This window comes from Sphaeramia orbicularis, chromosome 12, assembly GCF_902148855.1.
Source record: "Sphaeramia orbicularis chromosome 12, fSphaOr1.1, whole genome shotgun sequence".
NCBI lineage: Eukaryota > Metazoa > Chordata > Actinopteri > Kurtiformes > Apogonidae > Sphaeramia > Sphaeramia orbicularis.
The window spans coordinates 50,417,956-50,562,134 of NC_043968.1; the positions used below are offsets into that span (position 1 = coordinate 50,417,956).

Here is a 144,179-nt window from a genome sequence, read left to right on the forward strand (position 1 = left end):
GCACATTATGTCATCACACATGCACAACGAAGGTGGTATTGATAAGCAGAATCATTAAGTAGGCAGGCAAATGATTCCAAGGAATCAGGCAACAGGGAACCGGTTCTCGATTCCCATCCCTACCCCTCGCACGTATTGTAGCTTGTTTTGGCTCCGATCCAGCTGATGTCATCATGTCTATGCATGTGCTGATGTCAGCATATCAATTGCCTCTATACATGTGCCAAGTCTGAAGTAAATTGAAACAAAATTTATGTTTTAAATAGACATGTGAAATCTCAACCATTGTAAGTAAATGGGAGTAAAAAAAGATGTAAAAAATTCATTAAAAATTTTTACTTTGAACCTACTTTTCCCAAAATGTAGCCACATCTTCTTAGGGTCACTGGCGATCTATAAACCCAATTTGGTATGAATTCAACCAATAATTTTGCTGCTAGAGTATTAAACAAACAAACAAACAAACAAACCGAACCAGAAACAATACCCCTTGCCTCCCCTTCGGGGGATGGGCTAACCCACCCAGCACAGAGTCAAAACTGGATTACAGAATACTGTTGTTGCCTGATCTGAAACCACCATGACTCCATACTACTGACCTCTTTTCTCTAGTGATGGACCCAGACCTCAGGATGAAGCATGTCCTCCATCCTAACGTCCTGGTGGACTATACACTGCCCCCCACTCCACCCCCCTCAGCAGCAGAGAGTGGAGTTCATGACTCAGAACTGGAGGGGAGAGCACTAGGGACCCCTGCTCTACTGAAGACAGAACATACTTCATTAGGGAGGGAAAGGAAAGGGAGTACTGGCTAAATGGAGGAACAGTGAAGAGGAACAGACTGGCCTTGTAAAGACTTTGCACGTACACTAACATACACGTAGTGCATTGAAGTAAACATCTCAATATGTCCTACAGGGAAAGGACAAAGTAGACAGTATAGTCTTAGTCTAATTTGTTGATGAAGGTTAAGTGTCTAGCCATAGGAAATGAGTTTAGAGTATGTTGTATAAGTGTAATTACCTCCACCAAGGAGGTTATGTTTTCATCTGGGGTTATCTGTCTGTCTGTTAGCAAGATAATTCAAAAACTTATCGACAGATTTTGATGAAATTTTCAGGAAATGTTGACACTGGCACAAGGAACAAATGATTAAATTTTGGTGGTGATGAAGGGGGGACGACGGATCTGCCTTGGCAGAAGTCTGCGCTCTCTGTGCTTTTCTAGTTGTAACTTTATCCTTAATCTTGTAATGTGATAGTGTTAAATTTCAGATGATTCACTGATGGTGCATTTGTTCATACTTTCATTCATTTCACTATTTTTTCTGCTCATAGATAAGTACGTACATTAATATGTCGGTTAATACTTGGTCAAATCATTAAGTTCAAAATTTGCCTTTTGCCTGGTTCATTTTACCCACTAACTAATCAGTTATACTGTTTGATGATGATTTTCCTATAGGGAAAATGCCTCATTTTACCAACATACCTGAAAGAAAATTGCAGTCCAAAGTGATGTAAGGCTTAAACCTGGAATCAAGAACTCATGGGTAATCCTGCATTCTCCTTGAAGCTGTTCTTCTGGGAAACCAAACCAAAATCATGATCAACTAGGTGATCTGAACAGGGATTGCAGAATGCTAGTCAAAATTCAGTCCCTTCACTTACACTTTGATTTGGATGATGGAAGTGATGAGCATGACAAGCGATTTCATCAAGATACTCCTGAAATGGATACCAGGTTCCAAGTGGCAAACACGACAATGATTGCTGTCGGTTCCTGTAGCAGGAAACTGTCACAAGCCCAAGAGCAAGTGTCTGAAACATTTATGAACAATTCTGGGCCAAGCCGATGGCGTCTGCTACTTAGGTTTATTCTTCATTCTTCTTGATGCTCATATCCATGAATATATTTGACCAATTTAGCACAGATTATCTTTAGATCATCAAAGCACGATAAAAGGTGTGGGGTGGGTTTTGAGTGTGTGTTTTTTGCATGTTTACACAACTTAAAGTCCTGAAATGCTGGACAAATTCTGATTTCAGATTTTGGAATCACCATGCCTAATTTAGCCACAATCAGATGTTCTTCCTTCAGCAGTAGATGAAAAGTTATTTATCTATTATTGTGATCCACTGTGGCATGCAGCAGATTATTATTAACAGGGCTGTCACCTGACTGCTGTGAGATTTTTTTGGCTGTTAAGCTTGGTGATTTATTCATTCATTCTGCTTTGCCTGTTCTCACTAACTGGTTTGTTTTTGTTTCTTGTGTTTATGTCCATTTTCCAGCTGTCTCTTCCTCTGCCTACCTCTTAGTGGTTGTATAGGTAGGGGAGCTATGTCACATGACAGCCAGATGCTTTCTGGCAGTGCGGCTTCCCATTCAGCTTCATCATGATGTCCCTGAGCAGCAGCAAATTACTGCCTTGCTGGTAAAGGACACATTGTTCCTGTTGAGTTTTTGTACGCACCAACAGAGTCCAGACACTGAGAGGAAGTGTGTGTGTGCAGCAGAAGCAGATCTAATGCCAGCTGATGTCAGGTGACATCATTCAGCTTCTTTTTTTACAGCCTTAGCATTTCTCCACTCTCTCTTTCATTGAGCAAGGACACGTTTATCTTTGTAAACAGAAATGCTGTAGTGGAGCCCCGTTGACTCAGGGCAAAGCTGAAATATACCCAGTGGACATTCCCAAGGAGCAGCACAGATTTGTTTACATCTAATACCTGCTAACTCTGCAGGGCTTATAGTAGAAAGGGTCCCACAGGAGTTAACACTGAATAAGAGAACCGCAAATAAGCCATTCATCTGTTGTAGCCACAAACAAAGGCTAAATAATCAGCCTTTTATATGATGACTTGGGTTCTTTTACAGTTTTATATGATGCAAATATACACCCTGAGCATCACAGTGACAGCATGGCAGGGGTGTACCTTTTCCTTGTTTTACTGCTGAGTAAAGTTTCTAAAAACCCTCTTGAGGCTTGCAAAACTCAAGTGTTCCCTTTTCTTCTCTTTAGGTAACGACACTCTGTGTGCAGCAGTGGCGGCTGCTTGTCTTTCAGAGAGGGGAAGCTCATTGTCAGCTTACATAAAAAAAAGTCAAGTTATTTAAACATAAATTTGTCCCTCTGTTCCTTTTTAAGAAAATGGTCAGTGACCTTATCGTACCAAGTAAACAAGAAAACGCTGAAATTATGTTAAACTGAAACAAGGAAGTACAATGACTGTGTTTTATTTACAGTGCAAGAAATGAACAAGTAATTTCGTAGTGGTTTCTCTGGATTTCACAGCAGAATGTGCAACAGTATTAAACTAAACTCTGTCAAGTGGAGGAGTACATCTCAAACTAGCTGTCAATCAAACAGGATTCAGCCTTTCGACGGATCCTCCAATCAGCATGTGGAAGCCCGGCGTCCAGCCCAGCCGAGCTCCGCCCACAGCTCCATTCATCCCCAGAGATGCTGGGTGTCCGGGGGCAGGACAAGATCATGGCATTTATCCAATTACCGTGCAGTTTTGAGGCAATGAAAAAAACTGTTCCACTCAGTCCCATTGAAGTGCATGGACGCTGAGCGTCTACGGACAAATGCACTGACCATAGATCATATGAGAAAACAGCGCAACGGGAATGTCTGAGAAGTGAACAACATCGAGTCTGTTGGTTTATGATAAAGCTGATTCTGAATGAACTCGTCTTTGAGATGAACGTGTTCTAACACATTTGTAGTCAATGAAATGTCAACACAACCGAACATATTTGACCATTTAATTTTCATAATTTTAGGGGAAGGGGAGCTTCCCTTACAGTCTATGAGAAATTGCCACTGGTGTGCAGTGACTGAAAGCTGCTCTTGTTGGTACTTTCAATAAGGGTGGGTATTTGCAAGAATATGGTGATACAAGTATTACAACTCAATATGTGTTATACTTTCAGTAGGGTAATTGTTACTCTCGGTCTAGGGGTTACCGAGACGCAAACATGATATGACACTCCCCTCCTTCCATGTCCCTTTACAAAAAGGAGCAAGTTACAAAAGAAATGACCAGCAATCAACAAAACTGCAATCTGAGATATTTATTCATACAAGAACATAAAACAGTAAAATCAGGAAGGGAATCAAAGTAAAAAAACAAAACAAAAACAAATGGAATAATACCTTAAGACCACTATACTTGCCTACCAACATAAACCAAATTACATTATTCTTACGTAGACTCCTAACCAAGAAACAGGAGGAAACTTAAATTAAAAAAAAAAAAAAAATCCTGCCTTTTGAGTCTGATCACAAAAAGAAGCTCTCCAAACAAAACTACTGGTTGCTGGTCAAACGAGAGGGATGAGAAGAGCGGAGTCCACAGGAAGTAGGGTGATTCAGCTTTATATTTTCCCGCTCACCGCTGAGGAACCAGTCATCACAGAGCACACCAGCACCACACCTGCAACTCATCCTCACTCAAAACACAATCTGCAAGGAGAGAGAGGAAAAGAGAAAAACATACCCATACACAGAAGAGAAAAGAAAAACTACAAAAATACAACAGAATATCACTAACCTTTAACAGTAATGTATTCTTAATTTAGAAATACGGTTACTGACCACACCACTACATGTTTAAAATGTTCCCTTGACTCTTACTTTGGATCATTTGGACTTCCATTCTTAATCATCACATTAAGGTGGTTTTAATCTTTAATAATAAAGGTTCAGTATGTAACGTTTGTGCATGCTTATGTGGTAACATAGAATTGGAAAGTACGAGTCTTTATCATGTTGGAAGTTTGTTGATGTTGGTGTTGTGGACATTATTGTGAATATAAGCAACCTAGATGTTAGCTTAGAAATGGAACTAGATGTTTTTGACATTTGCTATTTAATCTGTGAGTGCTAATATTGTTTTTTATTACTTAATTGATGATTTGCTTGGTTGATTTTGCTTTAAACTTACAGTACTTTAGAGATTATGTGGAATTTACGGTACACACACAGAGGCTTTGTGGGATTTCTTTACATTGACATTTTTAACAGTTATAGGATTAATACAACAATTCCAAGGATTTTCCTATCATTATAGGATGGAAATTTTGTTGATTATGGTTTCATTTAATTAATTAGTCAACTTGGATTTTATTCTGGCCTCTAATTTGCTACCGTTACATTTAAGTTGATTATTTGTTGAAAATTAAATGATGTTTAAAAAAACACAAGATGAGGAGTCAAGTGGTTGAATATATTACTATTACAATTCAAGAGTCAGACGTTTAAACACGACATCAAATGACACAAACTTTTGTATATGAACTATTCCTTAAAATCCAGTATAGCGATAATGATGATGAATGATGAAAAAGATGAATATGGGTGTTTTGAGCTGGTTACCATATTGTTTATTTTCAATTTGTCAATGATAAGGACCTGCTACCTTCTTCCTGTCGATTGTGTGAGTTTTCTCTTCACGGATCAAAAGTGACTCAGTCTAGTTTGACTGTTTATAAACCAAATGGCATAAATTGTCACTCAAAACTGTGCTTACACCTTTGTAACTTTATCTACACTCATCACTCCAAATTTTATGCTCTTTTTTTTGGAATTCCTGGCAAATAAACCTCATTTATCTGGTCTACTCATTTCAGAAATTAAAAAAGCTGAAATGATGAAGGTGTAAATCAGAGAATCGCACAGATGCTGTATTTTAATGCCTACGACCTCTATTTGATTCTTCTGCTTTCAGGTAGTTGTATACAATGTGGACAAGAACTGCGTAAAAAGGCCACTCACACACTATTAAGTGAAGCCACAGTACAGCTTAAACTACATGTGAGAGTCAAACCAGACTGAAGCTAGAACATCATTACCCCTGTTACCTTGACCATGACTTTTATAATTTACTCCTGCAGATGCCTTCCATCCTGCCCACTTTTTTTTTTTATCCTCCCCTCCACTACTTATTTCTGCTTCTCTATTTTTATTCCCATTTCTTGCACTTTCCTCTCTCCATCAATCCCTCCTGGCTTTCCACCACCTTCTCCTCCCTTTTGCTAGCTTTTCCTCCTCCTCCTCCTCCTCCTCCTCCTCCTCTGCCTCACTCCTTTACCTCTCAGAAGATCAAACTACTTCTCCTCAGCCAACCAGAGTGCACGGGATTCCATTAAACACCATAGTGGGAATATGTCACCTGGGATCCAATGTTACGAGCGATTTAGTTGAGAGGGAGGGATGGAAAAGGGGGGAAATGATAGGAGGGAGGTGTGCTGCAGTACCAAGGTGAGACAAGGTGGGGATAGGCATGGGTGTCACGTATGGAGAAGGCCTCCCCTCTTCTCCTCCCCTTACCCGCTCACATACACACATTCACTGTGGTTGAACCTTACGCTGACATGAACGCCATTAGTCTCAGAAGTGATCCTCGACCAGTAATGAGATTGGAAGACTGCCATGTTAGAGTTATATTACCATTAAGGGCACTGTAAATCCACCTGTTTAAACCGTAGTAGGCATGTACATGACAGCCAATCTACCACCATGTTTTATTTATTCTGTTCTACTCGCTGGTCAAGTGCAATGGGAACATGATCATGACATGTCACATCATGGACAGTGATCTATGACTCTGTGGTCCTTTAATCTTGATTCAGGTTTAAGTTGAAAAAAAAAAAGTTAGGGTGCAGTGCAGTGGGAAAATGTTAAGACCAAGATACATAAAAAATACCCTCAAATAAAATATGACATGAGAATATATTGTAAACATGTTCTTTTATTGGAAGCTCCAGGGTTGAGTCTGGATTCAGATTGGTCTCAAAGTTGACAAAATCACAAATAAGATGGATATTCAGCGCAAAGGACTCAAAACACAATGAGCCCCGAACATTAAATGAATTGCACATTTATTTTCCCTATGGGCAGGCTCTCCCGTACAAATGGGTTGGTCTTTAACTTAGCATTGTCTAAAAAGGTCAAGCAGATGTGGGGCCTCAGGTCTAAGTAAACTTATGCCCCCAGGGCAAGATACCCCCAGGGGTGCCCGAGAGGGGGGGAGGAAGAGCACCCCAGTAGGACGGACACAGTGGTTACAGACCCGGATAACGGACATATGACTAAGAGCAACCAGTGTATGTGTGGGAAAGTCTGCAAAAACATCCGCGGCTTGAAGATCCACCAAGCGAAGATGAAGTGTTTGGAGGGAGCAGGAGCGACACATCGCACAGGCGTTCAGCCTGGTGAGACGCAGAAGGGGCCAGGCCCGGAGTCACCCCACAGTGCCCGGAACCTCCAAGTGTTGTCGACTAATCCCCTGAACATTAAGTCGGACCGGAGGCGGATCAAATGGCCTGCAGCTAACATGAAGTCACTGTGGAACCAGTTTGACAACGATGTCGACCAGATACTGGAGGCAATGGGGAAAGGGGAAGCCAGTCAGAAACTCCAGGCCATGACAACAACCATTGTCAACGTCGCAGCTGAACGGTTTGGTGAGGAGGAGAAGAAACGCCCCGGAACATCTTACTCAAAGAACCAGAGAGCTACAAAGATTCACAACATCAGAAAGGAGATGAAAGCCCTGAAGTCTCAGTATAAGGTGGTAGGGGAAGAGGAGCGCATCGGCTTGGCCCAGTTGATGCACATCCTACGGAAGAAGATTATTGTTCTCCGCCGGGCAGAATGGCACCGGAGGCGATGCCGCGAGAGGGCACGAAGACGAGCTGCCTTTATTGCCAACCCTTTCAAGTTCATTAAAGACCTGCTGGGACAGAAACGCAATGGCAGACTCACCTCATCACAAGAAGCGATAGACCAACACCTCACACAGAAGTACATTGATCCCGAGAGAGATCAGGAGCTGGGAGAGAGTAGCACCATTATTGATCCCCCTGAGCCGGAGGTGCAGTTTGATATGACAGAGCTCCAGCTGAAGGAAGTCAGAGAAATTGTCCATAAAGCAAGGGCTAGCTCTGCTTCCGGACCTAGTGGCACTTCATACAAAGTGTACAAGAACTGCCCTAAACTCCTGCTACGCCTCTGGAAAACTCTGCGAGTCTTCTGGAGGAAAGGGAAGATCCCAGACCAATGGCGCGCAGCGGAAGGGGTGTGGATTCCTAAGGAGGAAAACTCCACCCAGTTAGACCAGTTCCGTATCATCTCCTTGCTCTGCGTTGAGTCGAAGATCTTCTTCAGTGCCATTTCCAAACGGCTGTGCACCTACCTAATAAAGAACACCTACATCGACACATCAGTCCAGAAGGGTGGAATCTCAGGGATGCCGGGCTGTGTGGAGCATACTGGTGTGGTGTCACAGCTAATCCGGGAGGCTAGAGAAAACAACGGGAACCTGTCAGTGCTATGGCTCGACTTGGCAGATGCTTTTGGCTCCATTCCACACAAGCTAATCCAGCTCACGCTGTTGAAACACCACGTCCCCAGCAGGTGTAGAGACATCATCACTGACTATTATAACAACTTCAGGATAAGGGTCTCTTCAGGAGCAGTGGAATCCAGCTGGCACAAGGTGGAGATAGGCATTATCACAGGGTGCACTATCTCAGTGACTCTCTTCACCTTGGCCATGAATATGCTCATCAAGGCTGCCGAGCCGGAGTGCAGAGGGCCCCGAATGAAATCCGGACAACGACAGCCACCCATCAGGGCTTTCATGGACGACCTTACAGTCACCACGGAATCCATTGCAGGCTGCAGGTGGATTCTAAAGGGACTTGAGAAGCAGGTGGAGTGGGCCCGGATGCATTTCAAACCTGCCAAGTCTAGATCCATGGTGCTGAGGAAAGGAAAGGTAGAGGACAAGTTCAGGTTTTACATCGCAGGCACAGCCATTCCAACGATCACTGAGAAGCCAATCAAGACCTTGGGCAAGGTATTTGACAGCTCTCTGAAAGACAGAGCATCCATCCAGTCAACCTGCTCTGAGCTGGATGGCTGGCTGAAGTCTGTGGACAAGTCCGGCCTACCTGGAAAATTCAAAGCCTGGGTCTACCAGCACGGCATTCTACCCAGGATCTTGTGGCCCCTCCTTGTCTATGCTGTCCCGATCTCCACAGTAGAGACCTTAGAGAGGAAGGTTAGCAGCCACCTTCGGAGATGGCTAGGACTACCAAAGAGCCTGAGCAGCATTGCTCTTTATGGGCACAACAACAAACTGCAGCTGCCCTTCAAATCTTTGGAGGAGGAATTCAAGGTGACGAGAGCCAGAGAAGTGATGCAATACAGGGACTCAAGCGATCCGAAGGTGGCCAACACTGGAATATGCGTGAGGACTGGTAGGAAGTGGAGGGCAGAGAATGCCGTCTTAGAGGCAGAGGTAAGGTTGCATCATAGGGGCCTTGTGGGAGTGGTCACACGGGGACGTGCAGGGCTGGGATCCTTTCCAACTCCTGAGTTAAACACCAGAGGAAAGGCGAGGAGGCACCTCATACAGGAGGAGGTCAGAGCCACAGTGGAGGAGTCAAGAACATGCAGGGCAGTGGGGATGAAACAGCAGGGTGCGTGGACAAGATGGGAGAATGTGGTTGAGAGGAAAGTGACCTGGGCTGAAATCTGGAAAGCCGAGTCTCACCGCATTAAATTCCTAATCCAGGCAGTTTATGATGTGCTTCCAAGTCCATCGAACTTGCACTCATGGGGCCTGGCAGAGTCACCAGATTGTCCTATGTGTTCTAAGAAAGGAACCCTAGAACACATCCTCAGCTGCTGCTCTATGGCACTTGGAGAAGGGCGGTACCGGTGGAGGCATGACCAAGTCCTGAAAACCATCGCTGAAGCCATCAGCACTGGAATTGAGCGGGCAAAACGGTCCCGTCCCTCCAAGAAAACTATCGCCTTTGTCAGAGCTGGGGAGCAGGCAATCCCAGCTAGAAGACCACCAGCTGGCATCCTGACCACCGCAAGAGACTGGCAGCTGCTGGTGGACCTCGAGCGGCAGCTGAAGTTCCCCAGACATATAGCTGCCACCACCCTATGCCCAGACATCGTCATACTATCAGAGGCTACCAAGCAAGCCGTGCTGCTGGAGCTGACAGTCCCGTGGGAAGATCGGATAGAAGAAGCCTTTGAGAGGAAGCTCTCGAAGTACACAGGACTGATCAGCGACTGTCAACAGGCTGGTTGGAAGGCAAGGTGCTTCCCAGTGGAGGTGGGATGCAGGGGTTTTGCGGCTCAATCCTTGGCCAGAGCCTTCAGTAACCTGGGCATCGAGGGAGAGAGTAGGAGGAGAGCCATCCGCAATGCCACCGAAGCGGCAGAGAGAGCCTCAAGATGGCTGTGGCTCAAGAGAGGAAAACCATGGAGCCATGGTAGCTAGCTGCCATCTGGACACAAGCCGGGGTCTGATCAGCCCTGGCTGGGTCACCTGGATGAGGGTGTATGATGTTGAAAGACCCGAAACACCCAGTGATTCCAGGAACATCACTGAAGATGTGTCCAGAGGCATCAGTAGATGTATTCCCACAACATGCCAACAGTAAGTTTACTTCTTATCACCTATGTCTGAAAGCACTATGTGTGTGAATATGTGTGTGTTCAGATGTGTATCTAGAGGAAGAACAGAACATACTTAACTCTTGTGCAGACAGATGTTTCCTATCGTAACAAGCTTTTCCTACTGATAAAATATTTAAACTAAAACAGAGTACATAAATCCTGGTCACAAAGAACCCACTATTAACATTATTGAAATAAAACAGATTAAACAAAAGAATCCAATGTCAAAACGATAACTGCTTAATACTAAAACAATTCATCCTAAAACATCAGTATCTAAATTATATTTCAATATCCTTTGTCCCTATCTTTTATATATTAACAGTATCAACCAAGAATTTTGTTATAGGTACAGCCCCATATGTTAATAATGCTATGACACTACTGACAGGAAATCAGTTTAATGTCCCTGATTCCCTGTTGCCCTCAATCTGAATTGAAAGATGTTTGGAAAGATTTGATATGATGTAACTGCACATGTCAACAATATAAATATAATAGAGAGTGTTTTTTTTTGTTTTTTTTTTGTTTTTTTTAGATTTATGGATGGGTAACAGTTATATAATTAACCTTTAAGTCACACTTTATCAGATTGTATAAGATCAGATGTGGTCAGGGTGTCATGTGGTCCTCTGCCATTAGTATCTGGTGAACTACTGTATCCTGATTCTAAATGTGTAATGTGGAAATGTACTCCCTTCTCCTGGAATCTTCTTTAGAATGTCTTTATAGGGTTTTCTGTGCTGAAGTTAAAGCCAGCAGGGTGCAACCGTATTCACAGGGATTATTCTGTCAAATTAAACTCCTTATTCCATTTATGTAAGAGTTGTGTTTTATGCTCTGATGATGGGGTCTGTCAGAGTGAGATGTGAGATGATGAACATTTTTACTTTGAAAACGTAGCAGTGACGTTCAACAGATCTAAATTTACACAGAAACAAAGTAAGCTAGGTAGGTCAAGACTTATAAATTGCAATAATATGCAATCATGTACAATATACATTCAGTACATTTTTAATATGAGTAATTTCACACTGTGTTGCTATTCATATGAAATGGAAATGGTAGATATATAAGACAATTAAAACCCTAACCAAGTACTGTACAATGCTGTGCTGTACTGTATCTAAATGCAAAATAGCTAAATATATATCCATGTAATACTTAAATAAAAAATAAATCAAATTTCATGCATGGCCACACACACACACACACACACACACACACACACGCACACACACACACACACACACACACACATATATATACATACATACATACATACATCAAAGAGTACAACACAACTCCTACATAAATGGAATAAGGAATTTAATTTAAACCTTTTACTATTTTTGTGATCATGGTGCAGTGGTTGAAAACAATGATGCCACTTATTTGCTTTCTAGCCGATGGGAATTTTTACTCACAGCAGAAGTTGTTCCTCTGGGTGATGGGTGCTGAAATACATTTATCATGCCAACAGTATGCCTTTAGTTACAGCATAATTTGCACACAACTGCTCTCTGATGAGTGTCATCCCTGTGGAAAATGAACCAACACATGGCTCAAATCCTTCACCATTGGCTTTGATTTCCTCCACTGTCAACTGAAGTATAAGTCATCACCATGGCCAGCTTGGCCATAGGGAAGTGGTGCAGCGACCTACGGTTCACACACACTGACAAAGATCAGCACTGCTCTTTCCTGTAAAACTGCAACTGGCTGGTAACCTGCATAGTTAAAACAAATAACAGATCGTATATCTTTTTTGAGAGTTGTATATGTCAATTCTTTTATTCACCCCAGCCCCAAAACAAAGCATCATTTCACTATGTGATTCATGAGCAAACTGTCAACTTCAGAGAGACCCCAGCAGAGAAATATCTGACTGTTTGACCTCACAGCTGAAGGAGCTTTGCCCTTGACACTTCTCTGCCTGGTGTTTAGTGAGAGAGCCTGCTTTTGTTCAGTGGTGCACCGATGACAGAGCCGACAGTGATAGCTGCCTTTGTAGAGCAAAGGGCCCTCTCATCACTGTCAACACCATGCAGAACTGCACTGCAAAGTATTTGTGGGGCCACTGACGCAATTCACTGTACACACTGGGGTGGAAATTGCTTGGTATGTACCTGTTAAATGGCAAGCAGACCCTTCCTCAAAACATTATCCAATATTTCCTGCAGAACACCGCAGGGATGACATGGTTTTGAAAGCCAACCCAAAAGTATTGCCCCATTTCCTTTGACAAAGATGCAGTTGGAGTTTTCCTTTGGATTCCTTTCCTTTCAGATTATTGCAGGAAATGCACTCAGTGGGAACAAATACTTATGACACAAACACATTTTGTTGACTACAAATTTAAAAAAAAATTATAACCATATTTATGGTTTTTGAAGTATAGTATCGATGAATGACCTCCAACATCACAGCTAAGTTTCTAACTTGTAATTTGGTTTCATGTGTTCACCCACACAATGAAAAGCTTTCCTCATAGTGTGACCAAATCAGGCTAAAGGAAGTTTCAAGAGTGTAACACCAGGTTGCATAAAAGGATTAGTGAGCAGATGATGTTTGTGTCTGGTGTTTGTTAAGACACATAAAACCTTAAAATGCAGAAGTGGGATGTATATAATTTATAATATCTATTTATGTGTGTGTGTACATTGTGTGTGTGTATATATATATATATATATATATATATATATATATATATATATCTCATTCAACAAAGCCATTAACTTTGAGACAGGAGAAGTTGAGGTACAAAATTCTAACTCTTATGTCCGGATTTGAAGGCTCATTTCTGCAGGACTATGATAGTAATTATGGTATATTCATAAGATGCTACTGATACAAACTGTTGCTGTTAGCTATCTTTTGATTTAGAGATTAACTAAAAACATTTGTTTGACAGATGATGATTTCAGGAGCAAGAGCTGAGGATTAAAAAAAAGACAGAGAACAGGAGGAATGTAGAAGATCACACAGTGATAGATGGGATGAACAAGGACACGGGGGAATGTCTGTACTTTGTCATTCCTGTGTCATGGCCTCCCTCATCATGCGAATGAATTAAGACCTTTAATCCTCCACATCATCTCCGGGATTCCATGGCTCATTTGCCATTTCTAGCTGAATGTCACTAAGGCGTGGGTGGACGACGTGACAGTGGGGATTCCTGTTAACAAGGAGAATGACAATTACTATCCGGCCACATTTGTCCACAAGATAACAGAACAGACAGACAGTGATGGGGGATGAGTCACAAGGAGGGGAACCACAGTGTAGGCCTCTAATGAAGCCCAATCCCACAGGTGATAAATAACAAGGGTTGTCCTGTGCCTCTAGGGAGGAACACAGGAAATGGTGTGACGCAGGTTCACACCACCTTTGTACATGGATAGTTATACTCTATTCTCTGTCTTTGTGAGACATCTTATTTCATTAGTTGGTTTCATTTCCCTTTGGGTCTCTAGCCCTGTGTATTAAATCTGCCCACTTTCTGTCCTCTATTCTGAAGTCTCTGTACTCTCCTTTTTGTATTTCTCCTTGGGCTCATTTCAGGTCAGCCATCTTTTTCCAAGACATTGCCAAATGCTCTGTCTAGGTCATTCTCAGCATTAGCATTCACAGCAGTGATCTGCCCCAGTGGTTCTCCTTCTAGTCCAGAGAGTATCTGGTTTCAGCACCATGGAGAGCTACCAGCTCCACACGGCTTCAGTGCCATGAACATAAATAAAAGCCCAGTGTGTCCTGTCTCTGCATTTACATTTTTACACTTACAGAGTTCATAGTTTGACTAAATCATGCATGTGATGATTACATTTCAGTCAGAAAGTAAATTACTGAAATATGGATAGCATATTAATATTGTCACAAAGGAGTCCAAACAGGAAACTGACAGATGAGGTTGTGAAAGACATGAGCTTAAAGGAAAAAAAAAAATCTCATTATCTAGATGTATATTTTATATTGAACAGAAATATTATGAGAAAAATCTTGCCAAAAAAATCCATTGTTATATGAATAAAGTTAAAGTATTAAGAAAAAAAATAATAAAAAAATTTACAAATTGTGGCAAATAAAAGTTAGCAAATGTTATAACAAGTTAAAGGCATTTATTTGTCAACTATTCATCATAAAAGTTCCGATTTATGCAGTTTAAGCCTAATTAGGAAAATAATTGGTTACAGCTTTATTTTGTTATTTAATTACTATCGAGAGTGTTTGGTTTGATTTTTCTTCAAAGGCTAAGGTTGAGTATAGTTATACATAAATTTGTGTTATTTATCTGCTTGCACTAACTTATAGTGTATTGTTAATTGAAATCCATGTAGTTCAGTTTTATAAAAGTCTTTTATGTGGATGAACAACCTGCTCACAAACAATGTGCAAATACGTGACGTGTGTGAATGTGGGACGTACTGCCCTATTAGCATCTGGTTTAAGGAATCACTGCTGAGTGCCTGCAGTAGACCATTAAAGGTTTATAAAGTGAAAAACTCAGATGTGAACATTGGCTACTTTTTTGTCCTGTGCAATACAAAACTGAATAAAGTAACTCATTGTAATCCCACACACACACACAATCCACAAAATCTGACTGATTTGTTTAAATTTTTGTGCCTCAATGTGCAGTATATGATGCCATTTGTATTATCAGCAAAATATAGCAAGGCGTCAAAACACCCTCACTCCACTGCAGTTCTAAATCAAAGTTTGTAATTTGTCTAAAGGCTCCAGCTGCTTTGCTTTTATGTACTTGAAAGTCTTAATGTCATCAAGTGTCATTTTATTTACCAAGTCTGTCATAAATGATCAGTATACTTCCTCTGCCTCTTGAAAGGCATAAAATGGTATTAAAATAACATTGTCATGTTAAATTGAATGATTTGTCAAAAGCCACATTAACATAATTCCCAATTACTTATTTAGACAGACCAAACAGCTCATTTAAGACGCTGCTGGCAGCTTGTGTTCTCTGTTTTGCAGACAAGCACAAGGCTTCAACATCAAGTACAAACTTGTGTACTCCACACTCTCAGTCCTTGATAGTGATCAGCATGTATGGCAGCTTATTCCATGCATAGTGTGCCTGCCTGTGAAACTGCTCATGGCTCGTTTATCAGCTACAGTGAGTGTGTGTGCCATTGTAATTGTATTCATGCTGGCTTCTTAGGACGAGATTGATGTGGTTGTTGGTCCATGTATGCAGAGGGGATAAATGTCTGTTGGCTGACCTTGTTTGTTGGTTTATTTGCCACTAGCTCTGTTAGCTCTGGCATGGTGCAGAGGGGATAGAGGAGCAGTGAAAAAAAGGAAAACCAGAATCACTGTCTGTAGGAAAAGAAATGGTTCAGGGTTTTCCAGAAATCTGGGATATGAAGAATAATATATCAGAGTGAGGTCAGGCATAGTTTAGTATCCGAAGTCTTTCCAAGGACATGCCCTGATAAGAACATGTTTTGCTTGCTGGATGGAATTCTAGGGGTTTTCCTTTTATACTGTTGGTAAGATATACAATACAATGATGATAAATATCTAAATCTGCATCCACTTCAATTATTTAGAGGCTGTAAAATAATTTTCTGCTATTTTTAGTCTAAACTGACACCTCTGAGCCTTCCCGTTAACCCCAGTTAAATGTCGCATACGCACATACATACACACCATAAACTTTCTCTCGCCCTGTCCATGGATTGCACTATCCATCATCTGCCCATGAAAATCTCTTCTCCTTCGCCAGCACACTTCATTTCTGAGTCTGGCTTTCTGTCACTTTACTGCCGTCATCCATCTCCTCTCACCCCTCCCTGCCTTTTCAAGTGTGCAAGGACCTCACTTACACAGAAATATGCAGTGACTTTGTGAGTTTTCTCCTTTAAATAGAGACAAAGAAAAAATGTAAGTAATCCATGGCAAATAATTAGGGCACTGACTATTTCCTCTCCCTGTTTCAACATGATATAATGTGAGGAGTAAAACATTTTATCTCCTCATCATCTTTTTCAGCTTCATTTGTCCTCTGAGATGTGCTGCTCTCTCACTTTACATGACAATCTTTTTCTCCATCATTTCCAGATGACAAAGACCTACCTAGCTGCCTCAGGAGAAATGGGTTTCAATCTCTGTGTTATTGGGATATAAAGTATTTTTAGCTAAAGTGCTACACAACACATGAGGGTAGATTGATGCATAAAGTGAATATAAGCAACCACAAATTTGATAGTGGGAAAGATGGGAGAATATAAAACTTCTAATAAAAGGGTTCACTGTCTCCTGCCTATAGACCTACAGTTCAACACCATGGACAGCGACAACATTTTAATATCTAAAGAAAAAAATATCTCCTATACATTTAGGTCTATACATTTAGGTCTCTGCAAATTTCCAGACCTGAACCTCGCTGTATGTGATCAAGAGGAAGATGGATGGTCACAAGCTATCAAACAAAGCCAAGCTGCTTGCATTTTCGCACCAGCAGTGGAATAAAGCAGCCAAGAGCAGTGTGACAGACTGGTGGACAGCCTGCCAAGACAAATAAAAATCAGAGTTATTCCACTAAACATTGACTTTTCCTAGGTTGAAACATCAGTATTGTTTTTTACCCCACCCCCCCACAGGGGAGGCACAGGGTATTGTTTTTGGTTCGGTAACACTGTAGCAGCAAAACAATTGGTTGAATTGACACCAAATTAGGTTTACAGACTACCAGTGGCTCAGAACAGATCTGATCACATTTTGGGAACAGGAGGTCAAACTTAAAAATGTTTTATGAATTAAAAAATAAATAAATAAATAAAAAATTCCCATTTATTTGTAATGGGCAAAATTTAAAATGTCTGTAGCAGCAAAACTATTGGTTGAAGTCATACCAAATTGGATTTATAGATTACCAGTGACCCAGAATAAATGCCATTCCATTTTGGGAAAAGTAGGTCAAAGTTTCCATTTTTTATGAATTTTTAAAATCTTTTTTTCCCCCCATTTACTTATGGGTGAAAATTCACATGTCTGTAGCAGCAAAACTAATGGTTGAATTCAAACCAAATTGGGTTTAAAGATTTCTAGTGACCCAGAATAGATGTAATTACATTTTGGGAAAAGTAGGTCAAAGTTCCAATTTTTTATGAATTTTTTAAATCTTTTTTTTTCCTTCCCCTCTACTTATAATGGGCGAAATTTGTCTATGCTGTCTTTGTCTATGCTGACATCAACACATGCGTAGACATAATGACATCAGCTGGATCGATGCCAAAATAAGCTACAATACATGTGAGGGGCGGGGTTTGTTGTGCCTGGCACCACTTTTCGATGTGAATTTGTATATAAATGTATTTTCTGAAACCACTTGCTCTAACCAATGCTCTAAATAACACACGCCTTATTTGGACTTATGTGTACTATCAATCAGCAGTTTCCTATTTTTTTTTACTCTGACCTGACATCTGAATACTTACAGAAGCATGCTACGTTCTACAGCACAAGGCTGTGAACTACTTGTCTACAAAGCCTTGTCCCCTCTAATGGCCTCGGATGTATGACTTAATTAAAACAGTCAAATATAGTAATGAGATTATAATGCTTTAGGAAAAGTTCATTATGATTGGAAGTATCATTCTTTAATGTGGATTAGAGTCTCTAAATTACCTTCTTTAAATTAAACAGTGTATTTAAAGACACAAGTGTTCAGTGGTATTAGTATTCCAGTGAGTACTATAAGTATCACAGTGTGTCTTCAGTAAAGGTTTCGAGCTTAGAGGGTTTTAATCCACTGTTAAGCTTTACTACACTTTCTACACATACATTCATCTTCTTGCTTGCCCCACCTTCATCCTTAAGATTCCTCAAACTGTCCAAAAATAGGGTAAGCTTCACAGTTTGTTGTTCACAGAAAAAAACTGATCTGCCCAGGAGGTGAAGTCACAATTCACTACTATATATAACTTCTCACTTTTTCTTTAGGCTTGTCATCCAGATTGTTGTGTTGTGATGGTACTGTTATCAGATCAGATGTGCTTATTTTCTCACTGTCAATTGGAGTTTCAGATAAAATGGACTGATAATGTGATAGCTAAATGTGCTGCAACCATTAGGCATGTCCTAATTATTACATAATTGCCTTATTGCAATGATTTGATCTAACAGTAATTAAGTTGCATAACTATGACAACTAATCTGCATAAAAACAGCTAGATGAAATAAACAAGACATGTCACATTTCATCAGTATTTCTATGATTTAAGATTTGACTCGCACTCTTTTATTGAAGTTATCCTCATGCACTTAACTTCCCTGCTACTTTTGTGTCATTATGGTCATTTATATTATACTATATATTTCAATAGTCAGCTCTTTACATTATTTATGTCAGAACTACCTGTGTAATTTTTAATTACAAAGCCTAAAAAGCAAATAGAAATGTGATTTATCAGTTAGGTATTTTCCTCAGACAAGTAGAATTGAGGAAAAATGTTTTCTATTTTTGTTTTTTTTGTTTTTTACCTGCTGATGGTTTCAGCTGTTTGCTTCATGGTGTGAAAGCAACCAAAAAACAAACAAAAAAACATCTTTCCTCAATTCTACTTGTCTGATGACAAGAAAATACCTAACTAACATTTGGAATTAAAGACATGACGAATGTAATCAACCTAGAAATGGGATTTTTCACATTTCTTGTGTTCCAGTGTTCAGTGACTATATCTGCATAAATGAACTGTTAGGCTTATAATGTAGTATTTCTAATAAATGAACATTAAATCAGTAATTGCTATTATACACTGTTGGCCATAAAGTTGGAAGAAAATATTTTTTTTTACCTCTTCTTATGAAATGGTTGTGACATACAGTAAATAAATGTTACAGGTACTTGGGTTAGCTTCCTTATTGCTAATCCATTCGTATCTGAATACATCAGCCCTGAAATGATCCTTCTATTACCATCATTGGTAACACTTTACAATAAGGGTCCCTTAATTAACATTAGTTTGTGCATTATTAAGTATTAATTAACTGTTTAATAATATTGTATCAATCATTATTATGTATTACTTAGCTTTAGGTAACATATTAGGTAATGTATTCATAAGCCATTAATTAATGTGTACTACTCAAAGTTAGTTAAAGCTGCTGTTTTCAAGCTCTCTCACCATATTGTTATTTGTTCCATGTTCTTTACTAAATCAGAGATCAGATGTTCATGTTTGCCCAAAACTTTCCACTGTGTTGGGATGTTCTGTAAATATTTGTTTTAATGCGTTTTACATAACGTGTGTAAAATGCTTTATTTGTGATCATTTCAACTACATTTCAGCTAATGATGGTTAAGTAATGCTTATTTATCACTGTTATGCATTTCCTAAGGGATACATGTTTACACTTTGCTATAAGGGTCCAAATAGCATTCACTAATGGTTACCTATGGTAAAGTAATGCTTATGAGGCATGCATTTATTAAGGGTTAGGTCAGGTTACTAATGTTAAACTCCGCTCAAGCCCAGTCTCCCTGTTCCTCTCACCCAAACACGCAGGACCAACCACCCCAGCACCAGTACCGGCAACGACAACGGCAATGGCACCAGTACCAATGACAGCAACTGATACCGGCATTGGCACTGGGAACGAAGTAGCAGACAGTTGCCCTTCTCAACCCCATTAGTAGGTGATTACCAGAGACATTATTAATGTCTTACTAATATATAAACAATATGTTAATTAATGCTGAGTAGTGCATACATAATGATAACTAATTACATTATTGAACTTTTCTTCATGCTTAATAATATATGAACTAATTTTGAGTAGTCCACATTAATTAATGGCTTATGAATACATTAACCAATATGTTACCTTAAGCTAAGTAATATATAATGATGATTGATAATATATTTTTAAACAATTAATTAATGCTTAATAATGCACTAACTAACGTAAATTAAGGGACCCTTATTGTAGAATGTTACCCAATCATTAGAAAACCCAAAAGGTTTTGTAGAAACCTTTTTAGAAAAGACAGGTCATATTAAAAGTTTTCTCTGTTATGCACCAAATGTCTCCAGCAAAGTCAAATTATTAAACTTAAAAACTGTTAAATATGAAAAAGAATGGAGAATGCACCAAATGGTTCTTGCATGAGGCCCAATGAGTCACAAAGTTCTCTACATTAATCTACATTCTTTAGCTATAACCCCAATCAATAAAAGGAAGGACTCTTTCCCAAATTAAAATCTGCAGTCCAGAAACATTTCGTTGGAGTGGAAACTCAGAGTGACTCTTACGCTACTTGGCTGGCTGCTGATGTAACTGTTGCAGACTCAAATATCGATCCGCTATGCAATCAATCAAACAGCGAGTGCCTGTCAGGGTCAGATGACACACTAATATCTTGGGCAGATGTGGATTTATGGCTGCATGTTGTTTTTCTTGTCCTTTCATTTTCACAACATTTCATCTGTTTCGTCGTTTCTTTCCTCCCCCTTTTTACGCATCCCTCCCAGTATTTGCTATTTGGACATTCACAGCTTTTAAAGAATGAAAGTCTTTTTTTCCCCATTCATCCTGAGTCTTTCATTCTTCTACACGTTGTCCCCTGTCTGCCCTCGTGGCTAGTTTCTTTTTCCTTCATCTTTCTTCTGTCATGGGGCTCGTGTGTGGAGCTCTGCTGTCCCATCCCCTCTCCGTTCATTCATTCATCCCTCCTACTCCTGTGCTCATCTACAGTCCATCCACACACTCTCCCTCAGTCTCGTCAGAGCTGCCTGGAATTATTTACTGCTTAATGGCCTACAGCAGCTCACACCAGCACAGCGGTGCTTTGCTTTATTTATTGATTTTCATTCCTTTTGTCTTTCAGTGTGTGTGTGTGTGTGTGTGTGTGTGTGTGTGTGTGTGTGTGTGTGTGTGTGTGTGTGTGTGCGTGTGTGTGTTTGTGCAGGAAAGCCGGAGTCACATACCTAAAGGTATAAACCTCAAGGACGTCCTACACATTTGAGCCGCTGGTAAAATGACCTGCAGATTGAAAGATTGATTGATTTGATGTTTGATGGCTAATCGGCTGTTACTGGGTGATTCGTCTGCTGCCTGGGTTTCTATCCATTTATATAACATGTGTGGTGTAGGCATGTGTGTGTGAGTCTGAGCTTAACACCACAATTACCAACACTCATTATCTTACGTGACTGTACTGATTAATTGTCTTGGGGCAGTGTGAGTTAATAAATTTCCCTTACTGCTGGGAATTTTGCCAGCATAAATCCCTTTAAACAAAAGGAAGATTATCAAGCTGTACAGCAAAGTTAAATCATTAAGAAGTTTGCACACCATATTGATTTGTACTTTTAATTACAATACCATGTGTTTACTTCAGTGTGGTTTAAGATGCACTGAACTCATGGTGTTTTTCCAGCTTGTACTGATGGATGTCATGAATAATTAGTTCCCAAATAAATTGCACTTTGCTTTTCTCTTTACAGTCTACATGACCCAAAGATTAACATTAAAAAAACACAATGATTTTAAGATGTATTTCTTCTATCAAATCCTTAACTCACTGCTATTGTGACCTCTTAGAATGAAGCAATTTTTATCTGTCATCAATAGAAGGCAGTGATTAAATTAAGTTGATTTTCTCCTTTACAAGTTTATAATTTTAAGATTTTTGGAGGAAGAAAAAAAATATTTAGCCTAATTGTCATCTATTTATATAAAGCCATTATTTCTAAGGAATGTGTGAGAGTCACAGGCTTTTCCTTCTTTTCCGCTTAGACATTCAAGTTTTTTGAACCCTCAGGATGATAATAAATGGGAATAGCATAAAAAAAAGAATTAGAATACTTCAGCATACAAAATATTCTGAAATTTACAAGAATGTTTGGTTCAATGCACACTACACACCCAGAATCCTGTCTATGCCGATGGGTCACAATCAATACCAACAAAACAAAATCCAGCCTATACATAATCCTAATGTTAGACTGCACAGATCACTTGCAGTAAATGTAATGTTAAATAGACAGAAACATAATAAAGCTTAGTCTTAAGTGCAGCACCTAAGCTTAAAAAGTAGCTGATGAGAGCTGATAAAATAAGCTTTACAAAAATGAGAGTTGTCTATTTTTTGCGAAAATAGAATGGTGTGAGCTACTGTCTAAATACTGTAATACTTTACATTTACATTTATGCATATGGCAGACACTTTTATCCAAAGTGACTTACAGGGGAAAACCAAAATAAAAGAATAAAATACAAGCAGAAGAAGAATAAATAAATAAATAAATAAATAAAATCCCCCTAATATTTTGCAAAGATGCTGATAATATAATACATAAAAAACAAAATGTATAGTGTATTGATCAATTCAAGACAGACAATGGATCAAGAAATCAATAGCTGAAGAGTGATGGTGTTGTCTGAAACTGGGAATGGTCTGCACACAATCATTTTGTGCTCTAAGGCATGGATTTGGATTTTGGATTTTAATCTCCTGTAACTCTAACCCTACAACAGACAATTCCCTGAGAAATCACACAAAGATCTATGGACTAAAACCCCAAACCAGTGTGAGACAGGTCACAGAGGGGCTGCATACATACCCCCTGTCTTATAGACAACAGGAAACTCTACCTGTGACCTAGAAAAATGGCCCACGTTGTGTTATATTAGTCAACTAAATAACACTTTTCTGGAGTCACTTTCACAACTGGTGATTTTGGACATGGGCCCTTTTCTCTTGATCATCCACACTTCATCATTAGCTGTCAAATCCCTAACAGAGATCTGTTTGCCAGTCACATAAAAAAAACAACAACAAATGCTTAAATTCAATCTGTTTATAAAATGAAACACTTAGAGCCTAGCTGTAGGCATCCAACATCTTCCTCAAACACCAGGACAAATTGCTGTTTATTTCACTTATTCGATGGTGTTGTGCAGATCAATCCTGAAATATCAATAAGACAGTGGTAACGCTTTTGTCGTATTTTCTCCCCAACAAATAATCTTGTGGTTGTTCAATATTAATCTTGTAAACGTCTTCATATTGCCAAATAAATAGATGTACAGTGATAAAAGTTAGACAAGACTAATGTCTATATAATATGTGATAGTCTTGGTTTAGGTTTAATGTGAGTAGGCTGAAGGAGGTACGAGACAGATGAGATGCTGAACAGTTGGAGTTTTGACAAACGATGATTCCATACATTACAGAGCTCTCTACCATCAACAAAGATGGAATGTCTTTTGGGAGTATGGTGAAGCATATAAGCTGTTTATGTAATGACAGCTTTTCATGACCTTCAGATAAAGTCACTTCAGCTCTTCACCTAGAAAATCAAAATAGAGAATAAGTGAACTGTGCACCCCCCCCCCCCCCCCCCCCCCCCTTCATATGATGCCTGTGATTCTCCTCTGAAGACTGACACTGGAAAGGTTCTCCCATAATGATTTCAATAAAAAAATAATTGAAATCCTTGAAAAGCAGCACTAAAATGTAAAAGCCATCGTTAAAATATTTTAAGTCATGCTCACAAAACGCTGCAGCACCTCTACCGTACTGCTGTGTGCCTGTCTCTCCATTTTGATATGTGGAAGACAGAGAAGAGGGGAATCCTTCACCCAAAATGACCAATTACATAACATGATGCAATACATAACAAATAGAAATTCAGTGATCCGATATGGATAGGATGAAAGAAAAGGGCTTCTAGTGACTGGCTTGTCCCTCATTCAGAACCTCCACCTCCCCCCTCCCCTTTTGTGATGATGATGATGATGATGATGATGATATCCCACCCCTACCATCTTCCCGTTGCATTTTCGGATCAATGAGACAGAGGCAGAGAAAGGGAGAGGTGTATTTTCAGCCACGCGCTGACAGTTGTGCAGCTCCCCCACGTACGTCTTCACATCCACAGAGAGAGAGAGAGAGAGAGAGAGAGAGAGAGAGGCAGGCAGCAGGGCGCACAGCTGCCCACCCTCTACCTGCTCTGCAGACGCGTGCCTGACCTATCCGCTCCTGGATTTCCCTTCAACTTTTTTTTCTCCACGGTTTTTCTACTGTTTCCAGTGTCGCATTCATCTGTCAACTGACCCTTTGGAATGAACTGTTTTCCTGCCCGCGTCGTTTCCATGTCAGCATGGGAACTGCCGTGTCCAAAAGGAAGAATTTAAGAAACGATGCGATATCCTCTGTGGCAGCAAAAGTTAGGTAAGTACCCGCATGTGTGCTGACTTTATCACCCTCTGTAGCTTTGTAGAGACCCTGCAGACGTTCACCTTAAGGGCAGACTTCAGTGAAGTTCCCATGTGTGCCAGTGTGTTTTCCCAGATTTCCACTGCTCTGTCCCGGGTAGGCTTTTGTAAGCCTGTGTGTGTGGAATGCGCAGAGGCTCTTTGCGCTTTCTGCACGTCTGCTTGACTGTCCCGTCTAGCCCAGGGCGTGCTTAAATATATGTATGCGTAAATATCCCTTTATTGTGTGCAAATTACACATGTGAGAACGAATATTGTTAACCTGTGCACAAAAACACAGGGATCCCTATACCTGTTTCCCCCTTGACTGTTTTATTTGGACTACGTTGTCTGTAAGAGGGAATCTGCCTCCTGGCGCGTCGGAGCCTTTCCTGATGTTATGAATGAAACATCATTGTGTAATGAATGTCATCCGGAGCCAAAGCTGGGGCTGCTGTGACTTACTGTACCCCTTATGGATGTTCTCATTTTGGCAACACTTGAAAGAGCCTTTGATCTGCAGTAGAAATAACATGTCATCTGATTTCCATTGCAATTCAAAGAGGAGAAACAGAAACGGCTTTCTGTCTGGACGCATTGACCCGATGGGGCTAAGACTGCCTTCACACCCCAGCGCAAATGATCCAGCTGTCAATTCATCAGTCCACGCAATCGATCCGTTGGTGTGCTGTGATCGCCCATCCCGGTCAGTTATTGGACTGGTCATAAAGGGCAGTGCTGCTAAGCGGCTGTTAGTCTAATGTATTCAGGCTGGAACAGCAGAGGGACGCAGACTGTTTGGCCAGAATCCAACCCGTTAAAAGGTGTTAACGACTCCTATTTAAGAGACGCACAGCAGCCTATATGTGCATTTGTAATAGCTACGTCAGGATTAAATGAGAAAACTATGTTATTATTATTATTATTATTATTATTATTATTATTATTATTATTTTCATTCTGTACTGACACGCAGCCAAAACGCACGTGTGACTGTGGGTTCATATGTCCGCACATGAGGCGCACACAGTGAGCCAAACACACACAGTGAGCTCAGAATACAAATGGAACATCAGTATGCTTCTGCAGTCCCTTCACAGCAGCCGCTCTATCTTTTTTTTATTCTAATCAATGAATGACCTTGACTTGGATGTGTAGACTCAAACGTCCACCGATATGGGCTGATGTTATTACGTCATTCTCTCAGTGTGTGTGTGCTTGTGTGTGTGTGTGTGTCATCTTTACGTTACACGTATGTGGGCATGTGATGGGAATACTCTTCATGCAACGCACTGTTGCGTCTGTGCGTGAGTCCATCACCTTGAAAGGAATAAGGTTGTGTTGCACAGACACAACGCCATGGGATTACAGAGGGAGTCCTGAGCAGGTATCTGACTGAAGGACAGGTGTGTGGAGGCTTTTCTCTTGGGAGAGGACTCGGTGATATACTGACCTATAGAATAACGCACAGGTGTCAAACATGTGGCCCGGGGGCCAAATCCGGCCCGCCAAAGGGTCCCATCCGGCCCGCGGGATGAATTTGTGAAATGCAACAATTACCACTTAAGATATTAACAATCAATAGTGTCGAAATGATTTTAATTCAGGTTCCATACAAAGGCAATTAAACCAATTAGATCTCAATTGGGTCAGTTTAGAAAAATGCTGTCATTATAACCTATAAATAATGACAACTGCAGATTTTATCTTTGTTTTAAGTGTAAAAAAAAGTAAAATTACTTGAAAATGTTTACAGTAACAAACTATCCTTTTACAACAAATGTGAATAACCTGAAAAAATATGAACAATGTGAAATGTCTTGTAAATGCAATTTTATCAATATTATACCTGGTACTATATGTTTTGTGTATTTGTAATTGTAATGTAAATTGTAATGCACATGTGTAAACTGATTGAATATTGTGGATATTGTTAAAACTGCACTTATTTTTCTTAAGACATTTCAAGTTGTTCACGTTATTCAGATTTTTAAGGAAATGATGTAGATATAGACATTATCATAATGTAATTTTACTTTTTTCACTGGTATTATTTTACTGGTCCGGCCCACTTTAGATTATATTGGGGTGAATGTGGCCCCGGAACTAAAATGAGTTTGACACCCCTGGAATAACATAATACAGCCAATGATAATCAGTTTGATTACCTGTTTCTTCTTTAAATTCATGCCAGTGCTTGCATCTCCCCTCTCTCACAATAACCCCTCTAATTTGTCTCACTGAAAATATATTTTTATCATAAGATAACATTAAAGATTGCTGTGTTTTATGCTGTGTCTTCAGCGGCAGAAATGTCTTTAAAAAAATGTATGACATCTACAGACATCAGCTGCTCACTGGGTTAATGAGGTCATTTGAACTCTTTTAACATCTGACTTCATCTTTTCAGTGGCAGAAAACACATTAAAAACTCCTGAAGGTTAAAGTGGACCAACCAAACACTTTTAGCACAGTTTTTTCTCCTCCACCACTGACATTCAAACTAAGGTTTATGTTACATGCTTATCATACATTTGGTCCAGTTAACTACACATTCAGTATGCAGTTTTGGGAGACAATTACTACATCATCCATTCATTCATCTATTTGTCCTTCAGCTATCATTATCAATGGGTCTGCATCTCTATTAATAGGCAAGTGTCTGGTGGTGATGATAAGTGTTGGTAATTAACCCTCAAAGACCCAAACAGCCACAGGCAACCAACACCATCAAATTATATCAAATGTTTAATACCTGTTGAACCACTAATCCTATCAATATATATAAATAATTCAGGTCAAATGCAGTTTTTCAGCTTTTCATGGTCATCAGATATGACCCATTTGGATGTTCAGTGGTTCCATAATGAACATGGAAACAATGTCATCTTCTACAACTATGATTCACCAGTAAAACCCATGGAGTTTGATAAATGACAGATGGTTGGAGACATTTGTTTTTGCATTCAGTTACTGATATCTTTGCTGAAAAAGTCACTTTTTCTTCAGTTTTTTCTGTTTTTGATATACAGTAATAACCCTCAACTTTACTCTTAGTTTTTATTAACCCTTTCATGCACGAATTATGAGAACCTTAATCAAGATTTTTTTCCTGAGTGTTTTTATTCCTCTTTAGGCATGAAAAAAACAATGTGATTGAAAAAAAATTTTTTTATGAACCTATTTTTCATGGAGTTACAAAAATGTCCACTCAGCTGGACACCATGTGTTTAATTTTTGAAGCAAAGAAACATGTATTTACTGTCATACTGTGTGAAAACTATGAAATAAATGTTTTTTTAATGTTGCTAATCTGATGTTTCTCACATTTTAGCATACTATAATAGTAGTTATTACTCACTCAAATAATATGCAAAAAACAACAAAACACAACAACTTAAAAAAAACAAACAAACAAACTGTTAATTACAGTCTAATAACAACTAACAATTGATTTACACTCAAATATGTTTCTGCGGATCAGGTTTATCAAGAACAGGAATGTTACAGTAACGGTATGAATTGCAGTGTATTATGGGATGGTGCATAAGTGTCCACTGTGTTGGTTGATATGCAAGTAAAACAACAAAATCCATGAATATCCAAGAGAACAGCTGTAGAAGAACTGTCCACTGGAGTGACCACTGTGCATGAAAGGGTTAACATGATCAGTAAATGAAATATAGGAAAATACAAGATTTACACTGAAAAAATCAAAATAAGAAGATGATATTATAATAAATGGTAATAAATCACTTAAGAAAGAGAAAAATTCCTTTGGAAACTGCCAAAAAGTAACACTGGGTCTGTGTGAAGCTCATCATCTTATTATTGGTAAAGAGAACCTCGCATACCTTCCTGTAATTGATCCAAACTCTTCAAGAAGTGTTGTCACATTCAGGAACAAGTATGGACTCAAGTGTTCATCACAGAAACCAGCCTACAGGGTGTTATCATGGATGTAGGGGGGGTAATACTGTGGCATTTATCCTTATCACCCAGACTTCTGCAGATATTTCTGTACAGTATAACAAAATTATGGCCAGCCCCTAAAGCAACATGGGTGTCTGTTGTAACAACATAAGTATAACATGTAGCTTCTATTATATTAATTCATGCTTAGTAGTTAAACTTTTTTTTTTTAAAATCATGTAGTTTTAACATGACATACAAAATCCTTAAAACTACAAGATTGCTTCATGTCAACACAACTTAATTGGTTTAGGTCATAATCCCATCTGCAATACCCCTCCAGAGCAGAAGGTGGCAATCATTTAGTCTAGCTCGGATCTAGCCTTAACTTTAATCCTAAACCTGCGATTAAAGTGCCAATGTTATCTAGGTCTGTTAGAGAATAATAATTTTATTACGTTCATCCAACAGATTTATTTTTTTGAGTGTACTCTAAAGTCTAAACTAGTGAGGGCTTCAACTTAAAGTAAAGGATAAGGTTTAAGAAGTTATTGGTAGGGTTAGGATGACTATAGGGAATGATCTTGATGGGGGTCTTCAAATGAATGTTTTTGTGTGAGTCTATTGAAGATTTGGACTGTATCTCAAAATTGTTTTCATTATTAATCAATCTGCCGGTAATGTTTTTTCTAATTATATCATTGTCTGTAAATTACGAAAAAGTGGTAAAAAACCCTGAGGTGATAAATTCAATTTGCTTGTCAAAATAGCAAGTATTATCAGAGGTACTGAAAATGCCGTTATCAGACAGAAATGGTAATAAGTACAGAAGATGAACCCCCCCCACCCCCCCGCACTCAAACACACTTGCAGTCTTTTATTTTTAGTTTTTTATAGTCCTTATTATCCCCCTCTTTGCCACCGTTTCTATCTACTTATATCTCATTCATACATCTGTCCACAAATACACAATTCAGAGTCAATTCAGGGTTTAATTTTTTGGAGTTAATGGCAGTAAATGAACCTTGGCTCCACTAGATGGGGAATGCAGCTGAATCACATCCAATATTTATCAGCCTTTCACCTGCACATGACCCCATGAATGCAGAAGCAAGCACTCAAAAGTGTTTTTTTCCCCTCTCTCTCTCTCTCTCTCTCTCTCTCTCTCTCTCTCTCTCTCTCTCTCTCTCTCTCTCTCTCTCATATACACATATATAGACGGGCATGTGTGCAAACAAGGCTCTCTGTGCTTCATCTACATGCACATGCTTCTCTTCCTTTTGTCTGAAGGGCAGGCAGTCTCTTCTCTCTATGCAGCTTTCTGGTTTGTTGCTCTTTGTCTGCAGTGTTACAAATGAGCTCTTTTTTGCTTTGAGTTTATTTTTATTCACATTACACATTTTAAGGCTTAAACAGTTATTTGAAATACTCATTTCCATATAGTCAGTACATTTTGTGCTGTTGGTCTTCTGCACTCATCTGCCTAACTTTTTTTTTTCCTGATATGACATTGCTCAACAGTGTCCTCCAGTGAAACATCTAGAAACAACTAGATTTATGTGTTTAGCACTCGTAGGGATATTTTTTTGTACATGAAATTTTATAATAAAAGGTGTATGGGCCTTTAACCCATAAAGACCCAGTGCTTCTTTTGTGACTGTTCCCAAATGAATTTTTCCGTAGATTTAACCTTTCTTAATTGATTCATCACCATTTATTACAATATTATCTTCTGTATTTTGCATTTTTCACTGTAAATAATGTATTTTGCTATATTTAATTTCCTACATTCAATTTAAATGTTTGGGAAAACTCAGAGTAAATTCAAAGGTTATTATATCAAAACAGAGAAAACTGAAGAAAAAGGGACTTTTTCAGTAAAGTCTATCATTACCTGAACATAAGCTGCCACCAAGTGTTTCCATCCACTGTCATTGATCAAACTCCATGGGTTTTACTGGTGAATCAGTGTTGTAGAAGATGACGGTGTTTCCACTACAGAGCCTCTGAATGTCCAAATGGGTCATGTCTGATGACCATGAAAAGATGAAAAACTACATTTTACACCAGTTATTTACATGTACAGTTAGGATTAGTGGATCAACAGGTATTAAACATATTAGATCAGTAGATTATTTTGGTCACCAGTGGCTGTTTGGGTCTTTATGGGTTACTATTATTTCTATACTATGACAAATTTCAGCTTACAGGAGGTCAGTAAGGTTACCTCTATTCATGCTACCATACATGTTTAATCCACAATGCATCCCTGTAAGTTTACTATACAGAACAACATGTGATCAGTTGGTACATTATAGTAACAAAGTGGATACTATTGACACAGTACTGTGGCACGAAATATCAGTTTGTCTGTTACCACAGAGTCAATTAGTGCCCTCATTATATCATGTCTAGACTGGTAACTTGTTAGTGCCCGAAAAGCACCAAGGCAATCAGATAGCAAATAAGTTGGACTTAAAGGTGGAGATTTAGCTCAGTAGATAATGTTTTGGACTGCAGCGCTGAAGCCTGGGGTTAAATTACTGGGGGGAGCACAACTTGGCACCAAGGCATGTAGCTCCGCCCACCTTCTCCAGCCTCAATCTCACTGACTGCACAGAGCAATGAACACCATAAATCAACATATAGAGTATTTAGAACAATAATTCCTGTTGTATACTATGTACTATCACTAATTTGTCATTTTTTCCATCAATTGCCACAGTACTGTGGTAGCAAAATGCACAAAAGAATGCACTGAAATATGTGCCATATATCACCACAGTACTGTGGTAACAAGAGGCTAATGAGTTCATGTAACAGTATCCATAACTGACTCTGGTACAAATGCTAACATTTGATGGGCTCTGTGGCAATAGACAGACCCATATTTGGTGCCACAGTACTGTGGCAGTAGCCATTGCCTTATAGTAAAGGACATACTGTACTAAAATAAAACATACTGCTGGTGATAGTACGTTATATAGTCTACTAAAGAAGCCACTGTACCTCTCATTTTTTAAGATGCCTTTTTACATCCCATACCTCACATGTACAGACATGAACATTTTCATAAATACTTTCATGCATTATATATTATATTATATTATATTCTGAAAGGCTAATGGCAGGTGTATGTCAGTGTGACAGTCTGAGTCATCGTCCTTATCTAGGACATCTGAACATAATGCACACTTAGACACTTGGTTGGAACCAGTTTGCGTAATATAATGATCTATATTATGTAACTGCAGAAAAACATGTATTACTTTATATTATGCTTTGGGCCATCACAGTTATTACATAATGACATTTGTATTAATTGTGATTATTTTACATAACAGTGGTAATTGACTCCATTCATGTAAAAAGACTGTTGGGTGAAACTAACAGAGAAGATACATTTTAGCATTATTTTGACATTGTTTACCATTGTTTGACTGGTACTCTTTTAAGGACACCATCTAATTGTGTGTCTTTCTTCTGCTGCTGTTTTTTTTTTTCAGTGGAGAAGAAGAGCTGCAGCAGTTTATATTTATTATGTACCCTGGTCCAATATTTCAATAATGGGCTTTGTAGATTGAAATGATCATATCCGCCCAATTTAAATTTCTAAATTATGGCCAAAAAATTATTCTGCATAATTTATTTTGATAGGTTGAGGATTTCAGTACTTTGGTTTGCATATTTATGTCAGGTCATATCTTACTAACTTTTTAGGTGCTGGAGTTTTTTTTTTTGTTATTCAACTGTGTTATCAAGATTTCAAAAAAGCTGTTTGTTTCATTCAGTTATGTTGCAACTGTGGCACTTCAAGGGTTAACAGATGATTCATAAATAGCAAACACAAATATCATTCATGTCATGTTTGAACATTTTGCACCAAAAGAAATTTTCTTTATCAGCTGTATGAGCGTAATGACATTGTCTGCCCATTTTATGTTTTATTTATGACCTTGACCATTGCACATGGTTTATTCAACTTATATTCCATTGGTTGCATAAACAGGAGAAAAGACAGTAATATATTATAATTATATAATGTGTCAACTTATATTTCAATACCGTGACAGCCCTAATTACATTCTGCCTTTGATGAGCGCACTCTACAGAACATGTTCTATATTGTGAATGTTATCTATACACAAAATGACCTACAACAGTAAATAAGATTTTAGTCACAGTCCTTTTATAAACACACAAATCTGACAGACTCTCCATGAGTTCATTCCCATCCAGTTATGAATCCATACAGCCTTAAGTCCCTCCACTTCTTAATCTTTTAACCTTCAACTTAATCATAACTATAACACTCCATAAACTTAGTCAGGATCAATAAATCTTGCCACTGTGCAGGTCTGACTCTCATATCTACTCACACAGATACATAAATACAGTACACATATTACATTACACATCAATACTCACTGTGTAATTTGATTTTCTCCCATTGAACTTTAGTCTGTGGAGAAGTACATGAAGCATGTTCAGAGCAGTGCAATCAGTTTGTAAAGGTCAGGGCTTAGACTGTTTGTTACACATGGATTGTTTGGGAGAAAATAATGAATCAGACAACTATTCAGGGGACACCGCACATTATAGCAACTCCCTACTCCAGCAGCCATTTGTTCAAACAACTGAAACAGCATTATTCAGACAAGCAACATTTGTGCTATTGAGAAGCAACTGCACCACACAATGAAAAATCCAGCAGTCACATTTTTTGGTGAAACCCCCCCCCCCAAACAAACAGAAAAACCCCAAAAAGTAAAAAAAAAAAAAAAAAAAAAAAAAAAAAAGAAGATTGCAAATTTAACTATATTCTATAGAATTTGATTTACTTTCTGAAACATGTATCTTCATTGCAGGAACTGGTGAGTCTTTATCTAATAAAGCTGAAAATAAAGTTGTGAAGGTCATAGATGGTGTGATGAAGAGCATTTTTAAAAATTGGACAAAACTGCAACATACATTGTAAAGTACGCAAAATGTAACAATAAATATTTGTTACTTCTGTATGTCTTTACTTGTTTAGGGTAGTTTAGCTTTGGTTTACAGACATCTGAAGCTGTGGGAAACAGATTTTCTTCACTTTTCTTCACTTTTTTTTTTTTTTTTTTGCCATTTTCTGTTATTTTATTGTTACTTAGACTTAAACAGACTTCTCAAGTGTCATCTTCCAAATGGGGGCTGCATTTCAGAAAGCTCTAAAGGTCAATTACCCATTTGTAGTGCACATAAAGGAAAACCCAGTGGTGTTCTAGAAAATACTGACACCGCCCTGCATCCAGTTTTTATGTGTCACTGTGTGCATGTTTATGGATTGCTGGTTATGAAACAGGTCACACTCTTCCCTCTAGCAGCACGAGAGGTACTGAGTGACTGATAGTGAGAGGGGAAAAAGAAAAGAAGAGGATAGATTACCTCCAATTTACGCAGTGAAATCCTGCGACATTGAGTTAAAAAGTAAACGCTTTGATCTTTCTATCATCCAGAGAATACAGATGCTGTGGTTTGGCTGAAGGGCATTGGACAACTGCGTTCACTGTGTTGTGGAGGTGTGCAAAATGGCATGGAAGATGAAAGAACTGGTGTGCACAGACAGATGCAAACGAAAAACGGCCTTAGTTTATCCAGCATACTCGACATGTCTTTGTTGTGGCCCTGCAGTCACTCTACACATGGAGTCCAGGGATCTTATGCAACTGTATTGTGAAAAAAATATGGAGATTTGCTCTAGGTCAGCCGAAGGAGGCTATCTTTTCTCTGAGGTTTTGAGGATCTGGTCATTTTTAGCTAAACTAGTTTTGCAGTGTTATTCTCTTTTCACTTGTGTCTTTGAAAGAATAAGTGTGTTGGATGTTATTCCTTCTCTTTTAAGCAACGGAAGTAAATTTCTATCACAACTATCTCCATCTGCATCGCTTCTTTGTTCAAACTGCTTAATTCTTAATATGCTGAATTAGGCAGATTTTATTGATAACAGGGTGAAGATGAGTGGGAGTCTAGCAGTGTTATGTAATTGTCTGTCAGTCTGTTATTATGCATGTGTGCTCTGTATTTTTTGACAAAACCCGCTCTACACTCAAGCTTTTCACTATTTCCCATGAGTCATATTAGAGAAACAATTTGTTTGCTCTCAATAAGAAGGTCAAATGTTATTAAGAAATCTGTGATTGTACACAAACATCAGTCTTCTGTCTGAAAGTCAAACTATGGGATACACAAATAAATGCTATGGCTAACATGGCTATCAAACATTTACAGTTTTAATTACTGACAGCAGTTATCTGCAAATAAGGTGACATTTCACCAATCATAGAGGCTGATGTTTATCTGGAATCTGTTTTTTTTCCATGGCATTAAAATGGGAAAAGAAACAAACAAAAACAAATAAAACAAACGCTACTATCAACATCAGCTATTGATGAAATTGTTATTTTAAACATTAGCCTAGAACAGGGGTGTCAATCTCATTTTAGTTCAGGGGCCACATTCAGCCCAATTTGATCTCAACTGTGCCAGACCAGTAAAATAATAACAGTTGAAAAACTAATATTATATTATTAGGTTTACATCTACAAAGTTAAAACTTGAATTGTCTTAAGAAAAACAAGTGCAATTTCAACAATATTATGCCTCAGTTTATCAGTTTATCATTTACACATGTGCATTCCAATCGCACAAAACATTTAGTAACAGGCAGAATATTGGTAAAATTGCATTTACTTTTCTTAAGACATTTCTGTTTGTTCATATTTGTTCAGGTTATTCACATTTTCTTGTAAAAGTATAGTTTGGTAATGTAAACATTTTCATCTAATTTTACTTCTTTACACCAAAAAAACAAAGAGAAAATTTGGGGTTGTCATTATTTATAGGTTATTATGATAATATTTTACTGGTCTGACAAACTTGAAATCTAATTGGACTGTATGTGGAACCTGAATTAAAATGATTTTGGTACCACTGATTGTTAATATCTTCAGTGTAATTTCTGCATTTCACAAATTCATCCCACAGGCCGGATTGGATGCTTTGGCGGGCTGGATTTGGCCCCCGGGCCGCATGTTTGACACATGTGGCCTAGAATTTCACAAATGATGCATTCCTACAGGTGCATTTGTAACCATGACCTCCACACTTTTTCATATCCTGTGTTTCCTTTAAAATTGGATGCTAATGATGAACTCCAAAATCATCCTCTCATCATGAACTGTTAATGTAGATGTTCAAACCTTCAATTACTCCTGGCTCTTTTATTGGTAACAATATTGTTGAAAAAGAAAACTGAACAAACTACAGAAGTTATTTTGTTGTTCGCTGTTTTTCTGGACTTAAACAGTATTTCACAATGTAAACCTTCTTTTGCTTCTCTAAACATTTCCCAGTCATATCAGGTGCACAGAGTCTGAATGGAGTACCGCGTATGTAAACTGAATCACTTCATAAAGCTGATGTTTTAATCAGCTTCACGACCAGATGCCACATTCCCATGTGTCCCATAATGCACCACCCTTTCAAGACAGCAATTAACATTTTCTGTGCCTTCGGCCCTTTGCGCATAGAAAGAGCTTCTCAACAGGTTCTTGTCACCGTAATTGTGCATGTATGTGTGTACATTCCAGTCTGTCTGAAGGAAACCCAATTCAATTAGTTCATCTGGAAGGAGGATTCGATTAAGAAGCATTAAGAGTGAGGAATGTCTTGCTTGACAGCCCATTGTTTACAGTGGAGAGACGCCTGCAGAGACATCAGCCCTGATGATATTCAGACTAGTGGGAATACTGCCAGGGGAGTGACAGCCTGTTCTCAGCCATGAGCTACATGTCCTCTAAAGATATATGGTAACGGTGTAAAATGGTATCAGACTCCACCGGGTACAGCTGCAGGGTGATTAGATATGGGTCAATAATGGAATGAAATACTAGTTGTAGCACTGTAAGCTTTTCTGTAAGTAACTGTGTGTCAATTCTTTAATCTCAGACTCAGTCTTTAGGGTGCATTTTACAGCCCAACAAGAACATTTGTTCTTCAGATTTACAGCTTTAAGGAGAACAAATTGATTTTTTTGGAATTTGTTTCTTCCCTGTTCGATAGATCATAGAATTTGTGATTGAAGACACACAACCTTTGACAGAAGTTAGATTATGACAACAAATTAAAGTGAGCCATCAGGAAGGTTTAAGCTCTTTTGGTTGGTATAAAGTGGGAACAGATAGTTATAGATTTTTATTATTTATTTATTTATTTATTTTACATGTATTTAATTTAGTTTCAAATATGGTATTTAATAAAGTCATTGGAGAGGAAAATTCACTCATACAGTACTTATTCAGCTCACACAGTCAGATTAACTGCAGGTCTTTGTCAAAGATTTGATAATTCATAGAATGAATAACATAATGTTCCTCTTCAGTGAAACGCGTAATACTGCATTTTAGTGATTCATTAATCTTTCATTTGTCATAATCATAATTGTTAATCATTACTTGGGATAGGGTGGTTATGATTTTAGCGTCAACACTGTCAGTAGCAACTATAATCAGACTGAATACGAGCGCTCATCAAATATGGCAGAGTTAGAGAAAAAATTAATAGGCAATCAATTGTGAATTGTCATCCGGATCAGCAAGAAACTGTCATGCAGGCAAAATGTTATCATTAATGTATATGAATTTTTTCATGGCAAAAGCTGATAGCATTTCTATGAATGAGGCAAAAATATCCAATCTTCCAGTGGTGAAGATGCCACTAAAAAAGCAAATATGGATGTGGATTTAAACCTGCAGCATCTCTGAAAGGGCAATACCTTAAGTCAAAATGAGCGGAAGATTTTGAGTGTGAAGAGAGAAGCAAATTCAACTGCAATACACATGTTGTGTAAAGGTTAAAAATAATTAGAATAATAATAATAAACAAACTGTATTTGTTTTAATTGGATAACTGTTTTTAGATCAGGGCCATAAAAACTGTTCACACTAACAACTATTCATCTCACGGAAGAGGTCGGAATCTCCAGGGTTTTTTTCCTGTTTTTCAAAAATGTGGGTGGAAATTTTACACCTGCAAATCTGACCAAGTTTGACTGATGGATGACTTAATATGTGGGTGTGAAAGCTTCCTAAAGGAACAAGAGGATGATTGGGAAAAGGAAAAAAAAAAAAAAAGATGTAAAGAAGTGGTGCCAGGTACAACAAACCCCGCTCCTCACACATATTGTAGCTTATTTTGGCATTGATCCAGCTGATGTCATCGTGTCTGTGTGTGTGCTGATGTCAGGATGTCAATTGCCTCTATATATGTGCCAAGTGTGAAGTAAATTGAATTAAAATTTATGTTTTTATAGACATTTTAAATTTCATCCATTATAATTAAATTGGAGGAAAAAAAGATTTAAAAAATTCATAAAAAATTTTAACTTTGACCTACTGTTTCCAAAATGTAATCAGACATTCTGGGTCACTGGCAATTTATACATCCAATTTGGTATGAATTCAACCAATAGTTTTGCTGCTAGAGTGCTAACAAAAAAACAAAAAAAACAAGCCGAACCAAAAACAATACCCCTTGTCTCCCCTTTGGGGACAGGATAATAAAGTTGTCCTGAGAAAAAATAAGTCATGTTTCTCTGAACATAAAGGACATGTACACGTTAGAATTTCATCGGTTGTTTTTTTGTTTTGTTTTTTTGGTCTTGTTTTGTAAGGTTCCTATCTGCCAAGTCTCTACTTATGCATTCTTTTGTCTAGATCCATTAAAACAAGCTGAAGTGCTCCATTTATGTTCTGTTTTTTTTTTTTTTTTTTTTTGAGGATCCTCTTATACAAAGTGTCAGTACCAGAATATGTTGAAGAAGTGAGATGTGCATAATTGTGTCTGAGTCAGCCAGTTTATAAAACGTTAAGTACTGTACAGTACCTGCTCCACTGGAGACTCAAACAAAAGGCAAAATATGCACTTGTTGACTTTAACATACTCATTCAGAAGGTCAGGCTAACTCAGCTGTTCTTAGAGTTGAACTACAAGAGGCTTACATGTTTGGTTTTGAGGGCAGTGTGACATTGTGTTTGAGTAGGATGTGTTTTAAAGCTTGTTGTTGTGTTCAGAGACACAGTGACATCTGAGATTTGAAAGGCCACAGCTGAAAATTACATTCACCAGTGTTGTTGGCAGCAAGCCTGACCATTATGTAAGGCGATATACAAAACCGAGAATTGAAATGCATTGTGCAAATTCAGTTATTTTGTACATTATAATGAAGTTAGAATGTTTACATGTACAAAATAGCCTATTCTGTGTTTTTTCGTTCTCATTCCTATAGGACAATATTCCGACAAAGCTGTTTACACATCTAACATAAGGTAGCAGAGCTGGAGCTACCCTTTACAGTAAAATAGGACATCTTCCAAGTTTTCTACCAATGATGGATTCAGCTGTTACATTCACAGCCTCCCTCTTTCATTCCCTCTTGCAAAGGTTGGTATTGCAATATTTGCTCATATGAAAAATAAATAAATAAATAAATAAATAAATAAATAAATAAATAAAACTTTTGAGATTCAAGTCTTTTATGGTGTTTCAAAGTCTGTATGTTACTTCTTATGACCAGAAATGTGCACTCTTCTTTTTGGCCGCATATCTGTCCCTCTGCTTTTTAAACTCTCAGCTAGTTAGTTGATATACAACACACAGAGGTTACTGTAAACAACTTAAACAACATGTGTAGTAAACTGCTGAATGGGTTACATTTCCAAGAACGCTCCACAGATCTGAACAATATGCAACAAATCTCAATTGGAGAATGCTATTTTTTACATTTCCAAACGGAATATTATTAGACCTGCAAGAATATTCAGAATAATAGAGGAGTTGTAGTATGCCTGTACAGTACATAGATAGATATGTTTATTTGTCCTTCACAGGAAAATTGTTTTCCCAATCTGTACAGCCGTGAGAATACAGGACATCATTCACAAACATATAAGATTACACAAACCCAAAAACAGCAATTATACAACTATATACCTGCCACCACACATGAAGGCACAAACACCAGAGATCCACTACAGAGTTCCTAGTTATAAATGTAAATGTCACATCAGAAAGGTCTACAAGCAAATACACAGGTGGCAACTATTGTGACCTCAGCAACCATCTACGAATCTAATCTGATCTGAATTCAGGACACAGGACTTACATGTGTCATCCTTTGACTCAAGTGCCTATGCGGTAACTCTCCAGTTCAGTACATACAAGCAAATCTAACCAGCAAGCTTTTAGCTCCGTAGCTATTGTATCGTTTACTGCACTTATTACACTAAATTAGTCCATAGAAATCTCCTTTAAAGCCCATTTTAAATAATGTGCAGGATTGGTTTAGAATTTGCAGTTACCCTGTTGAGGAAACAGGATCTATTGTTAGTTTTATCTCTTGTTTACTCATTGTCCTGGCTTTGTTCTCTCTCTCTGCCTCTGTTTCCTTCAGTTTACTTCACCTTTCATTTTTAATATGCCCCCATTTTTCCTCTGTACACCCATCTCTTCCTCTGTGTTGTAATCACGTCTGCTTTCCTCTGAAACTCCTCTCCCAGACTTGTTTCTTTCCCCAAACCCCCATCACATGTCTGAGAGCATGCAGGACGAATGTCTTATATGCCAAACCTTTCCTTCCTTCCTTCCTTCCTTCCTTCCTTCCTTCCTTCCTTCCTTCCTTCCTTCCTTCCTTCCTTCCTTCTCAGTCTTTCACTTGAGTTATTTCCTCACCACCTCACACACCTGTGTCCCTGATGCACAGTGATCACATATCGTATAGAGAGTGGGTGTACAAAGCAATAAGATGAACACACAGCACTGAGAGGCTTTTGTTTAATGGATGGATTGAGAGTCATTTTGCTTGATCCAACTCACTTTTCTCTCATGTATAATGGATGATGTGAGTCTTTTGCACCATTGTTTGCTGATTCTAATCAGGGTGCCCTGCTTGTTGAATTATAAAACAGGAGGGCAAAATGAAAATGTCTGAGAGCTTCAGAGGGACACCTGCTGATTAGAGTACAGACTACATTCACTTAATGGGGCTGGTTGCTTGTTACATCACCACACACACACACACACACACACACACACACACACACACACACACACACACACACACACACACCACACCCACACACACACACACACACACACACACACACACACACACACACACACACACGCAAACACCCCTTGTTTTGTTTTCCATCCATCCCTCCCTTTGTTCTTGAATACACACAGAGACACTATTAGAGCAGTAGAAGGGCAGGATTGCCAGAGAAGAAGATACAGTGACATGCATGTGACGCTATTTTTAGAAATGTGTAGTGAAAGGAGCTGGATGGTGTTGCAGCACGTGCAGAGTCATCCAGTCCTCAATAACCTCCTAAAAACTCTGAAGAAGTCTTGATTTACTTTGGCCACACTCAGGGTGAATAATGGAAAAACCAAGGGCATCCTGCCAGCATGTAATACAACTAAATAAAAATTAGTTTTCTACAAAGCTGCCCATGCTGTGCTGTACTTTGAGGCAGTCTGATTAGTTTCCTGTTTTACCCTGGGATGTTTGGTAATTGAAGGTATTACTTAGCTTCCGATTTCAGTTTAGCAATTAAAGAAAAACTCCTCTTAGTTGATACCCCAATGAGCAATACGTGTTGTCTTGGAAATTAGTGCCTCAGTAGTGTTATGTAACGAGCACTTAACATGTCGATCATTTCAACAAGCCTAAATGACCTGTGTGGTACAGACGGAGTTTCTGCTCATTTAAACAACTTAAATGTTTTAGTTTAAAATATTTTAAGGTGGTTTTTGATGCAGTTTGACACTTATTTCACATCACATCTCATTAGTGAGATTGAATTCCAAATTCCTGGTGGCTTTTTTATAACAGCTTTGTGTTTTTATGGGTTTCTTATGCAACTATGATGTCTCAAAGATTGGAATTTGAGGTCATTTGAATATTAAAAAAAAAAAAAAAAAAGAACCTGCCAAAACTACATTTAAGGAATTTCAGGCTTAAGATTCAGATTCTCAACTTTGTAAAACAAATTGTTGCAAATGTTTGTCAATCCAGCCCCCTCCAAAATAAGCCTTTTAATTTGGGGTCATTTCAGTACAGAATGTGTTGATCTGCTTAACAATACACAACAGGCTGTGCTTGTGGGGTTTTTAGAATATAATTAAGCCTGTAGGTCATTTTTGTCCTGAAGCCTCCATGTGCATACATATAGACCCAGGGCATAGCACTGCCACCAAAATGTCATATACTGTTGCCTATAAGACTGGAACAATTTTCCTTTTCAGACACATTCTTCTTTGTATTCCTATTTATACACATTAGTTATCACCTTTGACCATGTGTAATAATTACATTAATTACAAATCCCAGCTACACGTTGTCTGTCAAGAATAACTCACATTGTCACATTAAATCGTGCAAAAAGGTAAAATAATTTCATTCCGACTATATGGGCAACAGTGTACATTTATGTGATGCTGTCATTTTTTTTTTAAAAACACCTTTCTAGTTTTTACCTTCACCATTATAACATTCAATATGATGCAGTTACATATACAATATGTCTTCATCCCAAGGTCATTTTGAATAGAGATTCAACATCAACAGTTTACATGAACTCAAAACAAAGTGATCTGATTAAGATCTGTGTTCAGATGCCCTAAAGCATTTAATCAGAGTACAAACATGTGTCTAGTGGTGCTGCCTGCTGTGAAGCATCCATTCTGCTAGAAAGAAATAACTAAAAGGATAATTGTTTCCAATTTTGAGAAAATTGAATTCATGACCAAGATGGACCTCATGTCCAGGGAGCAATATGTGTACTTCTGCTGTTCCTTAAGGAGCAGGCTTAACAGCATGTTTCACCTCCAGTCTTTAACCCTGTAATGCCAACCATATCATATTTGATACATGAGTTTTGAAGCCCTCTACATGATCAGTGTGATATATTTTTTCTTGAAAAACCTGATGCATACAATTAGATACATGCAATATACAGATAATTCACCAGGGGGGAGAAATTCATCCACCAGAGGCCTTTCCAGTGACACTACAAGATTGTCATTAATAAGGAAGGAGGAAGAACTTTGCCAAGTTTGAAAAAGAATTACCAATTTTTTTAGACATGTTTGTGTTTTATTATGTTTTTGTTTGTTCAAAAATACTAATATTTGAGCATTGAGACCTGATGTATCAAATATGATACACAATTGAAACTCATACGTGGAAATTGATATTTAAAAAAGAAATGGGGGTTGTTCAGAAGGACCAATAAAGGCTTCAGTTTCAAAGAACTGGAATTTTCTGTTATTGAATTAATGGTTCAGGCTTTACAGGGTTAAACAGCAAGAGAGGCCAAGGGGATATCTACAGGTCATTAAAACAAAATTAAGAATGGATTTAATCAGATGTAGCATTTACATTGTAATGGGCTCTATGCACAGCCCCACTACTTCCTTAACTTCAGGTGGCTCCTTTATTTCCTGTCTTTCATTACTGGACACAGTGATTAATCCAGGTGTGCCTGACCACAGAAGTCACCACAAGAAGTAGCAGACACATCTGGATTAATCAGTGTGTCCAGTAATGAAAGACAGGAAATAAAGGAGCTGCCTTAAATTCAGGAAGTAGTGGGGCTGTGCATAGAGCCCCTTAGATGCTGGTATTTTTCAATGTAACAGATTATCATTGGTTTACACCATTTCTAATCTGACTGAAAAACCCCTCTTATCAGGCCAGACTGCTGTAGTCTGAACTGCAACTGAAGTCATTACATACAGATTTTTTTAGTCAGACTTAGTGGAATATGAGGGACCATGTAAACATGTAAAAATGGACATGTTTCAGCCTATAGTTGTGTTGACACAGCATCATTACCAGCAAAGAACCCAAACATGACTATATCCCAAATTTTAACTTTGACAGGTGAAAGTGGACAAAAAATTGGCAGATTTTAGTTAGAATAGAGGGGGAAAAGGCCATATATCATTTTTTTTTATATTTACTTGGGTCATACATTGCTCCTTATATGGTTGTTATTCATTTAGTTTCATTTGGGGATTGTTGTGTGAGAAAGGATGAATTTATGCTTGCAAAGTGTTATTTAATAATGACTGGCATGTCACATAAGGGGTCTCTCTCAGGCTTTTGGCTTTAAAAATGTAAAGCTGCTTTGTTCGCATAAGATGTCTCTTGAGGGATCCTGCTTAGAAAAACAGAAAGAAGAGAGAGAAACAGACGAGGGAGGGAGAGGAGTGCGATACAGACCTGAGTTTAAATAAGAAACCAAACGTAAGAGAGAAGGGAACGGAGATGGTGTATCACAGGCAGATTTTTAAGAAGTCACTGCTCTCCTGCTCTCTCTGTCTCTTTTGCTTTGTATGAAAGTGGTAAGTGAAATGAAAGTGAGTGTGTATCTGCTCTGGATGAGCTTTAATAATTGACAGAGGGAGGAGGCGTGCAGATTTCCTCTGTATACATGGGGATTCTACTGCACAGATGTGACTCTGTATGAGCAACATAACCATCAAGGCTATATTTCTGAAGATTATTATTATTACTGATGCTGCACCTGCAGCTATGCACACATTAGGTATTTTACATAACATTAATGTAAACTTTATAAATAATGCATCATTTTTATTTTTGGCTGAAAAAAGCAGATATGCTAACTCAGAGCAGAGGCAGATGCATTAGTCTGACCTAGAAGACCATGAGGCATCCTACTGTACAAGCTAAGCAAAATAAACCTCTTTACATAAAATATACAAGAGGGAACACTTTAAAGTGTCTACAGATAGTCTTTGACAGGATTTTTTGCATTACTGGTAAAACACGTTAGTGTAGATGTTGAATCTACAAAGTTAAGTTTTCTACATGTTCATAAATGCATAGTAATATGATACAATGTCTGTGAAAGATTTTTCATGTGATCAAAGTGGCTCCTCTTTTAAGTACACGCTCCTTGTTTTGTTTTGTCTTGGAATTCTGTTCGGAAATAACCTGGTTCTGTATCAAGTTCACTCATCTCCATGTTTGTCTGGATTTCGGTCATGCAAATTTTCCTGTTTGCATACCTGTAGATGAACACAAAGTGGTGCTATTACCAAATCACCATACACTGACACATCAAAATATTTTCTTCTATTGTCACAAGAGATACAGACTGATACTGTGCAGCCATAGAGTAATGAAATGATCCAATATGTACAGTTTATGGGATCTAATTGTAGAAATAGACCATTATATTCATAAGTATATTTTCGTTAGGGTATAATCACATAATAAATGGTTACATTTCCATTACCTTAGAACAAGCTACAGAAAGAGGTCATCCATCACAGAGCCAACCATACAATGTTTCTACAGTAGCACAGAATGAACATCCTCTTTCCTTTCTCCCCATTTTATAGCAAGTGGCATCTAGCCACCTACTAAATTACTATCCCTTTAATAAACAAGAGTCCTCACAGGTTGGTATATACCCCCTACTGCAGCAAAACTGAAAAGTGGTACTTGATATTGATGTTAGCTCAATTTCATTGACAGCACAGAAGTGGAGTAGTTTCAGAAAATGGCAGCCTGAATCAGTCAACAACACATGCAGAATATTTAATTGCAGTGACATCTGAAAACAAATGATGGACAAGGGATCCAATCCAATCCATTTTTACCTCCGCCAAGGAGGTTATGTTTTTGCCAGGGTTTGTTTGTTTGTTTGTCTGTCTGTTTGTCTGTCCGTTAGTGTGCAACATAACTCAAAAAGTTATGAACAGATTTTGATGAAATTTTCAGGGTTTGTTGGAAATGGGATAAGGAAGAAATGATTAAATTTTGGTGGTGATCGGGGGTGGGGGGGCCCACGGGGGGGCCCATTTCCAACAAACCCTGAAAATTTCATCAAAATCTGTCCATAACTTTTTGAGTTATGTTGCACACTAACGGGCAGACAAACAGACAGACAAACAAACAAACAAACCCTGGCAAAAACATAACCTCCTTGGCGTGGGGGGGCCCACAGGGGGGGCCACTGATCAGCCTTGGCGGAGGTCTGCGCTGTCCGAGTGCTTCTAGTTTATTTATAAAGCACAAATTTAAATGAACAAAAAGGTTTCCCAAGGGTTGTACAGTAAAATAAACACAATAAAACATAATAAGATAAAATACTAAGATTAAAACACAATAAAATAAGTAAATAGACTGTCCACCATAGATAAAATATCCATGCACATAAAATCAACAACCTACATGGTGTGAAAAGCCAAAGAAAAGAGTTGTTGAGAATTGGAGTTGAAAAGAGTTGGATGTTTAGTGAAGTTTAGTGAAATGATGACAAAAGGCATGATGACAACATGACAAAATGAACCACTCCATCACACTTCTGATAAAGAGTAGCAAATGTTGAACGGTTTTCCAGTTATGCCCCTGAAACAAAATGACAGACATAATGACTGCTGTGTCGTACCAAACAGATGAGAACACTTGCTCTAAAGAGGGTCTTCATGTTTTTTGCAGCGACAGATGGAGAATGGGTATTCATTTGGTTACAGTCTGTAACTTCACTGTTAGATGTCCTTAAATATTGCACTCTGAACCCTCACAGGTTCAGTGGGTCACAGAACAGAAATAATCATCATTACTAGAGCACCATTAAAATGATGCTCTCAATGTATTTTGTAATTAGCATAATCACTCCAACTGAAAAATGAGAAACCACAATCTCACAATAATCTTTGCGACAGGAAGGAATTCATATCAATACTAAATGGTATTAGAGCTGCTCACCTTTCCCCCTTCCTCTCTTCTAGTTTCTCATGATTACTTACATAAGTCGATATTGCTAATAGTTATTACCGCTGTACATTTCCTTTCAGTTATTGCCCAAATTGCATATTTTCAGAGTTGTTCATCTTTTCCCTTTCATTTTCTCTTTTCCTCATACTCTCCAGTCACATACTTTGTGGAGAAACATTAGAAGGTCAGTGTCATCATCTGCTGCTATACCTAAGGCTGTTTAATGATAAAAAGAAAAAAAAAAAAGAAGCCCGCTCTGATAGTGAACTATATCTGGCTGAATGAATATATGTAGAATTTATGCGTCTACTTTTAATATCACTGACTGTGAAATAGAAACAGAGCATCAATTGCCTCACTGTGTTTACGGTGCATACAGTGTCTATTTTCAGCACATCTTCTGTTTCTGAATTTCTTTAACAAGATACAGTACATGTACATATATTATCTGTGTATGCAACAACAAATAAACAGGCTTATCATCTGTAGGCTGTTTACCAGCACAAACTGAGGTCATATTATAACAGTCCTTCAGTCTATCTCGCTCAGTCTTATACTTCCACTCTGAGGCTGCCTGAAGTACAGAGATAAAACAGCTCCATCTTAATCTGTCGGTGGCACTAGTCTACAAAGAAGGCAATTAGGTTTATAATTTACAATTCCCTGGCCCTTCTCTCTTCTCTACCCTTCCCTCTCCTTTTTCACTCGCCCCTCCTTTTCCACTCATAATTAATGTCTTTATGTGTTTCATGTGTGTGTGTTCCCACAGAGCAGCACGAGCATTTGGAGAGTACCTGTCCCACACACACCCTGAAAACAGAAACGGATCAGGTCAGCGTCTCTGCCATCCTGACATTTGTCCATGATCCCTCCATCCCACCCAGTGTAGTCTTTAATCCTCTCCACCTTCGTCACCTCATCCTGCTGAAATGGCAACCTGTGATCATTAGCATTATCACTAAGGCAGCTGATCTCCAGAAGAAAGATGAGAATATTCTTTGCCATTCAAGTTCCTTCTGCTTTTCTCTTGTTTCCTTGTAACTGTCAGTCTTTTATATGTACTTTTCTGTCATTTTTTTTTTTTTTTAGCTCATCTCTTGTGTGAAACCTTGGTGGGTCCGGACCAAGAGTCGCCAAGTGACACAAGTGGCCCCAGCAACAACAACAACCACCTCAATTTCTGCACCAAGGGCTCTGAGGCAAACCCAGAGCCCAACCTGGTGAAGTCACCGCTGGGTTTACTCCAGCCACCTCCTCCTTCTATCACCCTTTCTACCAAGCCATCGCGGCTGTCGCTTGAGCGCAGTTTCTCAGCAGAAGAGGACCAGCAGAAGTGTGTAGAGTGCACGCTGCAGCCTGCTCGTGTGTACACCATTACCACCCAGCACGGTATGCTGATGAGCAGCAAGGAAAGCCTAGAACTGGACGTGCTAAAAGAGAAGTCAGGGAGTGGCGGTGTAGGATCCCGAGGGGTCAGTGGTGGTGCAGGAAGCAGTGGTGGCGACCAACACCTCCAAACCACCCTGACCCAGCCCTCCACTTCCCCCTCCTCCAACTCATCGTCCCCAACCCAGTACCACCATGCCAGCAGCAGCCGTGGAACCAGCCACCATCACAGCAATCACCACCACAGTAACCATCACCATGGCCTCCACCACCATCACTCCATCACAGGCACCAATGCACCATCAGGCAGTGGCGGAAGTAGTGGGCTGAGTGGAAGTAACAGCAACCAGCAGCAGCAGCAGCAGTCTGGAACAGCAGTTGGGCCGCACGCCCATCATGGCTCACACCACCACACACACCACCACCACCACTTGTCTCAACCCCCGCTGCAGACATCGGTCAGCGCTCACAACATCCGGGGTTGGGGTGAGGGTGGGAAAGGGGAGGCAGAGTGCAGCGGGTTGGCGTGTGACTCGTGTACCAGCGCCCCTTCACGGAGCCAAGGCTCCCTGGACCTGGAGAGTGCATCCAGAGAGGCAGGCAAGCAGCACCGACGCCTAGAGCGGATGTGGAGTGTGGACCGGGTGACTGGGCTGGAGAGAGGTGAGAGGGTGGAGGACACAGAGGAAAGGAGAGGAGCTGAAATCCAAACGAGGGTTGGAGGAAGGGCGGCTTTTCAGACCAGAGAAGAAATAGCATTTGACTACTTTTTCTGGTGTTTTACTTACGTTAACATTCATAGTGAATAGGAGCAGTGAAAATGTAGCTCCTTTTCTTCTAGTCTTTGTTTACCTCCCATTTTTCTGTAGTTTTACTGGTTAGACTTTGACATGAACCAGTATAGCGATAGCAAATCAGTTTTCTAAAATCACTAATCATGTTTTTAGTAGGGTTTTTATTGAAGACTGAAACTGCAGGTAAATTTAACCCTTTCATGCATAGCGGTCACTACAGTGGACAGTTATTCTACAGCTGTTCTCTTGTTTTAGTTCCATATCAGCCAACACAGTGGACACTTATGTACCATCCCATACACTGTAATTCATACCAGTACTGTAACTTTGCTGTTGTTGATAAACCTGATCTGCAGTAACATGTTTGAGTATAAATCAATTTGCAATTGTTAGGCTGTAATTAACAGTTTTCTTAAACACAAAGGTTTTTTTTTTTTTTTTGTATATTATCTCCACGAAGTGAGTAATAACTAGTATTAGAGTATGTTAAAATGTGAGAAAACATCAGATTAGCTGCATCAGGAATGTTTTTATTTCATTTATTTCATCTGATATTGAGTTTTAAATACATGTTTCTTTGCTTCAAAAATTAAGCACATAGTGTCCAAATGAATGGACATTTTTGTAACTCCATGAAAAATAGGTTCATTTAAAAAAAAAAAAAAAAAAATCAATCACATTGTTTTTTCATGCCCAAAGAGGAATAAAAACACTCAGGAAAAAAATCTTGACTAAGGTTCTCATAATTCATGTATGAAAGGGTTAAAGCAGACTCTGCATTAGTCAAAATGTGTGTGAAACTTTTGCATTATTTTTATGTTATAGGATTCTCTCTATGCCAGTTTACAATAAGACAGACATCTCATAAACCATACCTAAAAGTTAAAAGATACCTTCATTAATTTATTTTACTTCTGTGTTGAACTGTGGCTAAAAATGTAAAATATCAAATCATTGCCAAGTTAAATAAATTTCTCATAGAGGTGAGACTTCAGTTTACATCTATTAAACATCATAAAACATACATTACAAGTGAGAGTATCCATGTACTTGATGAGACCGTGTTAAATCTATTTCTTCTTATGTCTGGTGGGGGTTGATGGGGTTTGATGTTGGATGTGACGTGGTCTGTATTTCTGACTCTTCGTCTCCCCGTTTCTATCCTCTGCCGTTGCTTCCTGTGTGTCTCCCTCTCTCCATTTGTGGAGTGGTGGACTGTGAAGTGCTAGTGCTGTCGCTGGTTTTGTGACCTCATATTTCTAATATATTAATTATAACATTTTCCAATATGGCACATGATGTTTGTCTTTTACCCTTAAACTTTGAATCATTATTTCTTTTTTCCATCTGCAGAGGACACTAACTGGTTCCCCAAGGAAAATATGTTCAGCTTTCAAACTGCCACAACAACCATGCAGGCGTGAGTGTCCTATAACTACCAGTATAAACCCACACTGTCACACACACAAACACATGTACACAACCACACACATACACACCATGCATAGTGTGTCTAAAATGTCAAACTGGTGTGTTAATAACTAGAGTTAATGGACCTTACCAGTGTTTTTGCATGTTTTAGGCCATTAAGTACAAATTGCATGCTTTACATTAGTACTAGCCATTTTTCAAAACATGCTATTGGCTTTAGACAGATTTCCTATCTTCTTACCTTGCTGCTATTGATTTCCATTTGAGTAAGCTATAAAAACCAGCTTGTGGTTTGCTCAAGGAGGACAATCCATCATTGTGAATTTAGCTTTTCCCCTTATAGTCATGCACTTCTAATCAAGATTTTTGAAAGACCCTTTCAAGCATCTGAAAATTGATTTTTCATATTGTCCAGAAAGATACCCTTGAACAACTTAATATATATGTGTACTTAGGAAAAATGTGGCAGTAATGCAGTTATAGCTGCAAGCAAAGCCAATGATGGGCAAACAATATAATATATGTATTTAGGACTATGTTTGTAGGACGGCCTGTGATCATGTTAGTGGTTCAGACTGCCAAGGAATTTTGTTGGTTATGATGGTCACTGTGATTATAGATTCCTTCCCTGTCATGGCAGATGCAATACTGACTCTGACCAATTATTGTTCCCCATCTTTCCCAACATTCTCGATATAATCAGGAGGTTTGTGCTACCAGCGGACTTCCAGGAGCATTTAAACAATCAATACCATCTGGAACAATGTGTGTGATGTCTGTGTCTGTGGACCCTGGGTTGCTTGGACAGACATCATTCATTGTTAATCCTTCAAATATAATTTAAAGGTGAGATTTTGTGGGATTTAGAAATAGGTTCAAGAACTTCCGCTGTCTTTGAATGAGCTGTTTGTATCTACACAGGGACAGATTGTCTCCATGGAGTCCAACATCTACACTACCATGTTTCTACAAGTGTCCAAAACTGACAATATATCTTGTTTTCTAAGTGTAATCCAGTGTTAGGGTATATTTATATGTGACCTAATATGTTATTATGACCAAGAGCTATTATCCGCATTAAATTCAGTGTGTGACATTTAGTGACATCTAGCAGAGATAATGTAGAAGGCACTTTTCTGACCTCATCCCACCCGCCCCTTTTTGTGTGGTAAAAACATGAACAGCTTTTGTTAAACCAGGTTGGTTTTGTCCATTTTGGGCTTTTAAGGGTCCTCACTCAAACATAGTTCATTGTGTTAATGCACCGTGTCACTGGATGTTACCTGCCATATACAGTAAGTGAGGAAAATCGAGGAAATCCATTCTGAGCTACAGTTGAAACGTGCTGGATTCTATGGAGATCACACAGTCCCTCTGTAGATATAAAGGGCTTTATTTAAGGCAGCAATTAGAGCCCTCTAAATCCCCATAAAACTTACATACTGGACTGTAAAGGTAGCAAGTGGTGCCAGGCACAACAAACCCTGCCCCTGTCAAAACCAATAGTTTTGCTGCTAAAGTGTTAACAAAGAAAGAAACCCACTGAACCAAAAACAATAGCCCTTGCCTCCCCTTCAGGGGGTGGGGTAAAAATAATGATAGCTTTTCTAGATGACAGAAGCAGTTGTGGAAACTTCTAACATGGCGGTCTTGCTGTAGGGTTGACATAATATGTCCCAGATGTGACATTGATTTTCCACTATTACATGACATAAAATAAAATGATCCATTGTTATACCCAATGCCCATTGTCATTTAATGCTCAGTGCCCTACATCTGCTGAATCCAGCTGTAACTGGGCTAATATTGTGTTGTCTGAACCCGACATGAAAGTGACCCAGGACTTAATTTTATGATCAGCTGCAGCTATATACAAGTTACTAAAACTGTCACAGTTAGTTCACAATGAAATATAAAACTCCCACCCCTTTTTTTCAGCAATTTCTTTCTGTTCAACAACTGGTGTCTTTTTTTCTATTTTTATTTGTATTTTCTGGTGCTTCGTTTCACATATGTTATCTGCTTGTTAGACTATTTTAAACAGTTCCTTGCAGTCAGTATAAAACTGGTTGTTCATTTTGCCTATTCAGTGAATGCAGACCAATGATAATTGGTGTTCGGAGTAGTCTTTTAATTATGGAGGTCAAACAATGACACACTCTTTGTCACTGTCTCATTATGGCTTCCTAAACTTTTCTTCTCTGTTTGACTTACTGCTCACTGATGCCTAAATTGTGTTTTCCCCCCTTTCTTCTCTTGCATGCTAATTAATCTTGGGACATTCAAACAGGATATCGTGAGTATTTTCCTTTGTCTGCCTACTGCTTTCTTTTAACTGCTTTTCCTTAACCTTCACCTTTGGCTGGATGTTACAGCTGAAAACTGACCATAACAAGACTGACCTAAAAGTGTGTGGGGTTGAGTAATAGGTAGACATGAGGTTTTGTTAGTATGTACCTTTTGTTTTCTTAAACATAACAGTAAACATGCAGTTGGAAATGAATGTTCTCAAAAGAAAAAAAAAAAAAAGAAAGAAAGAAACTTATTCAAGTGCATCTACTCAGCAGATATTTGCTTTGTTTTAATTTGAGCAAAAAGTGCAAAATTATACATATGATTTTCATGAAAAAAAAAGAGATTAAGTCCAGTAAAATTCACTGCAGTGGGTCTGGACTAAGCCTGCCAACCTTAAGTCAGAAAAAATGTCCATCTGTGTGTTGGCTGACCTAAGCCCTGTCAGTTCACATCCACTGAGAAGCTCTGTCATTTTGGCAAAGGCCACTGCCCTCACTTAGGACACAGCAATACATGGAGTTTGACCATGGTAATAAGTTTTGTGGCAGTTATGTTAGGTCTGTAATCCAGCTCTACACCCGCAGCTAATTATCACTGACTCTGTGCTGGCTGACTTTAGCAGTGTTTGGAACGGACTGTGGCAATTGGCTTGGGGGAAATTTGCAAAGAACAAGTATTTATAGTTCTAACATGTGATCTATACTGCCTTCTGGTGAAGCTGCTTTATCAGCTGAAGCTCGAAAAGAAGTCAGCGCCTTTAAGTCTGTGGAGGAAAAACTGACCCACAGTTTTCACCAATATAATTAGTAGTTCAGTAAAAAAAAAATGTGTTGTAGGTGTAACAATAATATCCTAACACTGATTTTAAAAAAAAAATTCTGTCTACCCCAACCCCAACACACCAATTAACTCAACTAACATAACTAACCAAAGCTGCTCTTTTCAAGTTCACATGTCCTGTTAACCAAGCTAACCTGTGGCTGTGGCTCAAAATACATAAATACATGTTTTTTTTTTTGTTTTGTTTTGTTTTTTTATGAGAAATAGATAAATATTTGGGTGTCAGCTTTTGTTCAGTAAATACAGTAGAAATAAATACCAAAACCAACATGTGTTGCCTGTCATCAAAGCAGAGATTATTTTGCAGCACCCCAGATTTTCATTGCCACCTAAAACCTAATAATAGTATGCTATGTCATGATACTGAAAGGAAATATTTGCTTTTTTACTGTAATATTTATGGAAAACTGCAGCATACAGTAGAAACAGACAACTTAAGTGGTTTTTGGTGGTTCATTCTGACAGATAGGACCTTTTGCAAACTATCAGTATCTGCAGATGTTTGTGACAATAGCTAATATTAGGATTCTCAATTGGACATAATGACTGAAGGAAAAAAAAACAGGATAGTAAAAAAAAAAAAAAAAATCTACCTAGATTTTTCAGTTGCTCAGTTCAACATTTGCTCATTAAGTACTTTGAGATTCATGTTCAGATATTCAGATTTATTTATTTCTGTAGCTATTCTTTATTTAACTCAAAATGCGATTTCTAGTAGCTTTTCAAAACAACATTATAGTCTGTTATGAAATAAATACATCATTTCAGTGTTGTTTTTTTTTTTTTTCAAAGATTTACAGGCTTTAGATCATAGACAGGGAGGGCAGGTCAGAATTGTTGTAAACAGTCAATGCATTGTTGGTTTGGTGTTTTTAAAGGACTCATTGGCAGTTGCATGATTATAAATTCTCAGAAGTGTTATCCTTAAGATTTCATTTTGGAGATGATTTTACTAAGGTCCCTGTGATCAATTATGCCAAACTGATTGGAAAAGATCTCACCAGTAGGCAAATATTGAACAGCTTGACCAGGCTCTTTGAGATGGACACATAAGTGACAATTAAAGTTGTTGAAGATGAAGCAACACAATTAAAGTGATGCTTTTCACACCATGTTTGTACTTTAACACATTAAAGTCCGGCATGAGGCCACTGATATCACATTTTACCGCCAAAGCACTCTGCAAGTTTCAGAATAAATAACACCACAATAACTTTGCTGTTGAGCTTTAAAATGAAACAAAAACATAGTAATCAAAAAAAAAACTAATTGGGAGAATCTGCTTATTTTAGAGGAGCTTCAGATATATCATTACAATGTAGTAAATTTGAAACTTAAATGAAATTCTCATCCCTGGAATGAAGAGGTTAATATCACATGCAGACTGGCTTTTTTGTTGTAGGGGTGAATATGAAATAAGACGTTAAGCTGGTGGTGTGATTTGACATTCTGCTGTGTGTAGTCAAACGTAAACAGCTGCCTACCTACGACAGCCTCCCGTCACAGCCAAATAAACTCTGCAGCTAAAAGCCCTGGCATCTGCCTGCCTGCACTGTCCTACCCCTCGCTACGCCAGCATTCTCCCTCTCTCATCCCTTTAATACTGTGCCACGTCCTAGCAGGGCTTTCCGGGGATTTGTGCAGAGAAAAAGGAGAGAGAGGGAGCAGGATTCGGCGGAAGTCATCCAGAGGTACGACGTATACCCTGCCAGGCTGTGCTTTGCTTGAGTGCTGTTTGCACTGGTTTCTGACTAGCTCCGTAATTGCTTACTTACAGCCGTGCCTAATCTGACTAAAGCCAAAGAGTCAGAACGTGGCAATTGAAGGTGAGGACATCAGCAGCTTTCAAAAGAACCAAAAAGGATTTGCTTACTTGGATGCCCTGCTACAGTGCCTTGATTTATGGGCCAGATTTGTACCGCCAGTGACAGTGAATGTGATTACTCTCAGACAGCCCCAAAAGGATCAAAACAGGAACACACAGGTGGATAAATCCCCCACTCTGTCAATCCTCCACAGCCATTAAGGTTAATTTTAGGTCAGAAATCTCATCACATCTACATCCAGAGCCCGACTTAAAAAATGGAAGCTGTTTATTTTGACCAAACCTGTAGACCTTAAACAAAGCTAATATTTGCTTGATCATACTGATTAATGAATTATCCAATAGCATCATGTCTACTAATTTTCTTCTGACTGTTTAATTATCTAATCTCAGCTGTATGTCTGATATTACCATTGTTCTGATTTTTATTTTAATCTGGGTCGTTCTGCCCATATTATTATGACGATCACCTCACAAAATCCCAAATATCTGTATTAATCCCTGAAACTGGTTACAGGTCAGGTAAAGGGATAAGCAGTGTAAAAATTCTGAAGCCATGAAACTCATTGAACGTCGAGTTAGATTTAATAGCACTTTGAGTAATGACATCAGTAACAAGTTCAATACCAAAGCAGTCAAACCGCCCCACTCAGGGCCAGATGCTTTGTCACACAGGGACAGATGGTAAATGTGACACCACGTAGTACATCTCGATTCCTTTGACATCTCCATGTGATCCATCTGCACTGTCAATGTCATTAATGGTGTGTTATTTCATGAGTGAGTGAACATTAGAAGAAGAAAAATCGCAAACTAAACTTTTAGAATATTTTGCTTGTTTAGTTTACAAAATTTCAGAAGATCCCACTTCCACCCAAAACACAGCGACAACTTTAAGATGCTCTGAAGGGACAATGAAATATTTATTTCCTTGAACTACAAACTCCAACCACCACATTACAATACACTAAAGTACATAGAGTGTGCAAAGTTTTAGTTTTCTGCATATTCTCTAGGTAAGGGATTTGCGCTGGTATAGTTTTAGTTGCAACTTTATAAAAAACATTCTACAAATGGTTGGTAAACATGAGGCAGTTTATAGTTTATCACACTTAGGCCATGTCCACATGGATGAAAGTGAAGTTGAAAATGCATTTTTATCTTCATTTTTGCCCTTTCGTCTGTTTTTTAAACCACTGAAAATATGGTTTCTCAAAAAAACCCTTCTTCATAGTGGATTAATCTAAAAAAAAAAAGTCTTGTTTTCTCATGTGGATAGGGGAAATGACTTGTGAGATATGTGAAACTTAAGTTATGACTTGGGGTAACTAGAGTGCTCTGTTCTTCATCCAGATTTACTATAACCATTTAAATAACTGTATTAAAATCTAAAACAGGTGTGAAATTTTTCATAGAAATAAGCCACAAATTAGTGCCGATATTATGTTGATAATTGATCACTTGTAGCAGTAAGTTGCATTTGCAGTGTAAATTCAACATGGCATATTGATATATATGATAAGAAGCATCCAAAAAAAGTCAACTTAAAAAATAAAGCAACAGCTAATATTAAAAAAACATTCAATTTTAGACTTACTTTTATGATAACCTGTTATTCATAGTCCTATTTACACTGAACTAGTATAACCTGAGGACCTCCAGTGGAAATGAACTCATATATATCTATGATTCACATGGATCATTGACATGGAATATGTCTGTTTTTTTTTCCCCTCAAGTTTACTGACATTATTTTCCAGTTCTGATGTCAAGGCTCACCACACACATATTACATAATTCTTCCTTACTGTGTCCTTTCGTGCATCCATCTCATCATCTTTTGAGATTTAACTTTTCTGAAGAAGAAAAAGAAGAATCTGAAGTTTACTTTTCCGTAAATATCTATGTTAAATCACAGCATGACCCTCTTGAATTTCCATGTGGAACACTCTTAAAACATTCATTTTTCAGCAGCATAGTCTTTATTGTCCTTGACTAGGAAATACGCTGAAGAAATGTGAGGCAGAAACAAAAAAAGAAGTTGCAAATCTCTCTAAATCTGGATGGAAAGATGATGATATGTTGATATTAATATCATCACAGGACCTCTGATTTGCTGAAATAGGGTCGTTAATTTGCAGTACTTTATGAATTAGAGCAATGGTTCTCAAACTTTTAATAGTGGAGTACCCCCTGAAATATACTTTTATAGCCAAGTACCCCCAGCTCTCGCTTCAGCATTTTTGATTGTAAAAATTGTGCAAAATTTGTTCCTGTGCCAGAGGTGTCTGTTTAAGTTTTCAAAACTTTGTAAACAAGCAACACATATTTAACTACAATATATTAAAAATACATTTTTATATGTAAATTTTGTGCGCAAAATATAAAATGAAAAGTGCCTACTTTCACTGATCAGAAAAATAAATTAATTGCTCATTATTTAATAAATGAGCCTTTCATCAACAAAAAATAATTACTGAATGACTCAAATAAACTCATCTTGAATAATATAAAATACAAGCGTTCTTAAAATTTTACCGAAGCTTAAACTAGATGATTGACAATGAAACTAGGACTGTAAATTTTATTTACTGTGTTTTATATTTTAGCATTAATTCTCATTATGCACTTTGTATTCAGTACATGATGACTAATTTTATGTATTTTTCCCCAAAAATTTCAAGTACCTCCAGATGTCTTCCAGGTAGTCCTGGGGGTACGTGTACCCCCATTTGAGAAAGACTGAATTAAAGCGTAGCATTAAGATCACTGCAGGTATTATACAGTAAAGTACTAGATTTCTACACACAGTGCTAACCCTTTGTGAATAGGGCTGTACAGCTACTTTTTCTGTTATTTTCAGATACATTTCTAATTTTCATTTTACCATTCACAACGAGCTCTGAACACCTAGTGTAGTTTTTCTTTAGATTCTCTTCAGCGTGTATAGATATTACTTATGTTGTCTAATAAAAAAACATGAAAAACAGAAAGCTGCTGTCAGTATATGAAACAGTAAAAGGCAGTTAACTTCACGTTAAACTGTACAATATTGTCTGATGTTAAGGAAGAAGACCTTAATAACATTATGTGTTAATAGTAGAAGAAAGTAAGGAACATAAAAATAGATGGAACAAAAAAAGATAGGGAAATGTTGGTGAGGAGTTGATGTGAGAGGGCGGACCTGTCAGACTGTCCACATTTGGAAGTGGAGGTGGACATAGTTTCTCTCACATTTCCTCTCTTTCGGTTTAAATCTCATTAACCGTCTCCACACATCTCCTATATGTGGGCAGTGGAGTTTTAAGTACATAAGGTTCAGGCTAAAAATAAATGCCTGACTATGCATTAGTTTATTTAAATGTCCTTGGAGAGTAAAGTAAATTTGGCTTATGTGTATTTTAGTATTTAATCATATTTACATCTCATTTAAGATCAGTTTTTTGGCATACGGCAGTTCGGTACGCTCATAAAATTATTAGGTTATTGTTTGAAGCTGCGAACTAACTGTTGAGCCAGACATTTTTATGGGGGTAAACTAAGGACAAACAGACTCCAAAGACTATTTAACTCCGCTTTTATGTTTCGTCTATTTTTTATGTTTCCGCGCCACCACATACACATATTTCCTAACCACATGCAGAGATCAGTAATCATGCATGCCTACTGGTACTGGAACTGTGAGCTGAGGCGACATGGGAAGGAGGCAGGAAGATGAAAGCTTTTATCTGGGGCTTCTGCATAGAACATTATGTTGGGATCAGGCTGCAAGTCAGAAAAACTCCACAAATCTATTGCTTTGTTCATAATGACTGTAAACGGATTTCAAGTGGAATCCATTTAGTGGCAGACATTGACATTTAATTACATAGACTATGAATATTTTTGATGGACTCTTTCACTAGTTACAGAAGAAATCTGTCGCGGGCTGTCAGCACAAGAAAAAGAAGAACTCGACCAGAAGATGACAAAGACAAGAGTACAGGCTGTTTGTGGCCTAGTTTAGCTGAGATGAAGAAAGCAACTCATAAAATTCTATCAATACCAACATCACTACTAGAATTAAAGCAGGCTTATAAATAGTGTTCTATCTACTGAAGCAGGGTTTCCCTTTGGCCAGAGTGGATGTGACTTCATCTCCCAAGCCTGTGTTATAAAAAAAACCACTGAAAGAGGAAAAGCAGTAGCTCCCACATGGTGTATTTTCCACTCATACAAGAAAATGTGCCCATTTACCCATTTTACCTATAATTATTTCCTTTTTAGAAATAGATGTGGGGACTAAAGTCTCTGTGCCTTTCTTTGTCACTTCCCGCCCACCCCTCCCTCTTTCCTCTGTCTTTCTTTACATTTTGGTTCTTCCGCTGTCCTCCGTTTTCCCTCCTCCACTTTGATTTCTCTACCCACAGGAACTTCCGGAAGCATCTTCGGATGGTGGGCAGCAGGAGGATTAAAGCACAGAGTGAGTCAGAGATGTGTGTATGTGAGTGAGTGTGTGTGCGTATGTGTGTTTGCTCAAATTGAGTGCGATGTTGTTCACCCCACTATCATCTGTGTTTTTATCTGTTCCCTTGTGTGTTTTTGCATGTGTGTGCCACAAAATACCTCTGTATTTTTAAAGCTCTATTGCACTTCCCTCAGATCAAACGTTCAGTGTATATTGATAAGGCAGTGATGTGACAGTGCATGTGTTTGGTTGTGTGCATGTCCTGTATGTGTGAGTGCATAAGCTGTGGGTGTTTTTTTCAATGCCTTTCTGCTTTAGATGTTTCCTGTTTTGTTTGTTTGGTTGGTGGTCAGTTGGAATATAAAAACGCTTGATTACTTAAAAAGGAAAGCGATGTAAGAGGTGGGGGCAGAGGTGTGTGTCTGTGTGCGCCCATGTACAAATGACTGTGATACAGTGTGTTTCGAGAGGACTGTGAAAATACTGAACACACTTTGGCTAATCTATAAGACAGCAAGTGAAAGCCTATGTATTTATTTTAGACACCTATGTGATTTCATTGGAAATGTGCGTGTTACTTCATCACATCACTGGTCTTTAATCCATTAGCGTGTCTCTTGTCATTATGTTGAAAATTTGATGAGAAGGAAATTGAATGTAAGGAGAACATGAGGGGCAAATTTGGGAATCTAGTTTATTATGTCTAAATTAATAAAATCAGTTTGTCCGTTTTGTCAAATGCAGATAGATACCTCATGCCCCAAGTTATTCTGAAAGATAAAATGTGCTGTAATTTATAATATGAGCTGAACTTCATGAGTTTGTGGAGACTGGGAGCCGATGATCAACCTAATATGACCTCCAAAGTTAAGATTCACAACTGTCCAGGTGACAAAATTTGAGTATTTGCTTGTTTCAAGGAACCATGGATTTTAGTTTCAAATAAATCTTGGTATTTTTTGGGTTTATAAAGATGGGTAATGATAAAAGTGTTAAGTGATGTTACACTTTTGTCACATCTGTGAAGATTTATGAGAAATATTATCTTGTAATTCGGAAATAGTTTTTGACAGAGCGTCATTATGTTCTCCTGAATTTGGCATTTCAGAATGTCAACATGAGGGTCAGGCTCCAGAACAGTCAGCCCAAGTGATGTTGTTTAAATGTGACAAGCTTGACACCAATTAAAGAGAATATCTCACAATTACACAGAAATGTCAATACTTTCCAGTGCTAATTTAGGCTCAAATACATAATTCTGTTTCGCTAGACATGTATACAAAACCTCCAAAACCTTATACACCTCTTTTTTTTTTTTATTCCATATTGAATAAAAGGTTCTTCTAATGCTGTTTTTATAATTTCTGTTGTCGTGTTTGAGTGAGCCAAGAGTAAATTGTGAATAAGAACTAATCAAACTAGAAAGCGATCCGATCCCTGTTATGAAAAGTCAGTGTTTGAGGATTACATATTAATTGTTTGGTGTATGTCTAACAAAGAGGGTCAATTATTCAGTAATTCACAATGAGAAAATAGTTGCTCTATGAAAGCTCTATGAATAGACATTTACACTTAAAAGGAAAAGCTTATCTGTGACAGAAGGAACAGAGAAGCATCAGCGAGGACACATCAGGATAGAAACTACAGAGGCCCCAAAAATGGAGGCCTTGAGGGACACTGTTGATTAACCGTGTCAAACATTTTAAATTAGTCTAAAAATATTTTAGAGCACTGTGATTACTCTTCAGAGCAGAACTGATTTTATCTACCAGTCATAGCAGAGTTGCATCTGTGAGAAAAAAATCATCACACCCATCATTAAAGAGAAAGAAGAGGCAGGATGCTGTATAATGTTATACAGGTCAGAGGAGGTTATCTTTGGACAGTATGTGCATCTTCTGTAAGTGCTGGTCCTGTGTGTGACTATAAGTGTGTATGTGTGTGTGTATTTGGATAGACAGGCCTATTTTTGTGTCTGTACAGAGGAGAGATGGCCTTGTTCATCTTCTGTATTTGTGCACTTGTAGCTGCATCCGCCTTTGCTCTTCTGTGTTTTAGGTGGTGAGTGTACACAGGAAACAGCTAGTGTGCAGGTTTGTTAGTGTGTGGGTGTGTGTATGTGTGTGACTATCTTTCCCCACCTGTACTAGCATTCGCTGAGCGTAGATCGAAGAGTTTCAGCCGGTCCTGGAGTGACCCCACCCCTGTCAAGACTGACTGTCCTCATGAAACCAAAGACAGTGAGTTAACTCTGACTCACGCATGTGCATGCACACACTCATGCATAGCATACAGATATTTATTACCTTTACACTTGGAGGGATTAGATAAAAATAGAGAAAACAGAGCATTATCTATGCAGTGACACATTTGAAGGCCATATATTGTATGTTGCGACAGCACCGTACCGTGCATTAGTGTATAAGAAAGAGATTGAATGGACAGATTTATAAAGACACATTCTGAGGTAATATGTAACAACAGAGGTGTTGACACTTCAAATGAAAGACTGAAGTTTACTATATTTATATTTAGATCCTTTTGGATATCAGTGCAATATGACCAAAAGCTTGTATTTTGATTGACATTAATACATAGTACACTTTCTGTAAATTCAGTGAATAAATGAATATACAGTTTAGAAGAAATATATATTTTATATAATATATATCATATAATAATAATAATAATTATATATATATATATATATATATATATATATATATATATATATATATATATATATATGTATATGTATATGTATATATCATATGTACATCTTTACAACCTTTACATAAATTTTCAATCAAACATGTAATATAATCCAAAAATATTAACGTATAAGTATACAAAGCTAAATAGAAAACATTTTTCAACCCTTCGTTGCCTTCTACTTTGACCTGATTCTTGTGTGGAGAGTTAAAGAGGTGTGTGGCACTACAGTCTGTTGTAGAAAGCAATTTACAGCATAATTTGTAGTACATTTTTCTGGTCCATCAGATTTTTCACACCCAACCCACGTCAGTGCTTTGTGGACTAGGAAGCATTGTCCAAATGACAAATATCTTGTCATAAAGAGTGGGATTTGCAACATAATACAATAAAAGAAGGAGAATAACATTAAGCGATTTACATTTTTCCTATCTTAACACAATATAGCATCATTTTGCCCTGATTTAACATTACATTACATACGCAAATAATACGCTGAACACGTTTTTTTAAAAGATGCTGATTCTAAGTTGTCATTAAATGGCTTGCTCATGTTCTCTCAGGTGTTTAGTATCAGTTGCAGGATATCACGAGAGCATGTTGTGAACTATTGTATGTATGCTCAAAGTCGAGAGTAATAAGTTACAGATCTGTGCCCTGGCATCTTGACTGGCAGATTGATTACAGCTCGACTTTGCTTTGTGCTCACTCAGTAGTTTTGTCATTAATTAATTTCCATACGCAGGTGGCTCATGAGTTGAAAGCCACTTAGCAGCATTTGTCAGCTATAAAAAGGTCTGGTAATCAGTGCATAGAGACCGATGTGAGCCAACTTACGGTACTGCTACATTGACAGCCAACTAATTTGTGGCCCCAAGCTGTCAAACTCATTTCAACTTCAAATAGTTAACAGTATAATGAGTGCACTGTTGCATTTTTCTCATTGAACTTACACACCTTTACTTGACCTATATGATTTACAATCATACTAGGAGTTCAATGAAAACTGTGATAGATTTCAGAACATCATGCAACATTAAAATGATCCATTATGGCCTTTTTTTTTACCGCTTAACACATGCATTCATCATATATCTTCTGGGTAAAAGCCTTTTATAAGAATGTTTATTTTACATTCTTTACAAACTGTGCAAACTGATTCAAGTAGATAAATAAACTTTATGTAGGCCAAACACAGTGGTAAAATAGTCACATTTTATAATCACGAAATTGCAGCTAATTCAAGCAGAGGTCAGGTTCAACAACAGACAATAAATCAAAACAAACACACTTATGTACAAGTAAAAACACACTCACACGTCCAAAGTGACCGTTGCTGTCGACTCTGACCCTGTCCATCTGTCCCCCTATGACCGTGGGTGTTTCTTCAACTTTGTGATGCTCTCTTTCTGTGAGTATGTCTTTACAAATGGTCTGTGTGCGTCTTAGTCAAGGTATGTGCTAGTTAATATGAGCTGTATGAGGTGTGTATGTGTGTGTGTCATGTGTTCTTTTAAGGCTTTCTGAAGACACAAAATCAATGTGTACTGTTTGCATGTGCTGTTTGTCCACGTTGATGTCTGAGTTCCTGAGGTTTTCTGTTTTTTCTCCACCTCCATCTTCAGTGTTTCTGTTTCAGAGTGAGATGAAAGATAAATGAACTGTTGACAGTGTAATGGTCTGGGGGAAGCTTCATTCTCCCTCTTTCCTGAGGGAAAGACGTGGTTCTCTGGAGGAAGAATGACAGTCATTTCCAATCTTGTTTGCCATTTTTTATTTCTCCTTTCTTCCTCCTGTTCTTCTCCCATCTTCTTCCTCTTCACTTGTTACTTTCTATCTGCAATTTGTCCCTCAGTGAGATTTTTTTTCATGCTGTTGTTTTGATTTGGACCACATGTTCAACAAAGTTCTCGCAAAATCATAGGGGTCAAATAGGGCCCTAAGCCCTGAAAGTGCACATTTCAATTGAACTAAACCATTATTTAGTAACGCTACAAGTAGTTTCCCAAATACCAGTAAGTCAAATCAATTGTCTGTATATAAATCCCCTTCTAGGTCCCTGCGCCTAAAACCTCCACTGAGTGCCACTGTGTGTTCTGTATGATTGATGTGCTTGACGTCACATGAAAAAATGCTCCTTTGGGCACACAATAACTCAATAATTTAACAAGTGTGCACCTCCATTGACAGGTAGCTAGAGGTGTCTTTAATTATTGAACAAGGGCCTTACCCATGAAAAAGTCAATGATTCAAGTGTCAGTTGATTCTTTTTCAATTATCTGTTTTAGAATTGTACTATGGCTTTGGATACGTACTGGGGATTAACAGCACTTTTGTAACCAGTAAACACCATACTGTACTTACATTACCAAATAAATATATAAAATATGAAACTAAGTAGCTCAGAGATAAACTGGTGACACGTCCAGGGTGTATCCCACCTTCACCCATAAGTCACTGGGATAGATTCCAGCACCCACTGAACCCTCACACGGACTAAGCAGTTCACAAAATGGATGGATAGACAGAATAAAGTAAGTTACAGTCAGTACTACTTCATCAGGTAGAATGGATCAGGAGGAGCAGGCTGTCTGAATAGCATTAATTCATTGGGCAGAATGCACTTAAATCCTGAGTTTTGATTGGTTTGTATTTACTCAAATAAATGAATGCAACCTAAATGAAGTCCACCGTGCCAGGCTGTGACCAGACAGATACAACAAGACATTGGCTATGTCATCAGGTCAGACTACAGTTTTCTTCTAAAATCTGAAAAGGATTAACATTAGATTTAGGTTTAGGTTTAAGTTTAGGTTTAGGTTTAGATTTAGATTTAGATTCAGGTTTAGATTTAGATTTAGATTTAGCTTTAGATAGACCTTTATTGATCCCTTAGGCAGCCCTTTGAGAAATTAAGGTTCCAGTAGAACAATAGCACCATATGTAAAAGAAAAGAAGAATTAGAAGATAATAAAAGGAAAAGAAAACATTAATAACAATAACAATACTTGTAAAAAAAAACAGTAGTAAAAACAGGCAAATGCACATTAAAAATATTAATAGTAATAAATTATAATAATATAATTAATAATAATCAATAATAGTAATTGAAATAATAATAATAAAATGAGTAATAGTAATAGTAGTTGTAATAACAATATCAATGATATCAATATTAACAATTATTATACTTATAGTAACAATAACAATTACAAAATGTATGTAAGTCAGTAAGTAAGTAAGTAAGTAAGTAAACATTTCACACTTAATAAACAATAAACAATATTGCAATGGGGATTGCACAGGTCCCATTGAGTGAACATTAGACATTCATTACTTTGCTTTAATTAGAAAGTACTCCGAGACCCTAGACTTCAGTACAGACTGATAAATCCTCCACTAGAACAGCCGACTGTGACCTTTGACATATTAATGTGAAACTTTAACACTATACATGCATGTGGAAATGATACAGTTTCAAATTTTATGTTTTCTGAATGTTTTAAATTTAGGTTTTTAGGACTTTTCATCTTCTTTAAAACATAACTGGGAAAGCAATCAGCTACAGTAACTCCCATTGCTTTTATGAATTAAAATAGTTATATTTGTGATTTTAATAGTGAAGCTTGTAATCTGTTACCATCACTTTGCCTTCACTTCACTGTTTACAAATATATAAGTGTGTCATTTTGTGGCAGCTAACAGTATTAGGCTGGTTTATGTTATTATTTTATATGTGATACTGTGATTAAAAGTTACAGAAATAAGACATGAGGCTACATAACACTTTCTGGACCCGGTTAAGTTTTCATGGCTCCCCTTGTTAGCTGATGCCAAACATCCTGCTGCCACGCTATCAGTCATTCTTTTTCTGCTTCTGCCAGCTGTCCCTGCTTTCCCTCTTCCATCTGTCATTTTGTTATGTCCCCATCATTAACAGTCCCATCCTCTTCCTCTCCTCCGCATTCACCTTTCACTACTTCCTGGACATGTCCTTCCTTCACACATTTTCTTTTTCTGTGTCACCTTCCTTACCTCCCACTTCACACCCTTTTGTCTATACCTTATTATATTTCAAGTCTTTCTATTCACCATGGTATTATATTGTCTTGTAGGTGGAGACCTGCAAGCTTCCAGCGGTACTCTGGATGAAGGAGGACTAGATGACAATATAGACTGGGAGGAGGAGAGAGAGATGGAGAGGCTGGCCTGTGAGGGAGATGATTTTATACCACCCAAAATTATGGTGAGAAACCAACAGTGGGAAGACTCTGTGGAGTTCAGACAAACTTGCTAAAGTTCACTTTGTATATTCATACACCAGTGGCGGATCCATAAAAATGGAAGTGGGGGACACAGAAGAATGATGGGGTCCAAGATTGGGGTTCAAGGGGGCAAAGCAAGGCAAAATTAACTTTATGAATGCTTCAAATGACATAAAACTGTATTTTTAAAAAAAAATATCATACACTAATAAAATGAATACCATTTAACCTCACTAATGTGGCCACGTTTGGAACCAAAGCAAACAGTTGGCTTTAATAAGGTTGTCCTCAGTTATGGCAGTGAATTCCATTCCATTCCAAATAATTTAAAATTAGAAACACCAGGATACAGTAGAGGTATAGACCTATGTTTGACAACTATGTGTGATTCACTCAATCACTGGCTGTGCTCCATGGCAACTCAAAGATATTTAATATTCAGTCCATGTACTCACATAATTCCCACGGTGTAATTATACATTGCATACCTTCTGTGGCTGCCCGTTTGTTTTTCATGCAGACCCAAATGCTGCTTCAACAGACAGTTGTCTCTTCATGATTAAACTTAAGTCTAGTTTAGATTTAACCCTCTTTATCATAAAAGCCCCTTTTACACAGCACTTATGTTCCGGGAATATTTCAACTTTATTCCGGAATGACATCTGTGTAAACGAAATGGTGGGATCATTTGGTCCCACCTTTATCGCAGCTCTGTAACTCCTCTGTAGGTAGTAACAGAGCTGTGATAAAGGTGGAATCATGATTCTGTAACGCTGTGTAAAAGGAACACCTCTTGTTCCGCAACCAAGGTGGGACGTTTTGATGAGGTATTGCTTGTGCAACCCCTGCGCTGGAGGGATTTAAAAATGAGTGTGGGCCGTGTACAGTAAACAAACATATCAACGTGAGAAAGATGTCAAACTGGGGAGACGCTGAGATCCACAAGCTGTTGTCACTTTGGGTGGAGGACTCTATCCATGCTAACATTTGTGGAATGGTGAAAGACTCTGGAGACTCTGGAGAGGTTAGCAACACCACTATGCTCAGGGTATTTCAAACGTGCAAGTTGTACGTCACACTATGTGCTGCACTGCATCACCGCCCCTTTAATTCTGGAACGGAGGTCTGCTGTGTAAAAGTCCAGCCTGTCTCACCACTGCTACTCATTTGGCTTGGCTGTGGAAATTGGTCAATGGTGGAAAAAAGATAGGATAACCATCTCACCTTTTTTCCGGGATATCTGTGTAAAAGTGGCTATAGTCTCTCATCATAAATGGCTTGTGCACAGTAGACCCCCCCCACCCTCCAATTCAAGAGACGGGAGAGCCTTGGGGCTCATAAATTTGGGCCCTGTATCCCATGTAGACAAATAGCTCAGTAAGTAACGCTACAGTCTACAATGTGCAAGATCAGTGTTTCATTCTTGACAAAAGCGCTGGAACCATTTTCAACATTTTTAATGTTCAAACGGGGGGCACGACACTGAGGGCTCCGGTAGATAGATCTGCCATTATGTACAGTTAAGCCACCTGCAGCAACGCATTATGTAGTTCTTAAGATGCAATCAATGTTCACTTTATTGTTCAAAATAGCACAAATTATGTTATCATCTCCCACATGTTGTAGCCTGAATGCAGTATGTAATCAATCCCCTTGTATTTATAATACACTGTTATCCATAAAGTTGTAATAATTTTGTTTTCAGAAACATTTCTCTTTTTAATCCTATTTATACACATTAGAAATCACCTTTGACCTGTTGCAATGATTTCATACTGTGTCCCAGTCACACTATCGATCAAGAATAAGCCACAGTGTCACAATCATTTCATAAGAAAAAGTAAATATATTTTATTCCACCTTTATGGGCAACTGTTTCATGGGTTAAAATGGAAGTTCTTTGTTACATGTTGAATAGTTGAAGCTTATTGATCACCTCGCTTGCTGTAAGTGTTTCCATCAGGTTTCAGAAGGTGTAGATGCTGTCTGGGTAACATAGGAGGAGCATTATCCTTATCACAGTTAGGGAAGAAAGGTGGCAGCACTTATTGCACTTAAGAGTCAGAAATCTACATTCATATCACCGTTTTCCATGAATTTGAAGATGACGTAGGCTGATGGATGGGGCAGGTTTGGGGGGTAGTTTGATTTTTTCATGTCTAAAGGCCTGACTTTAATAGGTTCATTGGGAAATCAGTGTGTCAATGTGAGAGTCAATGGCTGCTCATTTGTATTTATCAGCCCTGCAATGAACCAGTAACACGTTCATGATGTACCCCACTTTTACCCATTGCTAGCTGGGTTAGGATTGAACATCCCCTGCAACCCCCCTCAGGATTAAGTAGTTTGGGCAATGGTTGACTTTTATATCATATTGGACCTAATTATTATTACCATATTTATGTTTAATAATTCGGAAAAGCTGTAATGGATAATAACACCACCAAAACATTTAAAAATAAAACCTGCTTTAGTCGTCCACTGGAGACTGGAGCTATTAGATCTGGGAAAAGTCACTTAGGGTTAGCTAGGTTACAATAATCTGGTTTAGGCCTTAAAATGGTAAGGAAAACCATGATTGCAAGCTATATATAAAAAAAATAATAATTTTTTTTCCATCAGTCTCAACTTTCCTGTCATTTGGCTGAGTTGCATTGTTTTATCCTAAATGAAACTCGGTGATGAAACACTGCAATTATGTCAAAACAAAGGACAAAGAAGAAAAACTGTGATTGGGATCATTTGACAACAATTTATCACTTCGAGAAAAATAAATAAATAAATAAATAAATAAATAAATAAAAATAAAAATAAAAATAAAAATAAAAATAAAAATAAAAATAATAATTTGAAAAAGTGACTTTTCGCTTATACATAGAAAAAAATTATGACAGGGAGACAGACTTTCTGATCACTATATCCCTCTGCCTTAATAATAGATTTTTTTTTTTTCTGGTTGCCTTTGACCGGAAAATGAAGAAAATGAAGAAGGTATACGTTATATAATACGTTATAAATCCTGTGTTCACATTGTGCATTGCAAAAAGAAGCAGACTATTACTAAATGTTAATCTATAATGAAGCGAAAATGTGCTACAGTTTGTCATATTTTTACATACTTCCTTGTTACAGTGGCTGAGTTTCTTCAAATGGCATCTTTGCATTACCTTTAACATCATATAGACCCCACAGGCATGAGGGTATAATAGTCTGTGTAACAGTAATCTTCCTTTGTTTTCTCTCCTCCTTGAAAATTCCATCATCTTCACCCCCTTATCATCATCACCTCCTTCTTCCCTTTATCCTTTACCTTTAGCTGATCTCTTCTAAGGTCCCCAAGGCTGAGTACGTTCCCACCATAATCCGCAGGGATGACCCCTCCATCATTCCCATCCTCTATGTAAGTCTATCCTTTAAACACATCTGCTGCACAGACACAACATACAGTTGCATTCAGGTTATTGCTTTTGTAACGCGTGTGCTTGGCTCTTAGTCCCAGATTTCTTGGAATCGGTAGCACATCCGTTAACCTGTTAGTCTGCATTGTGTTTGGACCACAGGAGTTGTAGATTTAGTTGTTGTTTACTTTACAATAAAGTAAATTATTAAAACAATGTCTGTATGGATAGCAGCGACCTCCTCCTACAGCACAGCTACATACAGGCCCCTGCAGCACTGAAACACGTGTCTACCATAAGTTGTAAAAATAAACTTACAGACTTTACATTTGGACACACAACACATTTGCAACATGAAATCATCACACATAAATGCACACTGCTACATTCAATATTTGATAGAACCAAAACAATTTCTGAAGTTGCAGCAGACAATAGCATATCCTACCTTTCCTCAGCGCATCTACTGTGAACTGAGGAAAAAGCCGCGCAATGATGTCATGAACTCGTATCAGCAGTTCAAATTTAAAGTGACAGTACGGGTATTTAGTAACTGAGAAAGAACCTATTATAGAACATTCTTTAATGACAATAAAACAATGTTTTTGAATACCCAATCAGGATTTGGTGACATGTCAACAAAACATTATTATGCCATAATTATGTGTTGTTGTATATATTATACAATTCTTCTGGTTATTTATCTGTTTTTTTTTTTTTAGGACCATGAGCATGCAACTTTTGATGATATTCTGGGTGAGTCATCAACATCTACTATTACTAACACTACTGCATATTACAATGCATGTCATTAAAAATAGTAAAAAAAAAAAAAAAAAAAAAAAGGAAAAAAAAAAAGAAAGTAGTAAAAACACAGATGAATATGGAGAAAAAATCCAGTTGCTTTTAGACAACTGAAACCTACCACAATATCAAGCTAATAACAAATAAATGCCATCTGATAAGCACTCAGGAAACCATGTACTGAAAAAATTATCAGCAGAGGTCCAAGAAGTACCCAAAGGCTGTATAAAGGCTACAAAAATAGCTTAATTTTGGTTAATACTGTCTCTAATATGGTACTTATGCAGTCACCATTATTACTGTTTGTCTGCTGTTCTCTGAATATAATCTTCTGTTGACTGACTGATAATAATAACTGCACCAATACACGGTCTCACAATTTTCTTGGATAATGAGGAACTTTGGATGGAATATAACTAGAACAGCATTTATTAAATTGCAGAAGGATGATTTTCTCATATACAGTAGATTTCAGAAAATAACCATCATATTTGGCCGTGACATTACCTGCAGCCTTATGTAAACACTGCTGAATTAAGTATAAACTACATTCCCTTCTATCAGTGTGCACTGTATATTATTACACCTGTACTTGAACTCAACCTCCAGAGATTCCTCATCACTGTTGATATTTCCCCTGATGACTGTCCTTTCACTGCTTGCTTGTTTCTCTTCATATACTACAGTAGTCTCTTTTCATTCTCTCTTCCTCTGTCCCTTTTGTTCACATCAATTCAATTTTTTTTCCCCATTTTGTCACAGAGGAAATAGAGAAGAAGCTCACAGCTTACAGGAGAGGAAGCAAGTTCTGGAGGATGCTCATATTCTGTCAGGTGAGGAGGAACATAGGTAATTCTGTTTTCCTTGTTGAATCGGGATCAGAATATTCTATTAATCCCAGAGGGAAGTTATTCTGCATTACAATTACTTCACACATGTACAATAAAAAGTAGCAGGAAAAAAATTATAAATACAACAAAAAGAAAAAAAGGAAAAGAAAAATTGTATATATATATATATATATATATATATATATATATATACATACATACATACATACATACATACACACACACACACACACACACACACACACACACACACATTTTCAATATGATCATTAAAGAAATATACATAAATAAATGTGCAAAAACTTTATTGTGTTATTAAATATTATGTGGTTATATAGAGGAATTATACAGTCTGATGGTCACAGGCAGGAAGGATTTCCTGTGTCGTTTGGTGATGTATTGCAGAATTGTGGGATTTACTGGCTTACCCTCATACTCAGTCCACTGCTCTATGAATTCAACAAATAACCAGTGGAAGGTCTGTCAACCTGCCTGCAGAAATGTCTCATCATGTGTTGATATGTGTGTCACAGGGAGGCCCAGGTCATCTGTATTTACTGAAGAATAAAGTGGCGACCTTTGCTAAAGTGGAAAAGGAAGAGGACATGAGCCAGTGAGTTACCACTGAACCTCTGAATCTCTGTTTATCCCCTTGTAGATGTGAATTTGCCCTAACATTCCACTGTTTTTGTAATGAGGTGCTGCTCAACACTCTCTCTTAATGTATATATGTCACCTGGTTCATGGATCAGTTTCAAAGCCCTGTTTCAGTAACTGTTATTTAATTTATTTCATGACATTGTACTGACTTTTGTTTTGTTTTGCTTTGTTTTGATCGTTAACTGGAGGAAATGATCAATAGCAGCATCAATAAAATAATCTACATACCTAAGAAAATTTGTTGAAGTACTTTTAGGCTAATTATGCCTAATGTCACCAATTTGCATATTGTATGTGCTATATTCTAATTAACCATCTCCATTTAATATAGCATCTGCTTGATGATAACAACACAAATATTATCATTTTTTTTTGTAATTATAAATAAATTTGGGCAGCAAGGAGTAAAATATTAACCAAACACAGCATTATCACTATTAGTAATAAATATGTAAAATGACAGTTGAAAAATATCAGCACCTTTTAGAACAGGTTGAGGTGGTTTGTACAGTTTGAGATACATCTGACTGAACACTTCACCAACACTAACTTTTTAGCTTTTTACCAAATCCTTTGACCAGATTGAAGTGCTGACTCTCAAAGAAATGGTATTTTTATTTGAAAATATAGTATTAAATCTCCTCTTTTCCCTTATGTACTATAGATCACAGCCATGTTCCATTATTCTGGAACAGATTCCACTTTCTGCAAACATTCACCCACTTAATTCAAATAGAATTCACTCCACCAGCACAAGGCAACATTTATAAGCATAGTCTGCAACTTTTCCTTACCGCCGAATCCTCCCCATGGGGGACTATCTTTGAACATGTGATATTTACTCATTTCAGTGAAGAACAGCAGGCTCACCTTCTGTTCAGTAACTTCCTTCAGTGCAAAAAAGTAGTATGCAAATAAAAGCCTGAAACGGTTTACACAAACCGATAACTACAGCTTTCGTCTGTGTTCAGATTCTGGAGAAGGCTCAGTCGCTTCATGAGTAAAGTCAACCCAGAACCAAACCTCATCCACATAATGGGATGCTATGTCCTGGGAAATCCCAATGGAGAGAAGGTACTCACACTAATGCACACAGACAACCTACATTCATCACTTGCTTTGTAAATTTTTAACCATAGAGGACTTAAACATGAAAATGACATTATACACATTGATGTACTGAATTACCAGATCTGCTGCTGCTGCCACTGAGTTTGTCCAGATAAAATGTTTCCGTATGAAGAGAATATTTAGTCGTAGGACTTCTGTACATTTACCTATTAAAAATATAAATACTAGGGTCTGAGTCTCAGGGAATCTGCAGACCACAAGGACAGTGATCGGTGAGCTTTGGCTTTATGTGTCTACTGTTTCTCTTACCATATGTGTGCTGTTGGACCTTTTAGATGCAAAGTAAATTATTTCTTTGCATCATTTCCAGTAACCATTTCCAAGAGCACAAGAGATTTACCATGTTTCCTTCTTAGTATGGATATAAGGCAAACTTGACCATAGTTGCTTTTGTATATGACAAAGGCAAAAAAGAAAACAATTTAAGATGTTTTAAAGCCTAAGATGTGCACATGGTAAATGGACTGCACTTATATAGTGCATTTTATAAAACCTTCATGGTGCCCAAAGCGCTTTACAAAGCCTCACATTCACCACATACTCATACACCAGTGGGCGGCTGCTGCCATGCAAAGTGCTGCCAGGCCCTGCTGGGAGCAATTTAGGGTTCTGTGTCTTGCGCAAAGACACAGTCGAAGCCAGGATGTGAACCGCCAACCCTTTGATTATTGGACAACCTGCTGTACCAACTGAGCCACGCATCCATATCCAACATATGTATCCAATTAGTGCCAAACACTGAACCAAAATCAGTTCCTGCATCAGTTCCTCCATATATGCTTTTATGGACTATACAAACCTTATCAACCCAGGGCATCCACAGTTAATGGTAGCTGTGGTACCTCAACTCTTATCGTTACAATACACATTAATGTTCACTCTTGTCCAATTTCATCTTTGCCTTTCCCTCATCCAGTGTTTCCCATTAATTATACAGACTGTGGTTGCCTACTGTCTATTTTGTTCTGCTAAAGTCTCTTACTGAACTGAAAAAATTGTGGAGCAGAGCCTCATTCTTAATCATGTAATGATACAGATTAATTTTGGGGCAATTCTGGGTCATGCTGCAATTGTTGCAATGTGCAGTGATGAAAATCAAAGTAACCTCGCAAACAGCATTTGACACACTGCTGGTGACACACCTGTTAAAGCAGTGTTTTTCAACCTTGGGGTCGGGACCCCATGTGGGGTCACATGGAATTCAAATGGGGTTGCCTGAAATTTCTAGTAATTGATAAAAAAAAAAAAAAAAAAAAAAAAACTTACTAATAAAAAAAATATATGGTGAGTTGAGAGAGACAATCACAATCCATAAAAGACATGACAAACTCTGAAGCTGAAACTGAAGCACTGTGGTACTGTTTATCTTTCAAATGTTCATTGTGGTCGGTTTCAGATGCTGCAGCTCTTTCATAATTCATAGTTTGAGTGATTGTTTGTTTATTATAAATTGTCAGCCTTGTAAATCCAAGCTGGACTGACTATACATATCCTGACCAAGGAAAATAAAATTCTCACTTTGTGCAGTAATCTACACCTGGCTTTCCTGCCTCCGTCCATAATAATATACATTATATACACTAAATGTCATCTAAAATTAACGTTTATTTGCAACATAGTACAGCAAACTACTACATGATCAAAAACTAATTAATTTTTGCAAAAAAAAGGTCTCCGTTTTGAATGTCTGGGGTCGCCAGAAATGTGTGATGTTAAAATGGGGTCACGAGCCAAAAAAGGTTGGGAACCACTATGTTAAAGTGTTAGATACACAACAAAACACACCGTCAACCCAGACCCTGAATCAGCCCCTGACCTGACCAGAGCTGCAGCTGCAATGGAGAAATCAATCAAACTAAATAAGATTATTTTATTATTGTTACTGTGAGAATAGTTGATGGTCATTGCAACATTACACTACTGGTCATTTATTTGTTGCCTAAATAGTCAGTATCTGTAAACTGAGTGTTTTTTCCAAACATGAACCAGCTGTAAAAAAGCTCAGTACCATTAATCTTTTGAAAAACATAATCAGTATTTTCATAAACATATCAAATAATCAGCAAGTAAAATATGAAGCAATAGGTCTGTGTTTGTAACAGTGAAAGAAACTGATCTGTCTTTACTTTTATTCCTTTCAGTTTCTCATGTGAAGCAGAGCTGCTAACTCATTTTAGACATTATCTCACACAACGAAAAGCCCAGCAAGCACAGCAAATAATTCATCAACAATTAACGCTTCAATCTAGGAACTTTTTTTCCCACTAATCTTATCAATACATGTAAATAATTGGTGTAAAATGCAGTTTGTCATCTTTTCATGGTCATCAGATATGACCCATTTGGACATTCAGAGGCGCCATAGTGAAGATGGAAACACCATCATCTTCTACAACTTTAATTCACCAGTTAAACCCACGGAGTTCAATCAATGACAGTGGATGGACACACTTGGTTTATGCTCAGTTAATGATATATATTGTTGAAAAAAGTCACATTTTCTTCATTTTTCTCTGTTTGTGATATCATGACAATCAGCTTTAATCTGAGCTTTTATGAACATCTACATGACCAGTGAATTAAATATTTGAAAATACCTGATTTTCATTGATAAAATGCAAAATACAGAGGACAATGTCATAATAATGTCGCTTTGGAAAAAAGCGTCTGCCAAATGCATAAACATAAACATAAACATAAACATAATAAATGGTGATAAATCCCTCAAGAAAGGTTAAATAGAGAGAAAAATAATTTGAGATATGAAACAAAAGTAGCACTGGTTCTTTATGGGATATATTTATACAGGGTTGCAAACATGCTCTCTTTTGAGTTTTCATTTTAATCTAATATATAAATTTTTCTTCACCATTTCTCTGATCTATAGATACTGCACAACTCAGTGGGAAGCAATGCTTGTCCTTCCCATTTGCTCCACACAAAAAATATCACTGCATTAGTCTGCTGTCTCATCTTTCGCTCTCTTCCTTCACCTGTGTAACTATTTATGTAAATGTTTCTGGATATAGCAGAGCTGCACGCATGCTGAGTGATGCTACACCTCTCTCAACCTGATATCCACAAATAAATAGACACCCGTTCTCACACATATATATATATATATATATATATATATATATATATATATATATATATATATATATATATATATATATATATATATGCATATATATATATATATAAAACACAACAAACAAACAAAGCATGATACACATACGCACTAACTCATGCGCACAGACACACACACACATCATAGCCAGCGGTGTTTGTCTGACCTAACTGTCTGTTTCAGTCATGTCTGCCAAAATGCGTTGTTACATAAAATGGATCTCTGTGGGGTTGATGGACAGCCTGGCAGCCTGCAAAACAGACTGTGCATCAGTGATATCTCCACCCCTACAGGCAAACAAAATGTTTCAAGAGAGATTGATTCCAAAAGGAAAATTGGTGTTTTCCTTGTTTTTTTCAATGGTTTGGCTTGGTTCCAATGTTTAAAAGTATTTCATGCAAACTTTTTAATAATAAAAAAACAGAAAATAGAAATATATTGGATAACATTTTGCTCTCACATTCACTCCCAGCTTTAACCTTACTGCTTTAAAATCCTGACAGAAAACATTACATTCCCCTTGCATTCCAAGAAGTGTTCACACAAAAAAATAGTACACATAGGGCCGGATCTACTAAAATCCCAATTTGCATGTATTAATTTGCATGCGCAATCTAGAATGTTATGTCTGCGGTTTGCGGGTGATTTACTAAGATTGCTTGCACAAAAGACAACAAGTGCAAAGTCTTGGAGACCGCCCCATTTAAATGAGGATTTTGTGTGCGCTACTGCTTGTCATCATGGAGACAGTACACTGGAAAAACTGCTCTGGAATAGGCCGGCACTAATGGCAATTGCACTGGAATGATCCAAACGCATGGAAATGTAACGTTGCGAATAGTTTTGTCATAGAAGGCATTGCACGACTTCTCCTTTTGACTGGTCCTAAATCATCCCCTAGTTCATCTAGAAGTTCTAAAATGGCATTGCCAAGGAGTGGCTCTGGATTTATTTTAGAGGCGGGAGGTCCATGGGCGTTGTTGTTTTGAATGACTGTCAGGCGCACATAATTTTGTCACACTGTCGCCTAATGTCGGTGCGTATTTTTAATCACAATCAAAAATGTTCACACAAGGGTGAAAAATGTGTTCTCTGCATCTTGTTTAATCATTTCGATGTCTCCTTCTTGCAACAGTAACCACTTCCATGTGTGCGCAATTACGCATATAAACCGTTTGCGCCTCCCTTTGAGACATGTTAAATATAGACACAGTTTCTATGAGCAAAATTGCGTTCGGGTTTGATAAATCACTTTGCGTGTGCTGAATTAATATATTTACATTTTCTCCTCCCAGCACACGCACAATTGCATGTAAATGCTCCATATTGCATATTAATTGTGGCAAAGGCACTAACTGGATGCAGAAGCGCTATTTTGCACCTTTGAAAGATGCAACCCTTAGCGTGCACTGTTAGTAAATCAGTTTGTACATTTTTTTTGTGAGTGCAGTGAGTTTGCACATGTTTTTATACACACAAGCCTTTAGTAGATCTGGCCCATATTGGCATGATTGCAGCAGGAATTTGCGCCTACTGAGTCATAAAAGCATGGTGAAGTCAGTTGATCCTGGTAAATATCTCACACACCCAATGTTGGTGTCATAATCCATGATTAAAGCACAATATTTCTTTTCTCTATTTTGAAATGTACTTAAAATACAGACAAAATAGGAACGAAAGATGGTATTCTCCATTTGCACAATTAAAGCATTATGTTATATCAAAGATATCACTATTTCTATTATAGTTGATTTTATTTGACATTTTGAAAAATAATCAATACCTAGACAGTTAATATACAGAGTTAATGAAAAAAATTGTAATGGAAGTGCCTGTTCTTTTTTAAAATGAAATTCCCAGTGTGTACTTTCCAAATTGTGAGAGCAGTCCTCAGTCCTCTGGCCACATATATCCATGACAGAAAGGTTGGAAGTGACAGCAGAAGTTAACGGACCTACTGATCTTTTTTAATGATTCATCTTTTATTTTATTATAAACTGGATATCAGTTCATGTGAACATCAAAATAAAATGAACCAAAGTAAACATCTTTTTGGTCTGTTAAATCAATCTGTTGGTAACTGTGAAACATAACTGCAGTTTGGCACCTCCCATCATATGAGCTACAGGACCTGAAACTGTAAATACTATTGAGACTGTAAATATTATTACTGTAATTTATTTTCTTTGTAACTGGCATAAAATATTAAACTGCAATAAAACTTGTTATTCACTTGGATTTATTAGAAAACTAGATTGTATTGCACAGTTTTACACTCGCTGCCATCTTGAAACAAGCTACCTGGTGATGTCACAAGATGAGCTCTGCTGTTGGCGTATTTACCAGCCAGAGACACTGAAGGAAACACAGGATTTTTGAGATAGGTATAGGTCCTAACATATGTCCAGATGGCTGCATTCTGCTGGTCACAGAGTGTAACACCGTGAAATCCAATTTAGTTTTGTAATATGTCCAAGTGAATAAAAAGTTTAATTGCAGTGTCATATATTACCTCGGCTACAGAGAAAATAAAGCACACTAATACTGTCCAGTGTTTCAGGTCCACTACTTCTCGAAATAGTACCATGTCTTTGGCTAATCAGTAGTGACCACCTCATTCACCTCCCTTTCCTGCATTTACTACCTTGAGCACTGAAAACTTCTCCACTTCAAGATTTTTTTTTCCTTTTGCATGCAGGTATTTTTCCATCAACATCCACTGTGCTGCTCACATCACATTGTTTGCATCTATGTGATGTTTGGAGGACAAATGTGAAATAACTTCCAGTCAACAAAACTTCACAAAAACTCTCTTGGATAATTGATGTGATGTGGATCCTCATTATTAACCTTTTACTGGGCACTTATAGAAATACTCTGAAATTCAACATTTCAACCTTTGTGTGTTATTGGGGAATCTAAGAAGACTTTATCACTTTTGTGAAAATTTTCAAAATTTGTTATTATGTAAAAAAAAAAAAAAAAAAAAAAAAAAGGTCAGTGAAGTTAATATATTTGGTTCCTTACCCATAAGTGGCAAAAAAAAAAAAAAAAATCCAAGAAGTAAATATAAAAAATCCAAGAAAAACATGTAAGGTGAAAGGAACATGTATTTTAGAACTCTAAATCAACAGACTGGAAGTGCTGCTGGGTCTTCTTGGTGAGAATCCACAGGTGCTCTTTGGAAACTTGTGGCGTGTCTTACTATTTAGAGTCAAAAAAATCTGCATAAGCATGCAAGATTTCAAAAAATATTCCAAGGCACACTGTGGGATTTGTGTAAAAATAAAATGTCTTTATTACTCCATGGCAATCTTTTAAAATACACCCAACACATTGTATGCATTTTATTTTTACACAAATCCTACAGTGTGCCTTGGAATATTTTTTGAAATCTTGCATGCTTATGTGGACTTTTTTTGACTCTAAATGTTTTTCAGAACATTAGAACAACACTTTTCAAACATTTCAACAACATAAGTGCTGATCCAGATACCTGTCCACATACACATTATCCCTTTGAACATCATTCCTTACATTAGTACTATTACTTCCTGGTACCTAACAAAGCAGGTACACTCACTGTTCATGCAGAGGTGGACCTTACAGACCCTTTAGACCACATTGGACCTGAGACTGTTGCGTCATTGTCCTTACTGGAACTGTTGCTGTCACTGTCTCATAATCTATGCGGAAATTACCAGAACAGTTGCTTGCTGGAATTTCCCCTTGTAGACTAGTAAAGGCATATCTAATCATATCTTGTCTTATCTTATATTATTTTATCTTATCTTGCCCGATAAAGGGTTAAGAGCTTTTTGGCATTTAATAGGAGTAGAATGGTCAGAAATAAAATGACATGATCTATATGATATGTAATGAGATCTGTCTGACAAGTACAATTATTCTACAAAATCATTAAAGCAGTTCACTATTAAATGTGTGTATAGAACCTGGGTGACATTGAAAGAATCCCAGCATTTGTATATGGGGGCCAGCAGGTGAACAGTCTGACCCAGTTTTGAAACCATGTCACACATTTACAGATTTCCAGGCATGGTTTGGTTTTGTCAGCACAAAGTCACTATCTATTGGGGCAATGGCCTTTGGGAGCTTGTAAAAAGTCACACAGAAGAGAGGAAAATGAACACAACATCATTTATTTGCCTCCAGCATCCTCTGCACTACAAACAAGCACTGCTGGCCACATTTCCCTTGCTATTCTCTTCCCCCAAACCTGGCATTCAGCCATCTTCTTTTATCTATTTCAAAGGGCCGCAAATACAAGTAATGAAAGCTGCCTTTTCTATTCCACCCCCATTTTAGCATCATAAAGTGGAAGAGAAAGGCATGTTTGGTCTTTGATTTCTCTGATAAAACAGTTTTGACAAACCTGTTTGCCTACATTCACGTGAGAATGAATGTTCCTCCATGTTTTATGTGAGCCCTGCTTTGTCAGCAAAGCAAGAAGCTACTGGAGAAAAGACGGTTTCACTGATATGGACCCAAATTTACTGGATAATGTTGACCATAAATATAAACCCTAAACTGCTTGGTTTGTTAGAGCAGAACTTGAGAAACAAAAATATTCTATGAAATGATCTCATGTCATCCCTGACCTTTTGTAAAGAGAAGGAAACAAGAGATGTATTTTATAGGTTTCAACAGGTGAATTTTGAATGAATGAATGAAGAGTTAATTTTTGGTTTTTACAGTAAATACTACACACAGTACAAAAACCACAGTAAACACAACAACCAAAGACAGGAATAGGCCAGAAGCAGAAGCTTATTTTTTGCCTATCCTTTTCACCTGACACACCACTTACATTAATGTAAATGCATCATTGTACATCATTGAGCATTATCATTGTAACAAAAAAAATCAATAACAAAACAAAAACACATCTACCATCTCCACTGAATGTTCCTGAATGATCTTATACTTAAGGCATTTTTTAAACTTTATCAGAGAAGTGAACAACTTAAATTCATCATCAAGTCCATTCCATAATTTCACACCCACAGCCAATTTTAACACTTCAAAGACTTTGCTGAGGCCATAATGAATACCATTGCAAACCTATTCTACATCCACTGGTGCTGGGACCATTCAAAGTTCCTAGTTTGAGTGCTCTTCTTGCACAGCGTGCAGCAGGTTTCACATTTATTATTTGCAATAGACTTCAAACCAGCTGTAAATCCAATCACTTGTTAAGTCTGGTCAAAACGTTATTTAGGAAATGTTAAGGACTAAAATTCAGATTGTTGGATTTAAAAGCCTACAGAAGACAGAAATGTGCTAATACACAAAGTGGATCAGGTATTCTATGGATTTTAATGTTCTTTAACTTACTCAGCCTGGAACTAGTATATAAGAAGGACATAGTTCTACTGTAAACCAAAACCAAGTTGTTTCCAGAAAAAGACAAATGTTATACAAAGACCCAGAAAGGAAAGCCCACTTTAACTTTTATTTTCATTTTAGTCCTTGCCCTGTTACCTTTTATGTCTCAGAAGAAAGATTATGTCTCTTTGGCAGTAATGAGCTGGATTCATTGCTGCCCTTGCATGTGTTTTTTGTGTTTGCATTCATGTGTCTGAGGATGCAGGCTCCCTTGCTGTGAGTGTATCCAAGTGCAGTAGGATTAATTGGTGTCTGCTTTCTTATCTCGGCCCAACAGCTGTTTCAGAAGCTGAAAAATCTGATGAGGCCTTATTCTGTTGAGTTCGAGTCACCGCTGGAGCTGTCTGCACAGGGTGGGTTTATAACAAACATGCATCACATGCCCAAACACGCAAACCATAATGACACAAACAGTGATTCACCCGAGTATAAACACGTGTCCTGCTACAAATATGCCACCGTATTAAAAGATGCAAAGCCATATGTCTGGTATTAAGACCTGATGGAGGAGTTTTCTAAACAGCTGTTCATTTATGTATAAAATTGCATTACTTTAAAAAGAGATTCTCACTTTCTTTTTCCATCTTATTTTAACTTCCTTCTCGCATTGCATTTAACTCAGTCTATCTCCTTCTAATCTAATCTAATCTAATCTAATCTAATCTAATCTAATCTAATCTAATCTAATCTAATCTAATCTAATCCTTCCGCAATAAAGCGTTCAGTTTCTTCCCACCACATAATGGAAACAGTTCTGTCAATGGCTGCACAAATGAGTGAAAAAGTCATACAATTGTTGAGGACAATATTGTAACATGCTATTGTGATTTGAGTCTGATGGTTTTGAGAAGTGTACTTTTTCCAGCATACAAACTTAAAATACTATTTTTAAGAAAAGTATGGTTATTATATAATTGTACAGCATGACATTGTAATGACACTGTGATTTGACACCAACTGCCACATCCCTGAATCAGTGTTGTATAAAGTACTGGGAAGTCATACTTGAGTAGAAATACAGGTACCCTACCAAAAATTACTAGAAGTTCAAGTCACCAATTGAAATGCTACTCAAGTTAAAGTCTTTAAGTATCTAGTATTTACTGTACTTAAGTATACTTAAGTGATCTATAATTAAATGTACTCAAGTAATGAAAGCAAAAGTACAAGTAAATGTTAATAACATCCAAAGGAATTTGAATATTATAAAGTTTATCCAGGATTTTAAAACATGGTAAAGTAAAAGACAAGCTGTCAAGATACTGAAAATGATGCCCACATCACACACTTCAAAAACAAGGTTTCAAAAACCTAAACAGGAGTAGGATACTGCTGGTATTAGAAAGGTCAGAATTTTGAAAAAAAAAAAAAAAAAAGGAAACCCATGAAGCTTATGTGGCACCTTAAAATGGAGCGTACATTACATTTCATAAACAAGGAATCCAAAGTCTAAACCACTGACCTAAAACCAGCCTGTTTTATGGCAGATCTTCATTCAACTCTCCCTCACATCAACAGATTGAGTGTGGACTGTCGTTTGTACTTGCACTTTACACGATTAGGCCCAATTACAAATCAACTTCCTGACTTTCTTGCAGTCATCAGTAATCTTAGCGGTGAAAACACCAAATTTCATTTTATTTATTTTTTGTAACGAGTAACGTGCATTAAAAATGTATCAGAGTAGAAGTATGCAACTGAGTTAGGAAATGTAGTGAAGTAAAAGTGAAAGTAAACAAAAATAAAAAATACAAATTCTCCCAAAACATACTTTAGTACAGTAGTGTAGTATTATTACTTTGTGACTATACAACACTGCCCTGAATTCATAAGCAAGATCCTCAACCTCAAATGGATTAAATTAGCATTCATTTATAATTTTTGATAGAAATGGATGTTTGTGATGACGATCAGGATGATGACATTGGTGAAGTAGAGTATTTACTCTGTAGCCACTACAGGCAGTGACCATGAGTTCATCTGGCTGAAAACAGTGATTTATTAGAGTTTAAGACATCAAACACTCACATAAGCAAAGCTCTAGATAAATGTGCACGATTTACAATGAAATAGTAGCTTTTTACTTTAGATCAAATCAGTCAAAGTTTCAATATGTACATTTCAATGTATTACATTTGTGTATATGTGTGGCCTTGTTTCTTCATTGATACCTGATTGATTGATTTACCATCCTTGGTGCAAAGATGACTTAAATAAGTGATTCTAACTTTCCCATTTCATTTACCAATCAAGGCAAAGAGATGATTGAGCTGTACTTCGATTTCCGTCTCTACCGGCTGTGGAAGACGCGACAGCATTCTAAACTCTTGGATTATGAGGATTTTTTGTGACGGAGAACCTGGATTACGGGTGCAGTGGAACCTTCTGATGCCACGAGGACTGACTGAGCATTGTTCAGCTGTCATGCTCAATATAAAACATCACACCTGCTTTCATCCTGAAGAGGGCTGAGAGGAAGAAGGATGGCAGGACAAAGAGGATGAAGATAAGGATCAAAAGGTTAAAATAAAGGGCCAAAATAACAGAAAAAATAAAGAAACAAAGCTGAAAATTTTGGGAAAAGCAGCCACAGCCAGACAATGTCACAGTCACGAACATGCTCTGCCTCTTGAGTTTGAAAGCAAAAGCAGAATTAAAAATGATAAAATGAAAAAAAAAAAAAAAAATTCCATCTTCATATCATCTCTCTTGCAAAGACATACCTTTTGAGGCTAATGTGCTTCAGAAGACTTGCTGTAAGTTATTTTGTCATAATGTGGTTCTGTGTTTTGACTGGACCTCTCAGATAACCTCACAGCTTGGGGATAAACATGTATACACATAAGAACCCATATGTCTGTGTGTGTATATTTCATATGAATATCTAGCATAGCTTTAGTCATGCAAATAATACTCTATGAGAATAATGATGCATCATTTATTTTTGATGTGCATTGTTGTGCAGTTTCATATGGAAATACTTTGAAATAACTCAGGTTTTAGCCATGAAGTAATTAATCTGTTTGTCTATTTATCAAGATATTGTAATCTCCATCGCCATTGCTTGGAATGAATGTATTATCTCTTCAGAAATGTATCTTCAGTTTGAGGATTTGAGCTTCATGTTTTGGTAAAACTAAAAAAAGTTTAAAATGTTAAGGTATTGTGTGTGTTTGTGCGTGTGAATGCGTTTTTCATGTAAAAAAATATACATGCAGATGTGTTTTTGTGTATGTATCTTCCCTCTCTGCTCCTCGGTTAGAGCAAAGACAACTACTTATCATCTTCATCCTCTCATTTCTTTCTTCTTCAGTCACGCACACTTGCATTAACAGTCTAGTGTGATTCATGATGTCAAGAGGGATTGAACAGCCATCCAACTGCACCTATCCTTGTAGTTGCCCTATTGACCATTCCTGCTTTCTTACAGACAGTTCAGGCCACTTAGGCAGCTGCTCTCAGAGTCTGCCAAACACTCATAGTTGTCTTAACAGCAGCGAGAGAAGCTTCCACCACCTCTCACTTCCCTGGGCTGTGATCCAGTCTGAGGACCCGGGCTCTTTGAGTCAGGCAGATCTGCCAGGAGTTTCAGCTGTTAAAGAGCCACATGCTGCCCCTGTCAGGTGTCAGCTAGTTAAAAGGTGAGGAATATGCAAGTGTTTCTCTGTCTGAGACCTCTGCTCTGCCCCTGTGACCTCAGCTGTCTTAAATAGCTTAAAGGTGGTCAGATGTGGAGTGCAGCAATTAAGATGACTCTTGGATGATGATCAGTAACAATGGGCAAGGGCTCACACACACATACAAACAAAAACCAAGGGCTGGGACATAAAGGAAGTATAGAAATTAATATTTCACACTTAATTATTCATATTTCATTTAAAAGTTTACACAACAGAATATTTGTAAGATGATTTGAGGAGTGAAATAAAAGTCAAATATATATCAGGATAGTGAGACTCTAAAAGTTCAGCAAAATCTCTGTTATGTCCTCAGTGTACCATATACAGTAACTAGGGTGATATTTTGAGGTACAGTCACAATCCATGATCTGAATTATATAAAATGTAGGTTACATCCAGCTATGGTTTTTAGAAGCTTCGGCTGCATGATGGAGTTTTGTTGTTGTCTTCTGACTCGAAACTCTGCACTTTTGCATCACTTTGAACTGCTGTAAGTGGACTGAAATAAACTCACTAATCTGACAATGTGTGTTAGTAACATTAATTGTACAAAGCCACAGGTTAGCACAACGAGTACATGCAACACCCTCTGTAAAATATCGCTAATTATACTGACAAATGGGCCTTTTAAAATGTGGAGTCTTGATAGTACTATAATGTTTTACTTAAGGGCACAATCTGTATGATCTCATTTAAAAGTAAATCCTATACCAAATTAAGATCAATCAGAATTTAAGATTGTGAGATGATCCACGCTTTACGTAACCTTACATATCCCTGAAACAATAGCTGTGTTTCCATATAACTGTCAAGCAAATTTGAAGAGAACTAATAAAAAGATGTGGGGGAAAAAAGCCCAAAAACAAACAAAATGTGAATTAGTTGCATTTCTATCAGTCGGTTTGGGTTTGGTTTATGTTTGTAGGGTTGTCCGAGGGTGACGCTAAAGAACATGTTACACATTGTTGCAATTCAGGGCTTCTCAAAATCCTCTGGCAAGGATTTAGCATCTCCCTTTGTAACTCCTTTAACACTGTGGCATTCAGTTACCATTTTTCCATCTAAATGGATGTGATACATGTATTTGTTTCATGGATGAGACAGTCCCATCTGTTGTTACTCCCAGCTATGTTTTCACAATTTCTCTAGGAAGATGTCAGTAAAAGCTGATGCAGTTCAGTCAGTCATGCGTAATGATGTTAGAAAAGGTTTTTTTGCCATCTCCCATCAAGTGCATTAACTCTCCATAGAAACCTCCTTCAGAAAGTATACAACTGGGGACATTCTGTCAGATTTCACAGGTTCTTGTAACCTTTTCTAATGCAATACTTCAAATGGAAACATGGCAATTATGTCTTTTGGCATCTTCAGCAGCCACGTGTGCATAAAGACAGGCAAAGTATATCTTAAAAAGGACAATTATTACCATATCTGAGAAATTTGTTTCCCATATTTATTTGTTATGCAGATCTTTTAAATGCTGATAATTTTTTCAGGCATAATTTTCAGAGTCTGTCAGGGAATATTAAAGCTACATATGACTTTCATCACTAATTTTTCATCAAATCTGTAAAACCTGAGTGATAGCCTAAGTATCACGAATCCATTAGTCTTTGTGTGATTATGTACCGGAATCACTTCCCTCATGGTGAACAACTTCAGTGTACTCCATCACAACCAGTCCATTTGTTTACATACCAAACAGAAACTGAAACCAAACCATCATTCAGGCCTTTTCGGAATTCCACGAAGCTGCAGCGGCAAGAAGCAATAAAGCCGTTTCCATGTTTGTTGCTGCTGCAGTCATACTGTGGCTGCGTGGAATTTCCATTCCCACAATTCATTTTGCAACAAAATTTCCAAAAAGGCCCAAGGGACTTATTGGTTTGGTGTGTTTGTAAATGTATGGAGTGCTTGTGATGGAGTACACTTCAAAGTTCACCGTGAGGAAAGTGATTCAGGTGCGTAATCATGGACAGACTAACGGATTTGTGATACTTAGGCTATGACTGGAGTTTTACAGATTTGATGAAAAATTGGTGACAAAAGTCATACACAGCTTTAAGGAGACACCGTTCATCCAATAACAGAAGTGCACATCAATGGCTTGAAATGCATGTGCCAAAATGACGACAGCGTAAGTGATTAGAATGAAGAATGTTTACAGTGCACATGGGGTAAAGATTCCAGTTATCCTAAAGATGTTACGGTTGACTGGACCCAGCCCTGCATACCAACACAAACATATGCACATATAAACAGAGGTAAAGATATTTTCAACCAATGTACGATAATAACTTTTCCATTTGTCCTCTTTTGTGTGGATGTGTTCATATTTGTATCATTATGTGCAAAATTTATTTTATGTTGGAGTCAAACAGTCTGACTGCTGAGTGCTCTCTATCTGTCTACAAGCAGAACTCTGTTTTTTTATTTGCTTTTGCCCTCTCTCTGACATTGCAGTGCCGGCCTACGGTTTGTCGGGCACAGACAAGTGCTCTCTCAGCCTGAGTCACGTAGTACATGTTTTCACTCCAGATTTAAAACTCAACAGTTACACAAACTGTCACACTGTTGAGCCACTCTAGCTCCAGCAGAAGCATTTAAGCTGCCAAATTCTCAAAGATGGCGCCCTGGAGAGAACCTGGATTAAATGGAAAGTCTTTAACACTTTACCTTAGAAACACCACATTGGTTAATTTCAAGCAACAAAGGAGAACGCAGATTTAGTCAACTTAACAAACAACTTACGCCATAGCTAAAAGGACAAAATCTGATATTCTGTGTAGAGAAAAACAGTAATTTATTTATCTGTTTCAATTTATTGGGCTGAAATGACCATGATGTGAAGAGCACTGACTCAGGAGTTTGAGAGAGCTTTCTTGTTTTCTTCTTAAGGAAAAAACAAAGAATCCTTTCAATGGAAATCTAATTAAAGATACGTATCCTATGTGTCCCTGTGTTGCATTCTTTGCTTTTTCATTTCACCTGACACAGTATGACACAATATTTAATGTTTAACAAATAAGGTGCAGTTGCCTGTGGGAATATCATCGTTTAATGTCATGAAAGCCCTCAAGTGAAGTCTTATATGTGATGAAAATGTTTTGAGGTTTCAGATGCAGGAGACATTTCTCTCTCAACAATGACTTTCTCCCAATTATCCAAAAGAACAAAGATGAGTCTGTGCTCCACTATCCACTATTGCTGTTTCATCACTATTACTCTGTATCTCTGTACTCTGTATCACAGGACTAGAGACGGAACATGGTTCTGACAGCACCTGAGGACCCATCCTCTTTCAGACATCAAAGTTGTGCAGTTATTTTACCTGTAAAAGCCTGATAAAAGCTGAGAACTGTCAACACATGGGCCTGTTTCCATTGAGGAGGTGCCATGTATTGTTAGAGAATATTAATGAAAGACAAATCCGACTACTCCAGTCCTGTTCCAAAAGACGACGAGGGGGTTCATGAGTGTATCATTTCTAAATATCTAATACTGGCAAAGGAGGCCTAATGATAATCAGCTCAACATAATCAGGATTCAAGCTTAACAGACCACAGTTAGGAAGGAATTAGAGAGGAGAGGAACAGAGGTGGTTGGAAATCATAGGTTTTTAGGTAAAATGTTAGTATAATTTTACACATAGGACTAACGAATAGCACAATGAGTAACAGAGAGTTGCTACGATGAATCCATTAATTGTTGACTATTAATGTAATGAATAAATACTGATAATTGGTTGCAGAAGTTGTTTTTTTTTAAATCATATACCAAAATCAGTCAAAATTATGTCCTTCTGCCTTTCTGTCTTGAAATGTAAAACACGTTTCCTTCCTTCTCTATCACAGTAAATGTAATGTCTTTGGGTTGTTGTGGACCAAACAATTATTAGTTGCAGTTCTTGTGACAAAGAGGGAAAAAAAATGTAAGTAAACAAACAACATAATTTAACTGTTTTGTCTCAGGAGTAATTTAATACACAAAAACCCATGAAGGTGCTCAAGTGACTGGACTTCTCAGCACTTCTAAAAAGGTCTCTTATCTCTGTGTCCCAGAAATACCTCACCTAATCTTGTCTTTCACACACCCTGCTCCTGTGCTCTGATTCTCAACCTTCATCTTTTTTTGGTCCTTTTCACTTGACTTAGAATGAAGAATTATCAGCATTGACGATAATATGCAGATTAGAGATTGTGTTAAATCTAATGCAATCACAAACGTATGGCCCTGAATATTTATACTGTACCTGCTGGAGGCAGTAAACAGATGTGTTCATCAGGCTGAACTGACAGCTCAAAACAAGTACAAGGTTTAGGATAAGAATAGTTGAACGTTATTGCATGAGGCCAAATAAGTGAATTGCCTGGAAGGTGTTTTTCTACACGAAGGGACATTGTATTTATGTCATCACAAACCTGTCTAAAAGGTTCTTCTTAAAGAATTTTGTAAATGTGTTTGCACTGTGTGACAGTTTTATCTCATAGTTCAACTTTGTGCCCAACTCTTTTGATTAGTATATTCAAAAGAGCCATTTTCAGAGCTTCACTGTTCTTCCGCCTCACCATAAAGCAGATGTACTGATTTAATCTGTGATAAAGACTGAAGGCCTTAGGGACACAAGGCTTCAGGTGGTGGATTAATGACAAACAAATAAAAAAAAAAAAAAAAAGCAAAGGAAAGGAAAGGAAAGGAAATGGGAAAAAAAAGCAAAAAGTGATTTTTAAGTATCTAAACTGTAAAGTGTTATTCTGCAGTTTCTGGAGGGAGTAGGCTATTTATTGGAGTTATGTATCATTAGAGGTGTGAAATTTTTTCTTTTCAGATATTGCGAACAGAATCAAATGGAACTGTGAAGCTGGTGAATCTTCACACCTGTACATGTCAAGTTTCTATTCTATGATGGGTCACAGAGACACCGGTAGTGAAAAGATGCAGCTGTTCAGATTATACATGACCTCAAGCCATGTGCAGGACTCAGTAAAATAGAGGATACCATACACTGAGATGCATCGATAATTGTCCACTGTTGAAGAAAAATTTTATTCAACCATGAGACGAGTAAAAGATACACACTGTTATGTAACATACAGTATCAGTTATTTCAAAACATACTTGTACTGAATAAATTTAACACAACTACCACACCTCTTATAACTTACACTGATGTTTTTTCTATATTTTTTTCCTTGTGGTTCATGCAGGTTTTTTTGCGTGATGCTAACAGAAACAGGATTTATCCATCAGCACTAACACTGGAGTTTTAGTATATTGCAAGGTAATACACTACTATTTTTTTAAAATCTAGTTTCAGGGAACGTATTAGTATAACCTGTCAATACTTATATTGTTACACTGGACTTGAGGAGTCATATGACTGAATATAGGTGACAATACTGCTATCTAGAGGTTGAGTGTTTTAACACAACGTAAACAACCATCTGCTATGACTTTCTTCATAGAAATTATGAACTAAAATCAGTTGTGTTTTTGAGAATCAATGCATTATCATAAAAGATAGTACCCTTTTTCATAATTATGATTTATGCTGCAAAGATAAAAATAACTTCTTTGCATCACAATATTCTAAATCACAATGAAATGATGAATGAATAACAATAAACCTTGTCTCCTAGATTACAAGATACACTATTTGACATTACTTATGCTGGTCATCAGCGGCAGCGCTACGACAACACAATACCTCCAGGTTAGGTTTAGGGTTACTGAACTATCCAGGCCAGGCCTGGATCCAACACCAGCAGCACCAGCAGCTGCAACCACCAGGCTGGGCCCAAGCTCACCACATGCAGCAGCAGCAGCAGTACTGGCCACCAGGCTACAACCTCAACCATCTGGTCTCTTCTACAGGTGGTATACCAGCTACAGCTACCACCAGGTACAGCAGCTACAGCTACCACCAGGGGGCCTTCCTAATCCGAATGACAAATGGCATAGAATAATGAATGACCTAACCCTAACCCCCAACCCCTAACCTCTAACCCTAACCCTAACCCTAACCGTCGTGGTCATTCATTATTCCATGCCATTTGTCATTCGGATTAGTCAAGCCCCCACCAGGTACAGCAGCTACAGCTACCACCAGGCTACAGCAGCTACAGCGGCTTAAAATGCCTAGAGTTAAGGAGGCAACAATTGCAGAGGACATAAAAGATATTACAGAATCTCTGAACGTCATGTCAATGAACTGTCAATGCTGACATCACAATAAAAAAGGCTTATAGGCTTGGTTGATGAGGTAAAGCCACTAAAAAAGATGATATCAGAAAAAGATAGAAAAATAAACATGCTGGAACAAAGGGTGGATGAATTAGAACAACATACAAGAAGAGATGATGTGGCGATAACGGGACTCGTAACTCATCACCGATCATATGCTCAAGCTACTGCTAACATAGAAACAACAGATGATGCCCCACAGGATGAATTACAGTCTCTGGAGCAACAAGTGGTGAGCTTCCTGCACTGCAATGACATAAACTTTTCACAAGAATCAATATCCATTTGCCATACACTACCAAGTAAATTTAGGAAGACGAAGCCACCAATAATCATAAGGTTCACAAACAGAAAACAGAGAAACAATGTACTGACACAAGCCAAGACACTGAAAGGCACAAATGTGTATATAGATGAGCATTTAATGAAGAAAAACGGTGACATTGCATGGGAGGCAAGAAATCTAAGACAACAGAAAAAAATCACAGCAACATGGACCAGAAATGGAAATGTGTGGATTAAAGAGCAGGAAGGGTCACAGACTAAAATCATACAAAAAACCCTCTAGAAGAATTAGACAAGTACAAAGGAGGTTAAACAAACAGGACTGATGGAACTGGATCCAAAGAGTCAGTGCTATGTGTGTGAATGTGTAGATACAAAAACACTAAACGGCCTCTGAATTAACAGACATATTGACCCTTTGCACGTTACGTCATGCTCTGTTCACGCCGCAAACAAGCGCCATGACAGACGGCGGAAGTGCCAGACTGCACGCTGGATGGCAAACCAGCTAATATTGAATTTGAACAGATCTGCCTTGGCGGAGGTCTGTGCTTTCCAAGTGCTTTTCTAGTTTATTATTACTTTATTTTGCCAGGTAAAATTAATTGAGAATAGCTTCTCATTTACAATGATGACCTGGCAAGAGGCCCCAACAGACAAAAACAGTGACAAAATAAAACAGAACAAAAGAAAAATGGATAAAAGGAAACAATACAGATGAATCCAAGACTCACAACCAATAGTGAAGAGACTATGAAGTTAAAAACATGAATAACTACTGGAGTGTGTGGGGAGAGAGCAGAAGGGGAGAGTCAACATGTGCAACAGTCAACTAGGGAATGTTGTATTTTCTGTTTAAATGTATGGAGTGATGGGAGAGCTGAAAGTTTAAGGGAGTTTTGAAGGGAGTTCCAATCATTTGCTGCTGTAAAACGAAAGGAATTCTGACCAAAGACAGTGCAGGCTTTTGGAAGAGATAGAGTAATGAAATCGCTGGTGGTAGTTATTGTGGGAAAGGTGCAAAAGGTTGGAGAGGTGTTTTCCTTAGAAGAGTCTTGTAGATAAATAGAAGCCAATGATAAAGTCGCCTGGTGTGGTGGGAGGGCCAGCCTATCAGTTTATACAGATTGCAATGATGGGTGGAAAAAGGTGCATCAGTGGCAAAACAGATGGCTGAGTGGTGGAGAGCATCCAGGTCATTAAAGGCACGCTTGGGAGCCATTTTATAAATGACATCACCATAACCAAACATAGGGAGTATTTTTGTTGATTTCAGGAAAGCTTTTGATACCATCGATCATACAATATTTATCAATAAACTGAACAAATATGGAATCAGGGGAGTAGCACAACAATGGATATCAAGCTATTTAGACCAAAGAAAACTACGTTCAGGTAATGAATGAAGTGTCAGGCACAGAGTACATGGAATGTGGACTGCCGCAAGGATCGGTCCTCCAACCAAAACTGTTTATTTTATGGCAATGGCTAAAATATCAGTTTGTCTATTGCCACAGACCAATCAAATGTTAGCATTTGTACTAGAGCCAATCAGAGATACTGTTGCATCGTTGCCACAGTACTGTGGTGATACATGGTATATACTTCAGTGCATTCTTTTGTGCATTTTGCTACCACAGTACTGTGGCAATTGATGGAAGAAACGACAAATTAGTGATAGTATATAGTATAGAACAGGAATTATTGTTCTAAATACTCTATATGTTGTTTTATGGTGTTCTTTGCTCTGGAGGCTGGAGAAGGTGGGCGGAGCTACATGTTAGATGTGGCAGTGTGCTGTGTGACTTCTCAGATCTGTGTCAGTTCAGTGTTAGTTCAGTGCTGTGGTCGTGTGGAATTCTGCACTCTGAATGTTTTCCCAGTGGCTGATTTATATCAATGTCGGATTTACACCCCCCCATATGAATCATACAAGGACAAAGATTGCTAAAACAATTGCCATATTACATAAAGGATTTATTAAACAATTTCGTGCTATATAGCTTATATAACTCTTTAATTGTACCATATCTAACATATTGTATGGAGGTTTGGGGAAATGCTTGTAAAACACATGTGCAACCCATTATCATTTTAAGAACGATACGTATGATAAGTGGAAAAGGTTTCAGAGATACAACAAATCCATTATTTCGACAACAAAAAATATTAAAATTTCAAGATTTGGTAGAGTACAATATACTACAAATCATGTTCAAAGCAAATATAGAGACTCTCTGCCAGTCAATATACAACACAAATTTGAAAAAAGGAAAAGTCACTGCAATCTAAAAGGATTAGACATCTTCAGAAAAAACCAAGATGCAGGATGAGGATGATGGAAGGTTGTACAGCGTATAGTGTACATTACTAACACTGTGCAGTGTCTTTTAGGTGTAAAAAAACCAAAACAAAACAAAAAAACTTTCATATATTCTATTGCTAATCTTCGTTGTTTTTAAATACTCTTACAGATACTTAATGACTTCATCTCCTGATGATTTGCTTAGAATATCTTTTATGTTGAAAGACTCTCCCATGTCCTCTATTTTCCTCTTCATGTTATTTCTTGCCCTTTTATATTTTGTGCATTTCATAATCACATGCTCTACAGTCTCTGGAACATTACATCTATCACAGTTTCTTGTTTCATGTCTCCTATTAAAAATACAGTCTTATTTAGTCCTGTATGTCCTAATCTGACCCTTGTAATTAATGTCTCTTCTCTTTTGCATCTGCCACCCCAGCGCCTCAAGCCAGCGTTTGGACTGATAATGAAAAGCTTTCTTCCTTTACTTTCTTTATTCCATTTATCTTGCCACAGTGTCATAATTTCCTTCTTAATAATTGATTTAACTTTTGCCTTACCAACTTTACTCTGTACCAATATTCTTTCCGATTTTAGGGCTCTCTTTGCATATTTGTCTGCTAGCTCATTTCCTACCATTCCCACATGAGCTGCCATTCAAACAAATGTAATATGTATTCCAATACTTTGAATTTTATGTAACATATCTAAAATTTCACAGACTAAATCATTCCTGTCACTTAAATTACCTGATGTGAGATTTTCTAATGCTGATAGTGAGCCTGTATAAATATATATATATATATATATATATATATATATATATATATATATATATATATATATATATATATATATATATAGATAGATAGATAGATAGATAGATAGATAGATAGATATAGATATATAGATATATATATAGTCAGACTTTATTAATTTACATAAGGCATTGCGCCGAGAATTTGTCTTTTTACAACATATGTATTGGCACACCAACCTATATAACCACAACTGGCCCCACTGGCAATTAGAGGGATTCCAATCCTGGACCAAAAAAATGTCATAATCATTTAATTAAAAACTGTCTTACTGAAATTCTATTCCCTGAAAAACAAAACAAAAATAATATATTACAAAAATGTAATACATCTTCAATTGATAAACTTGGAACAAATTACATGGAATTCCCTGTACCCCGCTAAAGTGAAAGAAACACACTTTGAACATTATGAATGACGTGTATCCCTCTAAGGATTTGCTCAGGTTTCAGTCTAGCATTGATGATGACATTTGTACATTTTGTGGTGATGACAATGGGACGACAGACCGTGTATTTTTATTTATTTATTTATTTATTTTTTTTTTTCATGTAATCTGGTACATTTATTTTGGGTTGACTTTAACAATTGGATAAAATAACAGATCTCAGCATTCCCAAATTCAGTATCAACTAATGATATAACATTTGGTACGATCCTCCATAACATAAACAACAAATTCTGTTGCAATATTATTTTGTGTCTTGCCAATTTTTTTTTCACAAAAATAGAATTATGAAGTCATCCCCCAAGTTTACTGTTTTTATAAACGAATTCAAACTATATTTAAAGTCCCTGAAATTAATGGAAAACCTCAAAGCCACAAAATTATACGACATGTTGAACAAATTTCCCATAGAAATCAATAGTTGAATTTCCCCCTTGTGCAAAGGTTTACAGTAATTATTTAATTTTATTTATTTATTTTGTATTATTTCATTGTTATAAATTTTTATTCTATGACTTATTTTTCCTGATTGGTACTCTAATTTAATATACCAAAACAACAGTCCTGTCAGTATGCAGTGATGGGGGACAGCATATCATTTATATTGCATTAATTTTACTTTTATGTTATTACACCAGGCACAAAGTGTACAGCTTAAGTATTTAGGAAACATATTTGTCTAAACAGTCATAGTACAACTACAGAATCTATAAAATTTGTGACGTAGTTATATTTTTTTTTTTCTGTTTCAACTCTGTTTAATAGATATCAAAATATCCAGTGTAATATTATAATTTTCCACTGAGGGGCGCCCTTTCATCATTTTATTCACCCATGCATTCCAGGATTAAAAACTTCATGTACAGATGTTTTTTTATTTATTTTTATTTACTGCAGTATGGTTTCACTGCTTGTAAAGGCTGTGATAATGTTGGCTCCCATTAAACCGTTACTCTTAACACAGAACCATAGCTTGAGACTGTAACTCAAGGAAACAGGAACTATTAATTACTTGTCTGTTTATGTCATCTTCATCACATCTAGTATCTGTTCACTCACTGTAAATGCGGCGTCCAACGTTCTTTCACACACAATCATCATCTGTTTCTCTTTATCAGGCTCAGAGATTGGAATGCATTGTTGCTACACCTGTTTCTCATTTTAGCCTACAGAGTTCTCCTATAATTGTGTTGGTTTACTTTGACATCTTTGATTCTTCCTCTATAATTTCTTTCCATTTCTTTTTTTCCTCCTCTGTGTAGTAAATCCACCATTCAGGCATGTCATTTTGAGGACAGAAACAACATTCCACAAAATCATTGTTCTCAGACTGTCAAATTGTACCTGTTCTGTGCTTTGCTCTGTATTTAAGATGATTTGTTAAAGGTACAGCTGAAGAAATATACATCTTTCAACCTCAAACCTTTCATCTTTTGGACTATGTGTCTTGTCCTTGTTATAATTTTTTTTTTAAATGACTGAATCAAAGACTGTTTTTGTGCAAAAATAGAAGTTGCCGTAAATATTATGGACACTAAACTTCACTAAACCCATCTCAGTATTTAACAATGCGTTATGTAAATCAAAGTTGTTTAAAACCTGTGCTTTCTACTCAGTGAGTCTGATATAGCATTTAAAGGGTTATTTTCAAGTGAAGAAGACTTCTCCTGATAGCGATGAACAGCCTGGGGCACATTTGCTTCGGATGCACACCTCTGAACTGGCATGAACTCTTTTAAACACCAGTGTCTGTTTGCTTGTCAGTGTTATTTATGGTCACTGTCATTTCCCTTCGTTTAAAAGCTTTGACCCCTGTTAACAAATGGTTTTAGAATGAACTGCTGCTCATGTTCCCACAACGTCTCCCTCATTCTCTCCACTTTGTTTACTTTCTTTCTTTTTTACATTTCATGAATGTAGAGATTTTAGTGGTTCTTAACTAATATCCTGTAAGGCCATCTTGCTAAAATGCAGACACCCAACAATAATATATTATAACAGGGTAATTACGTTTCCTGATCTGAGCAGAAATTGTTATGTTCAGTTTCAGTTTTGACTTTTATTCAGACCCAGCAGTGTCGCTGTCCTCACACACAGACCTACTGATTTAATCCGATGTTATGGAACAGTGCATAAATGTATGAATGCACATGTTGGTTCTGTGTGCACATGGTACCTGAACATATATGTTTATGAGTGACAAAGCTGGTCAGATGACTGACAAAACAGCACATACAAACATATTGATGATGGTTGCATTGTGATAAACAATGTGCTGACTTGGCTTGGTTCAGTCAAGTCATAACGTTGCTTAGACTGACTTTATCTGTAAGAAGGTGAGTGTAGGTTTGGGACTGGGGTCCAGGTAATTTTGAGTGTCAAATCTTTCTTTTTTTTCATTTCTGGATTTTATGCACAAATTTGTATATTTTCTCTATTTATTGTGGAAATGTCATTACTTTTGAAAAGCAAGGATTCTCTAACTTAAGACCCAAAATGGTGAAATAACATGTACATTTATATACTTCTGCTAAAAACACAGCAAACCAGGAGTTTTAAATGTGTGTGACATGTATTTCATTACTCAATTACCTCATGGAAGTTGAGTGTAACATTATGTTCCTCACTTTATAATGAACTTGAAATTAACTTATACTAAAATGGAAGGCATGCTAGATTAAAAATAGACAAAAAATGTTTTACTAGATATCAGGTATAACTATTTGATTATTAAGAAACTGCTTTTTTTTTCTTCAACTTTCATTTGTTTATTTGGGCGGACAAGTGCATGTGTTCTAAACATTGTGAGGGGCATACTGCCCCCTGCCCCCCCCCAAAATATACATGTATGTGTATGAATGCAAACTGTCAATGAAGCCTGACCCTAACTACACAGTGCCGAGGTTTTACAGTGAAGAGTGCGCATGTGTCTGTGTTTGTGTGAGTCAGAGGTTTTTCTGAAAGAAAATGCTTTGAAGTCAGAGAAAATTCCAGGAGTTTCCTGTTAACAACAGGGCTGGTGTATAATGTGAAACAGGAGTGTGGGTCTGTGAGCACAGAGTGAAAAGACTCCCCACTCAGGCTCTCTCTGCTGGTGAGAGGGTTAACATCTCTGCAGACTTATCTGTCGGTTCTATTTGGTCTAGTTTTGGTTTTTATGGGATTACAGAATGCTTCAGCCTTCAGTGGAGTTTTAAAATCAAAATATGGAGATTTTTTGCATGGGGTTTTTGTGACTGACGCTTAAATATTTCCCATACGACAGTGCTGCTTATGATCTATGACTGTGGGGGATGCACTGTGAAACAAATGTTTTTTTGGGAGACTTAACCAGTTCCAACTGATCAACAAACCAATCAATAAGCAGTATCAGTAAGGATGTTTCAGGTCTGTAAATCGTACTATTTTGTGCTGTTTTTGGCTGCTGTCTGGAGTGTAGTTACTGCTCGGCCAGGAATCAGTCAAACCAAGCCCGAGTATCTGGACCCCAACATAAGGGACTGGGGAGACTATTCCGACCTTGTTCCAGGAGTTGAACAGGGACTGGGGCTGGATGGAGACGCAGAACACGGAGACACAAGGGGAGGTGGAGAGGTTACAACCAGTCTGGCATCAGAGCTGGATTTCCTGGCTGAGTTTGCAGGCAAGAAAAATCAACTGTTAAGTTTATGTGTCCAACTGCACCAGCACGCCCACTCACCGTTTTATCTTCTCAGGGAAAAAGCGTCTGTGGGTAATAACAGCCCCTTCACATAATGACAACTACCTTCGTATGATGGAAAAACAGCTGGAAGACATGGAGCAGGTAATGTGCTGATATTTGTCAAAAGTGTCATTTGATCTTCAAAATAAATGTAATACACTCATGTCCTGGGATATTATAATGAGAGGAAGGATGAAAGTTGACATTGTTGAAAAGTTGTTCTAAAGTATGTTAGTGTACCCTTATTATCCCATTAACTGAGCAGAGCATATTTATTATTAATCTGTTTATTGCAATCTCACTGTTCATGCCAAGATACAAAGGTTTAGGAGGATCAGGCTGCAGAAATAGAAGATCATGTTTACATTATTATGTCGTTAGTGTATATATATACACATACATGTATGCAAAAATAAGACTGCTGTGTTTGAGTTATTTTAGAAAGAGCCAATTCAGTACCATGTTTCTAACGTAGATCAGAGAATTCTTCATGTGCATTACTATTGCACTACATCTGGCTGTAATGAGGACCTTTGGAGGTTTTTTTTAATAACCACCATATTTGATGAGAAGGTGGGTATTTAGTTAGTTGCAGTTGATAAATTCACTGCTAGATGTCACTAAATATTACACACACAACACTTAAAAACTGAACCTGTTAGAAACATGGATAAAGTGAAGGCAGCGCCCACAGAGATCCCATGATGTATACAGGACACAGCATTTTATGGCAGAAGTTAAGATGTTTCTTTTAATATAGAAAAAGTGCTTTAATTCTACTTCCTTGGTTTTTCTTCATCAGGATGGACTGAACTGTCGCCTTGCAGAGAGGGACACCTTCATCATCACCATCATCCAGAATGCCATGATGGAGGGTCGGATCCAGAAGACAACTTTCCAGGGTGAAGCCACAGTTGAGAGCCTGGACCCTGACACAGTTACCAAACTGCTGCACTACCTGGACCTCACCAGCCAGGTAAACACACTTAAATAATCTTTGAAGGGATTTATTTAGAAATTATCAGTAATGTGCAATTCATTTGACCAACTTTACTGGCTTTACTTTTTTGATGGTTTCAGGACCAGGGGTTCACCATGCTGGTTCTGAAGAAGAACCTGCGGGTCAGTGAGCGATTCCCTTATCCGGTTCGACTTGAGGCTATTTTAGAGCTCATTGATCAATTCCCCATGAGAAAACTGGAGAAGATTACTAGGAAAGGATCCAATTTCAGGTCTATTTTAAACCTCTATTTTTTACTGCTGCAGTAAAAATTTAAGTGGGCTTTTGCTGTCCACTTTGAGTTAAAGCTGTGTCATTACAAAGACTCATTCTATAAATAACTGTACTAAATGATATAAAAGGAAAAAAAAGAAAAAAGACAATGAATTAACAGTATAATTATAATACTGTTATTTGTTTATTCTTATATTTAATACAGGTGCAAAATAATTTTTCAAATTTAGCCCAAGATCACAAATTGGTCAGGAAGTAAATGATGCTTTTAGTTCTTTTTTTACAACATCTGCCTCCACCTTAATGTAATTTGTTTTATCAGGTGTAAAACTACTAAAAAGAAGGTTGTGGTGAGGAAAAAGATGAGGAAGAAGATACTATTGAGCCCTCAGAGGCGAGGGAATGTGACTTCTGTGGTGTCATTACAAAGAAAACCTCTGCTGGACAAAAAAGCTGCCCTGAAGAGTAAAATCCAGGATATTCTGAATGGACGGTCACGGTTTGTTATTCGTAAAGTGCCTGGTGCAGGATCCACACAGGGGAAGGACACCAGCAGAGGTCAGGACACACCAAATGGACAGGACAAAGAACAGACAGACAGTCCTCCGTCTGTGTCTAGAACCAATGAGGAAGTGACGACTGGCAGGTGCTGTTTTTCATATTTTGCCACTTTACAAGTATATCATACATCAGGGTGTAGATATTTTGTATTATTTCTAAGTCTTCTCAAATTTAGAGTGTACATGTGATATGTCAGGCCCCCTCATCCCCTTACACCAGACCAGGGGTGTCAAACTCATTTTAGTTCATGGACCATATTCAGCTAAATTTGATCTAAAGTGGGCCAAACCAGTAAAATAATAACAAAATAACCTATAAATAATGACAACTCCAAATTTTTCTCTTTGTTTTAGTGGGAAAAAAACCCCCATTAAGTTATGAAAATACTTACTTTTATAAACTATCCCAAAAAAAAAAAAAAAACCCTGAAAAAACTGAAATTTAAATTAAAGAACGTAAGAAAATTAAGTGCAGTTTTAAAAATATTATTCCTCAACTTCTCATTTGTCCATGTGCATTATGGATCAGATCTACAAAGACACTAAACACTGAGGAACAGGCAGAAAAATTGTTAAAATTGTGCTTAATTTTCTTTAGACATTTCAGGTTGTTCATATTTGTTAAGGTTATTCACATTTTATTGTTACAGGATAGTTTGTAAATGTAAATGTTTTCATAATTTAGTGTTATTTTTTGCACTAAAACAAAGAAAAAAAAATTAAGTTGTTAATTCTAGATTTATTTTTGTTTTTGCCTTAATTCAAGATTTTTTTTTTACTTAATTGAAGGTGTTTTTTTTTTTTTGCTTAATTGAAGATTTGTTTAACTTAACTGAAGATTTTTTTTTTTTGCTTAATTGAAGATTTTTTTTTTACTTAATTGAAGATTTTTTTTTACTTAATTGAAGATTTTTTTTTTTACTAAATTGAAGATTTTTTTTTTTTTTTTTGGCTTAATTCAAGATTTTTTTAAATTTAATTGAAGATTTTTTTGGTTTAATTCAAGATTTTATTTTTACTTAATTGAAGGTTTTTTTTGGCTTAATTCAAGATTTTTTGCTAAATTTGAGGGGTTTTTTGCTTTTTTTTTTTGTTTTTTTGATTTTATGTGTTGTTTTCTTACTTGCTGTTTTTAAATCACCTTTTATATGTTTCTTTTATAATGTTTTATATGTGTTTATTTTTGTTTCTTTTATTTCAATGTCCTGTGTGAAGCACCTTGAATTGCCTTGTTGCTGAAATGTGCTATACAAATAAACTTGCCTTGCCTTGCCTTGCTTAATTGAAGATTTTTTTTTTTTTTTTTTTTTTTTTTTTTTTACTTAATTGAAGATTTTTTTTTTTTTTGGCTTAATTCAAGATTTTTTTTTTTATTTTTTTTTTTACTTAATTGAAGATTTTTTTTTTTTTTTTTTGGCTTAATAGAAGATTTTTTTCCTTAATTCAAGCAACATTTTTTTTTTTGCTTAATTCAATTCAAGACTGTGGAATTTTTGCACTTGGCAAAAACATGCCAGGGGCCAAACTGGACCCTTTGGTGGGCCACATTTGGCCCCTGGGCAGCATGTTTGACACCCCTGCACTAGACAGAAGCTTTTTGTGTGTGTGCTGGATGAATAACAGTCATTTTTTTCTACTACAGGGTGGATTCAGTGATGGAAGAAGACCAGAAAAGAAGTGGAGAGAAAAAAAATGAGGTTAAAAGCGAACCAACTGCAAAGGATGACAAAAAAGAAAAAAAGAAAAAGGGCAAAGGCAAAGGAAAGAAGGGAAAGGGAAGAGGGAAGAAGTCCAACAGAGATGCAAGTGAAAAGGATAAAGCAGCCCTGAAGGAGTTTTTAGAGAGTTTAAAGGGGTCAAGAAGGTTAATGGTGAGAGTATTTTCTATTCAGACACTCTGTCTTCCGGTTAATTTTACCCTAACTATTTATTTTTTGCTTTTTATTCCATCTTACCTCATAGTGTTGTAGTTCTTGTTAAAAATCATTTGTTTTCTTCCACACATTATAGTGATGTATCTGTTTGTGCTGGCAGCTCATCTCAACACCCAGCCAAGATGGCAAACTGTACATTCAGCAAAAAGAGGAGAATGAGAAGCTGCACTGTGACCTTGCCATCAGGAAGATCACCTTGGCAACTATTGTGGGTGAAGGCAGTGACGCCACACTCACAGTGCAACACCACCAGCTTGGTAAGAAATGTCATATTGTTTATACGTCAGGATCCAGGTTTGGTCTGAGCATCTGTAGGGTCCCAGCCATAAACCCCTTTTTTTTGAAGGCAGTTGTTGAATGACAATCTTATAACATTAACTTGTTCTGCTGCAGATGTTTATTCATTCTCAAAATAAATTCAAGACCAGATTTTGACCCTCAATTGATGATGATGCCTCTGAATCACAAACTAGGTCCTATTCTATATTTAGAATCTTACCATAAACCACAGGTGTCAAACATGCGGCCCAGGGACCAAATCCGGCCTGCCAAAGGGTGCAATCCAGCCCCTGGGATGAATTAGTGAAATGCAAAAATTACACTGAAGATATTATCAATCAAGGATGTTAAAATCATTTTAGGTCAATTCAGTCTAAAGTGGGTCAGATCAGTAAAATACTATCATAATAACTTATACATAATGAAAACTGTAAATATTTATTTTTGTTTTAGTTTAAAAAAAAGGTAAAATTACACCCAAATGTTTACATTTAGAGACTAGCCCTTTACAAAACATGTGAATAACCAGAGCAAATATGAAAAATCTGAAATGTCTTAAGAATAGTATGTGTAATTGTACCAATATTCTGCCTGTTACTAAATGCTTTGTGTATTTGTAGATCCACTATGACCTGTAAGTTGTGATGCACATGTATAAATTATAAACTAAGGCCTAATATTGTTAAAACTGCACTTATTTTATTTATTTATTTTTTAAGAATTTTCAGGTTGTTCATATTCATGTTATGTTCAAGTACAGTTTGTAGATGTAAACATTTTCACATGGAATTTGACTTTTTTTCACTCAAAAACATCAAGAAAACTTTGGAGTTGACATTATTTATAAGTTCTTTGGAGTTGACATTACTTATAAGTTCTTATTCTACTATTTATATTATTTGACTGGTCTGGCCCACTTTATAAAATATTAGGCTGTATGTGGCCTCTGAATGAAAATGAGTTTGACACCTGTGCCTTAAACCCCGCTCATGTGCCCTTTTCCTCATCAGCCTGCTCTACTTCCTCTAACCTGTTGTGTTTTATGCATACAAAACAGTACACCAATAAGTCCACTTTCATGTGGTTTATAGACCCACATTCCTCTCACAGTTAAGTATCTCCACCCAGAAATGCTAACCCTGCTGACTCACTCCTAGCCTGCAGATTACAAAAGTTATCTTGCTAGTTAAGGATAACTAACATGGTTAACTAATATTAATTAATATGATTTTCCACAATTTTAAAGGTTTTCATTTTAAAACCAGGCAGTTTGCGATGAATTTATTATTACTTACTTACTGCTCTGTATAGTGAAAAAGCTCCTGATGTCACTTCTCTATTTGGTGCTGGAAAGTACAAAAAATGTTGACATTTTACACATTTACAGGCCATGCAATAGAGGGAAATACTGGTAGTTAAATTTAAGTCCAGTTCTGTAAGATTAACCTCTGACAGGCTGAAAGTTAAGATTATATGAACAACCAGGCATTAATATTAAAATGTACTTATCCCGCCAGCACTTTGCATACATGCATGGTTATTTGCATCAAAAATTTTCTCTAGAGGTAAGCAAAGTAATGAAAACTTTTTTTTTGTTTGTTTTGGAGAAAACTGAACTAACAAAGGAGCATATTGTATTTTTCAGTCTGGCATGACCAAAGGCAAATGTAGTGGTTCCATATCTACAGCTTCTCCTGGTGAATTCCCCTTAATGCAACAAAGTAAACAAAACTGTTTTTCTTTTAGCATTTAAAGGATTTCTGCTTTGTCTAATTTATTTCACTGTAAAAATACTTGCACTACTCATCATGTTATTTCACTTGAAAGTTTGCTTCAAACTGCACTGGGTGTGTATGGAACATTTGTTGTAGTGCAGTGTCATGTTATTGTACGTGCCAGAGGACATGGAAGATTACATCTCGGTTACTGTATTACAAAAATGCAGTCTATTCACAAAAAAAAACTATTAGATATTTTGGATTATTTTGGATATGAATCTGATGGATTTTTTCTGGTGTATATATAAAACTTTGCTCATATACCAGGAAGCAACAGTAATTGCCTGTGAATAGTAAGTAAACACATGTAGACACATACGACAATGCTGTGCTGTGACGAAGTAAAAATTTCATTGGTTGGGCTGCATTGCAATCCTCTTGACTGACTGATGTTTTTAAAGCCAGTTGTGTCATGGTTTTGCTTTTACATAACTGCACCTGACATCTGAGGTTAAATTAAAAAACCAAAAAAACCTTGGTGGACTTTTCGTGTATATGTAAGTGGGTAACATGAAATAAACTTAAATTCCTGCACATATGTATTGTGGCATGTTTGCCGCAGTGCATTATGGGTAATGGGTACTATGTTGTAAATGTGTTATTTTTATGCTCAAAAATTCAGCGGGGTTATTGTGTTAGTACTAGTTTTGACTTAATATGTGTATGGCAATGCTTATTGGACTTTTTGTTTATTTTTTCTGTATTTTTGTAATTTGTAAAGTTGCACCCTGAGTGAGAGCGATTGGCTGAGCAATGGCTATACTGCTGTGATTATTCCAGTATTGATTCTGCTGCTTGTCTAATTAAGAGTATGACTTGTATTCATACCTGACGCTGAACTAACAGCCTCCCAAACTTCCACATATGTTGTAATGAATTATTTTGAATAACAGCATTATTACTTCTATATTTTTTGTTGTCCTTGAGTTGATGGAACTGCAATATATTTGGGGATTAGTCAGCTTCATAGTTCCACTGGTTGTTTTAGATTACATTACATTGTATGGTATTCCCATATCTTGGTTTGATTTTCCTGGGTTTGTATGTATACTCATTCCACGCATTCACAGATCACATCCATATGTTCCAGGGTCAGAGCCTCCTCTCAGTAATCCTCCAGAGCAGTTCTCAGATCCAGGTCTGATTTCTCTGTTGAGATCAGAGCTTGGGCTCTCGTCCCCTGACCTCTTCTCCATGACTGTCACCGACTACGACATTACCCCTGATGTAAGAAAATGTCCTCTGTGTATTCCTGTGGTTGTTGTCTCTGTGTTTGGCTTAGATAAACATGCATGCTTATTTTAGCAACTCATGGCTACATCTGGAATAAGTCTAGTTCCACAGCTGTGCAGAGTGATGCTAAAGTTGAAGGCTTCTCCTGTTCTTAATTTAAAGTTTTTTCTCACCCACATTGCATGAAGCCAAGTCCTGTTGCTTCTTTATATGTAATGTTAATCAGATAAAGCATACAAAAAGATTACTTGGCATGTTTAGCTGGGATTTGCTTTTATCTTTCCATCAGAGAGTCTTTGAGGCTCCTCCTTCAAGCCCTGCTCTGTTTGAGTACATTGATAACTTTCCATCCAGACGTCCAGAAAAAGAGAAAGAAAGGAAAAGTCCACCAGACTGCTCCAAAGATGCACAACAGCCTGGAACTGAGAATTCACTGCTCAGGTAGAGTAAAGATCTCCAGTCTTCTTTACCTGAAAAAACCCTTCTTAACAATGTTACACAAATATTATATTCATGGACATGTAGGTTCATGTCAAAGAGGAGGCTGCTGCTCATCTCTGCTCCCTCTGAGGATGACTACTCCTTCCAGCAGCAGCTCTCTGCTCTCAGTGGACAGGACTGTCAGTTAGGTGAGTAACATTACACAGTTTGTACTGAACAATACTCTGTCTGTGTGCTCAACATGTTTTGGTGCAATAAGCAAAAAAAGTCAGGCTTCACAATCCAGCTGCAGAATAAAATGTTTCCACTGTATGTTTTTAAATGCTATTAAGCTATTTAAAGAAAACCACAATCTTTTCCTAAACATCACCTGAGGGACAGCATAGAGCATTTTAATCTGATGAGTGGGTTGGGTTTCCAGGAACGAAGGCCACACAGGCAATTTTTAATCAGACCTACATCGTGCTTATGTGAGGCTCAAAGCATCAGGAATCAATTCAAGATCAAAATCAGGCATGTGTGAAGCAAAAAAAGGGAAACAGTAAGTGCATCATTTTGTTTCCGGGATGACTTGAACTTTGTTCTTAGTAATGAACGCCTTTGAATAAACTGCACAGTAGAATATTCTCGGGAGGATAGAGCATGTTAAAATTACCTGTAATACTATATTTCCATGCTCTAAAGTTATATCATATGGTAATACCGACTGTTTTATTGTACAGTATATTGTCGCTACATTAATTTGCTCATTATTAAGTCTGAGATCCTGGTAAAATAAACATCCTTATGTCTTTGTACAGGCATCCGCCACTTTGCCATGTTGAAGCTGACTGGAGTTGGAGACACAGCCTCAGGAACTGTCCAACTGTTTCCTCTGAATGGTGAGTCAAAGTCAGGAACAGCTGAAAGGAACTGGACAGTAATGAAAAAGCAGTAACGTATTAACTCTACATTTCTGTCCAGACTCATGTAATATATGAAGTGAAGACTTTAAAGCAGTTGTTCCCAAACATTTTCTGCTTGAGACAAGAAACATGCATTTGGTGTCTCCTTGGGACCCAAACTCAAAAAGTTATGTCATGAATTGTTATAGATCTACACTTTGAAAACTGTTACACAAGCAGACTGTGAAAACACATAAGACGACACACCTTAAAGTCATGGAGGTAATGTCTCTCTCCATGGCCTATTCTGTGCCGCTGTAGCTTCAACATGACCAGAATGTAGTGACTTTCACTTTTTAAACATTCACCTCACTCTCAAAAACTGAGGTAAAATAAGCAAGAGCAGTCTCCATTCTGGTACTAGTTACCCATATTATATACAACAACAGATGCAGTCCATTAAGCATTTCAACACAAAACTAGATGTATCTTTGCAATCTTTATTGGAACTTTCTTGGCTAATAAAATTGTCTTTTAAATTGACAAACATCATATGTATAAATGGTGATACAATTCAAGCAGAATCATAAAATTATTTGTCTCTTGACCACTGTTCACATTTTTTCCTAAGTTAAGTCCCATGGGATGAAATGGAAGAGGCAGGACTTTGGTTCTCTTTATCAAAGTGAAAACACATTTTGCAAAGTAATGTCAATTAATTCAAAATATCTGAGTATACTGTTTATAGGCACTGTATGATTCTAGGGAGAAACATCACATTTTCACGGATGGACAAGTGTTGAATAATGGACAAATTAACATCATTAGTTTACTCTACTACACATTTGTACATTGAATCAATATGTGAATTCTTCAGTTATGATAAAAAGACATGCTTTGATAGGTCACAGTGACCTTAACTTTTCACATTTCATCCCAAAATCTAAACAGTTCAAGTAAAAAGTCTCTACCAAATTAGAACTCCTGTCACAGTATTTCTTGAGGTGTCATACGAGTTGTACCCTTTGCAGCAAAAATTGGTGTCTCCTGGTGACAGGCCACTTAACCCACTTTCACAGCAGATGCAGCAATGAATTATGGTTTGTGGGTGGATGAGATTTGATTGGCAGAACATTTGCCACATCTGACAGTCATATTTAAGCCAAGTTTAACACCACAGCTGGCTCTCAAAAAAATAACAAGTATTATATTTTTCTTAATCCAGTTGTCATTCATGCTTTTACAGCTGGTCTAAATGTGGTCATAAGGGGTCTTGGCTAATATCTAGTTGAGGTGACATCTGGAACTAGCGATGGAACATGTCTGGACCAGAATAGGGCAAGTGATAGTCATTGAAATCTGGCTGTGTCATGGGCCATATGTGGTAAATATTCTGTCTACCAGATCTGGCCCATAACTCATTACTATATCTGAGCCAAGTGAAAGCTGAAAGATCTAGGCCAGACTGATTTTATGGGATGTACGAACAACATGAAAACATTTGGTCTTAGCTATTGCCATTCAGAGGCCCAGGACAGTATATAGAGATGCAAAGATGTTACTCAGGTAAAGATCACCATTTAATTTTCACCTCTTCCAGGTCGTAGCCAGAGTGAAATAGAGCCTTTACCAAGAGACACAGTCAACAATCTGAGAGACCAGCTGAAGATCAGTAAGGACTATTTCAGCATGCTGGTGGTGGGGAAGGACAGTGATGTCAAGGCATGGTTTCCATCACCCATGTGGTCCTTGGATAATATCTACGACCTGGTGGACTCCATGGAGCTGCGGCTGCAGGAGGAGAACCTGCAGAGGAGACTGGGAATCCACTGCCCTGATGACAGAGGAAGAGGAGGCAGCGAAGGGGGACATTATCATGGCTTTGATGGAGAAGGGGCAGAGGAGGGTTATTTCTATCATCAGCCAGAGGAATGAGAAGGAGAAGACAGAGAGGAGGGCAAAAGAAGTATAGAGATTCCTTAAATTCTTTACGAGAAATGCAGGTGAAGTAGAAAAATATGAATACTTGGATTACACATGAGCAGTCGAATCAACAAAAACCTCAAGAGCTCATCTGTAGGACTCACAGCATTCAGTTTATGAAATCTAAATCGAAAGCATCTGCTAGATACTTGTATATTGTACTGGATGTTTCATGTTTATATGCAATAAAGTTGAAAAGTGGAGCCAAAACAGTGGAATGTTTTACTTGATAAAAAACACTTTTTAAAAAAAAAAATATATGTAATTACAGCCACAGATGTATAAGACAAGTGTTCACCCATCGTCACTTTTGGCAGCACCTCAGTCTTTTCTTGTACAAACAAATTCATACATGAAAACATACAAATGGAAAGTTTGCTGGGTTGTGTTTAAGCAAAACAAATCTTCTTTTCTTTTCACTCAGAGCTAAACACCTGTTTTTAAAAAAAAAAAAAAAAAAACTTAAAACCAATTCGCAGACATTTCTGTGTCAGTAAAAAACAAAAACTTCTTGATTTTCTTTTTTATTCCTCTCATCCCTGAGGATAGTCTTTATGATGTTTCTTTGAACTGCATGGACTTCTTTGTCTGCAAAGTCATTGAAAGCAACAATACAAATGCCCAAAAACTGTGCCAGAAAGCACGATTCAATGAAACTGTCCTATTGGTGTAGTTTGGTTTTGTCAGAGCTGTTGCAACACATGAAAAGGGCTATATAAACAAAGACATATAATTCTATAACAAAGACAACAAAAGTGATTTTTTTTTTTGTCAATGAAAATTCACACATCAAAAACACTGCATTCTCACAATTCAGAGCTTTTTGTATCACTTCATCCATTCCAAGGTCCAGGAAAGAGATTGATGAGTAATTTCAACATACCTGGAAATACCGCAAGGTAATGTCCAGCAAAAATAATTATGATTAGACAATATGTACAATACATTATGTCAGTCTGTCATAGGACATGTATCTGTGGGATGATGAAAAACAAAAAAAGCAAGACATATGCACGCAAGTACATCAACAGCTGAGACAGTAGAGTGTAATGTGCAAAGAAATGAATGCATTTTAACAGCCACCAACAACCAAAACCATCTACTGATCTAAAATGTATAAATTCTGATCCACTAATCCTATCAAAACATGTAAATAATTGGTGTAAAATTCAGTTTGTCATCTTTTCATGGCCATCAGATATAACCCATTTGGACGTTCAGTTGGAGTTTGATAAATGACAGTGGATGGAGACTCTTGGTTTATGTTCAGTTAATGATATACTTCGTTGAAAAAGTCTTTTTTTCTTCAGTTTTCTCTGTTTCTGATATAATAACATCAGCTTTAATCTGAGCTTTTATGAACATCTACATGATCAGTGACTTAAATATAAGAAAATACCTGATGTTCAAAGGATAAATTCATAATACATGGTAATAAATCACATAAGAAAAGTCAATATAGAGAACTGCCACAAAAGCAGCACTGTGTCTTTATGGGTTAAAACCTTATTCACAACTTTTTCGTATCTTACTACTTTTTAAGCTCGTTGCAATAGTTCAATGCAAAGGTCACATATATGAATGGAAAGGCAATTATAAAGAATTTGAAGTTCACACTTCAGCTGAAAAGAGAGCTAAAAGATCTCTTTCACTTGTTGATTTTGGAATCACAAAAAAGAAGAAAATGTACTGAATGAAAAATGTTCAACTGTAAGAGACAGGCACAGAGTTCAAGATGGCAGCCAGCCTTCAACAACACCAGAGCCATCCTCAGCTTTGAGCTATTAATAACATGGTCCATATTATTAATAAATCAAACAGCAGGAGTATTGCCCTTAGGAATATAAAATCACGGCAAAAGTAATCATACTCTGGTCTGATCTGTTGTCACCTAATCTATCAGCCACCATCAAGTCCAGCAAACCAGAATAAGACTCACACCAGATTGAACGGTACATTTACAGGCATCAAACTACACCTCTTTATGCACATATTGATCTAAAATTAATTTTCCTCATCAGAAGCAGAAATAAACAAATGGTGCCAGGCACAACAAACCCCACCCCTCGCACATATTTCACCTATTGTAAGTAAATGGGAAGATTTTAAAGACTCATAAAAAAAATGAAGTTTGACCTACTGTTCTCAAAATGTAATGAGGTCCATTCTAGGTCACTGGTAATCTATAAAGTCAATTTGGTATAAATTCAACCAATAGTGCTGCTGCAGACATGTGAAATTTCACCCATTATAAGTAAATGGGGGGGGGTTTTAAAAAATTTATAAAAAAATTTAAACATTAACCTACTTTTCCCAAAATGTAATGAGATCTGTTGTGGGACACTGGCAATCTATTAATCAGATTTGGTATGAATTCATCCAATTATTTTGCTGCTAGAGTGTTAACAAAGAAAGAAAGAAAGAAACAAACAAATCAAAAACAATATCCCTTGCTTCCCCTTCAGGGGTGGGGTAATTTACTCCAACATACAGCTGCAGATTTCCAGACCTAGAACCTGACTGAAATCCTCTGGAATGTGGTCTAGAGGAAGATGGATGGTCTGAGGCAAAGCGTCAAATAAAGCCAAGCTGTTTGTGCTGTTGCACCAGGAGTGGTGTGAAAGACTGATGGACAACATGAAAAAATGTGACTTAAAATCAGGGTTATCCTGCTCAACACTCATTCCACTCATTCCAGTAGAATAAAAATCATGTCTAAAATGATTTAATTGAATGAAATGAAGATAAATATGACTAAAAGGAGTTAAAGACAGAGCTCTGCTGTGACCTGAGCAGCACTGATGGTATATGGACAATGTAGGAGCCATAACATGAGAATAGTAACATGTTCAAATAACAGTTTTTGTACCGTGTGACTCAAAGACCTTTTAGAATTACATCTTCTGTCATTCGTGTCAGAATCATGTTACCTTGTCTACAGCTCATAAGTTTTTTTGGTTTTTTTTGGACTCACAGAAGGAAGGCCACGACAGACAAGGTTAAAAAAAAATAATCAAAGTCACACTTGGTATGAGGGATGTAACGATAAGAAAATTTCATATCACGGTTACTGTGACCAAAATTATCACAGTTATCATTACTATTGCGGTATTGTTGAAATGTGCTCAAAATGTTCAAAAAGTACTAATACACACACTGAAATAATATAACCAAGTTGTATTTTGAAAAAAACTAATAAAGTGACATGCACAATGTACTTTCTTTTGCAGAAACATTCAAGTAATAACATGTAAACAACAAACATACAAATGTGCATTAAAGCTGGCACCTTATGGACACAAGATATCTGCACCAGGGGAGGAACTGATAGGATTTGATCAATATCAATGCCATTATCAGTTCTGCTTATCAATCCAATTCCTTATCAATTCTCCTATTGATTCCTGAGGTGTTTTTGAGTGTGAAAAAAAGTAGTTGGACAAGTCATAGTGGAGTTTGTTTGAACATTTTCCAGATCAAATTATTCACAGTGTCACACATATATACTGTTGTACACACAAACAGAAAGTGAAACACAGTCATATTTTCCATTTAATGAACAAATGTAAATATTCTGAAAGAATGAGGATTTTAAAACATGTTAGGCTGATCTGATCTAGAATGGTCAGTGGTTCACTCCTGGTGAGAGACAGAGCAACCACAACAGTGTCCTCTGGTCCAGTTCCTCTGGAGGTCAGTCAGTGGATTTACTGTTGAAGTTCCTCCAGTTCATAAAGCCTCCTCTCCTTTGGTTTTTACACACATCATGTGTCTTTGTACAGTTGAAGTTCACTCATTTGGGCTCATTTGAACTAACATGACTTTGTCCTGAATATCTATATTCAGACGGTTTCAATGTTGGATGAGGATCTGAATCAGTGGGTGGGGGGGTTAACATTAGTGCGAACCGGGTCTGTGCGCTTGCTTGTTCGGACTGACCCGCAGTCGGACAGACCAGGTTTGTGCGGGAGCCGCTATCCCCAAATCTCTGAAGCTCTGTCTGTGCAGTTGCCTTCAGCTATGTTTTCAGAGGCCAAACATTACAAACTGTGCACACACGCCTGGAGTGCCGTTGCTTCTTCAGGAAATGAACAGTACCTTGAGTTTTCTAGGTGCGGTAATTGAACACGGTTATCATAATAATTAGAATTTAAACGGTAATACTAACCGTCAGAAATTTTACCGCGGTTTATCATTATACCGGTTATCGTTACATCCCTACTTGGTATTATAATGTATGTTCTTCCATCCTTTCTTTCTCATTATAATTCAAGGGTCTCCTAACAATACAAATGAAAACAATTAGACTAGATTAGATTAGATTAGATTCAATAAAGCAGCAACTGAATAAAGCGCAAGAAATGTGCATGCATAAGGTGGTGCAAAAAAACTAAACAAAATTAATAATAATAATAATAATAATAATAATAATAATAAGTAATAAAACTCTATAGGCTATATGCATTTTTACATAAGAAGTAGAACTACAGTATGTCACACTGAATATTGAAACAAGACAAAAGCTACTAGATTGCCACGTCAATAAAGACCCATTTCTTTGCTTTAGCCTGACATGTATCACACATTGCACATTTCTGCTTGCCCAGTTACTTTATCTTTTTTACAGTGCACAGTTCTGTTGCAGGGGAAACATTTCTCACAAAAAATGTCCTGTTGACCGAGCACTGAGTGATCGAGCATCAGTTGTTGAGCACAGAGGGAAACTGCAGGGTATTTGCCAGGGATAGGCAAATCCTGAGATCAAAACACAGAGATAACAGAGGCTGTGACACACATACAGACACACAACCACAACCACATGTTTCATGCAGAGAGGAAGTAGTCAGTTGTAGCTGATGCTTATGTCACCAATAGAACCGGACTATATATTTCTCCACACACCAACACACATGCTCACACACTCAATGCTTTGTCACACTCTTTGTCACTCGCTATCTACAGCTATTTTTCCTCTCTTCGACAGCACTGATACACTAAACAAACACTCTCGCCAACACTTTATCCAACAGCCATTTGGACATTGCAGAGGTGGCTGGGTCTGCTGTCCTGCACAATGGTGAGTACACTTTCATTACCAACAAAAAGTCTTTATAACCTCCTAAATAAGAAGTGTAGGCTCATAGAAGTGGTCTTTGTATTTGTATTGTATTAATATTTTTTGTTCATAAGGAAAGATTATTCAGTAGATATTAAGTTCTTAACTAAACACAACTTGGATTATAAACTAACTGAAGTGATTAGAGGGCTTTGAACAAACTGGTTAAGACCGCTAGAATATATAATTATCTTTTTTTTTTTCTTTCTCTCTGACATAGCATGTTAAAATGAGAGAAGTCACCCTTAAGGCTAGGGAGGTTTTTTTACATTTGGATTGTGTCAGCTAGATTTTGCAAGATGACTGTAGCTTTGGCTTTTCATCACTCTGGAAATGGAAAACATGGTTCCTCTTTGCTTTGACCAGAATGTCTTACCCCTCCGTCCATCATTTCCCAGCAGGAGACTGAGTTAAAAAATTAGGCACTTTTGGCCAATTAGCTGCATAGACAGCTTCATGTTTATTTACTCTACATAACACAGGAACTATAAATAGTTTACACTTGCTGCATCCATCAGATACAGCAAGGCTGCAGCTTTTATGTCTGTATGAATTTCCAAATGCTTGTTGTGCAAGTAACTTGATCCATTAAAACTGTTTTAGTGGAAAAATTATCCCCTATAAACCTTAATTTATTCCAAATATATACTACTTGGATAAACCTTGCTGTAACCAATGCAATGTAACCTGTTAAACCCTAAGCCTAAAATGGTCCGCCTGGATTTTTTAAAATTATTTTGACTATAAAAAGATTACAAAATATGCTGTGAGTGAGTCTGTTAACCCATTTTTTCAGAGCATTTTTTTCCCCAGACTTTTCAAAATCTAGCTGTCATTTACAATTTACTGCATGTTATAATACTGCCAAAATGGCTTCTTCTTCAGCTTCTAGTACAGGCGTGAGTAACATTACCATGATGAGCTAATAAAACCTATAAAGCACAACATCTCAGGCTTTAGAAACTGTTGTAAATTTTCCAACTGCGCAAACAGTGAAAGAGTTACAGCCATCCGAACTGCATATGTGCAGGGTGTGTCAGCAATGACACGACAGGTTTTAAAGAGCTAAAAACAAACTGTTCCATTCAAGTTAGAACTGAAACAATATGAGATGTATTATCCCAACCATTTAGAAGGCCAGTATGTGAAACTGTTGGTGTTTCCAAAATCTGGCAACATTTTCAGGTTTTTACAAAATTGCAACTGTACAAATATGTGAGAAGCCCTTTTTGCAACCCGCCTGATGAGGAACATATTGAGTAATTTTAGTTTACTGTGGTTAAGAAACAGGGAACTTTGTTGTTTCTTTTCCTCTCATTTCATATGCAGACATATTTTACCACATTTCATTTCATCGCCACTGAGAGACATTACCGGCATCACTAAAGTAGCACTTGACCCACAACGCCATCTTTTACATGTCAGTAAAACTTGAAGGTGTACAGTTTTAGTTACAGTGCAACAGTCCTGATTAAAATTACTGAAATGAACACAGTTTCAATAGATTAAACCATGAAAGTTCCCAAATTTTTAAGTCAGTTGTTAAGTAAAATCTATGTGCTCCTTTTAATTTATAACAAGTTCTTGCAATAAATGCTTTATTACTCTTAAAGTGTGAGCATGCTTAATCATACTGAAATATCGGGATCAATATAAGGAGAAGTGAAGAAGAAGATTATGGTGTAGAAACTGTTTTCTCTATGTCACAGCACAGAATTTATATAATATTATAGAGAGTGTGAACCAAGATTCTTTTAAAATAAACTCAGTGCCAGATGTATTAGACTTTGTCATTTTTTCCTCTAGAGATTGCTACAACTAAAGGAACTCTATAGCTGTTTTAGGTACCATAAGCGCTTTGTTACATTTACATTTACTTTTGTGGCCTTGGTTAAATATTGAAAGTGTGAATAGGGACTTGGCATGATAAGATGTTAAATATTTAACCAAAACCACAATCCTTCCCTGTGACGCTAGGACATAATAATTGGTTTAACACAGAGACCGATTACATGTCCTCAAACATATGAGTCCAAAATCATATGTGAATGGATTTTTCTGACTTGTAACACCTCCTATTAGTGATTCATTTTTGTAGATTGAAAGCAAGAAAGATGGATGTAATGTTCACACAAAAAAGCCCATTTTGACTTTCTCCAGACACGCAAATCCTCTACATTCTTTAATTAACACAACTACTATCTAGACGTATTATTATGGAAATACTATCATATTTAACTTAAACTCGAGGTGGCTATGAGTTACTTCAAGAGATATTAGAGTAAAGGTGATATCTACTGTGGTTCAACTTCCTGTTTTTCTTCATCCTGTGACTGTTTCCCATGTGCAGATTTCCCTTGTTTTATTACAGAATATAGCAGGAGCTGTGTCCTCATACCCTTATCTCCACTTCCTGGTTAGGTGTCTGACTTCAGTCAAACCAGCCTCATTATAATAGGTGTGGCCGGTAACGCAGCCGGTCCACACACTTTGCAAATCAACTGCACAGGTGATACCAGACAAAAATTCACATTTTGGGGACATTTAGGTGAAACCTGTGGGTAATGATGCAGCTCTAGATAATTAAAGCACAGTCAAATTCAGGAGTCAGAAACATTTAACAATAACAACTGCAAATATTTTTTTTTTATGTTTACATTGGAAAATATGATCACAATGAACTGATCTCAGAGTTCCTTTGCAATATGGAAAAGTATAGAATTTGATTTCAATACTTTCCAAATCTGGGTCAAAATGTAGAAACAGTATGGAGTATTGACGCAGTGGTAAAATGTGCTTAAAATTTGGACTTTTAAAAAATAAATAAATAAACACATACAAGCAGAATGCCTTTTATTTTGTATGGAGCTTCAGCAGCCAAACTTCTGGGAATTATCTGGAAACAATAACATACATGGTCAGGATGTGATGTACTACACATGTAACTGTTGGATTTATTTAATCCCATAACAACAAACATCTGCCTCTTTGCAGTCTGATATCAAATATGGTTTCAAATGTCTCCAGGAATGAATGGGAATTTGAGTCTCTGGAAAAGTCAGGAATTTTGAATTGGTAAACATATAAAATGTTGCTCATGAAGGTGAACCAGGAAGTCTGCAACTGATAATAAAGTTAGGATTCAAAACACAAACCTTTTTACCACTTGATTTACAGCCACATGCAGCGATCGAGGGGAGGAATGTCAGGGTAAACTGATGGGATGACAGGACATGTGTATCTGACAACGTGTCTGGGGCGGCCAGGGCTCAGCAGGTAGAGCAGGTCATCCAAAAACCAAAGGGTTGGCAGTTCAAATCCTGCTCTGTCCTAGTCATGTGCTGTTGTGTCCTTGGGTAAGACACTTCACCCACCTTGCCTCGAGTGTCACTCATATTGGTGTATGAATGCGTATGAATGTTTGGTGGTGGTTAAAGGGGCCATTTGGCGCAAATTGGCAGCCATGATTCTGTCAGCCTGCCCCAGGGCAGCTGTGGATACACATGTAGTTTACCACCACCAGAGTGAGAATATGAGAGCGAATCAATAATGTAAATTGCTTTGGGTGCCTTGAAAAGCGCTATAGAAATCTAATCCATTATTATTATTATTATTATTTTGCATATTTAGTTTCTGATTCGGATTAAGAAAATAGAGAAACAAAAAAAGAGAAAACAGTCAGTCACTACTGTGAAATAAATGTTGGGTTGGTCAAGACTCTCATCACCCTGAAAGGGGTCATGTCACAGTAATGAGACAGACTCACTGTGCAGTATCCTCCTCGAGGTAAAATGTAAGAAACATTATTGTTTTTATTTGTTCGTTGTAGAAATACAACAAACAAATAGTCAGAAAATAATCAGGTCAAAAGCAGGTAATAAAATAAAAAGACTAAAAATAAAATAAATAGCAAAGTGAACCGATTAACAAGTTGAGCATTAAAGAGTGTGTGTAATAAATGTAATAAATGTTTCTCTGTGTAATAAACACAGAGAAACATTGGTTATCATCATATGATGCTTAAAATATAGACAGTTATTCATTCATTATTTGAACCCACTTTATCCTCACTAGGGTCACGGGGGTCACCGGAGCCTATCCCAGCTACTTATGGGCAAAGGCAGAGTACACCCTGGACATGTCGCTGGTTCATCACAGAGCATGAACAGTTATTCGACCCTGATTTCCGGTTACCCCACTTAATACCCAGCTATTTACTATGGAAATCAAGAAAGAATATTATTTTAAAAGCTTCAAACAGCCAAGATAGTCTGTTACATATTCATAGCAGTGGTCTGTTATTCATTGCAACCTTCTGTTACTCAAAATGTTCAGTACGCCATCCTTGTCCGCTCAGAAACCAGAACTCACTATTGCTCCCACCTAACTTTTGTGTTCTCAAACCACCTCTAAGGCAATGAGTTTCTCAAAGCAGTAAAATTACTGTAATTTTCATCTTACAGAGCACAGCTTTTCCTTGTAGAATATTTCCATTTTGCTATTAAATCTTTTTCTTTTTAAAAGCTGCATTCTTTTGTTATTTTTGAACACTCGTCTTGTTCCTGTTGTGCATTAAGAACAAACGGTAGTGTGTGGATACAGGGTATTATATAACAATGAATAGCTTAAAGTGTTGTTTCTGTATTTTTTTGTTGAACCCGTTTGCATATGTATATGCAGATTCCTCCATACCATCTGATCTTGCCATCCCTTTGGTAGCCCATGTAAAGTGCTGTGCCGATGTATATATATATTAATGAAAGTTGGACTTTACAGTTATCTGTAGATGAGACAGGGAACGCCTTGATAGAGTATATTTTCATAGTTTCTGTTCCTGTGTGTATGTGCAACTGTTTAAACAATGACAGTTTCATCAATACTTTCTTTTCTTCAATTCCCCTTTAATGAGCTGTTTCTGTTTCTGTTTTGGGACTTTTGTCTGGTGTCCTCATTTTAGAGTCTGGCTAGCAGAGCACACTTCAATCATACAAATACCTTCCTGTTCAGTTTGATTTGTTTAGATATTTAATCCTGTTGTTAATTCATTTTCTTCATCATTCCAGGAAAACAAGGCTGATGTAAAAGCCATTATGGCTCGCTTTCAGGCGAGTGGAGCAAGTACCGATGAACCATCATCCACACCAGTAGGACGTCCCAAACAACCCTTACACCCCACCCTTTCCTCTGGCCCCACAGTACCGTCAAAAAAACCTGTCTCAGAGAGTCTCTCAGGCAGTGCGATCAACCTTCCAGCTAAACCTTCTTACCTGAAAACAACACCATCCACTAAAAGTGATACAACGACCCATGAACCAAACAAAACTAAAGCCCTGGCCAACAGGTTTGCAAATAACCAAGATGACACAAATACCACCAAGAAGCCTTTTGTTGTCAATAAACAACACCAACCTGTGAAGCCAACTTTTTCACAGACTTCTGAAGCACAAGAACCTGCACAGAAACCACCTGTCTTCAAGCCGTCTCTCAGTGCCACCTCATCAGACTCCAAGCCTGCCTTTCCTAAACCCTCCTCAGTTGGACCCAAACCCAGCTGGGTAAAAGAGGACAACAGTGGGGGTGCACCGGCAAATGCTGGCTCCACCCCACCCATAAAGCCTTCTGCACAACTAAAACCAAACAGCAGCGTTAGAAAATTATGGCAGCAAAATGATGGAATGGCAGAAGCTAACACGGACACAGCGAACAAACCCCCACCTCCTGTTAACTCCACTCCAAAGCCCTCCAACTTCAGAACTGCTCAGAACCTCTTCAACAAGGAGAAGGACATAGCAGAGGAGACGGATGACGGCCCAAGAGCAGGTGGAGCTGGAAAACAGCCTCTCACAACCTCCAGCTCCATCCCTCCTCCAAAACCTTTAGCCAGTAAGAAACCCAGCTTAAAGAAACCAGTGAAGCCTCCTCCAACTAGCAACGTCAGTGGGGATCCCACCTCAGGCCCTAAGCGAAACCCCCTCCCTAACAGTTTAGCCCTGGGCCCTGCCCCGGCTAAACCCAACCGACCTCCCAAAGTCAACCTGGAGAGTTTCAAGAGAGGAACGGAAACATCAAATGAGGGTGAGTTGAACTTGGAAGTGAAATAATGTTCAGTTATCATATTATATCCTGGTTTATCAAGGATAGATAGATAGATAGATAGATAGATAGATAGATAGATAGATAGATAGATAGATAGATAGATAGATAGATAGATAGATAGATAGATAGATAGATAGATAGATAGATAGATAGATAGATAGATAGATAGATAGATAGATAGATAGATAGATAGATAGATAGATAGATAGATAGATAGATAGAGAGACAGACAGACAGACAGACAGACAGACAGACAGACAGACAGACAGACAGACTTTATTGATCCCAAAGATTAACATACAATATAGGCTTAACAATAGAATACAAGAGCAAACACACTATACATAATAAATTACAAGTATGAAAACCAGAAATGGTAGAAAATTCGGCCAATAAAACAGTAAGGTACAACAATAAACTGTAATGTGCAAAGTAAAATGGAATTTTTCAGTGTTTTTCAGACCAGGTTTAAAGATCAGGCAGATGTGAGTTCATTGTGCAGTGAAATGGCATGTGAGATGTTACACTGGAAAGAAATATGTGTCATTGTCAGTAAGATAAGAAAGTCCCTCTTGAATCACCAATTAAACATATGATATTTGTACATTTCAAAGATAATTTGACAAGAATTTTTCCAATTTACCAATTTACCTGACTGAAAATATGTAATTGTTGACCACACACACCTCAAAGCCATTTTAATGATGTGATCTAAACTTTATCTCTTTATTGCCGGAATTGTATTGAATTTCACCTTATGTTTTTTATTTGGTCTAAAAAAAGAGCTGAAATATACAGATACAATGATGATATTCTTACACGAAATGTAGAACACAGTCAGATGTAAGCCAAAATATATATCATTTTGGCTTACATCTGACAAAACCTGTGTATCTCAACACATAATCTTCATTAGAGTGTTTGAGAATTGTAAGTTCATTTCAGTAGATTTAATTATATTTTTTCTGGTCCCATGAGACACAGTAGAAGGGGCAGGACTGAGGCTAACCATTTTTTGTGTCTCTGTCACATCATGTGGCTGACGGTAGTCAACCTAGGTCAGAAAGTAGGATAACACATACAGTATCTATGCAACTGTATCGTCCTTTCATTGAACTGCCATAAGGGCTTTTCTGGCTTTCTGACACTGACACAGGATATTTGCATGTATAACCACAAAACCTCATTTTTTTTCTCAGTTTTAGCTGAAATATACACTTAAATTATTATGATGAAATATGTAGAAATTCCTCAAATTGAAAACCAAGACACTGACGTCCATGTAAGCGCACCCATCAACATCCTGGCCTCAGGGACTATGTACTGGTCGACCTCACTGCTGCTGTTACCCAGAGCTCTTCAGGAGAAAAACATGACAAAGTTGGTTGCACACTTATGGGAACAGCTAAAAAAGAGGCCAAACACAGAACTCTGCATATTAAAATGTGTGATCACACATCACTAGCAAATATTTTCTGTGTAATTTTAGTAGAACTTGACTCCACCTAATCTATGAAGTGTGTCAAACGGTCAAACTGGAACACAAACTTTCAACATCTAGTAAATTTGTGACTAGTTAAGTGGTTTTGGTCCTTTGAAGTATGAAACATTTGTTAAGACTGGTTTCATTATTTATAGAGCCAACACGTTCAGATTGCCAGTTTGTGAATAGAAAAAAGGCTACAGGTGAATAGAAAACCTTTTTCCACAAGTACATCTCTCTAGTCAGCCTTTGTGTGGACAGACACAGTTAACAAATACAGTATAATACAACATTATATGAAAAAAGTTAAATGATACAGGGTAACTGGATTGAAGACTCCAGGTAAAATCTTATATATGTATAGATATAGACGGATGAATCAGTTTTCATCAGCAGAAGTTGTCACTGATAATGGTTGATAGTTAGTATTAGTCTTCAATTGACTCTGAAGGAAAGTAACAGCACAGAACTAAATAAATAAATAAATAAATAATGAAAACAAATACCTGTACCAAGACTTTTTACAGGTTATCAGTTACTTTGAGTTCCAGTTACTTTGGTTTCACTGCGACACTCATTAGGTTTCTGAGGAAGTAAAAGATAAATTTCAGACATGCATAATATGTGTGGAGTTTGGAGGATGTTGTTAGAAGTTGTACAGAATCAGCTATGAAGAAGACTTTAAACTCAGTGAGACTTAAAACAGAGTTTAACTAAAACATGGAAGAAAAATCATTTCCAGAAATTTGCATTTAATGGCCTTTTCAGTTCTCCTTATATTCAGAAACTCATAAAGGCAAAATATGAACAAATAATTCCCTTTAGTTATTGTGAACAACTGGGAGGTAGACATTTAGAAAGTGCAGTGGAGTTTTAGGAGAATAACTTTCAGCAGCCAGCTGGGACACACATGTGACGCCACAGGCAGTAATACCTCAACCACTTTTAATCTGATGGCGTGTACTTGACTTCTTTTGTCATTCGGTTTCATGTATCTTTTGCTCTTACATCAGTGTGGAACACATATAAATACAGCATTCTACAAGCAACTACACAAGCCTTTGCCGTCATTTAATGAAGTAGGGCAGCAAAACAGATCTCGTGACAGTCAGGGGGTTCCTCTTATTTAGTTGTTTCAAGAGCATTTCCTGCAACATTTTGGACAGTTTACATTTCAGAGGTGTGAAATACTTGCCTCACAAGTTGATGTGGTTTCAGTGGCTTGATGTTGTTGAGATCACAGTGCGCCAAATGAGACACCAACTATGCAAACATTTCTGTTGGTGTATAATATAATTGGTAGCATGCTATTCCTCACTTCTAAAAGTATTCGTTAGGTACTGTATCTGAATAGAGTACTGTATGGTCAACATGTCTGCATAGTTTAGATCTAATTTCAGATATGAGAGCAAAGTCACGGAGACATGCATGGTTCTTGTATTTTGCTGCCTACTTCCCTGTCCAGTGTTTCCTCTGTTCTCTGCTTTCGCTCTCTGCTCTGACAGCTGAGTTTGTTTCACCACATGGGGAAGTAAGTCAGCAAACTGGGATAGTACGTACATACAAGCTCTGTATTTAGGAAAAACACCTGATCTACATTTACTTCCGTGTAGAGGTGAAAGATGATTTTCATCATTGTCAAATACCAACATTGTTGCCACAGTTTGTAAATAAATATATATATATATATATATATATATATATACAGTATATCTTTTAAATAATGATTTGAAGTTCACTAATCATCAGAGCAAATTCACTACTTTTGTTTTTAGATTCACAAGTTTTGAGAACTCTGGGAAAGAAAAGAGAGGAATAGTTTTGTTATTCAGAGGTATGTGTCACAATAAAATTACCACCTTAACTCATTTTGACTTAGAAACCCCTGACAATTCTAAATAAGATTATTGTCATTTAAAAAATGTATTTATGGAGAATGAGAACAGTTCACGCTAAAACAAAATGCAATACTTGTCAAATCATGTGAAGAAAACAACATTTTAAAAATCTTAACAACAAAACAGATAATAATATGCACTTAATGTTTTGATTGAGGGAGCATCAGGTTTGTAAATGTAGAGTGGTATTTTTTCCAGAGTGAGGTGGTCTTCCTCCTATCAGACACTACCTAGGCTGTATGTACTGCTGTATGTACTCTTGTTATTGTTGTTGTTAGTATTGATTCTGATACTGTTGCTTTAATACTATTTTGTGAAAGGAAAAAAAAAACAAAAACTTTTCTCTACCAATTTTTGATTTTAACCAAAAGACAAAGCATTTGAAGCTGTTTCATGGTATGCAAACTAAACATATTTATCTCAACACGGCAGTTGACATAATGTAGTTATTATTATATTATTATCATGTGTTCTTGAGTCATGTGTTATTGTGTCTGATTATTATTTTGTTTTCTTTTCACTCAAAAAATCTTAAGACATCTATTAATTTAAGGTCATTTTAATTCACCATGTATTTGTTGTTAAAGGTCCTGCAACATTAAAGAAACCCGTCGCCGCATTTCCAGGCCCACCTCCTGGTAACAATAACAACCAGGGGACCCCTCCTCAGCCCCCAGTTCCCAGCCTGCCCCCTCGACACCCTGGACCCTCGTAAGTTGACATTAGTGGACTCACGAACACTTAACATGTAAGTAAGTCCTGTAGAAAATGCATTAGTCTGTGCAAATAAATAAATACGTCTTGGCTCTGCTTTTTAGAAATCAGCAGGAAGAGTTCTATGATGATGTTGATGAACTCATCAGTGCGCCTCCACCTCTGCCACCATCCTCAGGTTCAGTAACAGTACACTAGATTACACTGTCACAACACATTGTGACTTATTTAGGCTGATCCCATTAAAATGACTGCATCTCACATAAACAGTGTCAGTCTCAGGTCTTGGAGATGTTGATGTTTTTCTCTGGAAAGGCCTCCTGGGACATCTAAACAGAGCATTATTAGTTTCATCAGCAATATTTGTTCTGTGCCTGCTTTTAGAAGCCAAAATGTCTGCTATTGGATACAATATATACCATGTTGCATGATGTGTGCAGTTTTTAGATTTGTAGCTTCACATGAAAAAAAGTAAACCATCATTCAGACTGTGCTGAACCTTGCACAGAGTAAACCAGAGGAACTGAATTAGTCAGTGGTTTACAGTTACCAGCATTATATTAGTGCATATATTTGTGTAAACACTTTGTGGCCATATATGAAACTGTGCATGAAAAACAATGTTTGATCTGCAGATTGTGACACACAAAACACTAAAAATAGTTTGTTGTTGCGCATGAGTCAGATATGATGTGGCTAAGTATCTCAAAAGAATGAAATTGTCTTGTAATGTTGATTCTTTGATTCTCTTCTGCAGTTCATCCAAGTCAGAGGGGAAAGGTGAGACATGCTGAGTTATTTTTACTCACATTAATACAGATGGACGTGCAGATGCAATGAATGAAGACAGACGCTGTTAGATTATGTGTGTGAGACATGGTGACCATATGAGAAATGCACCCTGATCTATACTGTAACAATCAATTTCTTTTTAGGCTCAGGAGGAGGAGGACGATGATGATGATGATGGTGAGATGTATGAAGATCTTGATGAACGATGGTGAGTGAACATTCTGCATTAAATCATCATATATTTAACACTGTCCTCTGTAACGCAGTATTAATGATCTAAGAGGCTTTGTTTGACCTCGTCCTAAATCCCTGAGACAAACTTTTTTCTACAGTGCAGTCTTGACTAGTTTTATTATATGCATATGTATAACATTATATTTGTGTATTCAGCTTCCTCATTTGAGTGTTGGTTTAAGTTTTACTTTAAACACCAAATGGGAGTTTAAATAACACTGCTCTCTGGTGGTTGTTTGATGACAATACCAGTGTATTATAATAGGCCAGTCTGTTTGTCTATCTCAGGGGTGTCAAACTCATTTTCTCCCAGGGGCCACATTCAGCCCAATTTAATCTGAAGTGGGCCAGACCAGTACAATAATAGCATGATAATAGCCAATAAATAATGACAACTCCAAATTGTTTTAGTGCAAAAAATAACGTTCAGTCATGCCAATATTTACATTTAAAAGCCATCCAAACAAAAAGGATGTGAATAACCTGAAAAAAAAACAGAATTTGTTTAGAAATATAAGTACAATTTTATCAGTATTACACCTCGACTTATCATTTATACATATGCACAAAACATTTAGTAACAGGCAGAAAATGGTTAAAATTGCACTTAATTTTATTCATTTCTTCATTTTGTTCAGGTTATTCACATTTTATTGTTAAAGGATAGTTTGTTAATGTAAACATTTTCATAATTTAATATTTTTTGCACTAAATCAAAGAGAAAAATTGGTCTTGTCATTATTTGTAGGTTATTATGATATTATTTTTGAGTTTAATGCCCTAACTTGCACTTTGCAAATTCATCCCATGGGCCTGATTGGAACCTTTGGCCCCCAGGCCGCATGTTTGACATCCCTGATCTATCTGCTTCTGTGAGGCAAAAACTACAGCATATTTCCACTTGAAAATTTCACACAAGGTAGGTCTCTGCCATGTCTTGGGGTCTAGATGAATTTTTAAAATTCTTCACCATTGGGAGAAATGGAAATGTTGGGTGCTATTGCCTAGAAAAACAAGCACGCTTAATTTCCAAATTTAATGCATTTGATGAGTGTTCCTGGCCTTAGTTTTGAACACAGTAACATCAGATATGGTTTTTACACTTAACTGTTTTTCATGTAAAGATGTATTCATACCTTGTCCGGTATAACTAACCATACGGACAGTGAAACTGCATCCACTCCACAAGTAACTTCACAGCATTTGATGAGAGAAAAGTTAATCCTGAAGGTCAAGGAACTGCTTTGTAACATGTCAAACATATTGAAAGCGTCGATAACCTCTGATTGTTTAATAAACTGTGAAATCAAGACATACAAAAAAAGTCTACTATCACTTGTAATATGTTATGAACTGAGTGACTTCAAAAGGCAGCATCAGAAAAAAAGGATACATTTACTGTAATAACTACTTAGTCTGATAGACTTTGCAAAAAAACATTGGACAGAGTTCAAACATTTCCTTAAGTTACAAAATCACTTGTGTTTTATCTTCAACAGGGAAGCGGCTGAACAAAAACAGGAAAAAAAGAAAGATAAAGAGGAGAAAAAACGACTAGAAGCTGAGAAAAAGGAGCAGAAAGAACGTGAGAAGAAGGAACAAGACGCCAGAAAGAAATTCAAAGTGAGTGAAGGAGTTAAACTGTTGTTTTCAGTCATGTTTATAATCTGATTGTTAAAACATTTAGTCAGTAAACACTGTTTCCTCCAGTGTCTGTATTTTTGTTTCTTAATGATTGTATGTGTGTTGCAGCTGGTTGGATCACTCGAGGTCATTCACCAGGGGAAGGCTCGTGTGGATTGTAAAGGCACTAAGACAGACCTCTGTCTGAAGCAGGGAGATGGTCTGGACATCATCCGAGTCCAGGGAAACCCAGAGGGGAAGTGGTTAGGACGGACGCAGGACGGATCCAGTAAGTTTCTTCACTCATCTTTGTCATCCATCCATCCATCCATCCATCCAAAAAAAAATACAAGCTGATTATAACGATGGCAGATTTATTCCTTTCAGTTTGTAATATTGCTTCAGACCAGTACATAAATCAGCATAAGATTAAATTTATTCAGGCCATGTTCATGTTTGATTGAATGATAATTCATCTTTTCTTTTCCTGAGCACTTAGTTCTCCACCCATTCTTCGAGCAAGGAATCATCTGTATAACAATAATCACTGTATCTCATCCAAGTCTTGTTTTGCTCTTTGATCCAAACAGTTGGTTATGTGAAGACCACAGCAGTGGAAATCGACTTTAACTCTCTGAAGAATCGTCAGGCTCAGCAGCCGTATGAACCCGAGGTCTATGATGACATCGATGTTGTCTCTTCTGACAACAGGTACATAGGAAAATATATATTTTAGGATGTAATGTAAAGCCAATTTTTTAACATTTACCATTTACCTGCCTCTATGTTAATAAACTGCAAAAGCAAATGAATCACAAACAAAATTAAAAGTACAGCCACCTGCTTTCAGTCAATTTGTATTGACTCATCTTGAAGTTTATACCTCTTTTTTTTCTCTCGACAGTGGGACCAGAGGACCAGGAGGTATTCTTAAAATTCACTACAACCATATGTTTTGGTTTGTTGTATTCATTTTACATTTTATCTTCATTTTTATACTTTTCCTGCAGTGGTTCTACCTCCACCACCAGGTGATGGAGAAATATACGATGATGTTATTGACCCAAACCTGGAAATCAGGTGAGAGTTGATGCATAAATAGTTCTAATAAATAATTGATTTGCATTGAATGACAAATGAATATGTTTAAATTGGCTGATTATCAATTGAGAAACACTGACCATGAACAGAGAAGGGGTTAATTGGAAGGATGCAGATGTGAAACAGAAAAAAAAGGTCTTTTCATCCCTGGTCTTTAGTCCGTTGGACCCGAGAGCCTCTATTAAGAAGCAGCTTGGCTTCCTGCGGATGTTTGAGTGGAACAGACGTCCTTCCAGCACTAATGAGTAAAATAACCTCAGTTGTAAGACTGATTACAGATCTACTGTACTCTATTATTAATCCCTAATCTTTCAGTCCATCTCCTATCAATAACTGCATAGTTTTTCTCCAATTATGTTCCCTTTGAATGTTGATGAAACCTTGTGTCTGAGATGTTTTATCCTCAAATCAGCATCAGATTGACAACTTCACCACTCTATAAATAACACTGAAGGATCCCGGTTTGCAGATGCTGTTTATTGCAGTCTACGAAGCTGTCTCCTAACAATGTTGTTTCACTTAATATGCATCAATCAGTGGAATGTATCATCTGTGATTTTACTAATCTTTACAGGTTGTGTTCTTTCTTACATTGATGCATGTTTATTTGATCAGAAAAACAAAACTAACAAACTAAAATTCCTTTTTAAAATTAAGATGATCTAATTACTATTTTTGTTAATACTGTCTGCTTTGAATGATCTACTAATGACTTCTATGTGATGTGGCTAATCTTTAAAATCCTGTATTTTTTGTAATACTTGTTTCTTCTTTTGTACCAGAGTGCCTCCACCAACTCAGTTTTCTGAGGCAAATTCAGGTAGAAATAACTTTGATAATATCATTCTGTTATTAATGGGCACTTCATACACAAGGTGGTGGATCTTTAAAAACAAACAAACAAAAAAAAACACCTCATACATCTGCATGTTTTATCACAGATCAAACAGCAATTGATGAGGAGATATATGATGATGTTGACTCTCAAAATGCGCCTCTTCCTCCTCCCATCAGCAGGTACAACTAACACTCACATCAAAACACTATAATTACATTATATTAATCTTTTCCCAACATTTGTATACACCATAAAAACTGTCAGACACACAGAAATTGTGGTTAAAACAAATTATATATCACTACAGAATCCTGAAATGTAGTCATAGTAAAAAAAAAATCAATGACTTAACATATAATCTGTGACTTTTGTTCACTTTTCCCCTCTATAGTCTTCCACCTCTGAGAGGCAAAGACATGGACCCAAAGAAGCAGAAGAAGTTCGAGAAAGAGGAGAAGGACTTCAGGAAAAAGTTTAAAGTCTGTTGCTCTCATAATATTTCCAACTTTAGATAAATACCATTAATATTTAATGACACAACATTTTCATACCAGTCAATAGAAATAATTATTGTGATACATGTCAAGTATTATTTATCCTAAGGTTAAATGTTTTTTTTGTTTGTTTGTTTGTTTTTTTGTTTTTTAGTGCTGGGGGAAAGTTAAAAAAAAAAAAAAAACTGGTTATTTTGGGTTTATAAAACAAAAGAAGACACAAAATATACAAAAAGATGTAAAAAAAAAGCAATGTAAATGATGCAGAAAAGATAAAAATGACACGTAAGACAATTCACATGGAAAGTGACAGAAAAAAACCCAAAAAACTTCAAAAAACATAAATGACACATGCCTAAAATACATAAAAATGAAAACATGAAAAGATGTGAAAAAAGCTAAATATCACACCTGTAGTCTCATTATGTGATGTAGCATTTATTTTATTCATTTTCAACATTTGATCTGGGTTCATATTCAGACAGATGAAAGCACTGAAACAAGTAATTCAAGTGAAAATCTAATCAAATTATACTCGTGACAAAAGACACATATAATTATCGCCAAAAAAAATCTATCATATTTATGATAATTATAGTTTTATCGCCCAGGCCTATTGTCAGTAACCATAAGTGCAATTATGCCACTAGTACTATTCCTTTACATGCAGTTAATGAAATTATTTTCATTTTACACAAATTAACAGTGTTGATGATCTGTTTCAGTATGATGGGGAGATCCGGGTTCTCTATCAGGTGACCATCATCCAAAATCTCACTAATAAGAAGTGGAGCGGCAAAGAGCTATCAGTCAAAGCTGGAGAGAAACTTGACGTCATTGCGAAAGCTGCAGATAACAAGCTGATTTGTAGGAACGATGATGGCAAGTGTGAGTATCTGCTGGTTGTTAGCGTTTGACACCAGAAATACATGATCGAGAATTCCTCCCTGCATTATAAAGTCATTTTTATACTTTTTTTTTATTAAATCTTTTTGTTAAATCTGTCTTTGTGTGTCTTCCACAGTTGGTTATGTTTCAACCTGCTACATTCTCTCAGAGTAAGAACCACAAACAACACACAACCGCACAATAAGTTCACTTCCTGTCTCTGAAGCGAGTGGGGTCAAGGTTGAAAACATCATGTGATGGAACAGTGGTTCTCACACTTTTTACAGTGGAGTACCCCCAAAATAGACTTTTTTAGCCAAGTACCCCCAACTCTTGCTTCAGTATTTTCAAAACTTTGTACACAAACAACATATTTTAACTGTAATATATAAATTTTGTGTCAAAATATAAACTGAAAAGTACGGAAGCGTATTGTACGGAAGCGTATTGCATTCACAAAAAAAAATAATTTCGGCTCTGTTTTTCTGAATTAATGAGATAATTATCTCATAATTAAGAGAAAAAATAAGTTAAAAAAAAATCGGCGCTGTTTTTCTGAGTTTATGAGATACTGTTTCCTGAAAAAAAAAAAAAAAAAAAAAAAGCTCTGTTTTTCTGAGTTTATGAGATACTGTTTCCTGAAAAAAAAAAAAAAAAAAAAAAAGCTCTGTTTTTATGAGTTTACGAGATACTGTTTTCCGGAAAAAAAAGCTCTGTTTTTATGAGTTTACGAGATACTGTTTTCTGAAAAAAAATAAAATGTGGCTGTGTTTCTCTGTCAGTGGGACAGTGGTCCCTGGACCAGGCAGGAGTTCCTTCTATCTGTGCTGCTGAAAGCCTCTCGGGGGAGCGTGAAGTTGTTTCCGTTCTCGTAACCGGTTCCGATTACGGATCATGGAACTAGTTTCGTTCACAGAAATCAGAACCAAGCCCCGCTTCGTGCACGGATCAAGCCCTTCAAGCACACCGGCGCTCGGAGCCTGTAACCCGGCTTCCTGACAGGGCACGACCGCGGTGATGGGAGCTGGCATTAATGAAGTCAAATAAAATGACATTCACCAGCATTAAAGAAAATATACACAGCAGAAGAGTGCAAATGTGGATTCATTTATTTGTCAGACCTGATGGAAAGCATTAGTCAGAACTAGATCCATGGAGGAGCGGCTTGGTGTACCGGTTCGTCCCCCCTCCAATAACTTTCCATCAGGTCCAGGTGGACAGCTATCCGCTCCCCGGTGTGTAAGCCGGACTGGAGCGGGTGGACGGAGCAGCTCAACTCCACAGAACAGCGGCGCTCGGAGCCTGTAGCCCGGCTTCCTGACAAGACAGGACGCGGTGATGGGAGTTGGCATTAATGACTACCACTACTACTAGGACTCCTGCCATGGGGCGGGTGTCCTGTCCCGGTGCATTGGGCCGACCAGGTGAACCAGTGTTTTCCATGGCTGGTGGTCCTGTACCAGCTGCTCTGCGTCCTCCATGGTAACTCCATGTTGTCGGAGGTCGCCTGCAATGACGTCGAGCCATCGGGTGCGGGACTTGCCTTGTGGTCATTTCCAGTCTGCGGCCTTTGGGTCAAACTGAAGGATGGCTCTTGTTGGATGGTCAGGAGGGAGGCGGAGGACATGACCGAACCAGCGGGTGCGACGTTGCGCGGCCAGGCTGGATGCTTTGGGCTGGCGTGTGCGGGCTCCAAGCACCTGATTGGAAACCCGCCGGGTCCACCTGATGTTTTCGATGGTTCTGAGAGCCCTGCTATCAAAGCCATCTATTCTGGCAGCCAGAGTCTGGTTTAAGGGCCGTGTTTCCGAGCCATAGAGCAGGATGGAGAGGATGGCAGAGTTGTAGATCCGGAGCTTCGTCCTGCGTGAGATGGTCTGGTGCCACCACAGTGGTTTCCAGAGAGACTGCAGAGCTGATGCTGCCAGGGCCCTTCTGCGGGTAATCTCTGGTTTTAGGTCCCCGTTGTCTGTCATCACCCCAGATACACAAAGCTCTTGACAGGTTCTACAATGTCATTACTAAGCTGCAAGGGAGGTGGATCTGGCCAATCACCGACATGCGTGAGGTTGGTTTTTGTCCAGTTCACTTGGAGGCCAAGCTTCTGTGCCTCTTCACTGTAACTGCCCAGAGAATCTGTCAGCTGACTGTAGGATGTGCTGAGCAGGATGGTGTCAGCAGCGTACTCCAGGTCCTGGCATTAATGAAGTCAAATAAAATGACATTCACCAGCATTAAAGAAAATATACACAGCAGAAGAGTGCAAATGTGTATTCATTTATTTGTCGGACCTAATGGAATGCATTAGTCAGAACTAGATACGTGGAGGAGCTCTTGGTGCCCCGGTTCACCCCCCACCCCCATAGCTTTCCACCTGGACCTGATGGAAAGCTGTCCGGGGGTGGGGGGTGAACCGGGACACCAAGACGCATATTTTATTTAATCATGGTGAATGTAATTTTATTTGACTTCATTAATGCCAACTCCCATCACCGCGGTCGTGCCCTGTCAGGAAGCCGGGTTACAGGCTCCGAGCGCCGGTGTGCTTGAAGGGCTTGATCCGTGCACGAAGCGGGGCTTGGTTCTGATTTCTGTGAACGAAACTAGTTCCATGATCCGTAATCGGAACCGGTTACGAGAACGGAAACAACTTCACGCTCCCCCGAGAGGCTTTCAGCAGCACAGATAGAAGGAACTCCTGCCTGGACCAGGGACCACTGTCCCACTGACAGAGAAACACAGCCACATTTTATTTTTTTTTCAGAAAACAGTATCTCGTAAACTCATAAAAACAGAGCTTTTTTTTCCGGAAAACAGTATCTCGTAAACTCATAAAAACAGAGCTTTTTTTTTTTTTCCGGAAAACAGTATCTCGTAAACTCATAAAAACAGAGCTTTTTTTTTTTTTTTTCCGGAAAACAGTATCTCGTAAACTCATAAAAACAGAGCTTTTTTTTTTTTTTTTTTTTTTCGGAAAACAGTATCTCGTAAACTCATAAAAACAGAGCTTTTTTTTCAGGAAACAGTATCTCATAAACTCATAAAAACAGAGCTTTTTTTTTTTCAGGAAACAGTATCTCATAAACTCAGAAAAACAGCGCCGATTTTTTTTTTTAACTTATTTTTTCTCGTAATTATGAGATAATTATCTCATTAATTCAGAAAAACAGAGCCGAAATTATTTTTTTTGGTGAATGCAATACGCTTCCGTAATATGATGTTTGCAATATAATTTTACAATATTATCACAGTCAGATCATTTTTCAAGAAAGTCACAGTTTGTTGTAAAAATATCGGACTATAACTATGAAGAAAATATTCATGAAAAACCTTTTTTATCGGTGGCTAACGTTATTTTTTATTGTAATTATCAGTTGCTTGATTTTCCTGCTTGTTTTTACCTCCTGTGGATGAGACAGAGATAGGCCTTATACAAAGTTAACTTTCTCTTGATTTGTGTTTTAATGTCAGAATACTCATAAGATTTTTATGTGGCTTGTGAGAAAAGGGATAAGTATTTACTTGGGTGATTAAAGGCAGAAAGAATCGATGCAATCTGTAACTCAAGTTCACTTCTCTTATTGTAATGAATGGGTCAGGATCCACTGTCTCTTAAAGGGGTGGGGCACTGGAGAAACCACGTGACTGAAACATGAAGTCATTCTCTAGTTAACTTTCTTATCAGTCTTTGACAATATACTGTTTACACTCCTTCTATTTCTCTTTACAGTGATGGAGATATTTATGATGATATTGGAGATGGTAGGTGTTTAAAGAAATCTTTACAACATCTGTTCTTCACTAGGCTACACGTTTTGCTAATGAGGTTCTCTATCCCATAATGCCTAGAGCTTAAGTAACTCTAACAACTAAATATCCATATTAATTTTTTAGTAAATGTGACTACATTTTATGACAAATTTAAATTTATTTGTTAGTTTTTTTTAACTTGTCTTATTTTTATCAGTATACTATAATGTTGAATGTTTTATTAATCAAAATCATTTTCTTTACAGACTGCATCTATGACAACGACTGAGAATCATCTCACCATTGGTTTAATGTTTGACTGATATTGTTCATGTTATTTATTATGTTAATTGCAGGCATATACAGTGATACTGCTTTATATTAGTCCAACAATCAGACTGAACTAACCTTTCACTGTACATATTTCATACTTACTATTTGTTTGCCAAAAAAAAAGGATGTAAATTTAGAACTCTGAACAACAAACAGGACAATTTAATATGATATTGTGCTCACAACATTACAGGAAAATGGGAAAGATTTATTTTTAAAACAGTATTTGCATATTTCTATAAGCCTTTATGTTTTCTTTTTCTTCAGAAACACGTACACTTCTGCTGTGTTTTGCAGTTTCATATCTCTGATTTGTTTATAAAATTACCCACTGGATTATGGCCACTGAAACTGTAACAGCTTGCTTTACTGCTGCTCTGATGTTTTGCCCATATGGGTCTGGCACAATTACAACTTTGGAACAAAATGTGTTTGATGTCTTTGTTTAATTCATTGTAAAACCTGAGACATGGCCCAATTAACACTCAATGAATATATAAATGCTAGATTTCTTAAATAAAATAATTCAAACAAATATTGAGTTGAATAAAACATATGGAGACCATTTATTATATTTTTCTTCCAATTTCTTCAAAAATTGCTAAGATTATTTATAACAATTTAAGTAACTAGTTTCAATTTTACCCAGAGATTTAAATAAATTTGACTTTTCTTATGGTGCAAGTATGTAAATGTATCTATCTAAAATGGGATGAATCTCTCCTTGTTTGGGCTAGTTATAATTTATATATTCAAGAGATTATGATGTGGTGGCGGAGTGTAATTAAATACTCATGCTCTGGACTTCAGTACATATTTGAGGTCCTAATACCTCTATCATATTTAACTTCATAAACTCCATTATATGTCAGAGACAAATATTTTACTTTTTACTCCACTATTTTTGTCCTTCAAGTTACTTTTGTTGACTCAAATAAAATAAACTATTTAATATCCATTTTGGATTAGCCAGAAAATAATGTATTGTGACCAAGATAAAAAAAAAAATAATAATAATAATTGCTTTTCTCAGCTCATGAGCAGCTGACTTTTCTTAGATACATGCTTCATACAGCATGATGATGCAAAAATAAACTACATTAGTGCCAGTGGTATATACAGTAAATCGACTAAAATTTGCTTAGAGGTCTTATTTATGCCTTTGTGAATAAGAAATCAATATAAGTGAATCCCCAAAGGAACTTTATGTTGGTAAATGCAAGTTATGTAAATTTACAGGATTTCATTTCTGTTGCAACATGTTGATGAACTATGTTTTCAGGTCAAAAATGTCCAATTTCATCACAATTAATGCTATATTTTCTTGTCACAAATGGCCAAGTTATATTTTAACTGAATTTGCCTGAAAAACAAATATTCTATTCTTTTAGATTCCCCAATTTTTCTTACAAGATTATATACGACACATCACATGTTTTATTTTTACAGGTTGCAGTATGGAGTATGGTGCTGATCCATCCTGCTTATGTTACGCCAATACATACATTAAGAATGTCACACGTCACTGTTTAAATCAACAGTTTTCTAAAAATAAGCATTTTTATAAAGAACTAACAATTCTATATTGTTCTTTACTCTTTAGTAGGATGAGAAACTACATAATAAATAATTATAATACTAGTTTTTGCACAGGGATCATTTGTGGAAACGGTGACATGGCTGCCGAGCATCAGTATGATGGGATCTGTAACAACCATGTCACATCCGTCCACTGCCACATTTTGTGTTTTTGTTCAGCTGTTATTGTTTTAGATCCACAATACTAACATTTATGAATAAGAGGAGAATTAGCAATAGTAAGTATATAAGTTTATTACTAATAAAGTACTGGTACTGACCAGATCATCATGGGTAATGTCACGTCCGTCCACCAGCAAAAGTTTTCACAAACACGTGCTATTCAAAATCCAATATTTCTGAAAATATAGCTTCCTCTGTCAAATAATTTCAGTAGTCTGTGCACAAATGGATTAGCATTATTTCAACACAGTTCTATACATTTCTCACAACTTTTTTTTTTTTTTACAAAAATGGCCACTCATTTGACCCCCTAAGTAAATTTTAGCCGAAATAAATGATTTTTTAAAAAGTATGTCTGAAAAAGCTCTTACTTCCTTGTCAAGAAAAAATATCAACTTCCGGTCAAACCGGATGTCATAAGCACACTTCACGATGGTTCCGCCGGTCGCTGTGTCGCCGCTCATCAAGGTATTAAAGATATTATTTATGAAAAATATTTTTTTTCTCCCCCTGACGTTTCTATACGTCAAGCTGCAAAGTTTCTTCATACACCGGGCTGCTTTGAGCTCGACTGTGTAGACTGTCCTTACTGTTATTTGTTGTGTGTTAGCATGTGTAGCTGAAGTTAGCTATCAGTGACATTGACAAACCATTCGCGTGAACAGGTGTCAGAAAATAGTAGCATCAAAGCAAAGAACATCTGAGAAATCTGTATGATGTGACGTTATTCATTATTTTAAGTATAGCCACAGGTAAGAAAATGTCTGTTCATTCGGCTATAGGTTGTCTTGAAGGAGGAAGGTCAAAGAAAACTGTACTTTGCCCGAGTCTTAACAGACGCGGAGGTTTGTATGTAACTGAACATTGAAAGGCATTTTACTAAGACACTACTGTCTTAAGAGCTCAGTTTTCTGACATGCTGTTATCTCATAACTTATGCTTTTGTTTAATGTGTTATATTACTTCTCAGTTATCTGGTTTCTGTATAATCTTGTGATATTATTGATCTTGTTCTGATTCTTTGCGCATTGACTTTGATCGTTCTGAACGGAGCCTTAAACTTAAATGTATTATTATTCTTTGCAGCATTTAACCTGAGTTATTTTATCTGTTAACATGTTATTTGTGTTATTTCAGACAGCCAGGTGGTCTGCGCTGCTGCTTGGCGTGTTTTATGGCAAGCAGAGGTTTGGTAAGTGAATGAATTTCAATACTAAGGTCAGTCTTTTAATGAAAATCAGAGCAGGTTAAACTCACTGCAATGGATAAGATTACGTGAACGTAAATAAACAATAAATATAAACATATTTCTATGCTGATGCCTTCAACACACTCCGCAAAAGTTCAGACACAAACAAAATAGAACTTAAATGTTTACAAAACATATAAGCATTGGTGTAGATTTCAGTAGGTTGTAAGGTGATGTGACCTCCCCCAAAATTATAATGCCAACATTTCCACCCCTTATTACATCAGACTTAAATAAATATGTTCATTTTAATCTCACATGCAAACATGTTTGAAAGCAATTCAGATTTCCTGAATACTTTACTGCATTGTATTGCAAGATATTTAGAATTTAAACCTAGTGCCTGATATGTGCATAGATAGGAACATTTTTACCAGAAAAAGATGCAACATGGTACAAAATGCTGTAACTGAAGTGCGTCTGTACAATATACAGTGTTGTATTGTGAAGAGATTCGGGAAGGCCAGGGTGCATGAAGGTCAAGTAAAGAAACCATTGCTGAATGATTGTGACTTTCAAGCTCTCAGAGAAACCATCAGACAATCATGAAGAACCACCCAGAGTACTTGCATTTCAGAAAACCTTCCCAACTTTTCTAGAAACAGGTTGTGTGTAATTGAAAGCAAATTCTATAATGGTACAAGACACAAAACATGCAAACAAAGAGGATTTTGTGTTCCTATGCTGCAGTGTTTTAAGTGCATTAGAACCACCCAGTTTTGATGTTAAAATGTTGGTGTAAGATGTTAATTGCTTGGTGATTGTGTTGATATAAATGAATCTTTAAATATATGTTAAATGTACTTACACTTGTACACCTATAAAGTGTTTTTATCAATAGTACAAGGAAATTTTAAAAAAAAGTGTGCTTTACACATTCTTGAAAACAGACTGTTGTTTTTTCAGACTATCTGAAGCCCATTGCAGAGGAGGAGAGGAAGATTGAGGAGGCAGAAAAGAAAGCCAGAGAGGAGCAGGAGCGCATTCAGAAACAGTTGTCTGAGGGTAAGTGTTCAGTGTGTTCTATCTAAATGAGGCTTCAGCCTTTTTCACAGCATTTGAGCCACGCAGTTTTAATATTTGTTTTTCTTTCCTCCTTGCAGCAAATTCCGACACCATCCTCAAATGAACTTCCTCTGGACCTATCTTCATATATTCCAAATCAATAAAAGCAAATTATTTTTCATGTAATTCTATGCATTGTCTTGTTGCATTTTTTTGTTTTTCCTCTTGAGAGGTAGGCTTGTTGATTAAAATGAGAATAAGAAGAAAATACTTCAAATAATTTATCATCTCTGGAACCATACGTCATAAAAATTTGAAAAACTGAAATGCACATATCTTGTGATTAGAGCTGAGTCAACAACTACAGGCCCTACATTCAGACTCCTACGGCATGAATAATATTTGGAATACTAATCATACTATATTTTGTACATATCAGAGCTGTACAGTTAATCTTATTGCAATGACAGCCTGTGGGGTGTCCCTAAAGTCTGGACACAGGCGAAAGTGCATATTTTCAAGAAATAAAATTTTCAGCATTTCATTCAGCTGAATATTAACAAATCACACTTCCAATATGACTTCCCTCATTTGTGATACAAAGGTTGATATTCTTTGCCAGATTCACGTGAACCCGATGTAATAACTCCACATTGCCACTGATTTTAGCTCATTCACTCTTTATACGTACAATCAAGTTCCGTCTGCAATTTTCATTGGGTGCACCTTCTCCTTTGGCATACCTCAAGAAAAGAAGTGAAGGGGGCTAAGGTCTGGTGAACAAGGAGACCCCTTCAGACGACTACGCCGTCCAGTCCAATTAGGGAAATAATCATTCAGCTAGTCCCATACCACCATGATGAAATGGGCAGGGCACCATCCTGTTGGAACCACTCAGGAAGTCCCTCACCTAGCCTTTCAAGGTGGGGCATTAACAGGTATCAACATGGTGAAATAAGTCTCACAAGTTACATGTTCATCAAAGAAAAACGGCCCCAATGTGAGCTTTCTACAAACCACACCTCACCCTAATTTTATGTGTCCAGACTTTAGGGAAACTAAAAACCTGTGTAACTGCAACGGGCTGCTGTTTAAAACGCAGTGTGTGCATAGTGATGAGCTGACAGGGGTACTGCAAAACTGTATTTTGAAATTTTTGTGTTTTTATGCAAGGTGAAATGTAATGTTTGATTTGGGGGAAAAAAATCACATTTCACCATTATCAGTAAACTGAACATTTTGATAACTAAGCAAATGTGGCTGCACTATGACTTGGTGCATTTTGGATAAATCTGTATCTTTTACTGTGTAATATCTGAGCTTTTTTTATTTATTTGTCTCTCTGCTGACATGCTCGACCTTCAAACTAACTGGAAGGAGTGATCAGAAATTATAAACTAGTGCAGTAATTCTTGAAACATCCATTAAATACAATAAGACTGGGTCACTAACTTTCATTTTGGGAGACAAAAACTCAATTTTACATCTGCATTGGACCCAAATTTATATTTAAAAAAAAAACACAAATTGAATTGCTATAATAAGTAAAATTTTACTCTGACTCTTTCACCATCTAAACAATGTGGCTGACAGTTTTTTTTTTTTTTTTTTATATCTTCATGTCGTTTTCTTTTTTTCTACTATTTAATTTTAGAAAATGAATATAAAAGTAGATTGCCATCCCTTTTGGGGTCCCTTGACTTTAAATATTCAAAAGGCAGGTTTTAACACAATTATTTTGTTGTAATTTACAACATACTGTAAAGCTTGCATGTAAATAACTTGGGCTCATGCTGCACTAAACCAATAATTATTAATTATTTTGAAAATCACTTCTTCATTCATAATTCTCTGGTCCTCATTTTAGAGTGAGTGTATATGTACCGTGTGTGTGTGTGTGTGTGTGTGTGTGTGTGTGTAGACAGACCTGTCCTTCATTAGGAGATGAGCCCAGAGGAAGATGTAATCCTGGCCTAGTTTAGCAGCAATCCCAGGATTGGGGTCATGGACCAGTAGTAGAAAGTGCAGTGTGGACAAAGTTACCTCAAAGCCCTTGTGGGTTGTGTAATGTTGTAACCTTCAGTATGGACTCACTGTACAGCAGTTGTAAGACCCGTAGTCTTATCTGCCTGTGATCACATTAGTTTACTGTGGCCTAGTTCTAAAAGTGATCATTTTCATCTGGTCCTTTTAGGTGAAGTTCAGCTTCTGTTTAACAGACAGTTCATTCAACCAGTTACCTCATAAAAATACATTTGCTTTATTTGGATCATCTTTATACACAAGGAGCACATGAATCTCGAAAAATACTGAGCAGAAATAAAATGTAAGCCATGTCTGGGATATATCCACAGCATATTAAAATACATTTATTTTCTAAAATTACATGCTCGTTCCTGGTACACCCATGATTTCGTTCGATATGTGAGATACCTGTACATCAGTAAACTGAGGCAAGCACATTACAACCAAACAATAAGAGAAAGGAGAAATTACGTGGTGACTCTTGCAAGTTCATTCAAATGTCACTAACCTGACTGAAAAAATAAGCATCTATATTTCATCTACAAAAATATCTTTATATTTACAGGAAGGGAAATATGTACACGTCAGAAGCTAAGTTGCTCCTTTGCGCTGTTTCAAACAGCTTTGTTCCCTCGGAGCCTTCAGTTTTTATCTGCAGGAATTGTTACTGCAGGTGGAAAGATGGACTAGACTTAGTCACTGCTATCTCACGTTGAGGCAGTTCTGGTTCTCCACATTTGCATGTATTTGCTTTGTTTTCTTTCAGGGCAAAACACAGTTTTGCTGGATGTTAAGAAACGTCTAGCCTTAAAATAAAACTTAAATTGCTGTGTTGGTTGTCCTGATGATGCGCCAATGGCAGATTTACCTATTGGCGCCCTTGGCGCCGCGCTGCGCCCCCCCATTTGAAAATCTGCAGAAAAAAAACTTCTGCTTTGACCGGGAACTGAACCCCAGTCTTCCACATTGTAGTCCAAGGCGTCACCTACAGAACTAAATCCCAGTTGCCCAATGGGCCAACTTAGTTGCTGTCTGATTGTCTTGGTATTTTTTTGGACGTGACGTTTCCATCTAAGTCTCAGGATTAATTAGGATTAAAGTGTATATTGTGTTGTGAAATGTGACCGTAATGCACAGTATGTTCTGTAAACAAAGCAAGCAGTCCTGCTGAGCAGGAATATGACAATTCAGAGAAGGTTATCCCATATGTATGTATTTATAGCACACCCCCCCAATGTTTTCTGGATACGCCACTGTGCACAAAAGGCTGAACTCTGCTCACATTTAAGGAAATGTCCATAGCAGAGGAAGAAATTGCCAACAGCGATGAAAAAGATGTCACTTTTGTCTGCACTTGGAGAGGTTTAACTGCTCCAGTTTATGTCACACTTCAATAAAGTGCGATCACTGTTAATGTTTGATTAATGAGTTTATAGGAAAGATAACTACATGAACTGTTATTGGTCCAAAACAGTGTGACTCGAAGGAATCAGTCAAATCTGAGACCAGTTCAGTTCCGCGCGTTCTTAAGTTTCAACCTGCTCTTATTAAACAAGACATTTGTAACTGCATTTTCAATATCACAGTCTTAGCTATTCTCTCAGACATATGTACAGGAAAGGCATCATGAGTAAGCAGCTACAGGCTGTAAATTTAGGTTCCTATAGCATGAATAATTGTATCAATCAGTGTTAAATACAAATATGCATCTTTTACTGTAGAAGTCCTGAGCTTATCTGGTCATTTTCTATGTTTGGCTCTCTGCTGTAAAAGTAAACAAACTCTCAATTGTAAATATTAATTGACTGGAAGGAGTGAACATGAAATTCATTTGTACACCAGTTCAGAAGCTTAGAGATACAATCATTTAATATAGACATCATCTATTTTATGGACTGACCCTTCAATTAACGTTGCAGGCATTTAAGATACTGTATAGTCTACCTTAAACCAACAGTTACTTGTTAATTATATTGAAAAACATTTAAAACTTTTCTGCACTATTCTTTTTTGGATACAGATGCGTGTTTAATTTTAATAGCATATACTGTAAAGGGGGTCTGCACATAAATTTGTCTGTAAGAGTTACTAGACCAGACAAATATCAACATTTGTCACCATCAGTACATATGGGAAATATGATGACTCAAAACAAACAAACACACATACATACATTTACACACACGCATACTCAAAGCCTTAATACAACTCATCTTATTTAACTCAAGATATGAAACCTGATATATTAAGACAGAGATGGAGCGTCATCAGGGATGTTTGTTCTGTTCTGTTCACTGGGTTAATCTCCCTTAGACACATCTTTAGCCCTTAATAGTGAGGATTCTTTCTCTGTTCGGGGGTTGTCCTTTTTTTAAGGGGTTCTGCTTACACTTATCTGTCTTCTTAATTGCATCCATATTTATTCCTTGGTCTGGACTTAATTTTTCAGGTTCTTTTGAAGTCAGTCAATGTGCCGTCCACGTGCTCTCCCATCATGTGCACAGCTTTTAGGCCTTTTAGCACACAGAGCAGGTTTTGGAGCCTGAACCTCCACCGGAATTTGGTGCAGGGGCTAAACAAAGGACAAACATCAAACATATCTTAAGTTTTTGTCTCAATATAGTAAAACAGACAAATATCCAGTTAAAAAATACAGCAGTTTTAAGTGTCAGCACTCCACAGAAGCATGAAAATATCAAACAAAATGAAATATTATGTGCAGATGTGTGAATATTCCAAAGAATTACTGCACCTTTACTGGCTTGGGCCGCCTCTCTAGCTGCCTTTTCTTCCTCTAAAACTTTTAGTTTAGCCTCATATTCCTCTTTTTTAGCATTCCACTCCTTCCTGTTGTTCAAGATGCCATCTAACATGGGCGTGATTTGTGGGTGGAAACGGGAGAACTCCTGCCAAGAAATAAAAAAAATAAAATAAAAAAATACAAGCAGTGTTAACAGTTGAATAACATAAAATATTGCCATACACATGTACATGGCATCAACTGAAAAAGTGGGTTCAAATACTATGCTGCATAGAAATGAAATATGGAATGAGCTTTAAAAAATAGGAAAGTTTTTTTTTATTTCACTTTAACATTTTAAAGGTTCTT

The 144,179-nt window shown here is 37.3% G+C and overlaps 5 protein-coding genes across 10 annotated transcripts in view; 4 read left to right on the forward strand and 1 right to left on the reverse strand.

Annotated features, from left to right (window-relative positions):
• The first annotated feature begins 7,058 nt into the window (after window positions 1–7,058).
• On the forward strand, window positions 7,059–10,452 carry LOC115429100 (uncharacterized). Its single transcript, XM_030148349.1, has one exon. The coding sequence runs from the start codon at window positions 7,098–7,100 to the stop codon at window positions 10,314–10,316; it is 3,219 nt and encodes a 1,072-aa protein (XP_030004209.1). The 5' UTR covers window positions 7,059–7,097; the 3' UTR covers window positions 10,317–10,452.
• A 13,958-nt stretch (window positions 10,453–24,410) lies between these two features.
• Window positions 24,411–86,386, forward strand: nsmfa (NMDA receptor synaptonuclear signaling and neuronal migration factor a). Of its 3 annotated transcripts, XM_030150730.1 has the most exons (16): window positions 24,411–24,698; window positions 47,254–47,315; window positions 47,574–48,533; window positions 50,018–50,084; window positions 52,386–52,391; window positions 54,853–54,921; window positions 59,465–59,517; window positions 61,653–61,742; window positions 66,330–66,460; window positions 69,796–69,879; window positions 70,600–70,633; window positions 71,444–71,514; window positions 72,066–72,145; window positions 73,164–73,266; window positions 82,137–82,212; window positions 84,113–86,386. In XM_030150730.1, the coding sequence occupies exons 1-16, from the start codon at window positions 24,628–24,630 to the stop codon at window positions 84,208–84,210; spliced, it is 2,055 nt and encodes a 684-aa protein (XP_030006590.1). In that variant the 5' UTR covers window positions 24,411–24,627; the 3' UTR covers window positions 84,211–86,386. The 3 variants fall into 3 exon arrangements, with proteins under 3 accessions (XP_030006590.1, XP_030006591.1, XP_030006592.1); XM_030150731.1 differs by lacking the exon at window positions 54,853–54,921 and having other exon boundaries at window positions 24,412–24,698; window positions 47,574–48,470; XM_030150732.1 differs by lacking the exons at window positions 54,853–54,921; window positions 61,653–61,742 and having other exon boundaries at window positions 24,412–24,698.
• Window positions 86,387–98,694: 12,308 nt separating this feature from the next.
• Window positions 98,695–109,871, forward strand: ccdc80l2 (coiled-coil domain containing 80 like 2). 2 transcript variants are annotated; one of them, XM_030148487.1, is made up of 12 exons: window positions 98,695–99,284; window positions 99,358–99,446; window positions 100,147–100,320; window positions 100,425–100,576; window positions 100,901–101,224; window positions 102,781–103,009; window positions 103,173–103,329; window positions 106,220–106,356; window positions 106,652–106,803; window positions 106,888–106,991; window positions 107,604–107,684; window positions 109,288–109,871. In XM_030148487.1, the coding sequence occupies exons 1-12, from the start codon at window positions 99,020–99,022 to the stop codon at window positions 109,620–109,622; spliced, it is 2,199 nt and encodes a 732-aa protein (XP_030004347.1). In that variant the 5' UTR covers window positions 98,695–99,019; the 3' UTR covers window positions 109,623–109,871. The 2 variants fall into 2 exon arrangements, with proteins under 2 accessions (XP_030004347.1, XP_030004348.1); XM_030148488.1 differs by lacking the exon at window positions 100,901–101,224 and having other exon boundaries at window positions 98,696–99,284.
• A 4,650-nt stretch (window positions 109,872–114,521) lies between these two features.
• fyb1b (FYN binding protein 1 b) lies at window positions 114,522–135,597 on the forward strand. 2 transcript variants are annotated; one of them, XM_030150848.1, is made up of 19 exons: window positions 114,522–114,747; window positions 119,850–120,861; window positions 124,851–124,974; window positions 125,082–125,155; window positions 125,735–125,757; window positions 125,913–125,977; window positions 127,503–127,626; window positions 127,756–127,915; window positions 128,217–128,337; window positions 128,531–128,550; window positions 128,637–128,706; window positions 128,886–128,972; window positions 129,510–129,547; window positions 129,669–129,744; window positions 129,957–130,044; window positions 130,785–130,947; window positions 131,084–131,117; window positions 134,678–134,709; window positions 134,964–135,597. In XM_030150848.1, the coding sequence occupies exons 1-19, from the start codon at window positions 114,745–114,747 to the stop codon at window positions 134,984–134,986; spliced, it is 2,337 nt and encodes a 778-aa protein (XP_030006708.1). In that variant the 5' UTR covers window positions 114,522–114,744; the 3' UTR covers window positions 134,987–135,597. The 2 variants fall into 2 exon arrangements, with proteins under 2 accessions (XP_030006708.1, XP_030006709.1); XM_030150849.1 differs by lacking the exon at window positions 128,886–128,972 and having other exon boundaries at window positions 114,523–114,747; window positions 134,964–135,594.
• A 5,684-nt stretch (window positions 135,598–141,281) lies between these two features.
• The window catches only part of LOC115430424 (rod cGMP-specific 3',5'-cyclic phosphodiesterase subunit beta-like), a 12,754-nt gene continuing 9,856 nt past the window's right edge, over window positions 141,282–144,179 (reverse strand). Inside the window, exons 22-23 of one of the 2 annotated variants that reach the window (XM_030150421.1) lie at window positions 143,823–143,976; window positions 141,282–143,639 (exon numbers count right to left, since the gene is read on the reverse strand). In XM_030150421.1, coding sequence (XP_030006281.1) covers window positions 143,587–143,639; window positions 143,823–143,976 — 207 coding nt within the window. In that variant the 3' untranslated portion in view covers window positions 141,282–143,586. Of the gene's footprint in view, window positions 143,643–143,822; window positions 143,977–144,179 lie in introns of both variants that reach the window. The other variant, XM_030150420.1, reaches the window with a different exon arrangement.

Bases quoted from the DNA above. Each gene is read 5' to 3' on its own strand.
- LOC115429100 (XM_030148349.1), top strand. From the start codon at position 7,098: ATGACTAAGAGCAACCAGTGTATGTGTGGGAAAGTCTGCAAAAACATC.
- nsmfa (XM_030150730.1), top strand. From the start codon at position 24,628: ATGGGAACTGCCGTGTCCAAAAGGAAGAATTTAAGAAACGATGCGATA. The intron at 71,515-72,065 runs GTGAGGAGGAAC...TGTGTGTCACAG, and splicing joins GGATGCTCATATTCTGTCAG to GGAGGCCCAGGTCATCTGTA. The intron at 82,213-84,112 runs GTGGGTTTATAA...TTACCAATCAAG, and splicing joins GCTGGAGCTGTCTGCACAGG to GCAAAGAGATGATTGAGCTG.
- ccdc80l2 (XM_030148487.1), top strand. From the start codon at position 99,020: ATGTTTCAGGTCTGTAAATCGTACTATTTTGTGCTGTTTTTGGCTGCT. The intron at 100,577-100,900 runs GTCTATTTTAAA...TTGTTTTATCAG, and splicing joins AGGAAAGGATCCAATTTCAG to GTGTAAAACTACTAAAAAGA. The intron at 106,804-106,887 runs GTAGAGTAAAGA...ATGGACATGTAG, and splicing joins ACTGAGAATTCACTGCTCAG to GTTCATGTCAAAGAGGAGGC.
- fyb1b (XM_030150848.1), top strand. The intron at 124,975-125,081 runs GTAAGTTGACAT...TCTGCTTTTTAG, and splicing joins CCTCGACACCCTGGACCCTC to AAATCAGCAGGAAGAGTTCT. The intron at 128,551-128,636 runs GTATTCTTAAAA...CTTTTCCTGCAG, and splicing joins TGGGACCAGAGGACCAGGAG to TGGTTCTACCTCCACCACCA.